The sequence below is a fragment of the Pelophylax lessonae genome, assembly GCF_965119305.1.
Source record: "Pelophylax lessonae genome assembly, chromosome: 2".
Taxonomy (NCBI): Eukaryota; Metazoa; Chordata; class Amphibia; order Anura; family Ranidae; genus Pelophylax; species Pelophylax lessonae.
The window spans coordinates 317,051,091-317,195,269 of NC_138769.1; the positions used below are offsets into that span (position 1 = coordinate 317,051,091).

At 43.8% G+C, this 144,179-nt stretch overlaps 1 protein-coding gene across 1 annotated transcript; it reads left to right on the forward strand.

The window, feature by feature from the left end:
* Positions 1–10,099: 10,099 nt before the first annotated feature.
* CNKSR1 (connector enhancer of kinase suppressor of Ras 1) lies at positions 10,100–118,831 on the forward strand. The gene is made up of 21 exons (XM_082247305.1): positions 10,100–10,227; positions 10,468–10,625; positions 24,225–24,427; positions 25,629–25,713; positions 42,593–42,634; positions 44,617–44,733; positions 50,868–50,927; positions 58,539–58,607; positions 64,854–65,465; positions 68,369–68,421; positions 68,515–68,618; positions 69,029–69,093; positions 76,851–76,881; positions 84,366–84,532; positions 85,922–86,001; positions 86,096–86,167; positions 96,556–96,629; positions 97,576–97,631; positions 101,566–101,647; positions 115,940–116,115; positions 118,252–118,831. Exons 1-21 carry the CDS (start codon positions 10,176–10,178, stop codon positions 118,465–118,467), a joined length of 2,574 nt encoding a protein of 857 aa, XP_082103431.1. The 5' UTR covers positions 10,100–10,175; the 3' UTR covers positions 118,468–118,831.
* The last annotated feature ends 25,348 nt before the right edge of the window (positions 118,832–144,179 follow it).

The following is a 144,179-nucleotide window of genomic DNA, read 5'->3' on the forward strand; positions in this document are numbered from 1 at the left end:
AGGAGTCTGTTCCACCAGTAGTGGACCCTCCAGTTTCCAGATTGAACAAGGCAACCATGATTCCAGTAGAAGAGTCTCCAGCCTTTAAGGACCCGGCTGACAGGAAGGCAGAAGCTGTGGCCCGCAATATGAACACCGTGGCTGGTTCGGCACTGAGGCCGGTATTCACCATTGCCCTGGTGTCGCAAAATATGACAGAGCGGGCTAAGCTTTTATGCCATGACTTGGAGGGGAAGCAGCTCCCCCTTGCCTTTGCTGAGCTGGCAGACCAGTTGGTCCAGGGGCTGCAGTTTATCTGTGATGCCTCTTTGGATGCGGCTCCCCTAGTTGCTAGGCTCTCTGTTTCGGCAGTGGTCCTTTGGCTTAGTTTTTGGCTCAAATGCTGGTCTGCGGAACAGACTTCTAAAAAGGCTTCAACTGATCTTTCTTTTCAAGGAGATTGCCTATTTGGAGCTACCCTGGATGACATCATTAAGGGTCTAACAGGGCGGAAGAGTACCTTTCGTCTGCAGGCTAGTAAGGGCAAGGACCCTCGTTGCAGACGTGGGCCATCTTTCTGGGCTCATAAGTAGTTTTTTTCATCCCTCAGGGGTGACTGACAAGGGATCAAAACCTTTCAGGGCTTCCCCTGGTGGATCTAAGCGAACTTGGTCTGGCAAGTCGAGAGCGGGCTTTTCCAGACCAGCGGACAGGGCTCTTTCAGCATGAAGGTGCGCCCTCACGCGTTTCTGGGGTGGGAGGACATCTTTGCTGGTTTTCTGGACCCGTGGACTTCCCTGGTACAAGACAAGTGGGTCCATGAAGTCAGACTACTGTAAGAGATCGAGTTTCGTTCTTACCCTCCAGAAAGGTTCTTTCCCTCCAACTTGCGCCTGTCCCTGGACCGCTTACAGGGTCTTTTTTGGGGCGGTGCAAGACCTTTTACTTCAAGGGTGGATTGTCCCGGTTCTGTCATCGGAACATTTTCAGGGGTTTTACTCAAACCTGTTTACAGTTCCCAGGAAGGAAGGCAAGGTGAGTCCAATTCTGGACCTTAATGCGCTGAACTGTTTTGTGCGGGTGCAGAAGTTCAGAATGGAGTCCATTCACATGGCGGTGGCATCTCTGTGTCAGGGGGATTTTCTTGCCTCTATCGACATCAAGGACGCTTACCTTCACGTTCCAATATGTGCCGGTCACCAGCACTTCAATGGGAGAGGAGCATTATAAGTTTGTGGCGTTACCCTTTGGTCTTACTCTGCTCCTCGGGTCTTCACAAAAGTGTTGGCCTCGGTGCTAGCATTGTTACGTCAGTGGGGGATCGCAGTACTGGGCCTTTTTCAGCCAGGGTGCCCGGGCACCCTTGAGTGCCTTGAGGTTATTTCAGGGGTGCCTTGGCAAAATGCCTAAAAACTTCCCCAAAATTGTATACAAGCTGGTGGGTGGATGAAACCTGCCTTTTAGTTACACAAAGCCATAGGTTTTCATTCTGCACCATTACAACCTTCTAGCTGCCGATCTCCTAACAACCAATAAAATCATCAGTTGATAGGGAGGATGTCAGTTGCCTTATCATCCTTGTTTGACCCTCCCTTGCCTCTCTCCATCAGCTTTGGGGTCTCATTAGCTAAGTGATGGAGAAAAACTGAGGGAGAAGAGAAACAATGGAATAGTAGTCAGTACCAGTTTGCAAAAGTGAATTTGCTTTGGAAACACGTTGGGTGTCCTACATGTATTGATGCTGCTGCATTATGTAAAACTGTCAGAATAGATTTTACATTTTAGAATGGAGCACCTTAAGACTGTCCACAGTTTTGGAGGGTGCCTTGAGATTGTCCATAATTTTAAAGGGTGCCTTGAGTAAAAAAAGGTTGAGAAACACTGACGTAGACGACCTCCTTCTGCGAGAGCAGTCTCCTAATTCTCTGGTGAAAAACCTGGAGATTACCATACGAACTCTGAGGGAGTTAGGCTGGATTCTGTATTTTCAGAAGTCTTCTCTGGTTTCGTCCACAAAGCTGGACTATCTGGGTCTGATTTTGGACTCGGCCTTAGCCACAATGCTCCTTCCTCTGGACAAACTCCAGAAACTGTAGGCTGCAATTCATCTCTTGCTGTCCAGCAGATAGTCATCCCTCAGAACTTGCATGTGGGTACTGGGCCTGATGGTGTCTACCTTTGAGGGAGCTCCATTTGCACAGTTCCATACGAGGTCCCTGCAAAAGGAAATTCTGGGCAAATTGAACAAGAATCTGCAGTCTCTGGACAATCAGATCCGGCTGAGCCAGGGAACGAAAGGGTCCCTAATATGGTGGCTTTGCTCTCCGGTTTCATTCGGCTGGACAAATCCTTCCTCCCCTTGTATTGGACAGTGGTCACCATGGATGCCAGCCTGTCTGGCTGAGGAGGCGTCAGCGGCAAAAATTCTGCTTAGGGGGTGTGGACACTGGAGGAGTCCAGACTACCGATCAATGTCCAGGAACTCTGGAAGCATCGTCTTCAGGGTTGTCCAGTACGCATTCAATCGGACAATGCCACGGCCATGGCTTATATCAATCACCAGGAGGGCACAAGAAGTATCCTGATGGCTCTGGAGGTAGCCGGCATTCTACGGTGGGCAGAACAGTTCGTTTCAGCCCTCTTTGCCGTGCACATTGCAGGGGTGGAAAACTTGCATGCGGATTACCTCAGTCAGCAGGCGTTGGACCAAGGGGAGTGGTCCCTTCATCTGGAGCTGTTTCATCAGTTGTGCCTCCGGTGGGGCAACAGAAAGGTGCAGAGGTTTGTGGCATGGTCACGGGATCCTCTGGTGGACACCACAGACTTGCTGGTGTACCCTGCGGGGTCAGTATCATCTGATTTACTCTTTCCCTCCTCTCAAGCTTCTGCCAAGATTTCTACGCAGGATTGAGGCAGAAGGGATTCCGGACTGGCCTCGCTGGGCCCGGCTCGGTATGCCAATCTGGTGCGGCTGGTCGCCGATGTTCCTTGGAAGCTTCCTCTCAGGGAGGATCTGCTGTCCCAAGGGCCAATTTTCTACCTTGCTTTACAGTCGCTGGTTTTGACAGCTTGGCTAATGAATGCCATGTGCTGAAGGATAGAGATTTGTCAGAGTCGGTGATACCAACGCTGTTAAAAGCTAGGAAATCTACTTCTAGGAAGATCTACCATTGTACGTGGAATCATATTTTATTTATCACTGTCATATCAATGAAATATGTTTTATGTTATTATTGTTAAAGTTGTTGTTAATATTTATTTTTGTATCTTAATTCTGCAAAAAAACATTTAAGTTCATGAGATAATTTTGAGGGCGGGGCAGGGTAGGGGTTGGGTGGGGCAACTGGTGGCTAGTAACTCTTAAGGCCTGGCTAGTAGCTCAGGACTTGAAATTTTGAGCCCTGCATTAAAGAATATATCTTAGAAAAATTATTTATTTAACAAGTTTTCAATAATACAGGGTACAAACAAAAGGACTATTGTCTGACACAACATAATTTGTTCATGGAACAGAAGTCAGAGGTGAATCAAATATTTGACATTGAAAATATAGTGCCCATTATGGTTGAAAAGAATCATCCAAATTTCCCAATAGCAGACATTGAGGGAATCTCTACTGTGTAGGGCGACTGTTCCTTCTTGGTTTTAATGAGTGTACCAGTGCTGTATCAAGGGATGATACTGGGTTGGTTGTGGAAGGAAAGCAGACGGCAGGGGAAGTGGAGGAGCAACAAGAAAGGTTGGGGCGGTCGGGAGGAATCATGTGTGTGTGTGTGTGTGTGGGGGGGGGGGGGGTATACATACATCCCAACTGTTCCTTATTTGGAGGGATTGTCCCTCTTTTGGAAGCAAAACCCTCTGTCCCTCTTTCCCCCTTACTCATCTCTCTTTTTGGTCTGATGTACAGATCTCTATGTAAATGTATTATTTACTATAAAAAGTGTTACTCTACACAAAAACCTTTATCCTATCCCTCAAATATCTTGTTTGCTATTTTAAATCCGATATAAAGGAAAAGTAATGTTAGAAAATAACTATTCTATATAAATTCTTAATAGATTGCATAGTTGGGGGCATGGCAGAGGTGTGTCCATTCCCTAATTACATTGTGTTAGAAGGTGTCCCTCTTTCTCATCTCAGAAAGTGGGAAGGGAAGGGTAGGCATGGGCATAGAAGACTAGATAATACAGGGTTAGAGGTAGAGGAATGGGCCATGTGACAGAGGTTGGTTGAAGGAGAAGATGCAGTATGGGAATGTGAAATAGGGAAGAGGGAGAAGAACAGGGGTGAAGGGGACATGGATGGAAGGAGATGAATTGTCCCTCCTCGTTACTGTGTCGCCCCCAGAGACTCCCCTCACAGCAAAGTCTCAAGTGTGCTTGTCAGCAGGTGCTTTCAAGATGTTCTCAAGGGTTAACTGTTTTTTTCTTGCAGTGTTCATGCCCTTTAGTTAATTAGGTCAGCCAGATGCAAATTGTTACAATGTCTTAAAGTGTTACTAAACCCCCAACAGTAAAATTAGTGTGCATTTGCAGTAAAGCATGCTTGCCATACTCACTATGAAACCTAAAGGGTTAATCCTCTGCATTGTGTAAAAATGCTGTTTGATCCGTGTCTTCTTTGATCTTCCCCTTCTTCTACAGTCCCCAATCTATCTGTTGATAGAACAGAGCCTTGGGGGCACTCTGAACATGCTCAGTTTGGTGTGTATTGCAAGAGAGTTTTTTATTTTTTTCTTGGGAGAGTGCATGTGATCAGCACATGGCTAATCAGCACTGTCCAGACAGGTGGTCCTGCAGCCTTTTAGGACAATCAGGGGAGAATGAAAACTCCTCCTACAAGCTTTAACCTGTTTCCATCTGTCCTATAGCACTGTACAGTGAATCCAGAAAGTATTCACAGCGCTTCACTTTTTCCACATTTTGTCATGTTACAGCCTTATTCCAAAATGGATTAAATTCATTATTTTCCTCAAAATTCTACAATACAACAATACAATTATGCGGCAGCACTGAAATGATGAAAATAAATGTGAAAAAAGATATAGTGCACTCAATACAATCATAAATATTAAACATATGACATCTGGGATGACCCAAATATTGTGGTGATCTTCATACAGTGTGAAAAACCATATATGAAAATTCTTTATGCAAAAACATATAATTTATAACAATCGTGAAAAAATATATATAAAGTCCTCCAATTGATCTAGATAATCTTAAATAGCCAAAGATCAAGCTTACATTAATAGTGGATCTTCAATCTTGCTAATCTTAGACCGTTATGTGAGGGTGAAATAGAAGAAATAGCCTCTTACCAGATAACACCAAACAGTGAGCCTTATTGGTTAATAGGCACTTTCCATGCATGAACAAATGAAATCAAGTGAGGTGACACCTCGTGGTAGTGCAATATTCTTACCAGAAGTATGTAGAGGGTAGGCATAAACCACTGTTGTTTATACGGATGAACCAGATAGAAGGTATCCAATGGCGGCTTCAATGCCTGGGCTGAATGTTTCTCCACTCCCCCATATCCAACTCACCGATGTGGCTGGGGATACTGTACTCTAATGTAGCTCCCCCATAACAAAAGATATAAAGTGCCAATAGTGCATTATCCTTTTAAAAACACTTTATTAAAAAAGAAACATACTTACATGGCAAATGGAAGGAACTGGGCATAAACAATGGTTCCAAGTGTACCGAACGTGACCGCCTGCAGTGCAGAACACATGGTGTGGCGTGACGGCATGGCTATTCCCCCCAACGCGTTTCTCCTTATCAGGCTTCAGCTGGGACCGGAGCACGTGGAGTGGAGAAACATTCAGCCCACGCATTGAAGCCACCATTGGATACCTTCTATCTGGTGCATCCGTATAAACAACAGTGGTTTATGCCTACCCTCTACATACTTCTGGTAAGAAGATTGCACTACCACCAAGGTGTCACCTCACTTGATGTCATTTGTTCACGTGTGGAAAGTGCCGATTCACCAATAAGGCTCACTGTTTAGTGTTATCTGGTAAGAGGCTATTTCTTCTATTTCACCCTCACATATCGGTCTAAGATTAGCAAAATTGAAGATCCACTATTGATGGAAGCTTGATCTTTCGCTATTTGAGATTATCTGGATCAATTGGAGGACTTTATATATATTTTTTTAACAATTGTTATAAATTATATGTTTTTGCATAAAGAATTTTCACATATGGTTTTTTACACTGTATGAAGATCCCCATAATATTTGGGTCATCCCAGATGTCATATGTTTAATATTTATGATTGTGTTGAGCGCACTTTTTTTCACATTTAATACCCCATAGTGACAACATGAAAGAAGTTTGTTGGAAATGTTTGCAAATTTATTAAAAATAAAGAAACAAAAAAAAAATCACATGAACATAACTATTCACAGCCTTTGTGCAATACTTTGTTGAAGCACCTTTGGCACCAATTATAGCCTCAAGTCTTTTTGAGTATGATGCCACAAGCTTTGCACACCATTTTTTGGGCAGTTTCTCCCATTCTTCCTTGCAGGACCTCTCAAGCTCCATCAGGTTGGATGGAGAGCTTCGGTGCACAGCCATTTTCAGATCTCTCCAGAAATGTTCAGAGTCTGGGCTCTGGTTGGGCTGCTCAAGGACATTCACAGAGTTGTCCCGTAGCCACTACTTTGTTATCTTGGCTATGTACTTAAGGTTCTTTGTCCTGTTGGAAGATAAACCTTTGCACAAGTATGAGATCCAGAGCGCTCTGGAGCAGATTTTCATCAAGGATGTCTCTGTACATTGCTGCATTCATTTTTCCCTCGATCCTGACTAGTCTCCCAGTTCGTGCCGCTGAAAAACACCCCCACAGCATGATGCTGCCACCACCATGCTTCATTGTAGGGATGGTATTGGCCAGGTGATGAATGGTGTCTGGTTTCCTCCAGACATGACGCTTGCCATTCAGGCCAAAGAGTTAAATCTTCCTTTCATCAGACCAGAAAATGTTGTTTCTCATTGTCTGAGAGTCCTTCAGATGCCCTTTGGCAAACTCCAGATGGGCTGTCATGTGCTTTTTTACTGAGGAGTGGCTTCTGTCTGGCCACTCTACCATAGAGGCCTGATTGAAGGAGTGATGCAGAGATGTTTGTTCTTCTGGAAGGTTCTCCTTTCTACAGAGAAACTTTGGAGCTCTGTCAGAGTGATCATCAGGTTCTTGGTCACCTCCCTGACTAAGGCCCTTCTCCAATAATCGCTGAGTTTGGCTGGGCGGTCTGCTCTAGCCTCTTGGAAGAGTCCTGGTGGTTCCAAGCTTCTTCCATTTACAGATGATGGAGGCCACTGTGCTCATTGTGACCTTCAATGCTGCAGAAATGTTTCTGTACCCTTCCCCAGATCTGTGCCTTGATACCTGTCTCGGAGGTCTACAGACAATTCCTTGGACCTCATGGCTTGGTTTGTGCTCTGACATGCACTGTTACCTGTGGAACCTTATATAGACAGATGTGTGCCTTTCCAAATCCTATCCAATCAACTAAATTTACCACAGGTGGACTCCAATCAAGTTGTATAAGCATCTCAAGGATGATCAGTGGAAACAGAATGAGCCTATATTTGAGTGTCATGGCAAAGGCTGTGAATGCTTATGTACATGTGATTTTTTTGTTTATTATTTTTAATAAATTTGCAAAGATTTCAAACAAACTTCTTTTTTGTTGTCACTATAGGGTATTGTTTGTAGAATTTTGAGGAAAACAATGAATTTAATCAATTTTGGAATAAGGCTGTAACATAAACAAATGTGGGAAAAAGCGAAGCACTGTGAATACTTTCTGGATTCACTGTGTATATATAAAGGTTTTACATGAATAAAAGCTGAACATTGTAAGCACCCCTCATAATGGTTTCTCTCATCCCTCTAACTGCTACATCGGCAAGACCCCCTGTAAGGTGAGGTGGGCTTCCTCCAGGCATACCTGCCCTCTATCTAGCCATTATTATACATAAGCTTCTGCTATGGAGGCTCACAAAATGTATTGAGTTAGGACTGTAGATAATATTGGGGTGCAGTGAAGTAGCGTTAGGCTGGGTTCACACTAGTGGGAATTGGATGAGGGTTTCCCCGCATCCAATTCACATGACAGGGGAGTGTACCCAGCTTTCAATGGAGCCGGTTGACACATCCCCAGGGCAGCTGCAGAGCGAATTACACAGGGGTCCTGTGCGCAGGCATAAATTCGAGCCTGATTCATCCCTGAAACGGAGAACAAGGATGCACCAGACCCCCTGCTGTAAGCCACATCCGATTCAAGTGTAAACCTGGCCTAACACAAGATAATTTGGTTGGTTGCTGGCTGGTCGGTAAGTTGAGCTGGGAATTTGCTTTGTTTTTGTATGACATGCATCACCCTTCCATGTGCTCCTTGCTCTTAAGGCCAGGTATAGGTTGGGGCAGTGGCCATTTGTTTGCACATCTTTAGGACAGATTGTTCTGCTGAAAATCACCAGACTTACTGACTGGATCACCAGGTGAAAATAAGAAAAAGAAAGCCTAAAAAGAAAACGAATGCAGCCACCACATCTAAGCATTGGTGAACAGCAATATAATAAATGTTTGCTTTTATATTTAATACTGCTTTAACTTCCTTGTTTTGTTACATTGAAAACTAGGCAAAGCTCTGTCTGTGGCTGCAATTTGGTGAAGTGGTTAATAAACGTATATTAAACACATGCATGGGCACAGCTGAAAGGAAAAGTCCCTGCACACATACAGTATCTCAGAAAAGTGAGTACACCCCTCACATTTTTGTAAATATTTTATTATATCTTTTCATGTGACAACACTGAAGAAATTACACTTTGCTACAATGTAAAGTAGTGAGTGTACAGCTTGTATAACAGTGTAAACTTGCCGTCCCCTCAAAATAACTCAACACACAGCTGGAAGGAGAAGTCCCTGCACCCGTATGTGGCCATAGCTGGAAGGAGAAGTCCCTGCACACGTGTGTGTGGGCACAGCTGGCAGAAGAAGCCCCTGCACACATATGTGTTGGTACAGCTGGCAGGAGAAGTCCCTGCACAGGTGTGTGGGCACAGCTGGTAGGAGAAGTCCCTGCACATGTGTGTGTGGGCACAGCTGGCAGAAACCCCTGCACACGTGTGGGCACAGCTGGCAGGAGAAGTCCCTGCACACGTGTGTGTGGGCACAGCTGGCAGGAAAAGTCTTTGCACACATATGTGTTAGTACAGCTGGCAGAAGTCCCTGCACACGTGTGTGTGGGCACAGGTGGCAGGAAAAGTCCTTGCACACATATGTGTTGGTACAGCTGGCAGAAGTCCCTGCACACATATGTGTTGGTACAGCTGGCAGGAGAAGTCCCTGTACACGTGTGTGTGGGTACAGCTGGCAGGAGAAATGACTTCACACATATGTGTGGGTACAGCTGGCAGGAGAAATGACTTCACACATATGTGTGGGTACAGCTGGCAGGAGAAATGACTTCACACATATGTGTGGGTACAGCTGGCAGGAGAAATTACTTCACACATATGTGTGGGTACAGCTGACAGGAGAAGTCCCTGGACACATGTGAGTGTGGGCACAGTTCACAGGAGAAGTCCCTGCACACATGTGATGTTGGCACAGTTGGCAGAAGTCTCTGCACATGTGTGTGTGGGCACAGCTGGCATGAGAAATTACTTCACAAATATGTGTGGGTACAGCTGGCAGGAGAAATGACTTCACACATATGTGTGGGCACAGCTGGCAGGAGAAGTCCCTGCACACATGTGATGTGGGCACAGTTGGCAGAAGTCTCTGCACATGTGTGTGTGGGCACAGCTGGCATGAGAAATTACTTCACACATATGTGTGGGTACAGCTGGCAGGAGAAATGACTTCACACATATGTGTGGGCACAGCTGGCAGGAGAAATGACTTCACACATGTGTGGGTACAGCTGGCAGGAGAAGTCACTTCACACATGTGTGGGTACAGCTGGCAGGAGAAGTCACTTCACACATGTGTGGGTACAGCTGGCAGGTGAAGTCCCTGCACACAGGACTACTGGACTATAGATCGGTGTGGAGGGGCGGGGCCTGCGAACTCCTCCTCCCGGAGAACGAAAGGCAATCCTAGCACTAGACGGAATGCAGAAACTCACCTGGATGACGTCACTAGGGTTGGCCGCCAGGAAGTGCAGCAATGGAGCTTATCTCTTCTTGGAATCCGGGCACTGTGAGGGCTTATTTACAAGGTAAGACTGGCGGGAGAACGGGCTGGGCTGTGTGTACACCTGAGAGACATTGCTTGAACCTGGAGGAGAACATGAACTCTGAGGAAGGTTGTGTAGCCGGGTGGGGTTACTGCTTGCTCTATAGGGCATAAAGCACTGACTTTGTACCACCTGGGCAGTGGGCACAGGTCTTATGGGGGTGCTCTAAGAATAAGGCACCATCACTGATTGATTAATGCCATGTGTGTCTGTTCTTTCCAGGTCTGGACCCCTCAATTCAGCACTACCCATTTAAAGAATGGGATATAACAGGACAGGACCTGCTGGATCTATCCCCCCAACACCTTGATGCTTTGGGGGTGAAGAGCATTGGCCATCAGGAGATCATACTGGAGGCTGTGGAACAGCTGTGTGCCCTGGTAAGGTCATGCCTACTGTTCTACCAAGGAATTGGTTCACATTAGTGCAGTTCTGTGTGCCATGTTTGCTCAGGCACAGCAGCCTATTCCTTTGAATGGACTGCTGAACCTGCGTTTTCCTGCAGGAAATGGGTTCTTGCACCTTTTTTCTTTTAAAAAAGTGGATGTGCAGAACCACGATTCCACGTGCGGGAAACAGCATTTTCCATTGTTTTTTTAATTTGAAGCACCACGTTTTGTGTGGGTGCAGTACAGCCTTCAAATTACACCCGCAAAACTGTTAACCTAGCCTTAAGCCTGTGTCACATCTCTGCGTTTTCCAGTTATGCAGAAATGTACTACAGTCCACTTAAAGGAGAAATACAGTCAAAGCTCATTTGTTTTTACTCCATTGGATCACAGGAGTCCAGTTTATTCTGCACTCCTGTGACCCGTACTCAGCAGACAGCGAGCAATCCGGCTCGGGCAAGATTGCGACAATGAAGTCAGTTTCTGCCCATGTGCCAGCCTCTCAGCCTGAGCCGGCCAATTCCACCCCCTCCACAGCCCAGCACTCCAGTGAGCAAGCGATGGGGGGGGTCAGAGCTGGTCACTGATAGTCACCAACTCCCTGCTCACGGAGCTCTGAGAACCGAGCAACTGGCAGTGTTTGATTGCTCAGTTCTTAGCCTAAAGCTGGATACACGCTATCCAACTTTTGTGGTTAGATTTCCTTCAGATTTACCTTTTCTATGTAGTGCAAGGGGCCTGCCAGATTGCATACAAATTGAAAATGTTTAGGTTTGACCTCATATTATATGGTTTTGGTAAGTCTAAAGGAAAAAGTTTTCAGAAAATTGTATAGTGTGTATGGCCCATTAGAACTGGCGGGGGACAGATGCGGCATCAGACCGATGCTGCATCCACCTAGGTAAGTATGATTCTGGTAAAAAAAAAAAATCCAATACTTCTTTTTTATCATGATTTCCTATGGGTCACGCAATCTGTGCGTTTTCTGGAGAGGTTAGGTTTTTGGTTCCATAGTCTTCAGCGGAAACGCAGTGATTGCGTTTTTGCTGGTTTCTCCCCCAAGACAGCATACCTTCCCATAATGCATCAAAAAGGCGTGAAAAATTTGCAGAACGCACCCAGCAAATGCATTAACCACAACCTGCATAGGTGTAAACCAGGCGTTAGGCTTCACTCAAACAGCTGTGTTTATGTGTACGTCCATGCCAAAGGCTGTCTTCACCTGCACAGGTGTTTTGTGCATCCACATTTAAGCAGTCCCCTTCATGTCTATTGGAAAGCAGCAGCTGGTCCCAATTCAACAGCCGTGTAGGTCTGAATGCAGTATGTGTTTGAGGACATGCACTAGGACCTACACAGCTGTTAAATCAGGACCAGCGGCTCTCCATGCAGCTGTTGTATTCCAGTAAACATTGAGAAGATTGCCTGCATGCGGATACACAAAACATGTGCTTCCCATGCCATCAAAGTTGGCCTTTCGCACAAATGTATGCAAAAGTATACCTGTGTGAATGAGTCACAAGGCCTCATGCACACTAGTGTTGGGCTTATGTGCATTAGATCTTGACATTTTCGGGTGCCTGGGAGGCACAGATACAGCGTGCACCCCCACTGCCAGCAGCCTGTCAAAATCAATAAAAGGCTGAAATACGTGGTGGCTGGACTTTTGTGTACTCCTGTGTAGCCCAGCACACTCAGTACAGCGTCCCATTACCACATATTTCAGCCGGTCAGATTTTGACAAGCTGCTGGAAGTGGAGGTAGATGCTGCACCTGTTCCTCCTGGGCACCCTAAAACACTGGGATGTGACGCATATGGGCCTAAAGCCTAAGCATTTACTCCAAGTGGAACTAAAGCTGGGTTACATACTATTACGTTTTTTTCTTTACTCAAATCAGCAGGCTGAACAGAAAAAAAACGTACAGATTGCCGTACCAACACATGTACCGCCCCCTTACCAGAACACACTGATCAGCGTTCGCACCCATTGGCTGTGAGCACCGATCAGATGCTGGTTTTCCAGCATACTTGTTTGTTATAAGCCAGTATTCGGATGATTTTTGGCCCATGTGTACGCTGCCTATGCTTTCCTTCTCTTCAGTTCTACAATACCAGCAAACTTCCTTGCTAATGCCCTGTCTTCTTCTGGGCTCGGCATCTTTGGCCATCCTGATTGGTCGACCCAGATTGACATAACTCCCAGGCATGCACATGGGAGAGAATTCTTCCCGGCACACACAGAAAATATTCATAAAGTTGCACATAAAGAAGTTTGCAGTAGGGAAGGTAAGAAACATTTTTATTACAGAAGAGATCTAGTTGGGTTATCCAAGCTATGTGCAGGTGAAATAAGTAAAAAGGAATTTGAGTTTTTCACTTGGTGAATATTAACACAATTTATAATGTGAAGTTTGATCTGCTTTAGTAAATCCAACATATGTCCCTTCTGCAATAAAAAAAAAAATATTAACATAACACTTTATATCCATTCACACCTGGGCATTGGCGTTTGCGATTGCAGGCAGGATGACCATGATTCCAAGACGCTCGGCAAAACTGACAAATCACACCATGCTTGTTCAGGCACCATTCATTTTCAATGGCACATAAACACGGGTGTGGTTCTGCAGAACATTTTGGATTCACAGGCAGAATGAGTTTAATTTTGCCCATGAACGCAAACGCCCAAGTGTGAGCAGGGTCTTTGGCCTCTTTCACACATATGGACTGTTCATTTCATCAGTTCAGTCACGTCAAAATGGATCCGTTTTTTTTGTCTGTTTTTTTTTTTTCATCCACTACCAATGCAAAAATGGATGAAAAACATACAGTTTGTCCGTTTACATCAGTTTTTCATCTGATCCGTTTTTTCGGAATAAAAATAGGGCTTTTATCCGTTCAGAAAAACAGACATTGACGGAAGCGGATGAAAACGGATGATCATCCCTTGTCATCCGTTTTCCCATAGAAATGCATTGATGTCCGTTTGTCATCTGTCAGAGGATGGATGAAAAACGGACAAACGGTCCGTTCATGTGAAAGGGGCCTTAGACTTTTTTGCACCTTGGAGCGGGGTCCTATGGTAGTCAATGTGCCCATGCACATGCTAGCATTCACCTCTATTTTTTTAAAACCGCATTTACGGACATAATAATGGCCAAACCTGAGTTCCAGAAAGATCATATTGGCATAACTTATGCTGTACACATGTAAATGTGCTGATGTAACACGATTGGCCCTCCAACAATGTGTAACCAGCTGGGGTGTACTACAGAAATGTTTACATATGTACAGTATATAGAATACATTTTATGCAGGATCTTGCTGCTAGCTTTTGGCACCCAGGTCCAGAATTGATAGGTGTATTTTATTACATTTTTGTGACTAAGCCCTAATTATCCTGATAATTATTGTTCGATCCAGTGTTCCAGCCATCACGGAACCAGTAATAGAGGGGAACACCTGTTCTGTAGAAAACTGTCTTAGAGGGAATTTCCACCCTGAGACTTCTCTGTTCCTGTTTTGTATGTGAAACACAGTGGACCTCTCCAACAGCATCTAGGAAGCAAAGAGAAAAATAACCGGGGTTTTTCTCTACATGTCATAATTTTAGTTTTACATAAACTTTACCATTTTGTTAAAATATTATGGAAAACGTATTGTGCTCTTCTTATAGGTTTGTTTACTGTGTCACTGTACAGCTGGGCAAAGGCAGTATTGTGAGATTGTGGCATACTACAGTGAGAAAACACTTGTTATTGTAGTCTTCAGAGATAAAATAGTGCCTAATTTCAGTGTAAATAAAGGATGCCACCTTGTTTGTTGGTGTCATTTTAACCCCTCCATAACAGTAGGTAAAACCAACTTTAATGTTTAAATACAGTTTTGCAACTTTGGAATGTGATAGCAAAACTGTGCAAATCATTGCAACTAATCAGTGGTGTTGATTTACTAAAACTGGAGATATTGGTGCAGCTATCATGGTAGCCAATCAGTTTCTAACTTCAGCGTGTTCTATTAAGTTTTGACAAAAAAAAAAAAAAAAAAAAAAATGAAAGCTGATGCAGAGCTGCGCCAGATTTTGTACATCCACTTTTTTACATTTTTTAGTAAATCCACCCTAGTTTTCTAGGGGAATTATACTCTGTTTTGTTCAGGACAAATTGAGCCTTCATCTTCATTTTGTTAGTAAATATTTTAAAGTGTTACTAAACCCACAACAGTAAAATCAGTCTGTATATGCAGTAATGCATGAAACCTAAGGGGTTATACCTCTGCATTGTGGGAAAAGGCTGTTTGATCCTGTCTTCTGATCTGCCCCTTCTTCTACTGTCCCCAATCCATTTCCTGATAAGACAGAACCTTTTGAGTCATGCCCCATACACACGTGCAGATTATCTGCAGACTTTTGTCTGCAGACTTACCAAAACCATATAATATGAGGTCAAACCTAAACACTTTCAATTTGTATGCAATCCGGCAGGCCCTTGCACTACATAGAAAAGGTAAGTCTGCAGACAAAAGTCTGCAGATAATCTGCACGTGTGTACGGGGCATCACTCTGCTTTTGCTCAGTTTGGTGTGTATTGCTAGAGTTTTTTTTCTTGGGAGGGTGCATGTAACTGGCCCAGGACCAATCAGCACTGTCCAGACAGAGGGTCAGGGGTCCTGCAGACTCGGAGGAGGAAGAAAACTTAAAAAAAAAAACTGGCCACTGCTCCTACCTATAACTGGCCTTCACAGCAAGGAGCATATGGCAGGGCATTGCATGCAAAACAAAACCAAAGAAAATTCCTAGCTCAACTCGCCAGCCAATCTGCAACCAACCAAATTATTCTGCCTAACAGTTTGCATTAAAAATTTAGTTAGCACACATTTTGCAAATACGTCGTAACCATACACTGATACTCACAAGACTGCTATATACTGCTGATGAGAAAAGGCATTTAGCGGTTTATATTTACTAAAATAATTGCATGTCCGTGTTCTGTGGGAGAGCAGATATAGTGAATGCGCAGGGTCCTGGGTTTAGTTACACTTTGAAGACATTTTATTTTATTTATTTTTTTAGTTTATTATCGAAGGAAAACTAGTCCAAATTATTATTATTATTATTATTATTTTTTTTTTTTTTTCAAGATATAACTGCATATTTCTTGCAACTTAAATGACTTGCAAGCAAGAAAAAAAAAAAAAAAAGCCCAAAATCAATTTTACTAACCCTGACATTCATGGCGATACTACATGTGTATCCATAGTAGAGCCAGGAAACAATGCTGATTTTGTTGTTTTTGTTTTTATCCTACCTAAACACACTGAGGGCCAACTCTCCCCGTAGTGCACGTGGAGACACGGTCTGTGCATTCACCGCACATGAGGGCGCTGTTCATGTAATCTGCATGCTGGTGCCAATGTATTGTTAATAGTACCCCAGATTACAAACGCAGTGCATTTGTAGGCACCAGATCGCATGGTACTGCAGTAAATTGCCGTCTGGTGCAGTTCGTTTTGAAAAAGTTGAGCAATTATTTTTCCTATCCATATGAATGGGGCTGTCTAAACACACCGAACATGAATGTGTGATCCCTGTGTAAACAGGCCCTACACAAAATCTTTAAGTTTTTTTTTTTTTTTTTTTTTTTTTTTTTTTGTAAATCCTGTCTATAATACACAGTTCCTAACCTTTGATCGTGACATTGACCCTGACACTAATGTATTATTATTGTAATATTTTATTTTTTACACACAGACCATTTTTTGTTTTCATTATGCTCCTCTGGCTGGGAAAAAAATCTACCTTTTGTATAAATTCCTCCATGCAGAGGAGAAATTGAATACAGTGAAGGGTTTTAGGCTAAGGCTACATTCACACAGAGCAACCCTACTAGTACTATATCCGCATACAAATTGGCCAATTACCTGTGTCCAAAACCCTGCAGAAACGCCAACCAGCACAATGTCCAGCATCCATTGGAGGCTGTATTTGCATGTGACTGCTCAGATTTGCAGTAACCTGCAAACAGTGGTATTTGAGAGTTTAGTTTGAGTTTTTTTCGTTTTAATTTTAATAAAAAAGGTAATTTAGCTTTGGGAAGTGACAAATACTCTTTATTTAAGACATCAGGGGTCTATTAGACCCTGATATCTCCGCTGCCCTTCAAAGCATCTGATCAAACACAAATCTGGTTTGATCAGAAAGCTTCCCTGGCTGTGCCGGCCAGGGAATGACAGCACTTATTCTGGAAATGGGAAAATCCTCATTGCCTCTAGCTTCATTTGTTGCAAAATAGATCGGGGAATGGATATGACTCCTTCTCCACTTGACTGTGTACAACAGAATGGGGGGGGCGGCCTTCTGAGTACTGTAAAAGCTGCTCTGATCATTTTTACAGGAAAGCAGATTGCTGTAAAAAACGGTACAAGGATCATGGATGTAGCTATGATCTTGGTGTACAGCTTGCTGCCCAGGATGTTTATGTACACTGGGCTGCAAGTGATTAAAGTAAAGTTGGATACACACTATCCAACTTTTGTGGTTAGATTTCCTTCAGATTTACCTTTTCTATGTAGTGCAAGGGCCTGCCAGATTGCATACAAATTGAAAGTGTTTAGGTTTGACCTCATATTATATGGTTTTGGTAAGTCTAAAGGAAAAAGTCTTCAGAAAATCTTATAGTGTGTATGGCCCATAAGTTGAGAAATAACCGACTTACTGGCTGGATCACCAGGTGAAAAGGATGGAATACAGCCTAAAACAAAAAGGGAATGCAGCCACCACATTTTAGCATTGTTAAACTGCAATTTAATCATCTTTTTGTTTTTGGATTTTGATACTGCTTGGGTTAGGTTTACAGTGGATCGAACCTAATTGAAGAAGAAGTAAGGGTTGGGGAAGGGGGATGTATCACTTAGCATGCAAAAGATCCAAATGTTAGACCCCTGATATCTCCCCTGAATTCCACTAAAGCTACTTGAACACAGATCGTACTCCCATTAGCTCCTTGTCTGGCCAGAGCTCCTGGAGAATGACCGCTCTGAACCAGAAAGTAATGTAATACATTTTGCTTCCTGGTTCATTTATTGGCAGGCGGATCAGTAAGGCTCCGTTTACATATACAGTAAAACCTTGGATTGTGAGCATAATTTGTTCTGGAAACATGCTTGTAATCCAAAGCACTCTTATATCAAAGCGAATTTCCCCATAAGAAATAATGGAAACTCAGATGATTCGTTCCACAAGTCCTTCAGTTTATAGTCTATATACAAAGATTATAGCAATGTGATAGGTTGTATAACCATAAAATGTCCATCCACAATATGCAGCCTTCCCAAGAGGATTAGAAGCAAAATCTAGCAGAGCTACAGAATATAAGAGAGATGAGAGGTGCCTCTAAGTGTAGCAATATGGTTACATTTAATGAAGGTTCAACATTTATCAACTCACATGGTTGATGATTAAAATAGGCACACCTAAGTATGCAGGCATCCGGGGTAAAGCTGTCCACATAGACCATCTTCTGAACCACCGACTCTCACCACTGTCAGTCTGCAAGCCTGACCGGGAAGAATAGCCTGCAGTAGAGTGATCTGAAAGTGAGGCTTTGAATCGCTCGTGGAGTGCAGCGGGGAAGGGATGATGAAGATGGCTGTGCAGAGGATGGTCTATGTGGACAGCTTTACCCCGAATGCCTGCATACTTAGGTGTGCCTATTTTAATCATCAACCATGTGAGTTGCTAAATATTGAACCTTCATTAAATGTAACCATATTGCTACACTTAGGGGCGCCCTCTTCTTTTTTTATACATGACGCTACTTGTATATCAAGGCATCGCTTGTATATCAAGTCAAAATTTATTTAAAAAATTTGCTTGTCTTGCAAAGCGCTCTCAAACCAAGGTTTTACTGTATATAAATTTTTATGCATTTTGAACCGCATCCGATTTGCATGGCATGTGAACTTGCAGCCTTTTCTTTGGAGCAAGTTCACATATGTGCACGGCAGCGGCAGTGCAGATTTGCTGCAAATTGAAAAAGAGTCCTGAAAGTTTTCTGAGCACTGCGGGGTGGTTCTGATGCAAATTCCAGGCCATTGCCTTCTATGGGAACACATCTGAATCCCACATGTCATTGGCATGCAGGAAAGGGGGGATGAGTGAGTGCCTCCTGAAGCATACCAGACCAATTGCCCTCAGCATGGGGGGGGGGGGGTTGTTGATGGCATCAAGGGCCTATTCCCCCACAACCCTGGGAAGTGGTTGTGGGGGTCTGCTGGGAGGGGGCTTATTGAATCTGGAAGCTTCCTTTAACAAGGGTGCCCTGGTCGCCTGACAAGTAGCTTCCAATGCTGTGCATTAGAACCATTCTGATCAGAGCGACTCAAGTCTCTCCGTTTTTAGAAAGAGGTTCCTGCACTATTTTTTTGCAAAGTCGGAGCGACTTGCATTGACTTCCATTATGAGAAGTCGTTGCAAGCTGCGCCAAAGTTGTGGTGCACGGGCGACTTCATTAGTCGCCCAAAGTCTGAGTCGGATCAGTGTGAACCGACAATTAGAACAAGCTCTCCTGAAGATGTATCAGTTACAATGACAGAGTTGCTTACAATTATCAGCTTTTCTTTATTTATGTGAAACCTTTGGAAAAATGTTTTGCTGTAGCTACTTATCAAGTGTTAGCTAGAGTTTGGGTTCATAGTAATCTAAATCTGTACATCCTTCACCCCCTGACTGACAATGTTGCTGTTCAAATGTGCCCCCTGTTCTCATTAGTGGGGGCACTCTAATACAGGAGGTATGTTACTGGCCAAATCATTAGCGGAAAAAAGCCCCCCCCCCCCCCCAAAAAAAAAAAACTGATGCAGCCACCACATCTAATGATTGATAAGCTGCAATGTATTGTATTTTGGTTTTGGGTTTAACCGCTTGCCGACCGCCCGCCGCAGTTGTACGGCGGCAGTCTGGCGCTCCCAGGCAAAGTGCCGTACATGTAGGGCGCTAGCCTGGGAGGAGCTAGGGGGTGACCTGCGGCTCCGATGGCCACCGGCCACTCGCAATCTCCCGCTGCAGTGAGAGAAGGACAGACGGCTGATGTAAACACAGAAGTCTGTCATTCTCACTAAAGTAATCACAGAGGCTATGCGATCCTGCTATGTAGGATCGCATGTCTTTGATTACATCACAAGCTACGCCCCTTGACAGTTAGAATCACGCAGCTAGGGACACACTTAACCCCTTGATCACCAGTAAAGTTAACCCCTTCCCTGCCAGTGTCATTTTTACAGTAACAGTGCATATTTATAGCACTAATTACTGTAGTAATGTCACTGGTACCCCCAAAAGTGTCAAAAATGTCCGATCTGTCCGCTACAATGTCGCAGTCCCGCAAAAAAATCGCAGATCGCCGCCATTACTAGTTAAAAAAAATAAAACAATAAAAATGACATAAATCTTTCCAGTAGTTAGTAAACACAATAACTTTTGCGCAAACCAATCAAAATATGCTTATTGCGATATTTATTTATTTTTTTTTAACAAAAATATGTAGCAGAAAACAAATTGGCCTAAAATGTTAAAGAATTTTGATTTTTTACATTTTTTTTTTTTGAATTTCATATAAAAAAATGTGAAAAATATTGTTATTTTTTTCACATTTGTCACTTTTTTTGTTTTATAGCGCAAAAAAACAAACAAAAAAAAAAAAAAATCACACAGAGGATCAAATTCCACCAAAAGAAAGCTCTGTTTATGGAAAAAAAAGAACGTCAATTTAGTTTGGGTACAGCGTCGCATGACTGTGAAATTGTCCGTTAAAGTAACGCAGTGCCAAATCGCAAAATAGGGCCTGGTCTTTGAGCAGCCAAATCTTCTGGGGCTAAAGTGGTTAACTAGTACCAGACTTTGGACATGCTACACACGCTCAAAAAAAATGTCATAATTGTACACAGGGCATTTATGGCATGTCCAGTCGTTCTGCCCTACACTCCCGTCTCAGTACACAGTAATTCAGCTCTGATTAATAAAAGCTGGATTATTAGGATGTACACAGAGAAGGTCTGAGAAGCTGCTCCAGTAAAAAAAAAAAAAAAAAAGCAGTTGGGCAATGTTTATCAACAGGCTCCTTAGACTATACAAAGTCACAAAATAACATAATGTTACATTTGTAGCTTTTCTACATTCATCTACAGCAATCTTTCTCAACCTTTTCATCACAGAGGAACCCTTGAAATACATTTCAGGTTTCAGGGACCCCCTGCTAAAAATGCTATATCTGCAACTCATGATACATTAGTGTGATGGTCAGTGGCCATTAGTGTAATGGTCTGCAGCACAGAAGGTTTTTTTAGCTTACCAGAATGCATTAAGGTGAACAACCTTGAGGCTTTGTAACCAGTTTAAGGCTCCTTTCACACAGTCCGCTGTCCGGTGCGGACCATTCTCTGCTCAGCGGGTATCGATCCGCCGATCCCCGCTAAGCAGGTGGATGACAGCGCCATCTGTGCTCTGTGTGCGGAGAGGGAGGTGTCAGAGCCCCGCTGCTCTCTATGGGGAAATCGGATGAGAACAGACCGCCTGTCTGTTCTCATCCGATCCTCTGGATCCCTGTGACCTATGATTGGTTGTCCCCGGAGAGAGTGACCTATGCTCCTGCCTGGCCATTCTACTACATTGGAGGATCTCTCTTTCATATGAGCGTTCAGCCACCTATAATCTAGTGGCAAGAGCTGTTTGGTAAGGAGCCATCTCTCACTATATTGTCTGGTGGATTAATTTCTACTCCTGGGCACACCTGATCTCCACCTTTCTTCATTTGTTTGGAGCTTTTCCTTTCCTGGGAATCTGTTTCAGCCAATACCTTCCTTTGTGGACTTTTTTAGTGTTCATTTTTTGGACTGTACATGTTAACATCATACTTTGATTCAGTATAGGTGTTTGTCATTCATAATCTAGCGCTACACCATTCTGTTTTTATTAACCATTAAAATGTAACTTTTCTTTTGTTTGATATTTTTATACATTTCACATTAAAAAAATAAAGAAAGTAGAAAATGTAATAAAAAACTACTTTATTTAAATTGTAAAGAACTCTGTAATGCTTTGTACCAGAACCATAATTTTAATGTCATTTTAAACAGGACAAATTTGCAGAATATTTTATTTTTTAATATCTGCATTAACACTATTTTTAAACGCTGATTTAAAAAAAAAAAATGTTTTGTTACATAAGTCCTCTGCAATTAAACAGGTCTATAGCAAAGTTGTAGAAATTGCTCTAAGCTGTGAACAGGTGGTTAATACTGCTTTAAGATGGCTGTTAGATTACCTTTTTTTCAGGCTGAACGCAAAAAAAATCTTCAGATTCCTCCATCCACACTGTTGTACACTATACGGTGCAAATTGATAAATCTACAGTGCCAGCTGACACCAGTATTGTCGGCTGTCAGAATAACTGAACAGTGGATGCATCTGATTGGATGCAGCTGCTGTTTCAGACAGTAATCCGCTCAACTCCTTTTTTGATTTTATTTTATTTTCTCAGTTTCACAGATTCTCTCTAGACATTGCTAGAGAACTATGACATTAAAGGGGTTCTAAGGTATTGTTGATGTAGCAAAAGGAATGTCATGAGTTGCTTAAAGATCAATCTTATGTTGCTGCAGTGAAAGCTTCACATCGCAAACTAAAGTTCATGAAAATCTAAAATCTCCTTTATGAACAGCTACAAATAACTTAATCTTTTTTTTTTTTTTTACGTTTACAATAAAGTTTTTACAGTGGTGGACAGGGGTGATGTCACCTTCTCTACTGCCACTTATGAAATCTAGAAAATCAAAATGCCCTGAGAATGTACATCTGCAAAACGTTAGTGTATCCAAACCCAAAAAATTTACATTTTGCAATTTGCCAATCTTTAAAATGGAATTCCAGTTTACACCTGACTTGCTTAATAATCTGTGTGTAAAAAAAAAAAAATGTATTTGCTTACCTTTTTCAGGCCACTCAAGTCTGGTCGTGTAATCTCCCTTGTGTCAGCCAGTGCTGGCTGTAGGTGAGTGGAGAGAGCACGGGGCCGCCAGATCAAGTGACCAGAACAGAGTGTGATTCGGCTGTAGCAGCTGCAGGCTGGAGGAGAAAGCGCTGACAATGGATGGGTCATTGAAGTCTATGGGTGACATCACCAATCCAGGCTTTACCAGCTGTTGTCAGAGTGCTCTCTCCTCTCCTCTGCACATGTTGCTGGCTAACACAAGGGAAATCAATGAGTTTAGTTCTTTAAATAGATTGTCTCCACACTCTAACTGCCGCTTTTGCTGGACAGCCTACTCTGTTAAAGGCAGGTAAAAATAACAGACTTACTGGTTAGATTTTATTTTTTTTCAGCCTCTAAATGCACTTTCTACTTTAGCCTGTGTGTGTGAAGAGGAGTATTTAGAGGTTGGAAAAAAAAAAACTATCACTTGTGCATTCAAGGGAGGAACTTTGGGGCAGAAAAAAAATGCTTGATGTGCCCACACATGTGTAAACGTGTCAAATGCTAGACCTGTTTAGCACTTGAGCATTTACTCATTTTAATGATTAGAATAAATGAATATTGTGGCCAATTGAATTAATGAATGCCCAAATGCTTGGTGCACATAAACACTCCTAAAAGCATGTGCAAAACGTTGCTTTAGGTGCATTTTTAGGCCCCTTTCACACAGGCGGGGACCGTTCAGATCCGCTTGTCCATTTTTTTTTTTTGGCAGATATGAACGGATGCCCCATGTATCTCTATGGGGCAATCGTATGTCAGCGGAGACATGTCCGCTGACATCCGATCCGTTAAATCTGGACGGATGGAATCCCTATTTTCCATCCGTCCATCGGATCGGATGGGATCAGATGGGAACGGAAAGACGGTCCGCTCCCATCTGATTCCCCCATAGAGAACAGCGAGACCTGACAGCTTTGTCTCCGCACACAGCGTGGAGACACAGCTGCCATCCGCCTGCTCAGCGGGGGATCGGCAGATCGATTCCCCGCTGAGAAAAACTGAGTCCGCCGACGGACTCCACAGTGTAAAAGGGGCCTTAGGCTACTTTTGTCCTGCCAGGAGAAAAAACATTCAGGATCTGGGCAAATGCTCAGTGTGCATGTGGACCAAAAACAAAGGAAAATGTCAGATAGTATCCGAACAGTAATAGAAGGGAAATTTTCCAATGGTAAAATAGTTTTGGTGACACCCTGGGATTCCATAACTTTGGAAGAATCTCCTCTCCCTTCTGGTTTTGGTTATGGGACAGGTAGTGAAGAGAAATCTTCCCAATGGGACACAGATGGCAAAGAAAACTGATAGGGGTTATAACCCTCCCTTACTCTATCTAAAATGGGGGAAAAAAACGTGCCTTTTAGTTCTACTATAAGGGTTGGTGAGCTGCACTACATGTTCGTTAAAAGGTTTAGATACCGTTTTAAGTAAATATAAAAAAAAAAAAAAAGTGTCTATAAATGTAGATATAATAAAATAAATGGAAAATAATTTACGGTTCGTTCTAAAGTGAGAAGCTGTAAAAATGTTCTACCTATTGAGTGTCTTTTTATTGTCTCCTATTAGCATTATGACCTGCACAGAGAGAGCCTGCGCTCACTCACCGATAAGCTGCACAGAGTCGCTCAACTGTTATGTTCACACATCGTTACCCTGAAGAAAGCCTCATCAGTGTCTCAACCCTCTGCTCTCTCGCCTACTCACAAACAGCTCGCCTCCATCATAGATATTGTGGCTGCAGCACGAGGCCTCTTCTCCTGGCTTAACAGGTAGATCACTATTTAAGTGCAATTGTGTATAATGATACGTTAATTAAAGAATAGGCATTTTCCTTCTTAATTTATTTTAAAGTTTTCATTCTTAACATTCAAGTCTTCCATTAATTGAATTGTGCTACTATTACATTTTTGTGTTTTCCAATAATTGACTCTGGTACATTTTTAAACCTTGAAAGGATAGTCACTAGTACCATTTCTATAGAAGTAAACCAGAGATCAACAAAATCAAGTGGTAAAAAACTTACATTTACATTTACATGGCTTTTTAGCCCAAAACCTAGAGACGGATGGAACTGAACCCAGAGTGAATGACGTGATAGAATATTTAGCTTTAAAGGGACATTTCCTGAAACTGAAATTGACCACCAATTTTCTTCAATTTCTCCAATTTTACTTTTGTAAATTATTGTATCACGGCTGCAGTTCCAGCTCTTTCCGTTCAGTATTTTGAGTCACTGACTTGAAACAGGTATGCAGTTAAAATTTTTTTTTTTTTTTAATGGTTTAGCTGCTAAAATTTTCAGGGGCCAGTGATTTTTTTATTTATTTATTTATTTTTTGCACGAAAGGTTATCTTTCTCTTTCTACATTTCAGGTATCTCCTTTAGTATCCTTTAAAATAAAAAATAGGTTATACCAATATTGCACAGTGGTCGCTTACCTCCTTTTCTGGAGTCCCCCCACACTGGCGCTGCCTGCTCCTCTTTCCTCCGGGTGCCCCCTCAATAGTCCATGTGATAAGGGGGTATGCTTGTTGGCACACTCTGGAGTTTGGCTGTGTGCATCCATAGACACACACAGAACCAGTAAGCCACACCCCTGCTCCCTCCTCACAGGAGTTTGATGGACTGCAGCACGAGTCTATGGCTCCCACTGCTGCCTGTGTCTCTTGTGAGACCAGGAATTGAGAGGAGTGATGATGCAGTAGGGACTAAGATGGAGCAGTGAAAGAAGTCAGGTAAATGTTTAGGGGTAGTGAGGATAGAACATTAATGCATAGAAAGCATAAAAAAGTAAAGATAAAGTGTAGGTAAAAAAGTTTTGATTTTTTTTTTTTTTTTTTTTTTTTTTTACCACTTTACCATGGGCTTGCTATAAAGTATTTGAGAATTGATCACTATTTTAAAAATGTTATACAAAGCAGTAAAGTAGATGCTTGGTATGTTATTTATTTTCACACTTGTATCCACAGGTATCTGTTCACACGTCTGAATGATTATTCTGCTAGTAGGGATGTCATTTCTTTGTGTGTAGAACTGGCGGAGATGTTACATAAGGTATGATTCTGTGAGCAATATGTATGTGGTGTCCCTCCCTTTTTAACAGTAGGCTTTAAATAAGATGTCATGGCTTCTGTGTTTGGAGACTTGAGCTAGAACAGCACAAAGGCCAGTTATAGATCAATAAATGATGTTGTTCTGTTTAGTTACAGACACTATAACAAAGGTAAATATGATTCATCACACTTTGTTGCTGCAGTAATTGATTGGTGTAGTAGTGCATATCTAATATAGATGGGAATAGTAGCAACAATGCCAAGCGAAGTGCACTCCTCAAATACAATTTGATACATTTTAGATCCATTGCTTTAGATTGTGAAAAATCTGAAGCATAATGAATCGTAGGCAGACCTTTACTATTTTTTAAAGTGAACCTCTGCTTTCCCGTAGAGGGAACCCCCCCCCCCCATCAAACACACACACCTTCTTCCTTTTTTTTTTTCCCTCTTCAAGCCTGATTTTTCAGCTGGAGCTTGCTCAGAGCTCAAGGTTTCCCTGCTCCTCTGTGATAGCGGTAAGCTAAGCACCAGAACAGTCACATGGGGTGATTTCTTATCCCTCTCCATATTTTTAAAGAAATTAATATTTCCAGTGCTCAGGGTAGCTTAATGGAGCAGCAGAGTAAAAAAGGAATTGTGAGTTTAATATATTTTGGCTTTCATGGGAATTGCACTAATTCACTTTAAAATGATTGTAAAGGTAAATTTAAGAAAAAAAAAAAACCAAACATGTCTATACTTACCTGCTCTGTTTAATGCAAATGCACAGAGGGGCCCTGAACCCCCTCTTTTCGGGTCCCCCCGCCGGCGCCTTCCATCCAGTGCGTCCATTGGGAGTCGATTCCCATGAGGGTACTCATGCTTGCTCTCCCCCAACTTGGCCCCCCCCACACCCTCTTCACTGACTTTGATTGACAGCCAATGGCTCCCAATGCCCCAGCAAAGCCAGGGAGATCTGGAAGTGAGGGGAGAGAAGAGCTGCAGACATGCAAGGCGCTGGATGGAATGTGGGCTCAGGTAAGTAAAAGGGGGTTGAGGGGAGAAGCTAACAAGGAATGCATTAAGGAAAAAAAAATGTTTAGGCTTTACAACCACTTTAAAGCTGAACTTCAGACAGAATATTAAGATACCATTTATTCCAGCTATGGGTTTAACTACATGTATTTTTACATACTAAAGTAACTGAACCGGTTTGCTATAAACCTATTTTTATCCTCTTTACAACAGCAATTAGAATTGGGAAGGTAATGGTTCTAAGCAAATGAGGCTCTAGTGCATTGCAGTCTAACTAACAATGGAAGCTTACAGAATGAGAAGACAGTGGAAAATTGTCAGTGTGCTGCTGCTGCTCCTCCAATGTCCAGTCACAGGTCTTAGACTAAGCTGTAATATTTAACTGTAGTGTAGTCTGCAGAAAGGTCTAAGATAGTGCATGGTTTGGTAGTACTGTCTGGTAGAGTTGCTTGGCCAATAACTAAGGCTAAACAACTGCGGCAGTTTTATGTGCTTTTAATTGTGTTTGTGTTTCCCTGGAGTTTAATTTAAAGGAGGTGATCTAATTCAAAACTCCCTCCCCACTCCCCTGGTTCCTTCTGCACTTAGCTGCTGTAAATGCCATATCCAGCTCCCCACACAAGCCAGGCACCTAAAAACATCACTAAATAGTCCCAGATACTGCGTAGCATGATAATAAGTGCAATGGATGTCAGTAATTGGACAGTGTGGCCACGTGACTACGATGACCAATGAGATTCTTATCTTTCTTCTGGGACGGCATCTTGGAAGAAAGAAAGCTTGGCAGAGATTCTCATTGGTCAGCAATTATTGTGGGTGGCAAAAGATGGCAATTAGAGAAGTGTAGTGGGGACCAGAAGAGTAGAGAGGGTGTTAGATCACCTTTGCAGCAACTGCAAAGCAAAGGTGCAGCATTTTACATTTTTATGAAAAGGTGAACATAAACCCTAATAAAATTAGTGGAAAGTCTCTTTCCTGCCCTGCTTTAGTTTACTTTTGGAAAAACTCTTGTTCCATAAAATAAATGTTTATGTGAGGGGTGATGGATATAGCAGTCCTGGAAAGAACCTGCTTGGTTAGTATTAGGGATTTCACCCTTAGTTACTTCGCACCTGAAAGCCACATGTACTGTACACAAGTGAGCACATTTGAATGCTGTTTTGTATACATTTAGGAGTGGCTTGTTGGGGAAATTATCTGACTGCTTCACAAGATACACATTGGAGGAAGTCCTGAGACATTCTCTAGTATAAATTTGGTTCCAGTATTGAATCCTTTTTTTCCTCTATCGTTCATCGACAGACGCAGCTCCATATCTTCTTAGACCATTGGGTTATTCTCCTCCAATCAGGAATAGGACACTAGGCAGGAAAAAGCTTTACCACGCCTATGGGGGCTGTCCCTGCAGGCATAACCCCACACACTCTGCAACAGCAGCCAGTTTGTTTCTGCCTAGTTTAGGAATAGGACCTAGTTCCCTGCTGGGACTTTGGTCTTGGCTATAATAGGGAAATGTGTTATTTTGTGATATTTTTTTTTTATTTTTTATTTTCATTAGTTAGAATTCCTGGAGAACTACAAGCAACAGCCAGTTGTTGTTTTGGATTGGATATTCCAGATCCTTATGGTCTCCCAGCCTAGCCAGCGAGCATGAGCAGGTTATAGTTCAGAACTAGTCCTCGACACGTCAGAGCCCCGATGGATGGGGACGAGCCTGCAAGTGGACAAGTCTCGCTGGGACGCAATCCACCTGGAATGCCCTGAGTACCTCCTGGCTGGCAACAACCCCATCCCAGGTGGGAGGTGGTCTGTCTGGAGTGGCGCTCACCTGGTACCATGGTATGGTGAGTAATACTGGCTCGTCTCCCCCCCCCCCCCTCCAATCCTCTGGCGGTCTCTGGGTGGACGTGGGCCCTCTCCCTGGAATAGTCGGGGCTCCCTCAGTTCCCCTAGACTCTGGGATACTAGGCCTACCCTAGTCTTTTCCGCTACCCATAGCAGGTCTTACCTCCGGGGGGGGGGGGGGGGGGGGCGGGAACATTACGGCTGCGGTGGCTTTTTTCTTTGGGGGTGGCCTTTTCGTGGTGCGGTTCCTTCCTAGGGACCCTCTGTTGCTTCTTGTCTGGGACCTCCTCAAAGGGTCAGGGAGACCGCATGGCGCGCCCTGGGGGCCACCATTTTGCTGTAGATTCATGCTTTCTATTCTCCCTTTGAAATGCATGGGCAGTAATTTTATGTTCCCCATAGGAATGCATGGGGCGGCCATATTTTTGTAGTCCACAATGCTGGACAGGTGAACGGCATGTAACATGAAAATCCTATCTATGGTAGGCTGTACTTGTCATTTCCTGTGTGAGGAACGTTTTAATTTCACAAGAACGTGCTGGCAGTCTCCGGAGCAGTCTGGAAACTTTTTCTGGGGTCCCTGTAGGTTTTACTCACCCACTCTATTGGCTTGTATTGGATTGGGACTAGGTATACCGCTAAGTTAGCGGTGGGATCACGATTTAGCGACTTTTAAAGCATTTTTTTCATATCCATGTATTATGGAGTCCCAGGGTACTTTTTTCACCTACAGACCCCCTAGGAGTGGGTGCAGACCCTTCTGGGTCGCAGCCCCTGTCTGCGCTTACGGCAGTCTTGGAAAGCTTTGTGTCTAAGGTAGATTTTGTATGTAAAAGCATTGCTAGCCGCAAACGCCCTGTGCCTTCACCTCTCTCGGTAGTTTCCTCATATTCTGAGGCAGACTTGGCTACCGCAGGTGCACCCCACCCTGAGGGGTCGGTGTCTTTGCATTCTGATGGTGAAGAGGACCTGTCCTCGTCCACCGCTGCGTGGGAACGCGCATTGGTGGAAGCACTTATAGTTTCCGTGCGGGAAACTTTAAAATCGTCAGATGAATCTACAGCATCGGGTTCGCAGATTTCTTTTGGTTCCCAAAAATCGGGCCAAATGTTTCCTTGTCCAAAGCTTTTTGAGGATATTGTCAATGAACAATTGCGGTGCATCAAGCACATGCTAGTGCTGCCTAAGCGCTTTAACCACTTTACGACCACTCACATTGCTGCTACTGCGGCAATGTGGCTCGTTATCGTCCAGCAACGTAGACCTCGCTGGACTCCTCCCCTTGTGGGCGGCGCGCGCGCGCCGCTGGGGGCTCGCTCCCGCTGTATTCAGTTACAGCGGGAGTCGGGCCAGGGGAGGAGCGGTGGAGATCACCGCTGCTCTTCCCCCATCGTCGGGGATCGAGTGTGGAGATGTGTAAACAAAGCAGGCGGATCTCCTAAGTGACAGGCAGGGTTAGCATAGCTGAACCTGCGATCTGTCCCTGTGTCACATAGTCCCCTCCCCCCACACACGTCAGTAAGCACCAGGCATACATTAACCCCTTGATCACCAATAAAAATTAACCCCTTCCCTGCCAGTGTCATTTCTACAGTAACAGTGCATATTTATAGCACTGATTACTGTAGTAATGTCACTGGTACCCCCAAAAATGTCAGTCAGGGGTCCGGTCTGTCCGCCGCAATGTCACAGTCCCACAAAAAAATCGCAGATCGCCGCCATTACTAGTTAAAAAAAAAACAAAAAACAATAAAAATGACATAAATTTCCCGTAGTTAGTAGCTGCGATAACTTTTGCGCAAACCAATCAAAATACGCTTATTGCGATTTTTTTTTTTTTTTTTTTGAAATTTTATTTTTTCAAAATTGTCGCACTTTTTTTGTATATAGCGCAAAAAGTAAAAATCGCACAGGTGATCAAATACCACCAAAAGAAAGCTCTATTTGTGGGGAAAAAAAAGGACATAAATTTAATTTGGGTACAGCATCACACGACCGCGCAATTGTCCGGTAAAATAATGCAGTGCCGAATCGCAAAATATGGCCTGGTCAGGAAGGGGGTAAAATCTTCCGGTCTTAAAGCGGTTAAAAATTCGCTCATTGAGAATTTTTTTTGTCAAAGACATGTAGCTAAATACATTTTGGCCTAAATATATGACAAAAATCGAATATATTGGATATTTTTTAACTGTCAAAGTAGAAAAATATTGTTATTTTTTTTCAAAATTGTCGCATTTTTTTATTAATATTGCAAAAAATGAAAAGCGCAGAGGTGATCAAATACCACCAAAAGAAAGCTCTGTTTGTGGGAAAAAAAGGACGTAAATTTCGTTTGGGTACGGCGTTGCATGACCGCAATTGTCAGTTAAAGTCGCACAGTGCTGAATCGCAAAAAGAGGCCTGGACGTAAGACAGCTTGCGGGTTCCATTTTGAAACCAATATTTGTGGATGTCATCGTGTCACAGATGGTTACTGAATGGGTGAAGTTACTAAGAGGTAACTGGGAAGCTGAGCAGCTCCCCCCAGCGGTGCTGGAACTAATGGAGTCCTTGTGTTCACGTGTGAAGCGTCCCTGGATGCGGCTCCCCTCGTGGCCAGAGTGTCGGAAGTGGGGATTAAACGCATGGTGTGGTTTTAAAAAGCTGGTCTGCGTACCAGGCTTCCAAAAAGGCTTTGACAGATCTTCCCTATTTGGGGGAGAGGCTGTTTGGATTTTATGTGGACGAGTTGATCAAAGGCCTTACAGGGCCTTACGGGGAAGAGTACTCTTCTTCCTCAGTCCTCCTAAGGGCAAAGCGTCACGTCCTAGACGGGGGTGCCTTCCTTCACTGTTCATAAGCGTCTTTTTCTTAACCTCCGGGTTGCAAGAAAAATGGAAGCTGTTCAGGTCTTCTGGGAATTCCAAGAAGCCATGGTCTCAAAGACCGGCCAGTCCAGATTTTCTGACAAATCCTCATCTGCATGAAGGGGTGCCCACTTCTGGGGTGGGGGGACATCTTTGCTTCTTTCCAGAACTCTGGACTTCCTCGATTCAGGACAAATGGATTCACAAACTGATCCGATCAGGGTACAAGATCCAATTCCGGTCTCGTACATCGGACAGATACTTTCCGTCCAACCTGCGCCTCTCTCCAGACCGGTTAAGGGATCTATGGGAGGCGGTACAATAGCTGCTGTCGCAAGGGGTGATTGTACCAGTTCCCTCTCAAACGCTTTCAAGGGTTTTATTCAAACCTGTTTACTGTGCCCAGAAAAGAGGGCAAAGTACGTCCAATTCTCGATCTCAAGGCTCTGAACCGCTTTGTGCGGGTACAGAGGTTTTGCATGGAATCCATTCTAATGGTAGTGGCATCACTACACCAGGGAGATTTTTTGGTTTCCATAGATATCAAGAATGCATCTCTACACATCCCTATCTAGGCTGGACACCAGCAGTTTCTACGCTTTGCCGTAGCAGAAGAACATTATCAATTTGTGGTGTTACCCTTTGGTCTTGCCTCTGCTTCCAGGGTGTTTACCAAAGTACTGACCCCGGTATTGGCATTGTTGCACCAACAGGGAGTTGTAGTGCGGGGCTGTCTGGATGATCTCCTATTGAGAGCCCTGATGGGTGACTTGACCATCACTGTCAGCTCCCTACAAGAATTTGGGTGGACCATCAATTTCAAGAAAACTGCCCTGATACCTTCCTTGAGACTGGATTATCTGGGCCTGACTCTGGATTCAGCCTTGGTGAGGGTCTTTCTTCCCCTGGACAAGCTGCAGAAGTTGCAGGGGGCAATCCGGTTGTTGTTGGCAAACATTCTGTCCTCTCTGCAAACTTGCATGCGGGCCTTGGATCTGATGGTATCAACCTTCGAGGTGGTTCCTTTGGCTCAGTTCTATACCAGACCTTTGCAAAGGGAGATTCTGGTCAAATGGAACAAGGATTCCAAGTCTTTAGACACTTTCATTCGGTTGAGCCACAACACAAGATCTGCTCTGCTCTGTTATGGTGGCTTCCCTCTCCAGCACTATGCCAGGGCAAGTCATTCCTCCCGTTGTTTTGGACGGTGGTAACCCCGGACGCCAGCCTGTTGGGCTGGGGCAGGGTACTGGGGGAAGTTCTGTGCCCACGGAACCTGGACACTAGAGTCCAAACTACCCATTTTAAATGTTTTGGAGCTCAGAGCAATAAAGCTTTGTCTGAGCCACTGGATGACTCATCTGCAAGATTGTCCAGTTCGGAATCAATCGGACAATACCACGGCTGTGGCTTACATCAGTCACCAAGGGGGCACCAAGACTGTTTTGGCGGCAAGAGAGGTGGCCGAAATTTTGGCCTGGGCGGAACAGTTTGTTCCAGCTCTCTCTGCTGTGCACATCCCAGTCGTCATGTGTTGGATCACGGAGAGTGGTCCCTACACCTGGAGGGGTTTCATCTCCTGTGTGTCAGGTGGGGGACACCCGAGGTCAATCTGTTTTGCTTCTGGTCTAAACAAGAAGGTACAGAGGTTCCTAGCCAGATCTTGAGATCCTCTGGCCAATGCCACAGACGCACTGGTGGCTCTTTGGGGTCGGTATCGGCTGATTTATGCCGTTCCTCTGCTGAAACTTCTGCCGAGGCTTCTACGCAGAGTAGAGGTGAAATGGATTTCGGTCATTCTGGTGGCTCCAGACTGGCCTCGTCAGTCTTAGTACGCAGACCTAATAAGGATGGTCGCTGATTCTCCTTGGAGACTTCCTCTCAGCGAAGATCTGCTGTCTCAAGGTCCGAGCTTCCATCCTGCTTTACAGTCGCAGGTTTTAACGGCATGGCTGTTGAAAGCCAGGTGTTGAGGGATAGAGGTCTTTCTGACTCTGTGATTCCTACACTCTTGAAGGCTAGGAAGTCGACTTCCAGAAAGATGTATCATCGTACGTGGAAATCGTTCATTTCATGGTGCGAATCACTGACGGTGCACCCTCACTTGTTTTCTTTTGCTAGGGTTTTGGCCTTTCTGCAGAAAGGGGTTGAACAGTGGTTGACTTTGGGCAATATCAAAGGCCAAGTGTCAGCCCTGGCGATATATTTTCAATGCCCGTTAGCTACACATGCCTTGATTCGTACCTTCATTCAGGGAGTGCGCCATATGGCTCCTCCGAGATGGTCCCCGCTACCTCTGTGGTATCTAAATCTGGTATTTGTTCTTCAAAAGCCTCCTTTTGAGAACATTCTGGAGATTCCTCTACCTTCATTGTCTCAGAAGCTTGTCTTTTTTGTTGCTATCACTTCTGCCTGCAGAATGTCTGAATTGGCAGCGTTGTCTTGCCGTTCACGTTATCTGGTGGTCCACAGAAATAAAGTGGTACTCCGACCAAATCAATCTTTTCTCCCTAAAGTGGTTTCTGATTTTCATGTGAATGAAGACATCGTGCTGCCTTCACTCTTTTTCCTAAGCATCCTAAGGAAATTGCCTTGCATTCTTTGGATGTGGTTTGAGCGATCAGGGTTTACTTGGCGGTTACTGAGCCTTTCAGAAAATCAGATGCTCTTTGTCCTTACTGAGGGATCTCGTAAGGTATTGGCTGTGTCTGCTGCGATTATTTCCAGGTGGATCAGGCAGATTGTTGTTCAGGCTTTTTCGCTGAAGGGTCAGGTTCCTCCTTTCCCAGTGAAGGCGCATTCTACTAGAGCACTGGGTGCCTCTTGGGCTTTTCACCATCAGGTGTCAGTGATGCAAGTTTGCAAAGTGGCAACTTGGTCGTCTGTAGAATTTCGTAACCGTGTGCACAAAGTTGATGTGTTGGCATCTTCGGATGCCTCCTTTGGCCACAAGGGTTTGTGGGCTGCTGTTTAAAGAGAATCTTTTTTGTTCTCTTTGAGGGTGTACGTTTTTGCTAGGTGAGCTCCAGTTGTTCCTTTTTGAGCTCCATATTACCTGGTTGGCTACGTTTTAGCCTTTCGGGAGTTTTTTTTTTTTTTTTTTTTTGCATTGTCTTCCCACCCCTCATGAAAATACTGCTTTGGGACATCCCAATGGTCTAAGAAGATATAGAGCTGCGTCTGTTGATGAGCGATGGAAGAGAACTGGATTTTTGTACCGTAAAATCCTTTTCTCTGATGTTCATCAACAGACGCAGCATCCGCCCCTCTGCTTTTGAGTGTGTGGGGGTTTTTTGTCTTCTAAACACTGCTTACAACGAAATTGGTTGCTGTAGCAGAGTGTGTGGGGTTATTCCTGCGGGGACAGCCCCCATAGGTGTGTTTAAAGCTTTTTACTGCCTAGTGTCCTATTCCTGATTGGAGGAGCATAACCCAATGGTCTAAGAAGATTTGGAGCTGAGTCTGTTGAACTTCAGAGAAAAGGATCTAACAGTAAGTACTTTCTCCTTTTTAAATTCTAAACTTTTAATATATATATTTTAACATTGTGTATTTTTGTGATGATTGCAAGCTGTGATGTGTAAAAAGTGGTCAGGGGTACTTTAGATGCAGAAACACTGCTTCTGCACTAGTAATAGAGAAGAGTTATTTGTTTATCTGTGAAAAGTGAACTTGTCTCAACCTCTACATCTGTTCTTTGAGTTTCTCTAAATTCCCTCCATAGACATAAGGAATATGCACACATTCTCTATACTTCACTGCATAGAACAAAAAAGTTCCAGCTTAGTTGATTGTCCTTTGATTTAAATCCAGATGGTTACCTACTTCAGTTGCTTATATCTCATAGGTAGATTGAGCCCCCATTCACACCGGTGCAGCTTAAAAATTGGGGTACTTCATTGTGATTTCAAAGCTCCACATCAGTGCAATTTGCACTGCTGATTTCATTGAAGCTTGTGACCTTTGTCATCGCTTCGACCTAATCAGTTCCATTCCCGACAATGGGGTACAACTTGTCGTGCGGTTTGGAACTGTCAAATCGCTTGAAAATTTACACTGGTGTGAATGGGGGCTAATTATTATTTGAATCTGCATGTCAGCATTTGATAACAAGTTGTTGTTTTTTTGCTTTTAACGTCATTGTTTCCACAATTAAGTTCAAAAACATCACTTCAGTGCTAAAGTGCAGCAAACCAAAGTCACCATGAAGCAGCCATGTATCATACAAATTTTGATGCCCTTTTTCTTCAGATTGGGGCAAATTCTTGATACCAAATGACAAGAAGGGCGCAGTAGCCTCATGTGCATTACCTTGGGTACTATTTATTTGTAAATGGTAAATATAAAAATTTTAAAATCAAACTCATAAAGTCGCTTGGACATTAGGCCCTAATACAGAGCTTAGAGATCTGAGAAAGGGGGTATATCCCTTAAAATTTCCGGCTCTTGTGTCTGCTGTGGGGGTGTTGTCTAGATCTTCTACTGTATGGCATATCTTTAGTGAGACCTGATGTCCTGTATTTAGGAGTATTTTTATTTTTGCAAATAAAGGTGGTGCACAAGGCTGGTGCTCCCCTCTTTTTTTATGATTTCCATGCAAAACTAAAAAATGTGGGATTTTATGCCTGCGCCCTGGTTCACACTGATGCAATGCTTGCTGTGGAGGCATTCAACAGGAGGGAGGTGCCAGGAGCACAGAAGAGGGACCCGCGATGAGGAGGATCCGGGCCACCCTGTGCAAAACCAGCTGCATAGAGCAGGCAGGTGTAACATGTTTGTTATTAAAAAAAAATACTTTACAATCACTTTAGGCACTTGTGTAAATAACCACAGCTTTAAATCCAGAGACTTACTATAAAAGCCTTTATAAAAACAGTGATTGCTTCTGTAAAACGTTTTTAGCCCCTGGATTCAAGGTGTGTATTGTAACTAAGGGCTTGTTCACACAATATAAGTTGATCTGTGTGGGCATATACAGGTGCATCTCAAAAAATTTAGAATATCATCAAAAAGGTCATTTTTATTTCAGCAATTTATTAAAAAAAAATGAAACTTGTATATAATCTGGATTCAATACACACAGAGTGATACATTTCAAGCATTTTTTTTTTTTTCATTTAATTTTGCTGATCATAGCTTACAGCTAGTGAAAACCCAAAATTCAGTATCTCTTAAAATTAGAATATTACATTAGACAATAAAAAAAAAAAGGATTTTTAATACAGAAACGTTGGCTTACTGAAAAGAATGTCTATGTACAGTATAGTATGCACTCATTACTTGGTCGGGGCTCCTTTTGCATGAATTACTGCACCAGTGTGGCATGGCATGGAGGCAGTTAGCCTGTGGCACTGCTGAGGTGTTATGGAAGCCCAGGTTGCTTGGATAGCAGCATTCAGCTCTTCTGCATTGTTAGGTCTGGTGTCTCTCAACTTCCTCTTGACAAGATTCTCTATGGGGTTTAGGTCATATGAGTTTGCTGGCCAATCAAGCACAGTGATATCATGATCATTAAACCGGGTATTGGTACTTTTGGCAGTGTGGGCAGGTGCCAAGTCTTGCTGGAAAATGAAATCAGGATCTCCAAAAAGCCCTTTTAGCAGAGGGAAGCATGAAGTGCTCTAAAATTTCCTGTTAGAGGACTGCGCTTACTTTGGACTTAAAGCGGAGTTCCACCCTGGGAAAGTTTATTTAAAAAAAAAAAAAAAAAAATACCCCCGGGACAATCAGGGCTAGTGCATTCCATAATGGATAGCCTCTGATCTGTCCCGGGTTGCACTTACCTTTTAGAAGAAATACTTACCTTGAAATGTATTGTCCAGGGCTGCCATCTCAGGTGTGGGCAGCTTGAAGCCAGCACGATCCTCTTCTGCGTCCTCTACCGTCATCTTCGGTCCCACGATGCACTGCACCGGCCCCGCCGTCACTTCCGGTGCTGCAGCGTCATCCCTCCACAGCTTCTGGGCATGCCCAGAAGCTGTTTAGCAGGGTATGACGGCGCCTGCACCGGAACTAACGTCGGGGCCGGTGCAGGCGCATTGATTCCCGGGAGCGATGACGTTCAGCTCCCAGGAATCATTGCAAGCCAGGAAGTGACGAATCGCCATGGCTGCTGAGGGGAGGGAGAGGAAGTAAGGTGAGTATATTTTCTTCTAAACAAGGTAAGTTAAAAAAAAAAAAAAAAATTGCGATTATCCATTTGTTTTTCAGGTGGCCCGGAGCAAGAAGATGGAGCTAAGTATAATTTTAGGGTGGAACTCCGTATTAAAACACAGTGGACCAACACCAGCAGATGACATTGCTCCCTAAATCATCACTGACTGTGGAAACTTCACACTGGACCTCATGCAACTTGGATTCTGTGCCTCTTGACATTTCCTCCCAGACTCTGGACCTTGATTTCCAAATGAAATGTAAAATTTACTTTCAACCCAAAAAGAGGACTTTGGACCACCTGAGCAACAGTCTAGCTTTTCTTTTTCCTTAGCCCAGGTAAGACGCTTCTGCTTCTGGAGTGGCTTGGCACAAGGAATGTGACCATTGTAGCCCATGTCCTGAATACATCTGTGTGCGGTGGCTTTTGAAGCACTGACACCAGCTGTAGTCCACTCCTTGTGAATCTCCCCCAAATGCTTGAATGGCTTTTGCTTCACAATCCTCTCAATGCTGCAATTATCCCTGTTGCTTGTGCACCTTTTTTACCACACTTTTTCTTTCCACTCAACCTTCCATTAATATGCTTGGATACTGCACTCTGTGAACAGCCAGCTTCTTTAGCAATGGCATTTTGTGACTTACCCTCCTTGAGGGTGTCAGTGACTGTCTTCAGGACAACTGTCAAGTCAGCAGGTTTTCCCATAATTGTGTAACCTACTGAACCAGACTGAGAGACCATTTAAAGACTCAGGAACCCTTTTACAGGTGTTTTTTAGTTAATTAGCCGATTAGAGTGTGACACCACGAGTCTACAATATTGAACTTTTTCATAATATTCTAATTTTCTGAGATGCTGAATTTTGGGTTTTCATTAGCTGTAAGCCGTAATCTTCAAAATTAAAAGAAAGAAATGCTTGAAATATCACGGTGTGTGTAATGACTCTATATATTTGAGCTTTACTTTTTTAATGGAATTAGTGAAATAAATTAACTTTGGCAGAGACCCTGTTGCTTCAACTTAAAGCCGCAGGGGCATTCTTAGGCACAGCAAATGTATTTTCTTAATTTTTGTGTTAAGTTAACTGGTTGCCGACTGCTCACAGTATATTTACTGCGCCAGTCAGCCCCGGCCAGGCAGAGTGACGTAGGTCTACGTCGCTCGCCTGTCACTCCTCTTAGAGCCAATAGGGGGCGGGCGCGCGCCCGCCTCGGCTCGTTCACAAAGGAGTGTGGGCGTGTGACCGGCGGACCCGATGTCCGCCGGTCACACTACGATCGCCGGTACAGCGGGAGAAAGACAGAGCGGCTTATGTAAACAAGCCGCCTGTCATTCTCCCCTGTGTAAAAATGAAGATCAGACGGTTCTACTATGTAGAACCGTTGATCTTTGTTTTTACACTAGTAGCCATGTCCCCCTACAGTTAGAATCACGCCCCTAGGACACACTTAACCCCTCCCTCTCCAATACAGTTAACCCCTTCCCGGCCAATGTCATTTTTGCAGTAACAGTGCATATACAGTGGGTACGGAAAGTATTCAGACCCCCTTAAATTTTTCACTCTTTGTTATATTGCAGCCATTTGCTAAAATCATTTAGGTTCATTCTTCTTCCTCATGAATGTACACATAGCACCCCATACTGACAGAAAAACACAGAATTGTTGACATTGTTGCAGATTTATTAAAAAAGAAAAACTGAAATATCACATGGTCCTAAGTATTCAGACCCTTTGCTCAGTATTTAGTAGAAGCCCCCTTTTGATCTAATACAGCCAGGAGTCTTTTTGGGAAAGATGCAACAAGTCTTTCACACCTGGATTTGGGGATCCTCTGCCATTCCTCCTTGCAGATCCTCTCCAGTTCTGTCAGGTTGGATGGTAAACGTTGGTGGACAGCCAATTTTAGGTCTCTCCAGAGATGCTCCATGTGGTTTAAGTCAGGGCTCTGGCTGGGCCATTCAAGAACAGTCACGGAGTTGTTGTGAAGCCACTCCTTCGTTATTTTAGCTGTGTGCTTAGGGTCATTGTCTTGTTGGAAGGCAAACCTTCGGCCCAGTCTGAGGTCCAGAGCACTCTGGAGAAGGTTTTTGTCCAGGATATCCCTGTACTTGGCCGCATTCATCTTTCCCTCGATTGCAACCAGTCGTCCTGTCCCTGCAGCTGAAAAACACCCCCACAGCATGATGCTGCCACCACCATGCTTCTGTTGGGACTGTATTGGACAGGTGATGAGCAGTGCCTGGTTTTCTCCACACATACCCCTTAGAATTAAGGCCAAAAAGTTCTATTTTGGTCTCATCAGACCAGAGAATCTTATTTCTCACCATCTTGGAGTCCTTCAGGAGTTTTTTAGCAAACTCCATGCGGGCTTTCATGTGTCTTACACTGAGGAGAGGCTTCCGTCGGGCCACTCTGCCATAAAGCCCCGACTGGTGGAGGGCTGCAGTGATGGTTGACTTTCTACAACTTTCTCCCATCTCCTGACTGCATCTCTGGAGCTCAGCCACAGTGATCTTTGGGTTCTTGGTAGCTCAGTTTGGCCGGACGGCCAGCTCTAGGAAGGTTTCTGGTCGTCCCAAACATCTTCCATTTGAGGATAATGGAGGCCACTGTGCTCTTAGGAACCTTAAGTGCAGCAGAAATCTTTTTGTAACCTTGGCCAGATCTGTGCCTTGCCACAATTCTGTCTGAGCTCTTCAGGCAGTTCCTTTGACCTCATGATTCTCATTTGCTCTGACATGCATTGTGATCTGGAAGGTCTTGTATAGACAGGTGTGTGGCTTTCCTAATCAAGTCCAATCAGTATAATCAAACACAGCTGGACTCAAATGAAGGTGTAGAACCATCTCAAGGATGATCAGAAGAAATGGAAAGCACCTGAGTTAAATATGAGTGTCATAGCAAAGGGTCTGAATACTTAGGACCATGTGATATTTCAGTTTTTCTTTTTTAATAAATCTGCAACAATGTCAACAATTCTGTGTTTTTCTGTCAGTATGGGGTGCTATGTGTACATTCATGAGGAAGAAGAATGAACCTAAATGATTTTAGCAAATGGCTGCAATATAACAAAGAGTGAAAAATTTAAGGGGGTCTGAATACTTTCCGTTCCCACTGTATATAGCACTGATTACTGCAGTAATGTCACTGGTACCCCCAAAAGTGTCAAAAATGTCAGTCAAGGGTCCGATCTGTCCGCCACAATGTCGCAGTACCGCAAAAAAAATCGCAGATCGCCGCCATTACTCGTTAAAAAAAAAACACCAAAAATGACAAAAATCTTTCCCTTTGTTAGTAAACGCGATAACTTTTGTGCAAACCAATCAAAATACGCTTTTTGCGTTTTTTTTTTTTGTACCAAACATATGTAGCGTAAAACAATTTTGATTTTTACATTTTTTTGGGGGGAATTTCATATAAAAAAAAGTGAAAAATATTGTTATTTTTGCAAAAATTACGCTCTTTTTTTTGTTTATAGCGCATGATCAAAAAATTGCACAGGTGATCAAATACCACCAAAAGAAAGCTCTGTTTGTGGGAAAAAAAGGACGTGACATTCGTTTAGGTACAGCGTCGCACGACCGCGCAATTGTCCGTCAAAGTCACGCAGTAAAAAATCGCAAAAAACCCCCTGGTCAGGAAGGGGGTAAAATCTTCCGGGGCTTAAGTGGTTAAAAGGCTAGGTTGGGCAGATTTTGTGAATGAATTCGGAACAAGCTACATCCTGATGTCTGGTAAATCGGGAGACCCCTTTAGTAACAACGTGATTATATCTTCCATATATTCGCGGTGCTACCAGTGACCAGAAGAGCCCAGGAGAATGAATGTGTATCTATTGTCTTCAATTAATAGGTTGTCTTACCTTTTTTTTTATTTTCATTTTGCACTGCTACATCATGTAATTTCAACAGTACTTGGAGGTCTCTTTTAACCTACCAGTTCCGTACACCTGTGCCTGTTACAAGGAGATTTGATTGTCCCAGTAAGAACCCTTAATGATTTTATGTTACCGAGAATGAACCAGGAAAACCAGAAATGCGGATTGGGCGGTGGAGGTGAGTATAGTAACAGTGACGAGAGGTTCTGGCAGCTCAAGTTCTCAGGAGATATAAGCCTGCAGGTGACTCAGCCTGCTAGACTCTTCCCACAATTGCACATTTATTTTTTCTGGTGGTATTCATATTTTTATTCTGATTCTCAAAAAACTGACCATCACTGATTCTGTTGATAATGATAGTAGTATATTAATAGTTTAATGATAGCATGTTTGTATGCATGTGTTTTCCTTTGTGTCATGAGCAAGAAAGTTATTTTTATACCTCTGGCTCCAGTTTCACATAACCGCTTCAGCAAAAATAATCTTGAAGCTTGAGCACCTTCACTGTTACTAGAAGCAAAAGCCATACTCTCTGCGCTGCTTAGTCAAAAAAGGAAAAACAACTCTTCGAAGTGAATGCTAGAATTGTAATTAGTTCCGGCAGACATAAACATTTCTCTGATCCTAAGTTTTTTGGCCAACGTCCTTCTAGAAAGTGTAAGCGATAAAATTTACTAGCATAATCTCTTTACTCTGCTGTGTCTTCGCATTCACTAATTATATGTTTGGCTTAAGTGATTATGTTTTTTTTTTTTTTTTTTTAACTAGAAATTGCAACAAACACAACCTTTTGCTTTTAAGCAATTGGAAAATGTATAAGGTAGCAAGCAATAAGGAGCAGATGCAGAAACTGTACAGCACCATGAGCAATGTTTTTGTTTTTTAAACATGCTGTAGGAATATTTTAAAGCATAACTGTTTTAGTGTGAAAATTATTTGTGGATTTTATATATGATTATCATTTATTTGTGGAATGGGCAGTTATTGGAAGTATCAGGGTAATTAACTGAATATCCATGGATGACTAGCTCTACTTAGTAATGTTTATATGAAAGAACCAGACTCGCTGTGAGATGCAAAACAAGTTTTTTTTTTTTTTTTTTTTTTTTTTTTCTAACCTAATTTTGCTCTTTTTTTCAGGACTGGACAGATCCAAAGGTTGAAACAAGGATTCTAGCTATTGTGAGTATGGTCTCTTCTTTCGGGCTTTCTAGGATGAGGTTTATATTCTTGTCTGCTGCAGTGGTCTCTAAGTAACTATTGTTCTGACTCTAAAGTGGCACAAACTGACACAAAGGCATAGCATCACACCTGAATTGCCATGATGTCTTATCGGGTTTCATCAATAGGTAGCGCTGAAGGCAGTACTTAAAACTGGGTATCTGTGGAATTGGAGAACCCCCTTCATGATACTACATGGAGAGACAGAAGCAGATCTGTTATTTTTAAAACCCGTTTGAATTACCCCATTTATAGTTAAACATTTTTGATTTATTTGCATGCACCTTTGAGCCAGCAGAATCAGAAAAAAATGTTCAGTTATCTGCGGAGACAGAAAATAGAGATTAAAAATTAAAAGGAGCCTATTTATTAGAGTGGATACAACTTTCTATGAGACTGCAGTACATGGTTTACTCCACACTGTACATGTCAGTGTGGAGCCTGGGATGCCTCACAATGTTCATTCTGCACGGTGCTGCAGAAAGAGTCCTGTAATTGGTGGAAAGATTAGTCACATAACAGACAGGTTACTTGACCCACAGCAGGAGATTCATCTGTCTGTGCTGTTAACATGGATGGAGGAATCGGATTAGCTCAGTCCGCAAAATGAACAAAATAAATATATATGTATGGCCAGCTTAACTCTTCAATTCTGGAAGATGGGTGCATGGGGCAGTTTGTAGGAACATGTTGGGAGGAGACTAGTGCTCCGACAAATTTCTTATTTCCAGTCCCTCCAGACCTCATTCTCTTGGTGAACTAATACTGCAACTTTCAAAACTCGCTCAACTATGCATTTAATGTAATTTGCACCTGGAAGAGTTTGCATCATATGATCAGCCTTCTGACTGACCTCAGTGGATAGAAGGAGATGCAGCTAGCAGACTGTAGACCCACAAGGCTCAACATGAACATTTTAGCAGTAATTGTCAAGCTATGAGTTAAAGAGGGCCCTGATATCACCAAAGGACCACACACCATGTTCAGCCTATGTAATGCTTGAGAGTACTGTCCGAAACAGATCTAATAGGGAAAATGCAGGTCAGAGTGTGAAGGTACTTCATTATTGGGTAAGGCTCAATTTTACTATTATGTATTCCAGCAAATCATGTCACTTGTTTAATAATAATAATATATACACACACCAACTCTGTCCGGAAAGTATCCAGCCTTTGTTAAGATAACAAGAATAATTTGCGTGACATTGATGTAACCTGGCAGACCAGGAGAATGATCTGGAATGCGCATGTGTGAACAATTTTGACTTCACTGTATTAGTCAGTGGGGCACTAGAACGTTGAGTGAGCATGTGTACTGTGTGACTGTCGCATTCAAAATGACTGAGTGAGTAGAGCTAGAATAGGTATCAAATTTTTTATGTTCAGCTTGAAAATTATTCTGCGGAAACTATTCGGAAGGCTTACGGGGACAATGAGAATGTAACGCAAAAAATAACGTGTGGCACAAACCCTTCAGAGATGGTCGACAATTTATTGAAAGTTATCCCCATTCTCAAGGCCTGCAATAAGCAGAACACCTGAGACTGTTGAATGTGTATGGGCAGCAATCAATAAAGAGAGGCGACTGACTGTGCAAGAACTAGAACTTGATCTGGGGATTCCAAAAGCAATTGTCCGAGATTTTGGCATGAAACCTACGTCCTATGTACAATGTTTCTTGTATCTTCAACATACAGTATGGCTCTATTTTTCATATTACATGGCTGAATAGTTTCCGGACAGAATGTATATATGTATGTATGTGTGTGTGTATATGTATATTTCTAGGACTGCCTCTCCCTCATCATTCATCATCTGTTGCTTACTATTTTTTTTATTTCCTTAGGCACACCCTCTCTGTGCTTCGTTTTATATGGACTCTGTGCCATCCCTTCTATTTTTCCTTGTTTGATAATTGATACTGATGAAGTCCTTTCTTTCCAGTGTGAAAATATTTGTGTCATATGTAAGAGTATCCTGAACTGCAGTCCTGAGAGCCTCCTCAATCAGACGGCAACTCTGGAGCTAGTGCAGATCCATCCTAAACCTTCAGACGGTTTGGTGAGACAGATTCTTTTAAGGTTTGGGGAATATTGATTGTCAACTGCAGGTATAGAGGCCAGCACAACTCTGTTAGACCTAGCATTGGTAAACTACCCATTCACCTGGTACCAATTCTGGTCCAGTGTTGTTACTCATGTAGCAGCCACTTGTATATACAGTATATTTCCAGCAATCAAAGACCATGATTGTCGGCACATATTAACCATGTCCCTAATTTAGATATGTATGGTTTATCTGACCTAAAAGGACTCCGCATGACCACTCCTTTTTTATGTGTAATCGTCTGAATTATATAGTTATTGTAGGGGTCAATCTGCTTATAAATCATAAGGCCTGGACATGTATCTGATGGTATGTTGCACCTTATCAAGATAGGGACTTTTGAGTAGTCCTGTTTGAAATGCAAAGAGCTTAGGGCCATTTCGAGGCTTTCAATCATTTTGACACTATTGGCCTATAAATAATATGGACACTGCTGTGTTAAGTTGAAGCAATTAGAACTTTTTTCTTATTTTAGATAGACTTAGGAAGGATTAGAACCCTACCAGATTTTTATTGCTGTCTGTGAAGTTGAGCTTTGTCACCAGGACAGAAAGTTAGGGAAATAAAAAATTGTTACAGTGGTCACCAGAACAGGCAGTAAAAAACAAAAACAAATCTTCTATGGACCTCTGTGTGGGTGATAACTGCCTTAGAGGGGATTTCCCTTACTTTGGAGAGATTTCCTATCACTTTTTGTTGGGTCTTCAGATTAATGCTAGCCGAAAAATCGTTCAAACTCATTTTTGAAAACGAAAAATCAGCCGTGAGAGCAGACGACCGTGCCATCATGTAATGACCGAATTTCGAACAATAAATCATTCAATGGACATAAATGAATCCCTTTTTCATTCAGTTTGTCACATATGCCTAGTGCAAACAATTTGGTCAAGAAACACATTAACCTCTCAATTTATCGTTCGTTTGGCGGAATTTTCCAAACCGGTCCTTCTATTTTTCGGCTCTGAAAAGGAAAAACCGATTTTCTAAATGTGCCCATTAACTGGACCAAATGACAGATTTTCGAACGATTTTTCGGCTAGTGTATGGCCAGCATAAGAAGTGAATGAAAAAAATAAAATGAAGTGGTTTTAACACTTCACTACTCTAAGCTAAATAAAACCTATTTTGCTTTACAATTTAAATTAAGTTTCTTTAGGAGCTTAACAAATGTTTTCTTTCTACTCTGTTACTATACATTAACCATCTTTGTTTTATACTTATTATGTAATCTATGACCAAACATTTCCAAAGCACTATGGCTTAGCGAAAGAGCTGGCACTGCAGAAGTAGCTCTCTTTCAAGCACAGCTGTCTCTCACTGAAACTGGTCTGAACCATACAATGGGGAAAATAATTTGCAGATTTTGTAAGTTTGTTCACTTACCAAAAAATGAAGGGTCTATTCTTCTTATCATATATATTTTAAATGATAGAGACAGGATATAAACCAAAAATCCAGGAAAAAAAACACATGATACAAATGTTATAAGTGGAGTTGCAGTTCAGTGAGTAAAATGATCATTTGATCCCCTACCAACCAACAATTCTGGCTACAGTATGTGATACACAGATTAGTCCTGTCAATTTAAGAAAGTGCTCCTAATGACAATCGTTTTGTATAAAAGACACCTGTCCACAGAATCTTTCTTCTATTCAAACCTCACATCATGGGTAAAACCAAAGAGCTGCTAAAGGATGTTAGGGGCAAGATTGTAGACTTGCACAAGGCTGGAATGGGCTACAAGGCCATCATCAAGAAGCTTGGTGAGAAGGAGAGAACTATTGGAGCGATTACTCGCAAATTGAAGAAATACAAAATCACCATCTATCCCTCGTTCTGTAGCTCCAGGAAAGATTTTGCCCCATGGGGCAAGGTTGATCAAGGGAAAAATGAGGGATCAGCTCAGAATGGGAGGAGCTTGTAAATGATCTCAAGGCTGTTGGGACCAGTCACCAAACAAACCATTGGTTTCACAATACCCTGCCATGGATTGAAATCCTGCAGTGCCAGTAAGGCCCCCCTCCTCAAGAAGGCACATGTACAGGCCCGTCTGAAGTTTGCCAGTGAACTTCTAAATGATTCAGAGAAGGATTGGGAGAAAGTGTTGTGGTCAGATGAGACAAAAATTCACCTCTTTGGCCATAATTTGACTTGAAGTGGGGGGCACCGAAAGTAGGTCTATTGGTGTTTAGATACAAATGCAAGCTGGGGAGGTTTGTCACCTGGTCCAGGGACCCTTTAGGCCTTTGTGCTAAATGTTCTGGAGATTCTGTAATATCAGTTTCACCTAATTAATGCATTTCCTCATCTGCAGAGAGAGCCTTTCCTTTTTTTTTTTTTTTTTACACAAGTACACACAGTTGCCTCTTCTCCTTCAACCTCAACCAGGACATCGTCCTTCTCACCTTTATGTCTTGCTCTGAACAATTAGAAGGAACTTTTTCCCTTCTCTCTCTTCATGGTACGTGCGGTGAGAGTCTACCTCTCTGCTGCAGCCTCTTACCAGACATCCAGTTCTTCCTTTTTGTCCATTCCCCAAGGTTTCCTTGGGGTGGCTTCCTACTTCACCATTGGATGTTGACAAGTCCTCAATTGAGCCTTTGTTCTAAAGGCTAGTTAGTGCTTCAGGGCACTGCATCTGTTTGTCAGATTTGTAAGACTATCGCCCAGTCTTCTGTTCACAAGTTTTACATTTTTTTTACCAGGCGTATGTTTGTTTCTGCCTCATCTGAAGCCATTTCTTTTTCAAGTCAAATGTTTATTGGATTTTTTGAAAATGCAATACAGTAAAAAAACAGTTGTTTTACAATACAAAATAAAAGTGTATCAATGACACATTGTTGGGAAGTTTAGTCATAGAGCATCAGATATCAAATATTTGGGTTTGTGTATAGCATGTCTTATTTTTGCAGGGTACAAACTGGTACAGAGGAAGGAAAAAGGGGAAGTAAGTCAGAGGCAAAGTAAAATACTGTTATCAGAACATATGCCAGACCATGGTTGCCATAGTTTTTTCAACTTTTTTTTTAAATGTCTTTTGTACGTATAATATTATTTTTTCATATTCGTAGGTAGTGTTGGCAGATGCAACTACTTTTGATAGTTTTGGGGCTTCATCTGATTTCCAGTGTCTGGTTATTACCATTTTGGAGGCTATTAGTATGTGGACAGTTACCAAGCAGTAATGGAGGAGGAATTTTTCCGGAGGAGGTATTTTCCCAGCGTCTGTTAAGTAGTGCCAGAGCTGGGTTTGGTGTAGATAGAATGCCAGTGACAGATGATATAAGACGGAATATCTTATTCTAGAAACTTGTGAGGCTTTTGCATGACCATAGGATGTGATAAAGGTTGCCTTCTTGCCCACATCTGTGCCAGCACAGGGATGATTGGGAGGGAAAAACCTGAGCTAGGTTGAATGCCGTGAGATACCATTGTGAAATTATTTTTTGAGAGATCTCCCAATGATTTATGCACCGTGCAACAGTGTAGGTAGATATAAAAGATTGGAGCCAGTCTTCCTCTGAAAATGTTCATAAGTACTTTTCCCATTTCATCATAGGGCTAGTTTTGCAGAATGTGGTTTTACTGTGTAAGGTGTTGTAAAAGAGTGATATACCTTTTTAGGGGTGGATGGTGAAGATGAGTAGTACTTGAGTATCGGTATGGATACTCTAACTGTTGGGATAAGATATTTTCCCACAAACATCTTGATTCGGATATGAGTACAGTTCAGAAGATGGAAGGTTGTTTTGGTCAGACAGTGCAGAGAAAGGTTTAAGAAGGCTGTTTTCTAAAATATCCTCTACTGTATATTACAATTGAACCACTTCTGAACAGACATGTTTGGGATGTGCTGATGCCATTTCTTTATCCATTTGTTACATTGGCCTGTTGGTATCTTTTGTCGTGTTGCCCACCCCTCACTTAGGCTGATTTTGGACATCTCATTGTTAAAATGTGTCTTGTACTGTACAATTTAAAGTATAACTAAAGGCACAATTTTTTTTATATTTTTTTTTGTTTGTTTTGTCAGTTTTGAACAGAATGGAGAAGGATTGGAACACCTGTCAGTTTTTATTTCTGTCTGTGTCCCCAGGGAGATACGTCCTCTCTATTTGTCCTGATTACCAATATCCTTAAAAGTTAAAGTAAAAGAAAATACCAATTTTTTTTGCTTGTCCCCAGAAAAGAAATGGAGAGGAAGTCTTTCAATAGGGACACTAGTTCTGCTGACCTGGGGGCCCCCAAAAGATTGAGAGATGGAAGTAACCATCTCAGAAAGGTTGCACAAACGCTGGGCTCACAAGGTTAATGGTGCATCAAAACTTTGAGGTGGTGGTATACAAAAAGCATATAAATACAAAAATTTCTAAAATGACTATACACTGGTGCGTTAGTCATCCGTGATGATGGAGTGACCCTGGAGACCTGTGTGGGTAAAGGATTGCTGAAAATCAGCACTACCCACGCCAACACTCCACCCTTCCCGCTATCCCTGGTGGCACGGCTTCCACAGGTAGGGAGTGATCTGTCACCAAGAACTTGTGATCACTTCATCTAACCTTGGAAGCCAAGGTGCCATGGCATTCCAGTAACAGGAACCAAATCTCCGTGGCTAGCAAGGTAACTACCAAAGTGCTGTAGCTGTGGGTTCAGTGGCAAATGGCTGTGAGGACAATTACCGCCAGGATTCCTTGTGATGTAAACTTGATGATAAAGCGTCACAGTTCATGAAAATGTAAATGTCAAAATCACAAAGACAGGATAAATGTGAAAACTTAGTAACCTGTGCGTTGGGGTCCATATAACATTAGTAAACTCAATGAATCTGTTTTCACCTTTATCCTGTCTTTGTGATTTTGACATTTACATTTTCATGAACTGTTTACATCACAAGGAATCCTGGCGGTAATTTGTCCTCACAGCCATTTGCCACTGAACCTACAGCTACAGCACTTTGGTAGTTACCTTGCTAGCCACGGAGATTTGGTTCCTGTTACTGGCATGCCATGGCACCTTGGCTTCCAAGGTTAGATGAAGTGATCACAAGTTCTTGGTGACAGATCACTCCCTACCTGTGGAAGCCGTGCCACCAGGGATAGCGGGGAGGGTGGAGTGTTGGCGTGGGTAGTACTGATTTTCAGCAATCCTTTACCCACACAGGTCTCCAGGATCACTCCATCATCCCGGATGACTAACGCACCAGTGTATAGTCATTCTAGAAATGTTTGTATTTATATGCTTTTTGTATACCACCACCTCAATAAAGTTTTGATGCACCATTAACCTTGTGAGCCCAGCGTTTGTGCAACCTTTCTGAGATGGTTACTTCCATCTCTCAATAATTTTGTTAAGTATTTTTTGGTTGCCTGAGGTTCCCGGTTTTAATTAACCATCAAGGTATAGTTGTTATTGCTCACACCTACTGAAACAGTAAGGTCTGATTCTCCTCCTATCCCAGGTTTTAAGCTTTTTTCACTTCGCCCCCAAAAGATTCCCTTAATTTGCCGGGATATCCTCTCACTTCTTGACTTGCTTATGGGAGAGGATGGGAAGGTAAATTTCCCCAATGGAAAACAAATTGCAAAATTAAACCTTACAGTTATGATCTTCCCATACTCTATCCAAAATAGAAAAAAAGTTTTTGCCTATAGTTCTACTTTAAGCAATAAAAATAATAATTTTTGACTTGGCAGTAAAATCCTTTTCTTTTAGTACTATAAAGGACACGGGTCCCTCCCCTCTGTACCTTTTATGATCTTCATATTGCTTTCTACAAGGCTGGGGCTTGCTAGAAGTGGGAAGGGTTGTTTGCGGGTGCCCTTGTGGCTTTTTTGCAGGTTCCAATTACCTGAAGGTAACTACATTTTACCCATAAGATCTGGTGTCCTGTATTGTACTTCAAGAAAAGTAGTTTATTGGCAAGTCAAAAATTCTATTATTGTAGACCAGTATTTAAGCCGTTTTGTTTTATTGGATTGCTGCTTTAGATGTGAATTACTTTAGAGGGATAGTGAGTTTCCTTAGGAAAGATATATTTCACTATTGTGGTATTTTAAACTCACTAATGACTTATTTTTATGTCTTAGGGCCTTGTAATTAAATCCACTTCATCCGGACAGCATTTTGTTGGCCAAACGGTACCAGAGGTCAGTTTAAATCACTTGTTACCAGCTGCAAAAGCATAAATGGAAATGGTTACTGATAATTGTGGGTAGAGCTGATTACTTGGAGTATTAAACTTGGTTGGTGTTCTGTTTAGAACTAAAATGACACTGTTATAAAACCAGTATGGTGACATTGTTATTGCCTCTTGTTTACACAAATCTTGAGTTATATACATCTAAAATGTACCTGTTACCTACTGTCTCCCATGGTGATGCATATTTGCTACTGCACATATACAATTGGAGCAAAGCAAACAGCATGTTCCTAGCAGCACATGGACTATGAATTAAAGTAGCTGTAAACCATCCATAAATTAAAGTGGAGTTCTGCTCCCCTTAAAAAAAATTAAAAGTCAGCAGCTACAAATACTGTAGCTGCTGACTTTTAAATAGTAGAACTTAACCTGTCCAGGGAGCCCGCGATGTTGGCACCCGAAGCTGATTTACATATATGCTCTCGGATGCCGCCGCCATCCAGGGTAAGGGAACTTAGCAGTGAATCCTTTCGACTTCACTGCTGGTTCCCTAGTGCACTTTGTAATTGGCCCAGCGGTGAAGGAAAAAGGAGGGGGGCTAACTTCCGAGGGACAGCGCCGAGGCGCTGTCTCCCAGGAAGTGAGGAAGAGTACCTGTCAAAAACAGGTACCCGTTGGTGCTGCACATGTGATTAGTTATGACACCAGCCATTAGATGGTTTCACAGTTTGGTGGAAGATGCAAGCAAATGGGACAGTTACATTCCTGGAATGCCGGGATTGCTAACTGATTTTTTAAAGCATTAAATCGATGAGTTTAGTTTCACTTTATGATTTACTGCTGTTCAGTGGCTCTAGGCTTCAGCAAAATGCCAGCCCCCAGCAAGAAGAAACGGGAGCAATGCTGTAGGCAATTTATAGCACACACTAATGTTGGTACCATAATTTATCATTGTAGAATGTATGGTCCTTCTAAAAAAACATTTTTATTTATTTTTATTTTTTTATCAAGTTGTTTAAAGTTCTGGTTTACTTTTTCTAAAGCACCGGCTTTCATAAGCAATTGCTTTTTTTTTTTCTTTGCTTGTTTGTAAGAGGAACCCATGTTGTAGGATTACAACACTCACCCTGTTGGGAGACAGGGGCAGAGTGTTGTCGCTCCATAATCACAAGTACATAATCAAGGACATTTATGGCAGAATCACCAGGAATTATTTTTTTATAAGCTTTTAAAAACATTCACTAAGACTTCTAAAATTGTATCAATAAGTTATTGTTATGGGGGCACCCATGCGTGCTCACTCCCGGGCCCTGCACGGTGTCTATGAAATGCATATAGAGTGGCTTGGCCCCATCCCCCTGCTCCCCCCGTCTTTGGCTCTTGCTGCTGTATTTGAGCCAATGAGGAGCAAGAGAGCCGTTAAAGCCTAGGATCTCGTGTACATTGCTGGATCAAGATCCGGCTCGGGTATGTATTTAGAGGGGGCTGTGGGGAAAGCTGCTTGCAGAAGGTATTTTTTACCTTACTGCATAGAATGCAGAAAGGTAAAAAACGTCCTACCTTTACAACCACTTTAAACACCATATGATTTTAAAAATTGAGATTTAGTAATTCAATTACATCTACTTTGACCATCTGCAAAAGAATATCTAGTCTGGCTCTGACTGTTTAAATAGTTTAGTTGGTGGCTGGCTATACAACATGTAGGTCAAATACCATCTTTACTGGCATTGTATTTACATTTAAATTTATTTGACTGGACTTCTGTCAACTGAACAAAAAAAACCCAGAACAAGTACCATACCTACAGACTTCATTTAATAGACACCAGATGACAAAATCTTACTTGCATTGCCAGTAGAGTCCACCTAAATCAGTTATGGTGATGTCAATTTACTCTTTTAATTAAGATTTTATCGAATACAGTGCAGCAGGTAGTGTGGCAGTCTAAGGCAGAGGGAGCAGCGATCTCTGGTGAGGACTTCTTGCTCTTTTTTGATGGATAAAAAGTGTATTTTTCCACTGTCCACCATCTGCCAACAAATACAATTTCTCTTTTGTTCATTATGGATACAGCTCCTGATCATCTTAACCATTGGGTTATACTGCCCACTATAGGAGTAGGGCACTAGGCAGAAAAAAGTCTGGCTAAACCTATGGGCAGTCCCAGGGGGTATACTTCCTCTCTCTGCCCAGTCAGGAGTAAGGACCTAGTTCCTTGCTAGGATCTCTGGTCCTGGCAATTTATTTATTTTTTTTACATCGATTTTCGTTTGACTGAAGCATTGCTTTGCATGCCTTGGATGTGGTACACTGTTTCTGCTCATGGATGGACCTCAGGAAAGGGTTGTCCGCTACCTCTGCGACCATTTCCAGATGAATCAGACAGACGGTGGTTCAGGCCCAGGGCCGGACTGGCTTACCAGGATACCGGGAAATTTCCCTGTAGGCCGGTGGCCCTGGGACCACTTTGAGATGTGGCCACTCCCCTTTGTAATCGCGGCCGCTGGCCGGCCCCGCAGGTTATGCGGAGTCGAGCTAGCCGCCGGATGTGAGCGGCATGACGTCAATATCCGGCGGCGGTCGACGGATCTGTCAGCCAGTCACTGCCTGGCTGCACAGCAATAGTGGTATCCCTTCCCTGAAGTTCTCTCCCAGGCTACCACACAGACACCGGTGACCGGCAGTGCGCTGAGCTGCCCTGCAGTGTACAGGTAAGAGTTGTGGAGGAGGGACCTTGACCTTTTATATTGCATTTGAGGAGGGGGGGGGGCAGGCAGCATTGTATTAGGGAGAGCAGAGGAGGGGGAGCAGAGCAGGGGATCAGCATTTGTATTAGGGGGAGCAGAGCAGGGGGATCAGCATTTGTATTAGGGGGAGCAGAGGAGCGGATCAGCATTGTATTAGGGGGAGCAGAGGAGGGGATCAGCATTTGTATTAGGGGGAGCAGAGGAGGGGATCAGCATTTGTATTAGGGGGATCAGCATTGTATTAGGCGGAGCAGAGGAGGGGGATCAGCATTGTATTAGGGGGAGCAGAGGAGGGTGATCAGCATTGTATTAGGGGGAGCAGAGGAGGTGGATCAGCATTGTATTAGGGGGAGCAGAGGAGGGGGATCAGCATTGTATTAGGGCCCCTAATACAATGCTTATTCCCCTCCCCCTAATACAATGCTGATCCCCTCCTTTGCTCCCCCTAATATTATGCTGCCTGCCACCCCTCCCCCTAATACAATGCTGATCCCCCCTCCCCCTTAACAATGCTGATTCCCCCCTCCCCCTAATATAATGCTGACCCCCCCCCCTTCCCCTAATACAATGCTGTTCCCCCCTTCCCCCAAATAGAATGCTGTTTAGCAGGGGAGGCGGGGGGGGGGGCAGCATTGTATTAGGTGCAGGGGAGGGGATCAGCATTGTATAAGGGGAGGGGGGAGCATTGTATGAGGGGGCTGAGGGGAACAGCATTGTGTTAGGGGGAGGGGGGATCAGCATTGTATTATGGGGAGGAGGCAGGGTGGATCAAGCATTGGTTTAGGGGGCGGGGGGACAGCATTGTATTAGGGGGGGAGGGGGGAACACCATTGTGTTAGAGGGAGAGGGGGATCAGCATTGTATTAGGGGAGGGGAGATCAGCATTGTATTAGGGGGAGAGGGGGGGTCAGCATTGTATTAGGGGGAGAGGGGGGGTCAGCATTGTATTAGGGGGAGAGGGGGGGTCAGCATTGTATTAGGGGGGGGGGAGGAATCGGCATAGTATTAGGGGGAGGGGGGAATCGGCATAGTATTAGGGGGAGGGGGGAATCGGCATACTATTAGGGGGAGGGAGGATTAGCATTGTATGAGGGGGAGGGGTCAGAGGGGAACAGCATTGTATTTGGGGTAGGGAGACGGGGGGATCAGCAGTGTATTAGATAGTGGGAAGGGGGGTCTGCAGAGTATTAGATAGTGGAGAGGGGGGGTCTGCTGAGTATTAGATAGTGGGGAGGGGGGTTTAGCAGTGTATTAGATAGTGGGGGGGGGGGGCAGCAGTGTATTAGTGAGGGGGGGGTCGGGTCAGCAGTGTATTAGATAGTTGGGAGGAAGGTCAGCAGTGTAATGGATAGCGGGGAGGGGGGGTCAGCAGTGTATTAGATAGTGGGGGGTGTAGCAGTGTATTAGATAGTTGGGGTGGAGGTCAGCAGTGTAATAGCGGGGAGGGGGTCAGATGTGTATTAGACAGCGAGAGGGGGGTCAGCAGTGTATTAAATAGCGGGGGGCAGCAGTGTGTTAGATAGCAGGGGGGGTCAGCAGTGTGTTAGATAGTGGGGAGAGGTGGGTCAGCAGTGTATTAGATAGGGGGGCAACTGGGCTGTTCCTAGAGCCTGTGGCCTCCCAGGTGGGCTGTCCCTGAAGCCTGCGCTGCTCCCCCAGCTTCCCCCCCCCTCCCCCAACAAGGAGTAAGAGAAAGAATAAAAAGAGAGAATACATGGAAGAGAGAGGAAAAGCGGGGGAGGAACAAAGAAAAGGAGAGAGAGAATAAGCGAAAGAACAAGAAAGCCGGATAGAGAGCGAGATGGAAAAAAAAAAGAATTAGGATAGAGAGAGATAAAAGGGGAAAAAAAGGAGAACAAAGAGAAGGAGTGGTAAATCCTAAAATGTACCATATGGGGTTTTAATTCTGTATGAGTGGTAGGGACCAAGAGAGCGCTAAATGCCCACTGGTTAGGGGCGCAAATGACTTGCCTTGCCGTGGGTGCTGACAACCCACGCTACGCTACGCCACTGGGGCTGGTATAAAATTATATCCAGGGCTGGTTTTTTTATTCCCAGTCCGGCCCTGTTCAGGCCTATTCCATCAAGGGTAAGTAAGGTTCCTCTTTTCCCTGTCAAGCCACATTCTACTCAGGTGCTCAGTGCCTCCTTGGCCTTCCATCATCAGGCGTCAGTGACGCAGGTTTGCAAGGTGGCCACCTGGTCGTTGGTGCACACTTTCACAAAGTTCTATAAAGTGGATGTGTTGGCATCTGCGGATGCTTCCTTTTGGCTGCAAAGTCTTGCAGGCTGCTGTTTAGAGGACCTGATCCTCTTGGAGGGTGTATCATTCTTTTCAGGTGGGCTCCAGTTGTTTTGGTTGAGCTCCTGTTTTCCTGGTTGGCTAAAGTTTAGCCTTGGGAGCTTATTTTTTGCTGTTTCCACCCCTTATGTTTAACACTGCTTTGGGACGTCCCAATGGTTAAGAAGATCGGGAGCTGTGTCTGTCAATGAACATCAGAGAAAGAGTTTAAGTCAAAAATCCCATCTTCCTTTTACATACAGAGGTCTGAAACTCTGTCAGGCAAAGATGACAAAGAGGAGCGAATTCCAGTGAACCACACTATGTCTAGAAAAAAAAGTGTAATTTTAACCCCCTCCCATCCGCGCTACAGCCTATATACGGCTGCAGCGCGGACTCGAATTTTTGGGAGGCCGTTTTTAAACGGCCTCCAGTGACACGCCCCCCCCCCCCCGCGCTCATCGGGGAGAATCTGTGTCGGCCGTGTCCCTTGGACACAGCCGATTACAGATCATGGTGAATGGCCAATCACAGCGGCCATTCACCACGTGATCAAGCCGTCCAATGAGAGATGATCTCATATGTAAACATATGAGATCATCTCTCATCGCCGGCGCTCCTTCCTCACACAGACACTGCAGTGTGAGGAAGGAGGGGGAGCCGACAGCCGCTGGGGACACAGACAAATGTAATCAGGGCACTGATCACCAGTGCCCTGATTACTGAAGGTAAAAAAACCACACACATTGCCCCCCCATCAGTGCCCGCCATCAGTGCCCCCATCAATGCCCACAATCAGTGCCCATAGTGCTGCCAGTCAGTGCCCATCAGTGCCTGCTCATCTAGGCACTGATGAGCACTGACTGGCAGCACTATGGGCACTAAGTGTGGGCACTGATGGTGCTGCCCATCAGTGCTCATCAGTGCCGCCCATCAGTGCTCATCAGTGCCACCCGTCAGTGTCCATCAGTGCCATCCGCCAGTGCCCATCAGTGCCGCCTCTCAGTGCCCATCAGTGCCGCCCGTCAGTGCCACCTCTCAGTGCCCAGCAGTGCCACCTCTCAGTGCCCAGCAGTGCCGCCTATCAGTGCCGCCTATCAATGCCGCCTATCAGTGCTCATCAGTGCGGCATATTAGTACCTCCTCATCAGTGCCCATCAGTGCCCATAAGTGCAGCCTATCAGTGCCCATCAGTGCCGCCTCATCAGCGCACATCAGTGAGGGAGAAAATTTTATTTTCAAAATTTACTCGCAGAAAATAAGAAACTTTTTTTTTTTTTTTTTTTTTTCAAAATTTTCTGTATTTTTCTTTTTTTTTGTAAAAAAATAAAAAACCCAGAGATGATTAAATACCACCAAAAGAAAGCTCTGTTTGTGTGAAAAAAATGATAAAAATTTCATATGGGTACAGTGTAGCATGACCGCGCAATTGTCATTCAAAGTGTGACAGCGCTGAAAGCTGAAAATTGGCCTGGATGGGAAGGGTGTTTAAGTGCACGGTAGGCAAGTGGTTAAAAGCAAAAAGTTGTTAAAAATTACAAAAATAATGCAATTGTTTGTTTGGTTCATGAATTAGAATGGTGTAGTGCAATGAGTGTTGATAAGCATAATATACAAATAATCATAATAATATTATAAGCATAATATACAAATACCGGTAATTAGTAACTGCTACCTCTGAGTTACGGAGCACCTGCACTGTATTTATAAATCTAATGCTGGAAAGAAGGGGTATGGAGAAGCCTAATACATCTTCAAAATAAATATAGAGAAAGTTTCAGGATATAAATAGGGGAGTTGCCAGTGCCGGAGGAAGAGGGTTGTTCTAGCTAGGAAACTGACTTTCTTGGTGGTCAAATTTGCTAGCTAGTTTATAGCAGGCTTTTTCAACCGGGTGCCTTTGTAAAATGTAATCAGAAATTGTAAACAAGCCAGCAGGTGGATGAAGCCTGCCTTTTTAGTTACACAAAGCCACAGGGTTTCATTCTTGTTTGACCCTCCTTTGCCCCTCTCCCTCCGCACTGGGGTGACATTAGTTAACTGATGGAGCGGAAAAAAAGGGAGAAGAGAAACATTGGAATACTAGTCAGTTCCAGTGTGCAAATGTGTATTTGCTTTGGGGGAAAAAAAATCACCTCTAACGTTGGATGTTCTGCATGTGGATGTTGCTGCATTACGTAAAACTATCGGTACAGTTTTTTTACATTTTAGAATGGGGTGCCTCCAGACTGTCCATAATTTTTAAAGGGTGCCTTGACTGAAAAAAGGTTGAGAAACACTGGTTTAGAGGCACATTGCAAGAGAATAAACAATAGTTTATGCAAAGGGAAAAAACACTTCAAATAATTTTAGATGCGTAATATTTTTTGTGCTTTTCCCTGTAATTTTTTTGTTTGGTGATGTTCTTTTTATTTAAAATCTAAAAACTTCCTTTAGCATTATCATGCTTTACTTTCATGTATGGCTTTTTTCCATGTGGATTGCAGTTTCAGGTTTTTCTGTATGGTGTTTTTCTCTCTTGTCCTTTCATGTTGTCAGACCGGTCTATTCATGTGTAACTTTTCACTTTCATTCTTGTGTTTATTAGTCTGCTGCCAGAGAGTGTGAACAAATCCTTCCAGGAGATGAGATAATTAAAGTGAATGATCAGGTTGTGGTAAGTTCAATAAAGAGTATCTTATAAATTTGTTGCCGATCAGAACTGGTGCATGGAACACCAATGTCCAAAAAAGAGATTTGAAGAGGGGGACCCCAGTGAACATTTCACTATTGTATACATTTCACGATTATAAATTACAGAAATCTAAAACATTCTGCTGCAAAGGTGACAGATGCATAACCAAGCTGCGTTTTCCTTCAATAGATTTATAATTATTTTTTTTGGATATGATAAATATCTAACTGTTAAGGTTAACAGGCATACTTTGCAGAGAAGTGGATGAGAAAGAGAACTATATGACAGGAAGGCAAACATTGAATATCTGCTAAATATCTCTTTTTTTACTATCTCAACCTTAGCATGCTTATAATTAAAAGTGAGATCAATATCATGGTTATTTTGAGAAAGAACAAGGATGCAAAAGCTACTGTTATATTTGGGGAGGAGTGTTTCCTAATTAAAAAAGTAAAGCTGGAAATGTAAAAAGATTATGTAGATACATGTATGCAGATCCATGAAAATGTCAACTGTGCAGAGGAGAAATATACAAATCCTGCTGATATCTTGTAGTCTCCTTTCTACATACATTCACCCTAGCAATGGCTCCGTAGGATTTCTCCAGATTGGTTTCCTGATGGTAGCAACAGTGGAAGTATATGAATAAGGTAATCCCTTGCAGGAACACCAGGAATTGTTTTTAAGAGCTGCAAATTAAAAAATAAAATAAAAAAATGATATCCTATTCAAATGTTAAAGACCAAATGGAATTGTGATTGGACTTGAATACTCTAAGTCAGGGCTCAAAATTTAAAGTCCTGAGCTACTAGCCAGGCCTTAAGGGTTACTCGCCACCAGTTGCCCCACCCAACTCCTACCATGCCCCGCCCCTAATTCCGCCCCTAAACACGCCCTCATAAATTATCTCATAAAATTACACTGTTAAATGTTTTTGCATTAATGCAGAAGTTACAAAAATAACTATTAATAACAACGTTTTCAGTGCCCATCAGTGCAGCCTAATCAGTGCCCATCAAGGGTCTGGAACCCCCAAATCACCATCCTAGTACCCCCCCCCCCCAAATTTCACCTCCTAGAACAAATCCTACCTGTCAAATCCTCCCCCATCAAAATTTTCCCCCTAGCACAAAAAACCCCATTATTCCTACTGGCACAACCCCCCCCCCCCCCAATACCCCTTTTTAACAGCCCCAAGACTTCCTGTTCTGGCACAAATCCATCCCCCACCCCATTCCAATAATCTCTATAAGGACGATCCCCAAATCCCCACTCCTGGCACAAATCCTCACCCCCCCCCCCAGCACGAATCACTCCTCCTATCACCCTCCCCCCCCCCCAATTCCCCTGCTAGAAGAAATCTTATATTGTAGAATCATCTTCTCCCCACCCCTCCTAGTACAAATACTTTTTGGGGGATTGTCCCTGGGGGGGGGGGAGGGGGGTTGGAATAAGAGAATTTGTAGCATGAGGGGTGGGGAGAAGATGATTACTTCTAGGTGGGATCAATATGGGAGGGGGGGGGGGTTGTGCTAAGAGGGGGGGACTGTGCTGAGATGAGGGGGTTGTGCTAGGAGGGGGGGGGGGAATTGTGCTGAGATGGGGGTTTGTGCTAGGAGGGGGGGGGGAACTGTGCTGAGATGGGGGGATTGTGCTGAGATGGGGGGATTGTGCTGAGATGGGGGGGGTTGTGCTAGGAGGGGGGGGGGCTGTGCTGAGATGGGGGATTGTGCTAGGAGGGGGAGGGACTGTGCTGAGATAGGGGGGTTGTGCTAGGAGAGGGGGGATTGTGCTGAGATGGGGGGGGGGGACTGTGCTGAGATAAGGGGGTTTTGCTAGGAGGGGGGATTGTGCTGAGATGGGGGGGTTGTGCTAGGAGGGAGGATTGTGCTGAGATGGGGGGGTTGTGCTAGGAGGGAGGATTGTGCTGAGATGGGGGGTTGTGCTAGGAGGGTGGGGGGGATTGTGCTGGGATGGGGGGATTGTGCTGGGATGGGGGGGGGTTGTGCTGGGATGGGGGGGGGTTGTGCTGGGATGGGGGGGTTGTGCTAGGAGGGAGGGGGGGATTGTGCTAGCAGGGGGGGTTGTGCTAGGAGGGAGGGGGGGATTGTGCGGAGATGGGAATTTGGGAGGTGACAGGATAAGATTTGTACCCCAGTGCAGTTCTCCCTTTCCTCCAGCATGCAGACCTCGGATACAGCTCGGCACATCGCTCTGTGATCCTCCTCTTCATATGTCGGAGCGGAGGAGAAGCCTATTCCTATTCCTAAAGCTTTGCACGGACAGCTGGCGGGAGAGATGCGGCTGCAGAAGCAGAAGGGGAAGAAGATTGCAGCTCAGGAATGACACTGGATGTCAGATCAGGACTATACAGAGTTTGTTACCCGCCCCCTTTCCACATTGCTTGCTTTGACTCTGTATAGTCCGGATCTGACATCCAGTGTCCTTCCTGAGCCGCAATCTTCTTCCCCTTCTGCAGCCGCATCTCTCCCGCCAGCTGTCCATGCAAAGCATTAGGAACTAATTGTCTTCTCACCGCTCCACCTCCACTCTGACTCTTTAAGGGGAGAAGTCCCGATCTGACAGGAGTGTGTGAAGCCCGGCGAAGAGAGAGAGAGAGAGCACATCCCGCTCTCTCCTGTCACAGAAACACTCCTGGCAGTGCCCCCTCCACCTCCCATGACACAGACGCCCAGGGCAGCCATCCATCCCACCCTCCCTTGTACCGGCTCTGGGTGAGATGATCAGCTTGAACCCCTCCATCAGTACTGCTGGATAATGTCGGAGCGGCGGATCATGCCGCTCAGCTTTAATTGTAATTGCCGGGCGCTCGCCGACATACACAGTCCCGCCTCCTAGCCCGGCTTCTTTAATAGACGTCACACATCCTGGTTGGCCAGGTGTTCTGTCTATCAAAGAAGCCGGGCTAGGAGACGGAACTGTGTATGTCGGCGAGCGCCCGGCAATTACAATTAAAGCCGAGGGGATGATCCGCCGCTCCGACATTATCCAATCCTTCGGCGGCTTTCCTCTCCTCTCTTCCCCTGACAGTAGCTCGCCCTACATAATTTTCCACTCGCAAAATGCGAGTAGGCGAGTGGAAAATTTGAAGGCTGCTCCAAGTTACTATTTTTTTTACTTTGTAATATAAAAAAGTAACCACTAAATACTATATAGGAGAAACACTGATCTGAGATAGTTACTATGTATTACAACTTTACTCTTTGCCCTTACACAAAGAAAATCTATCTTTGGACATACTGAATGTGGGATGTCATTGCAATCTTCCTTTCGAAAATGCTATTTACCTGTATGCATATCGTGAGTTCTTGTATTACCTACTGAATGTTTGTTCCTGGTCAGTATCACCTACTGAATGTTTGCTTGTTCCTGGTCAGTGATTAAGGAAGTGTTGAATCCAGAGACAAAAATGGATTCTTTATGATTGTTAATGATTGACCTTCTCTTTACATATGTGTTGGTTGTTACCTGGAACAGGCCAAACACGATCATACTTTTTATAGTAAGTTATATTGAATGAGCCTCTAACCACTGATTCAGCTGTGAATTTTTTTTAAAGAGGAGTTCCGCCTGGGGAAACAAAAATACTGTAGCTGCTGACTTTTAATATATAGACATGCCCGCGATGTCGGCACCCCAGCCAATTTTCAGATCAGCTGTCAGGTGCTGACGCTGCCATTTGTCATAAAGGAAACCTGCTGTGAAGCCCTTCGGCTTTACAGCCGGTTCCCTGCTGCGCATGTACGAAACACTGCGCTTTCAATTGTCCCAGTGGCAGGGGACGCAGGAGGGGGGCAGAACTTCAGGGGGACTGTGCCGTGGCACTGTCTCCCAGAAGTGGGGAAGGGTACCTGTCAAAAACAGGTACCCGTTCCCCCTCCCCCCCCCCCCCTGCCAAATGTGTAATCGGAGGGGGGAGGAAGCAGATCAGTGGAAGTTCCACTTTTGGGTGTAACTCGGCTTTAAAGTGTTTGTCCTAGCATTGCCCAAATTTACCCCCAAATCTCATCCTCTAGATTAGAACATGTTTCAGCATTCATTTGAAAAAAACGCTTTTATTACTCTATGTGATATCACCCGGCTTCTAAAATGTATGGAACGCTTCTTGTAGCTCAGTTCCTAATGAAGTAGGCATGTCCCTAAAACTACATCTTGCAGGAGCCCTTTTCATACCCAGTTTGCAGGCAGTCTCTTGGGAGTCAAAGCAGCAGCAGGGGATGGCAGGGGATAGATGGAGTTTTCTAGTCTGTACAAGCAGTCATTTTTAAAATTCCTTTAAGTGGTGACAGTCACAATATGACAGCTAAGACATGTTTTCTTTTATTGTTACTTTTGTAGAATTAAGCTAGACCTTTTTTTTTTTTTTTTCTCGTTCAATACATTTTTTTATAAAGAAAATGTTTTCAAAACAAAATGGGACATTTGTGTCTGCAATTTTTTTGCGATAATGATTATAAATTGACACATCAAGTGCCACTGGAAGGTCCAACTCCTGGCACAATAACCTTTTAGGGTTAAAAATCTTCACCTTCTGTTGACTAAAAGAGTCTCCCTTCATGCAGACTTCCTTCTATATCTGGCATATCTGCTTGTTTATGGGCCAGGACTAGTATAGCTCCCACTGTACGGAAGTATGTTGTGCTGCAAATCATGTTTTAGCCCCTTTTTTGCAGGATATTCAGAAAATGCATTCCAGTCTTAATTTTATGAATGGATTAGTGACTTCTGGGCCATTGCCTGCAGAGACTGTCTGAGTCCTTATCAGATGAGCTTACCCTTGTGACGTCAGTCTGCAGCTATTATTCCCAAGTTCGAGACCATTCTGGTGCTTTGATGTAGTGCACACCACATTAAAACTAGAGGATCACATTGTTTCTTCTATAAGTGCTGTTTTCAGTTTTGGATCATATAGGAATGCAAAAGCAGCGAAGTATTTCTCTTTCCATCTGCTTTTCTGTTTTTCTGTATGAAGAATGAAGGCATTCTGGTAAGTTGTTGGTCCCCTTTAGTGATTGATGGCCTTGTATCTATTTGGTGCAGATTTTGTTGAAAAGTTGTCCACCTCTCACTGATCTGGCCTCAGCTGCGCTGAAAAGCACACTTGTGGATATTAATACGTGCCAAGCGCCATTAATCCCTTGTACTGAAAAGTTCCTAGCCTAGTATCCTAGCGCACTCGGTGACATAGAGAGAGACAGACACGTGCTATATCACCGTCAATGTCCATAGTAGCAGTCCTGCTTAAGGCAGCACTGTTTATTTTATAGTCAGAGAACAAAAGGAGTTTACAGGGGTGGTGGCGTCAACCTAACTAATCAGACATGTATACTTTCAAAAGTACAATAGGAAAGGGGAGTGTATGTTTATGGAAAAACCCGACCGTGTGCACGAGATTCCAACTGTCAAGTGAAAGCGAAACTGCCAACTATCTTGGATTCTCATGGACTCGGCATGCACTCCTGTCATAACCTGTTAGAGTAAATCCTATATAATATAGCTCATAAAAACCATATCTGATAGTGATCATGCTACTGTTCCAGTGAATGAGACTTTAGCTGCAAAGGACAATAGCAGCAGTATTTCAATCATGCGGATCAAGCATAAGAGAAAGCTACCAGTCCTTAATCCTGGCAAAAGGGCAGATATTATCAAAACCATAAGAATTCCACATCACAAACTTATCTCCCTCAGTGAATACTGGGGCCCCGGCTGGCTGATATACATTTGTGCGGTGGAGTTCGCCTTGCACTGCCGTAGATCCAGACCCGCACCGCCGATAGGGCTACAAGTAGCATGCAGTCTCCATTTGATTGAAGGTTTCCACAACTACATGTCTTTCCTCAAAGCGAGTTAAAGCCATATTCGCTGTGCATAGTGATTACAGGTAAACCGACACTGGGAGACATAATGGCGATTTAAATAAAACCCTTCCTGAAAAATGTCCACACAAATACTAATAAAATTTCCACAACCGTTTGCCAGTGTCCAGTCTTCCTGTAGGCTGCAACATTTAACCCAAAAGTTAAGACTTCAAGTGTCCCCCAATGGCCTCCATAAAGATTTTACTAGGAGTACAAAAATCCAATTTTTTCAACACATGTACAATATGTATTTTATAATCACTGAAAACACTAACATTTTTTAATTTGGGTGTTTTTTTTTTTTTACCTGATTTTGTGATTTAATACTCTTCATATATTTACCTAGGTTGGATGGACTCATAAAAATCTTGTGCGCAAACTCCAGGAGAAATTAAACTTCGTGACTCTTATTTTAAAGAAAGTTTCAGTCTCCCCTGCAAAATCATCTGTTTCATCAAACAAGAACAAAACACATGAAGCAAGTCCATCATCCTTGATGGATAGTTTCCCATTTTCTTCACATGCAAGTCATGTTCCTGCTTCACCTAATGTGCGTGGTCGTGACCTCTTCTTGAAACCAAATAGTGCTCCAGTATCACCACTGAAACACAAAAACCTTTTGGCAACACAAAGTGCACCTGCTTTTGAGACAGAGAACAAACTGACAAGCATAAAATCTGATAGTGGAGCTCCACAACATCTGGAACAAGTCTCTTATGCTGGAAACATTTCAGGAGTGGGTCAGAATAGGCCAAGCAGGCTAACTTCACAGGGGCATCATACTTGGTCCTGCCCAGGTGCTTCATCAAAGCCTCTTACGTCAGACGTTTTTCTTTTTCGTCCTCCAACCTCCTCTGAACTACCTGCCCAACCAGAGATGTCTTTCTCAAAAATATATGCAAAAACACTCACTCCTTTGGAACAGTGTTCTTCAGAAATGGAGCCCAAAAATATAAAGGTTCGTTAATTTACATCTTTGCATATCCCTAATATTATTATTATTATTATTTTTTTTTTTTTCTTCTTTGCTTCCCTGTAATAATTATGTTGGCTCTACTTTACTTAGTGGGATTGGACATATGCTGTCACAATTAATTGTTTATTTATCACTTTAACAAACATATTGTACTTTCCATCTATGTGCAGTGGTTTTGCACAGAGCAGCCCCTGTCCTCCTTTTCTTGGGTCCCCCGCTGGGACTCTGGGCTCCTTCCCTCGGCTGAGTTCCCCCATAACTAGCCCCTTGCTATGGAGGAACATGTGTGTGCTCACTCCCGAGCCCTGCCCGGTGTGTCCATTGACCCGCTGAACTGGACTTAGCCCCATCCTGCCTTGCCAACCCCCCCTCCCTCCTCACTGGCTATTATTGGCTCCTGCTACTGTGTCTTAGCCAGTGAGGAGGGAGAGAACTAGGAGGGTTGCTGCTCCCCTGCACATCACTTGATCGAGATGGGGCTCAGGTATTAGGGGAAGTCGCACAGGGGGTTTTCTACCTTCATGCCTCGAATACATAAATCTTCAGCATTTAGAACCACTGTGGTTCTACATAATGCATTTTTGCAAGAAATATTCCAGAAACATTACAAAGTAAGGCACTTTATTCACATTTTTTCATACAAGCTTTAGCCTGCTTTCACACACATGGGGTGCAGGAAACACTGCGATTCCTGCGCATTTCCCACACCACATTGCAATCGCACTGTTTGTGATCAACTGCAGGTGTCAATAAAAAAATTAACGACACCCAAAAGGTTCTTTTTAATGTGGCTGCCCACACAGGATTGCATGGTACAAAACGACCAGTTGTCTGGCTCCAAAAAAAGGTTCCTGCACTTTTTTGTTGTGATATGGTGCGAGTTGAAATGAAAACAGAAAATAGTGCAGCGCTTAAAATGATGACAATAATGATAATAAAAATGCAAATAAAAAGTCCATAGTAGTCCATATAAAAAGAGGATATCACAGTGAAGATGCCTTTAGTGTGAGAAAGGAGTAAATCAAACACCAATTCGGTGAAACCTTCCACCAGTGAATAATACTGCCTCTCATCTCCAGTCCTCGACCACTAGGGGTCATCAGGCAAATACAAGCAGGGATTGCTGATACAATTCCTCTAACAAAATCCTGAACTTCCACTTTTGACCACTAGGGGTCATCAGCAAGGCAAGTAAAGAAATAACCTATATCCTCCACACAGATCCTGGGTTTAATGTGGACGAGTCATCATGAAGGGAAAAGGAGAAAACGATCTAAGTGCTCTCTGTCTCCCTTGTAAACTTTATTAGATAAGATAAAAGCAAATTACAAGCAAAACACTGACTCAGTGCTTAATGCAGGCATAATTCAGGCAAATGGTGTGATTTGAGTCCATTCAAAGTTAACTGGTTCAAATCGCACCACACTGAATCGCATGTGAATTGCACAGGAATGCAGTGCAGTTCCTGTGCGATTCACATGTGACTTATAGTGTGAAAAGGAGCTAAAAGAGAGGTACTCTCAAAGCAGAGCGAACACACTGGCTTACACAAATTAAAAAACAAGTACTACAGTTAAAGTAGAAGTATAGCCTAACTGTCAAAATATTTGCAGGGAAGCTTTTATTGCAGAAGACGGTCTCTGCCATACAAATTCTCATCCCTGCCATACAAATTCTCATCTGCCTTCCAGCTACTCTTCTAAGGCTAGATTCACATTGCAGTGATACGTTTTTTTTTTATTTGACTTTCAGTGCAATTTACGTAATGCTACATGGATGCAGCTTTGATAATGTTTGTAGTCTATAGCAGTTTTTCTCAACTCCGGTCCTCAGGGCCCACTAACAGGCCAGATTTTAAGTATTACCTTGGGGAGATGCAGACTAGAGTACTGCAATCACTGAGCAGCAAATTATATCACCTGGGATGTATTTCAGTTATCTTGCAAACCTGGCCTGTTAGTGGGCCCTGAGGACCGGAGTTGAGAAACACTTGTCTATGGGGCCAAAATTGCACTGGAATCGCACCAATGTAGTACAGAAACCTTTTTCCGAAATTGCTCCATGCTGAGTCATATTGATGTGACTGGACACCATTGAAAATTATACGATTTCCATTGTCGTGATTCTCTGTGACTCAAGTAACATCTGAAATGTCACTAGTGAGGCCTAATATACACTGAACTGCACATGCAAAGCTTCGTGTTTTACTTACTACATTCTTTAGTGCCGGTATCCATTAACTCATCCCATGCCAGCCATTCAGAATCGCCAAAGATGCCAAACTCAGAGTAAGGTAAGAGGAAGATGTCAGAGGTAGCAAGGGACCTTGTGGATGCTGCATCACTGCAGGGGAGGCAAGTACATTGGACTTTTGTTCTGATTTAACAAAGCAATCAGAACCCTTGTATATCAATACTACTTCTACCTGATGTAGAACATATCTTAAAAGCTTGTAAAGTAAAATAAACCATACCAATAAGAAAACATTTAAAGCAGAAATAAACCCTTGTATCCATTACAGCCATGGAAGCTGCCATCTAAGCCTTTGATCTGCAGGTGCAATGCACATGTGATCAGTTATGATACCCATTATTTGTTGGCTTGGCTGATTGGGTGAGAGTACAAGAAATTGTGACGTATGGTATTCACGGCATGTCAATATAACTGTTTTGAGAAACAAGGGCAGATTTAAAAAAGCGTCTAAATCTACTGCTTCTCTGAATAGTTATTCACGTGCAAGCTATCAGGTCCATAGCTTTGCTAAACGCTCCTAAGACAAATCTGATAGTATATTTATTTTACAAGTACAGCCCTGGTTATTTCAATAGTTAACAGAACTGATATGATACTGTATATACTGTAATTGGTGGTTTTATTTTTTGTAGCATACCTCACGACCAAGAAGTGAGTCCGATTCTACCTCACCACTTGTGAACAGGTGCAGTAAGAAACAACTAGACCTATAGTTTTTATTTTTTTTGTATTAATAGAATTTTTCACACTCAAGACTTTTATTCTTTCTGTGTTGTAGTCAGCTCGAACCACCTTCTGCCACTATGAGGCCCTCCATATCTGAAAGTAGTCTATCAAAGAAAGCAGTTGCTGAAGTTCCTCAGCAAAGCGGGAGACTAGAGGGTGAGAATTAGTCTATTTTTTGAACAAAATAATCTGAATATTGGTATCTTACTGTGTATAGTCATAGTTCTATACTGTTTATAGTCATTGGAAACTTGTGGGCTATTGGTGGTGTTGGTAGTGATTTTAAGTATCTATAAGCTTTGTGTATTTCTTTGATATAGCAGAATGACAATACTCCACCTAAAAGTTTTTCTAATTGAATTAAATGAATTTGATATACTGCTGGGCTTGTACTGCTTTGTGTGACCCCAGCACAATGCATACGTAAAGACCCGGCAGAGTTATCTTGCTTGATTTAGTCTCGTAAGATTTTGCAAAGGTGAGTGATTAGCGTTTCTAGTTTTCCCTGAATGACTGGATCAGAGTTGCATATATTTTTATTCTCTGTATTTCAGCTTCCTCCCAAGGTTCACAGGAGAAAGCAAAAAGCTCCAATACTGAGAAAAAGCTACAACCTTCAGACACGGACAAGCACTCCCATTTTAATAAAGAGGTACTTTTGAATAGTCCTGCATACATTTTATTACACACTTTAAAGAGGAGCTCCAGTCGCTTGTGAAAAAAAGAAATGGCTACAAAAACTGTAGGTGCTAACTTGTAAAAACAGCCACTCGCCTCTCCTATGATCCAGCGATTTGCTCACCCCAGCCGATTTTCACCTGCTGTCTTCTTTCCTCGGTGCCGCCATCTTGACTATGGGCACCCAGCTGTGACAGCTTGCAGCTTCATAGCAGGGTGCCCACTGCGCATGTGTGAGCAGCGCTGCGCATCGTAAATGGTCAAGCAGTCTTCTGGGACCTGTCACGTGTCCTTGAAGACTGCAGGGAGGGAGGAAGGAGAACTTCCACTTCCGATCGTCTAGGGGGTCTGAGTGGAAATGGGAGTGGGCACCTGTCAAAATTGTGTCCCTGCTCCTCAAAAGTACCAATTCTTCAAGAGGAGCCGGGGACGAGTCCCATTATGGGTGTAAACAATTGGCAGGCAGACTAACTTGCCTAAACTCCTTACCTGGGGCAATGGTCCCTACACCCAAAAGTGCTCAAGTACTTGTCACTAGTGGGAGAAGCCCAGCTATGCCCCTGGATCTTGATGAAGGTCATCCTGGAGATCGTCATCGCTCCAAACTGGCCTAGGCGGATGTAGTCCTTCGACCTGATCAGACTCCTGGCAGAGACATTCTGTGGGCTTATCCTGATCTCCTACCCAATGGACCAAGATACTACCCTGCTTCACTGTATATAGCTTTAACGACATGGCTGTTGATGCTCAAGTCTTAAAACAGAGGCCTCTCTGAATCAGTGATTGCCACACTTATAAGGAAATCTACCTTTTGTAAGGTCATTGCACATGAAAAGCTTACTTCTGTGTGCGAGGAAAGAAAATATCACTTGCCCCCGCATCCCCTCCTGGAAATACTTTGTGGGAATTCAAGTCTGGATCATCAATAGGTCTTTCAGACCATAAATGGACAAATCTACCCTTTTAATCTTTTTCCAAAGACTGTTAGGCCCCCATTCATTAGTGTCAGGGAATGCCTGAACTATTAAGTCAGCTAAATCGATTGTTTAATCGACTAACTTGACCTGTTAACCTGCTGCAATCGAATTACCAGGTGAATTTTGTCTAAAGTTATGCCAATACAGCAAAATAAATTGACCACATTTTGGGTTGTTGGGGTATCTAATGTGGTAGCAAATCCGAAAGTTTAAAATAATTGCACACAGAAAAATCCATAATAATAATAAGAAAACTATAGTTACCCTTTAAAATGGCCATTGGCCAGGCTCTTCTAAGATAGCTGTCAACTTATAGGTGAAGTTTGCCTTCCCAAGATGGGGTCTAGGTCGGTTAAAGCTATGTGCCCTGGCTTCAGTGAGGTGTGTGATCTAGATGAGGCAGTCTGATGATGTCCTTCAGATGATGTTACCTCCTAGATTATGGACGTGTGTGTCCCCCCCCCCCCCCCCATCTACCTGACTTGCTATTTTATCTAGTTGCAAACGATAAACTAATACAAGTTTTGATAAGCCTGACCCAGAAGGTGTAACCTTCTCTCTTATTTGTGGGGCAGTAGAATCATCAACCCTGTGTTTACCTACTCATTCTCTCCTTTGACCACTGGGTGGCACTCCAGGACTAGAAATGTCTATTTTAGTTTTCCAGGGGAAGCGGATCTTCTATATAAAACCTCATCCTTTTACAAGTGCATCTAAAAAATTGTAATCTCTTTAAAATGTTTATTTTATTAATTCAATTCAAAAAGTAAAACTCAGATTATATAGATTTATTACACAGAGTGAAATATTTCAAGAATTTCTTTCTTTTAATTTTGATGAATATGGCTTACAGCTAGTTAAAACCCAGAATTCAGTGTCTTAGAAAATGTGAATATTGTGAAAGTATAATATTGTAGACTCATGGTGTCATACTCTAGTTACCTCAAAACGCATGTAAAGGTTTCCTGAGCCTTTAAATGGTCTCTATCTGGTTCAGTAGGTTACACAATCATGGGGAAGACTGCTGACTTGACAGTTATCCAGTTATCCAGAAGACAGTCATTGACAACCTCCACAAGAAGGTTAAGTCACAAAAATGCATTGTTAAAGAAGCTGGCTATTCAGAGTGTTGTATCCAAGCATATTAATGGAAAGTTGAGTGGAAGGAAAAAGTGTGGTAGAAAAAGGTGCAGAAGCAACAGGGATAACTGCAGCCTTGAGAGGATTGTGAAGCAAAGGCCATTCAAGAATTTGGGGGAGATTCACAAAGAGTGGACTACGGCTGGTGTCAGTGCTTCAACAGCCACCACACACAGATGTATGCAGGACTTGGGCTACAACTGTTGCATTTCTTGTGTCAAGCCGCTTCTGAAACAGACACAACCTCAGAAGTGTCTTACCTGGGCTAAGGAGAAAAAGGGCTAGACTGTTGTTCAGTGGTCCAAATTCCTATTTTCGGATTTTTGGATTAAAGTAAATGTTGCATTTCATTTGGAAATCAAGGTCCCAGAGTCTAAAGATAGTGTAGAGGCACAGAATCCAAGTTGCATGAGGTCCAGTGTGAAGTTTCCACAATCTGTGATGATTTGGGGAGCCATGTCATCTGCTTGTGTTGGTCCACTGTGTTTTATCAAGTCCAAAATCAGGGCAGCCCTCCACCAGGAAATTCTAGAGCACTTCATGCTTCCCTCTACTAAACAGCTTTATGGAGATGCTGATTTCATTTCCCAGCAGGACTTGGCACCTGCCCACACTGCCAAAAGTACCAATAACTGGTTTAATAATCCTGGTATCACTGTGCTTGATTGGCCAGCAAACTCGCCTGACCTAAACCCCACAGAGAATCTTTGGGGTATTGTCAATAGGAAGATGAGACACCAGATCCAACAATGCAGATGAGCTGAAGGCCGATATCAAAGCAACCGGGCCTTCCCTAACACCTCAGCAGTGCCACAGGCTATGCCATGCCGCATTGATGCAGTAATTCATGCAAAAGGAGCCCAGACTAAGTGCATACTATATGGTACTTGGAAATACTTTTTCAGTAAGCCAACATTTCTGTATTAAACTTTTTTTTTTTTTTTTTTTTAATTGCCTTATGTAATCTACTTTTCTGAGATACTAAATTTTGTGTTTTCACTAGCTGTAAGCCATAATCTTTAAAATTTAAAATAAAGAAATACTTGAAATACTGTGTGTAATGAATCTATATAGGATATGAGTTTCACCTTTTGAATTTGAAACCTATGATATTATGACTGAACCCCTTTTAGATAATATGATATTTTGTGTCCTAAACACGTCTTATCTTATATTGTGATATTTATGCAAACAGTGATGTTCCTTTTTGGACCTTTTTACCCAAAACTAAATGAGCTTCAACAATGTCAATAGATTCATCATATCCGAGGATGAACTGCAGATCTTCCTTACTGTAGAGGTGGCAATCATATATAAGCATAATATTCATGATTGACTCTTGTGTGTATTGATATACATCAAAAAGTGTCCACATTTTCCAAGTTAACATTTGTTCTACTTTTCTCGATGTTTTGAGTTTTCATATTGACTTTTGGTTAAAGTTCTATAGAAACCTTTCAGCCTTAGGTGCAATTGCCAGCTTTGTACGCATTGTTCATTTGTCCTGCTCGTTTGTACATTAGTAGGAAAGTCTGTATATCTCCTCCTAGGATGTTGGCCTGCGTTTGCTAGGTCCCAGGTTTGTCAAACCGATATCACTTTCAGGATAAGATTTTCTCCCTTGATTCAGGTGCGTGGATAACAGAAACCCCATAGTCCAGAAAATGTGTTCTGTAAGCAAGCTTGTTTGGAGACCAAATTGATTTGGTTCAAAGTGTTTCTGGTGGGCACCAGGACCCGAAGATGACCTTGTATTTTGAGGCTTATTTAAAATCTGGTTTCAAATTAGAGAAATTTATAAAATAAATATATATATATTTTTTTTTTCAGAAAACCTCTGACATTAGTCAAGACGTTTGTACAGGGTGTCTTTTCATGTGATCCCCTTCTACAACCTCCTGTTTTCCTGTGGGATTAGAATTTGGTTCTGTTGGCACTTTAAAGACCACCTTTAGAACAAATCAGGGACATTTCCCTTTTCCCTCTCACTGACGAGGTTGTGTTCCTTGTTACAAATCACCTCTGCTTGGCATTTGTCTGAACTGACAGCCATGTCCTGTAAAGAACCCTTTTTGGTCCTACATAACAATAAGGGGTTACTGAGGCCTAAAGCTCACTTCCTAAGGTGGTTTTGGCCTTTTGCTGTTTGGCTCAAGCACATCAGAAGGATATTTTGCCTCATTGCATGGATGAAGTTTGTTCTGTGCTTCCATTGGAAAGGCTGACCATTTTTGTCTTTCCTTATGGTTCCTGTGAAGGGGAACTAGCTTCTCATTGCACCATTTTTAGGTGGTTCAAATGGTTTACACATAAGCTTATGGTCTTAGGCATAGGGTTCCACCTTTTCCTGTCAAGGCACACTCTGCTACAGGAGTGCCTCCTGGGTTTTTCTGCATCAGGCAACTTTTTCCTAGATTTGAAAGACTATTTTGTTGCTGTTGCCCACCCCTTAGTTGGATTACCTTTTGGATGTCCCAATTGTCCCTGAATAACCGAATCCTATGTAACTTTAAAGTATAACTAAGTCTTCCTCTTTTCTCTGTTCTTCCTCCCTCTCCCTAGTTGATTCATACTGAGATACGAACATTCCTGTATTAATAATCTCAATAGTTATAAACTTGTTATACTGCAATTTTCCGCATTATATCATATGTTGTAACGGCTGCACCTGCATATTATTGTTCACCTTTCTTAAACCAAATAAAAATATTTTCAAAAAATAAAGTATAACGAAGGACAAAACCTTTTTTTTTTTTTTTTTTTTTTTTTGTCTTGTTTTGGATAGAGTAGAGATGGATTTGAACACCTGCCAGTTTTTATTACGGTCTGTTCCCCTGTTAGGGAGATTTACCCTCTCTATTTGTCCTGTTTACAATTATCAGTGAAAATAAAAAAGGAACAAATTTTGGGTTGTCCTTCAGAAATGTCATAGAAGGTAAATCTTCCAATGGGGGCGCTAGTTCTGGTGACCTGGGGGTCCCCAGCAAATTCCCTTCATTTGCAGGGATTTCCTCTATCTTCCTGCTTGGCTATGGGACAGTAAGTGAAGTCAAATCTCCTCAATGGGACACAGATGGCCAAAAAAATTCTGACGAGGTTAAAACCCTAATTTCCTCTATCCAAAATGGAAAAAAAGAAAAAAAACGTTTTACCTGTAGTTCTACTTCAATGAACAAAAAAGGAATATAAGATTTTAACTGCTTCCTGCCCTCCCTATAGCCAAAAGACAGCTGTAGTGTAGCTCTCCAGTTCTCTCAGGCGCGATCTGTGACCACTGTGTCCTTTGGACACAGCTGATCACAGTTCGCAGTAAAGGGCCAGTCACATTAGCCCTGTGCCACGTCATCAGCTGTGTCCAATCACCGCTGGTCATGTGAACAGCTTTGCTGGTTATCAGCATTTCTTTCCTTACACGCTGTATGTGTAAGAAAAAGGAGTTCGATAACGGCCAAGGCTGACAGGGCACAGTGAGTACATTGTCTACACTGATAATCAGGGACTTGATCATCGGCACCCTGATTATCTATGCATATCAGTGAAAGAAAAATTACATTGTTTCTGTTACAAAATTTTACAAATAAGAAAACCTTCTTTTATCGTGTTTTTGGGTTGTTTAGCAAAAAATAAAAACCCAGTTGTGATTACCACCAAAAGAAAGCTCTATTTGGGTAGAATAAATGAAAACCATTTCATTTTGGGTACAGTGTTTCATGACTGCCAGTTGTCATTCAAAGTTTAATCGTGCCAAAATCTGAAAATCAGCCTGGGAAGGAAGGTATTGAAGTGGTGAATACCATTAAAATATAATTTTTTCCTGGAGTTTATTAAGGAACACCCCTCTGTTCTGCTTTATCAAAAATGAAGCATGATGTGAGTGGGAGGGGTTATACCTGGCTGGCCAATGTCGTGTTTTTTTTTTTTTGTTAACCAGTGTCCAGTTTCTTCTGAAGATGGCAGTATCCCCATCCCATTTGCTCTGAATAACTGAATTCTATGTCACTTAGGACTCGGTTACACTTGCTTCAAAACCTGGCATTAGACACGCTTTTTTAAAGCACTCTAAATGATAATCAAAGCCCCTGAGACTAAATAAAATGGTTTGCGTACAATCCTGTTAACACGTTGTGTTTGCTTCAAAATTATACCCCATGTCGCTTTAGAGGGTCTTCAAAGCCTCCATAGAAGTCTATGACAAAGCTTGTTGGAAGCACCTGCAACTTTTGAGAGGCTTTTATTTAGCTTTAGCTTCGCTTTATTTTGGAGGTATTGCAGGTGTAAGGTACACACACACACACCTGCCAAGCTTCATTAAAGCTTTAAAAAGCAGCACCCAATCATCACAAAAGCATTGCAGAAGCATCAAAAACACATAGAAAAAGCATCTTGAAGCTGTAGGGGCTTTATTGGGTGTTGAAGCCAAAGCAAGTATAAATGAGCCAAAAAACTGATTATTGGCAAGTACAAAAATGCATTTTTTTTTTTTTTGTTTAGCCTTGAAGTTGATAAAGAACAAATGTGCAAAAGACCATACCTACCCATTTAGGCTTGTCTCACACTTGTGTGGGTTTAGGAATCGCATCTGCAGCCCAAACACGCGAGGCTGCCATTCATTCTCAATAGCAACCCCACACATCTAAACATGCAGTGCGTTTGTGGGAAATTGCATGGTGCAAAAAGCACCACACGATTCCCCTGTGGCTCTAGTTTTAAAGTGCAGGGATTTTTTCCTGTGCTTTCCACAGGTACAGCAGCCTATTAAGGCCTAAAAAAGGGTACCCAAGCATGCAGGAAACCCCAGGCGCGACCACAGCCTCCACCGGCATCCGTCTACTGGCTGGCTAACGAAGGCGATAGCCCGCGGCCCAAGGGGCGACCGCACGCACGGGCATAAAATTACCACCTAGAATGCAAGCACACCCGAGAGCAAGTTTTATCATGTTTTAGAAAGAAAAGGGAGCACTAAGAGGGAATCAGAAGTGGAGAGGTACAAGAATAAAATAAGAAAGCAACTAGAGAAGAAGTATTTGGGCTTTTTCCAGGTGTTTATTTGGGCTTTTTCCAGGTGTTTATTTGGGCTTTTTTCGGGTGTTTATTTGGGCTTTTTTCTGCCTTTTTCTCCCAGGCATTTTTTCTGTTTTTTTTTTCAGGTGTTTTTTGCAGGTGTTTGGAGGCAGGCATTGACATATAACAAAAACGCTTGTAGTCTGCCAAAAAAGAAGCTCATGTGCTTTTTTTGAGCTTCAGGCGACAAAACGCTCATATGTCAACAGGGGCCATTGAAATGAATGGGATTTTGCTTGTTGGGCATTTTGAGACTTCAGTGATGAGCGTCTTACGAGGTAAAATACGCTCAGGTGTGAACAGGGCCTTATTGTTGAGAGCATAGTGTTCCTCCTTTTTTTTTTTTTTTTTTTCCTCCTTTTTTGTGTCATCCAATAGGCTTTTTTCAGATGCTGTTATATTATGCTTGCAGTGTGTGTGTGTGTGTGTGTGTGTGTGTGTGTACTGAAATGTGATCTGCCCTATCCTATTGGTAAATTATTTTGTACATGGTGTCCAAATCTTAATTTTTTTTCTTATCACTGTATTTCAGACATCTGATCGGTCTCCTCGAAATCAGAAAGGTAAATATATGATTTTAAGTTTTGCTTGTGATGGGTTTCTACAGTCTGAAGCATTTTGTGGAATAATTTTGATATCTTCTGACATGCAGCATCTTGCAATGCAAACAGAAATCCTTGTAAGAGATGTGGCAGACAACCTTTGATTCCTGACATCCCTCTTTGTCACCTGCCAATCAGTTATTTGAGATAGCAAAGGGTACTGGAGGTGCTTGACTATAGTTGGATGTTCTGTCCTTAGAAACGTAGTGCTTTTAAAAGGTAAACTACACTGAAGCCTGAAATAGGTTTGGCCTATTCTAAAGCTCATTCTATTGAGGCTACATGGCATAAGGCCACCAACTTCATTTTTCCATTTTTGCAGAGAATCCATTTTGAAGGTTTAGTATGTGTTGATATAGGAACAATTTTGTTTGAATTCTCTTTCTTTAAAGCTGAAGTTTAGATATGTATATTTATGTACAGTTACATTGGTACAGCTTGGCACATTGGTACAGCATGTGTCATACCAGGCCAATTCCCTGAGGAAGCTGGAAATCACTATAGTAGGCGTTGCTACCACAGTGATTGCCACTAGTTTCCAGGTCCCACACCAGACAGCTGTCCTATTTGGTGAGCACAGGTCACCTGCTTAACACGTGTCCCATTCAAAAAACACTTTGCATTTTCTCAGTGAATGCAAAGAATGCTGATTGGACGGAGTGAAGATCATGATGTTATTTCCCCCACCTCTTCACCTTGTGCAGTTAGAATTCCTGCATTCACTGAGAAAATGCAGTGTTTTCTGAGTGTCACCCATGCTGAGCAGGTGACCTCCTGTGTTCACTTAGGGCAACTGCTTGGTACGAGACACAGTGGTGTAGTGGTGCCTACTACAGTGATATTTTTTTTTTCAGCTTTTGCGGGAATTGTCAGGTATGACACTTGCATAAATGCGGCGATACAGCAATCTACATAAACTTCAAATTTAAAAGAAAAAGGCATTAAAAAAATATATAGGCTGCAATTTGTTAATCTTGTTTGAAACATTGGATGCTAGTTTCCTGGCGGTCTCCAGCTTTGGTGGTTTCTGAGTCAGTGACTTAAAACGTATATCCTTATTTGCATACTTGTTAAGAAACCATGACTCAGGAAGCATGGAACCCAGATAATCCTGATTTATCTTTCAAAGATGTCATCAAATGTAGTTTATATATTTCATAAGGTTTTCCATTCAAATATTCCTCCTACATTGTCTGTAAGTCGTCTTTCTCTATCGTCTATCGACAGACGCAGCCTCCTCTCCATGAGTTGAGTGGGTTTATGTTCCTCCCATCAGAAGAAGTCTAGGCAGTAAAATTTGAATACACACGCCCAGGGGGCTGTCCCTCTAGGCATAAACCCCCACTGCACAATCCAACACATCCGTTTGTTTCTGCCTAGAGAAGGAGTAGGACCTAGGTTTCCTGCTGGGACTCCGGTCTCAGTTTTTTTAAGAATATTTTCTTTTATTTATCTTTACTAACTTGCTAGCTAGTGTTCAGGGAAGAATTTTCCTGGCGATCTACAAGCAACGATGCCGACTGGGTCTCCGCAATGGATAATCTAGATCCTTATGGTCCCCCCAGTCTGGCCTATGAGTGTGAGCAGGTTATAGTTCTGACCTAGGCCTAGCCACAATGGTGCCCCCTGGTCCAGAGGGGGGGCGAGCCTGCGAGCGAATGTCTCGCCAAGATGCATCGACCTGGAACGCCCTGAGTCGCAGCATACCCATCGGCTGGCAGCACCCCCACTTTGGGTGGGAGGCAGTCTGCCCGGAGCGGAGCCCACCCGGTCCATGGTATGTTGAGGAAATGTGCCCCCTTGCCCCTGCTGGCCTTGGGGGGGGGGGGATGTGGGCCCGCCCCTGGGGATTTGTGCCTCCCAAGAGATACCCCCTGGTCTGCCCTGTACCCGGTCTGTGTGTCCTTCCCTCTCCCTGCGGGAGCTGTGTGTGTGTCTGGTGTGCTCTGGCGCTACGGGGGGGGGGGGGTGACATGGTACCTTGGGCTTGCTGGTCCCTGTTGTGGTTCCTGAGACCTTCATGTGTTGGTCCCTAGCCGCATGGAGCGCTGTGGGCCCTGCCATCTTAGATGTGGGCAATGAGATTTTTTTTCCCCATAGACTTGTATGGGGCAGCCATTTTCCCTGCAGATTCCTATTATTTTCTATGGGCGTCTGTAGCGGAGTAGCAGTATGATCCACGATCCACTGGTAGTCAGGCACAGCATACAATAATCCTGGTAGCGTATAATATTCCCAACCCTCCAATAACCAGCAGACACATAGCTTGGAGGTCAAAACTAGACTGCCTTGTTTATTGAAAAACACAGGGATTTACACTCAGCCAAAAACCCCTCCCTCTTCGAGACATTCCACACACAAAACTGAACATCCCATAATACCTTACTCTGCCAAACAATAGGACAATAGGAAGCAGGTATTTAACAATAACAAACCCCCACCCCACACATCTCCTGAGGGACACTGCTCAGACATATGATAGTCCCAAGTAAAAGAGATCTCACTCTCTCCACATAAATGAACACTCCAAACACTTGGTTCTTAAAGGTATACACATGCAATGAACCTAATGCATATACGAAGGACAATATCCAGTGGCTGTGTTTGCCACAGCGTCCATCTTTGTGTAGCCCTGGTGCTATAATCTGCAGTGTTTCCCTATTGGGCGACATCCCTTCCTGTGTGGTAATTTCCTGCTGCAGTGCAGAGGTCACTTCCTGCTTTTCTCTGCATGCTGTGGTAGATTCAGGAGGAAGTGTCTGAGGTGGTAATGTATTGGGGGTCTCTGCAGGCATATCCTTACAATTTCTGCTATCAGTTTGGTTTAAAGGGGTTCCCTGCAGACCGCTGCTATCAGTAGTAGATACCGCGATCGCCGCTTTTAAAGCAACAGTACTCCGTTTTTTGCGTTTTGCACTATGGAGTCCCAAACTGGAAAATCACCCTCAGACTCACACTGTGTGACTCCCGAACAGTCCGGATCGCAGTCGCTGGCCTCGATTTCAGCTGCCCTGGAAAGCCTTGTGACAAAAGTTGATTTAGTCATGAAAAAGGTTGATAGCCGAAAACGGCCGCTGCCTTCTCCTTCTATGGAGGTGTCCTCTAATTCAGAGGCTGATAGGGTGGCGTCCAGGGTGATCCCAACAGAGGGGTAGTTGTCCTCTCGTTCAGATGGTGAAGAGGACCTGTCGTCTTCAGCTGCAACTTGCCTTAGTGGAAGCCCTGATTATTTTAGTGCAGGATACTTTAAAATAGGGTGAAGAGCCCACGCCAGCAGGGATGCGGTTTGCTTTTGGCTCCCAAAAGTCTCAGAAATCTGGCAAGGTTTTCCCTTGTCCCGACACCTTTCACGATATTGTGAATGACCAATGGTGTCGCGTTAAGCACGTGTTAGTGGTGCCTAAACACTTTAAACGTCGGTATCCTTTTGCTGAAAAGGTCTCCAACCGTTGGACGGTGCCACCTAAAGTGGACCATCCTGTTTCCAGATTGAACAAATCTACCCTTGTGCTGGTGAAGGATTCCCCAGTTTTTACGGATCAAGTGGACAGGCGGGTGGAATCCTTTTCCCGCCATCTTCATGTGCTGGGGGGTTCCATTTTGAAACCGTTTTTTGTGTCTGTTTTGGTTTCACAGATGGTGACGGAATGGATTAGGGGGTGGCAGGAGTCTTTGGACCCTGAGACTGTTCCTCCGGAACAGCTGGAACTGTTGGACCAGGTGATCCAGGCTCTGGTGTTCCTGTGTGATGCGTCTATGGATGCGGCTCCCCTGGTGGGCATTGTTTTAAGATGCATGGTTTGGTTGAAGAACTGGTCGGCTGACCAAGCTTCTAAAAAGGCCTTAGCTGATCTCCCTTTTCTGGTAGACAGGTTATTTGGCAACTCATTGGATGAGTTGATCAAGGGACTGACTGGCGGGAAGAGTACTCTTCTTCCTCAATCTTCCAAGGGTAATGCACCCCATCCTAAGCGGGGTCCTTCGTTTTTCTGCTCACAAATGTTTTTTTCGTGCCTCCGGGGCGCAAGAAAAAGGTAATCCGTTCAGAACTTCTAGAGGTGCTAAAAAGGCCTGTGGCAAGACCAAGGCTGGTCGGTCTGGTGCGGCAGACAACTCCTCTTCAGCATGAAGGAGCGCCCTCACCCAGCTTAGGGGTGGGGGGGACATCTGCGCTTCTTTCAGGAACCCTGGACTTCCTTCATTCAGGACAATTGGGTACGCAAACTGGTTTGTTCGGAGTACAAGATTGAATTCCGGTCCCGGCCAGGGAACAGGTTCTTTCAGTCAAATCTTCACCTGTCTCTGGAGCTTTTGAAGGATCTGTGGAAGGCTGTGCGAGATCTCCTGGCTCAAGGGGTGATTTTGCCGCTTCCCCAACAGGAACACAATCGAGGTTTCTATTCAAACCTGTTCACTGTGCCCAGAAAGGAGGGCAAAGTGCGTTCAATCCGGGACCTCAAGGCTCTCAACCACATTGTGCAGGTGCAGAAGTTTCGAAGTTGGAGTCCATTCGGTCGGTGGTAGCATCTTGGAATCGGGGAGATTTTATGGCTTCCATCGATCTCAAAGATGCGTATCTCCATGTCCCCATATTCTAGGGACACCAGTGATTCTTCCGCTTTGCGGTGGAAGAGGAGCACTTTCAATTTCTCAGAAGTTGCAAGGGGCGGTCAGGTTGCTGATGGAGGCCGATCAGTCCTCCTTGCCGGCTGGCATGAGGGCCCTGGGTCTGATGGTCTCCACCTTCGAAGCTGTCCTGTTCAGTCTCACATGAGACAGCTGCAGAAAGAGATTCTGTCAGAATGGAACAGAGAGCCTCAGTCATTGGACCAGAGGATTTGGTTAAACCATCTCACGAAATCGGCTCTCTTGGTGGCTCCAATCGCCTGTCCTATGCCAGGGCAAGTCCTTCCTGCTGGTGTTTTGGACGGTGGTCACCACGGACGTCAGGCTGGGGTGGAGTGCTGGGGAAGCTCTGTGCCCAGGGAACTTGTACGACAGAAGTGTCTTCCTTGCCAATCGGTATCCTGGAGCTGAGAGCAATTAAGCTCTGCCTGCTTCACTGGACGAGTCGGTTATGCGGCTCTCCGGTTCGGGTCCAGTCGGACAATGCCACAGTCATGGCTTACATCCATCATCAAGGGGGCACCAGGAGTGCCCTGGCGGCCAAGGAGGTGGCCGAGATTCTGGTATAGGCGGAACACAATGTTCCAGCTCTTTCCGCGGTCCACATCCCGGGTGTGGAGAATTGGTAAGTGGATTACCTGAGTCGTCAGGTGTTGGATCAAGGGGAGTGGTCCCTGCATCTGGAGGTGTTTCATCTCCTGTGTGCCCGGTGGGGGACTCCGGAGATGGATCTGTTCGCATCTCGCCTCAACAGGAAAGTTCAGAGGTTTGTGGCCAGGTCTTGGGATACTCTAGCCGATGCCATAGATGCTCTGGTGGCTCCTTGGGGTCGGTATCGCCTTTTATATGCCTGCCCTCTGCTCATTCTCCTGCAGAGGTTTCTTCGCCGGGTGGCGATGGAAGGCATTCCGGTCATTCTAGTGGCTCCAGACTCGCCTCGGCGGTCTTGGTACGCAGAACTGGTAAAAATAGTCGTGAATCATCAATGGCGGCAAGATCTTCTATCTCAAGGACCGATCTTCCATCCTGCTTTGCGGTCGCTGGCTTTAACGGCTTTGCTGTTGAAAGCAAGGTGTTGAGGGATAGAGGTCTCTGAATCGGTGATTCCTACCCTTTTGAAGGCCAGGAAGTCGACCCCTAGGAAGATCTATCATTGTATGTGGAAATCGTACATTTCATGGTGTGAATCACTGCAGCTGCACCCTCGCTCTTTTTTCATAGCTAGGGTTCTGGCCTTTTTGCAAAAAGTGGGTTGAGCAGCGCTTGGCATTGGGGCCTGGTGTCGGCCTTGGCTATTTACTTCCAATGTCCGTTGGCTGCTCATAGTTTGATTCGCACCTTCATTCAGGGGGTACGTCATCTGGCCCCTCCGAGGAGACCCCCGTTGCCTCCGTGGGATCTTAATCTGGTTTTGTCTGTTCTTCAAAAGCCTCATTTTGAGAATATTAGGGAGATTTCTCTGATTTCTTTGTCGCAGAAGGTTGCCTTCCTAGTGGCTATCACTTCTGCCCGCAGAGTCCCTGAGTTGGCGGCGTTGTCCTGTCGTTCACCTTATTTGGTGGTCCACAGGGAAAAAGTGGTCCTCCGACCTAATTCATCTTTTCATCCAAAGGTGGTGTCGAATTTTCACCTGAATGAAGACATTGTGTTGCCTTATGTCCTAAGCCTAAACATCACAAATAAGTTGCCTTGCACTCTCTGGGTGTGGTTTGTGTGATAAGAGTTTATCTGACGGTTACTGAGTCCTTCTGAACGTTCCTCGCAAAGGTTTGGCTGTGTCCGCTGAGACCATTTCGAGATGGATCAGGCAGATGGTGGTTCAGGCTTATTCAATTAAGGATCAGGTTCCTCCTTTCCCTGTAAAGGCACATTCTACTAGAGCGCTGAGTGCCTCTTGGGCTTTTCGCCGTAAGGCCTCTGTTGTACAAGTTTGTAAGGCAGCGACTGGTCGTCTGTGCACACCTTTGCCAAATTTTACAAGGTGGATTTGTTGGCAACTTCGGATGCCTCTTTTGGCCGCAAGGTTTTGCAGGCTGCTGTTACATAAGAGAATGTTTGTTTGTACTTCTCTTCTGGGTCTTTTTTCTGGGTGAGCTCCTGTTGCTTAGTTGAGCTCAATGTTGCCCAGTTGCCTAAATTTAGCCTATTGGAGTTGATGTTACTATCTGGTTCTGTTTTTCCCACCCCTCATACCTACACTGCTTTTGGACATCCCACTCAGATCGTGGAGATGAGGCTGCGTCTGTCGACGGACGATGGAGAAAATACGATTTTTGTAAGATCTTACCATAAAAACTTTTTCTCTGGTGTCTGTCGACAGACACAGCACCCACCCCTCTGTTTGGGGTTGGTTCTTTTGTCTTCACTGCTTTTAAACTAAACTGATGTGCTGGATTGTGCAGTGGGGGTTTATGCCTAGAGAGACGGCCCCCTGGGGGTGTGTATTCAAATTATTCCTGCCAAGACTACTCCTGATGGAAGGAGCATAAACCAACTCAGCTCATGGAGATGAGGCTTTTTTTTGTTCCTCCGCAGTTCCTAATAGGAGGTGTAAAGATGCACTTTATTGTATATTATTTCATTATACCATACAAGCCATTTATGTATTTAGCACTTGTGTAGCTAAAACTGTGATTGCAATTCATGAATAATGAATTCATATGTAACATGCAACATACAACCTAAATGAGAAAAGGTTTAATTTGTTCCCACATCTGCAGCTGTTTGACAGGTTTTTTTTTTTTTCATTTCTTCTTTCATTGAGACCAAATGCCTGTGAAGTATTTAACCTCTTCTAATACGTAATTTCCTTGCCTTAGCAACTAAGCTGAGCCGCAGGCGAGTGTCTTGTCGGGAATTGGGAAGCCCAGATTGTGATGGCTGGTTGTGGAAGAAGAAAGAAAATGTCGGTTTCATGTCACAGAAATGGAAACACTGCTATTGTGTCCTAAAAAAAGATAAATTGTACTGGTACAATGGACCTCAGGTATGTTTGTTTAGAGGCTTGTCAACAATCACAAAAATTCTTTAGATATGTTTACTTTCCGTCATATATCAGAATGGGGGTCACACATACGAAGGATGCTTCTCCACACTGCAACAGTCAACATTTGGGGAACCAGCATTTTTAAAGAGAGAGATCTGCTATGGCATCCTTCATACACTCACCGGCCACTTTATTAGGTACACGTTGCTAGTACTGGGTTGGACCCTCTTTTGCCTTCAGAACTGCCTTATTACTTTGTGGCATAGCTTCAACAAGGTTTTAGAAACATTCCTCAGAGATTTTGGTCCATGTTGACATAACATCACGCATTTGCTGCAGATTTGTTGGCTGCACATCCATGATGTGAATCTCCTGTTCCACCACATTCCAGAGATGCTCTATTGGATTGAGATCTGGTGACCATGGAGGCCATTGGCGTACAGTGAATTCATTTTATGTTCAAGAAACCATTTTGAGATGATTTGAGCTTTGTGACATGTTGCATTATCCTGCTGGAAGGAGCCATCAGAAGATGGGTACACTGTAGTCATAAAGGGATGGACATGGTCAGCAACAATATTCAGGTAGGCCTTGGAATTTAAATGCTCAGCTGGTTCTAAGGGGCCCAAAGTGTGCCTGAACCATTTATAAATGATGAATGAATCTATGCTTTCATGTTGTCTACGCCAAATTCTGACCCTACCATCTGAATGTCGCAGCTGCAATTGAGCAATGTTTTTCCAATCTTCTATTGTCCAATTTTGGTGAGCCTGTGCAAATTTCTTTCTGTTCTTAGCTTACAGGAGTGGCACCTGGTGTGGTCTTCTGCTGCTGTTGTCCATCTGATTCAAAGTTCGATGTGTTTGTGCATTCAGAGATGGTATTCTGCATACCTTGGTTGTAAAGAGTGTTTTTTTGATTTACTGTGTCCGTTCTATCGTCTCGAACCAGTCTGCCCATTCTCCTCTGACATCACCAAGGCAACCATTCTCTGTAAACCTGGTTGTGCGTGAAAATCCCAGTAGATCAGCAGTTTTTTAAATACTCAGACCAGCCCGTGGCAATGTTCAAAGTCACCTAAATCCCCTTTCTTCTCCATTCTGATGCTCGGTTTGAACTTCAGCAAGTCGTCTTCACCACGTCCTAGATGCCTACATGCATTTACTGCCATGTGATTGGCTGATTAGCAATTTGTGTTAACAAGCAATTGAACAGGTGTACCTAATAAAGTAGCCGGTGACTGCATTTCTCTCATGACAAGTTTTCTTTAACTTCCCCTTAACACTTCTTTAAATCTCCTGTGTTTTTCTTCAAAATGATGTATGTTTGTATGCATGCTCTTTGTAGCCTGCTGTTTTTCTAACCTTCTCTCACAATCACAATTTTTAGGATGAGAAAGCTCTGGGAATGTTAAAACTCTCTGCATATTTTTTGGAGAGCCCGTTGGAATCGAAGCACAAAAAGAAATAGTAAGTGCATGCAGCAACCAAATTAGATGTGATCAAGTAAGCAGAGTAACTGCCAGTGTATCTATACATATCTTCTCTTCTTGTGTCTTCTCAGTGAATTTCAGCTTACTCATCAGCTGTACAAGCCATTTATATTTGCTGCAGATAATCTGACAGATATGAACAAGTGAGTTGATTGAATTGTTTTTCTAAACGTCAGCTTTAGTCAGTTTGGTTAATGAGAGAGCATTCACATATTTTACTGCCTTTCCTTTTTAGTGGGGTTACACTTGTTATATTTAAACCCCAAATAATGCTTATTAACCTGGCCTACATTCTAAATTAACATAATGTTTTCCCGGGACAGCTGTCTGGTGTTCATCTTTCATTTTGTTCTGCAAAGGTGAACTAACACTTTAAATGAGTTGCACTTTAATACTGATCCTTTTTAGGAATGTTTTATGTAACATTATAAGGGCATACTAGCAACCCTTATCATAGGTTATCCCAGTATTTGCATTATATATTGTATCTCGTATATACAATCACTGTCCCCTAGGGTTAGTTCACATCATAAAAGGTGCATCTGATTTTTACAATTGTGCCCTACCGAGCTGCATAGAACTGTAGTACCATGTGTTTTGGTAGTCACAAACGCACCTGCATTTGTTAGATGTGTGGGGGTGCCAATAATTCCTAATGGCACCCACAGACATCTGCAGAGGACAGTGCGTTTCTGTGCAGTACAGGAAACATTTGTGTAAATGCACCTTAAGTGGTGTGAACCAGAGCTTTATGCTATGTATGCCATATGATTTTTTTCTTATATTATGAATGTATTGGTTGCTGTCTAATACCATAAACAAAGATTCAGCCATAAACCTAAAAACAAAAAATTTGTATATTTCAGTTTGCCAATCCTTAAATGTTATGGTTACATAGGTTTTCTTTTTTAGACATTTTCTTTATTTTTGTCTGATAATTCAGCCAATACCATCCTTATGGTAATTGTACAGGACACAGGCAACATTATCATACACCATCGGTATAGGTGGGTATCTTTTAGATGATTGGACTCTGGCAAGTATTTTGAGGACAACCCCCTCTGGGATGCCTTTTGATATATCTCTATCCCATTATGTGAGTCCTCACTTTTTTGCTAGTGGCTGAAGGTGATGGACCTCTGCTCTCTTGCTGAGTAATCAGCTTCTCTAGTTTATTTTTCTTTATTATTTTATTAGAACTATTCACTCAATACCTCACTGTCTTCTAATGCCTACACAAGCAGCTTATTCAGATAGGTAAAACCTTGGGAGTCGTTCCTGAACCTTGTGCTTTTGAGGTCTATAATATTGCTTTGGGCACTGGACCTGTGTGGGGCACACAACCAGGGGCGTATCTACCGTAAGTGAAACAAGGCATTTGCCTGGGGCGGCCTTTTTCAGGAGGGGGGGGGGGGGCAGACGTCCATACTGTTGGCATTACAGTGGTATTGTTTTTGGAGCTGGTAGTTGGCTCTCTTGTAATAGCGATCTGAGTGGCTTACTTACAAGCAGCGGGAGGGGATGACCCCCCCCCCCTCTGTCTTCTGCAGCTCTCCCGTGCCACCCAGAGACCTGAGCAACCAGCTGGCTTGTCTATCAGGTGTTCATAACAGTAAACCGTAAGCGATGACATGACATCACTCCCGGTTTACTTGGGAACCATTGGAGCCAAGCGAAAGTGTTCAAAAACCCTGATCTTGGTGTTTTTAATGTTTTAAGTGCACAGGAGGTACTTGGGGGGGGGGGGGGGGGTCTTACAGATCTCTCCCTAGAGAGTAGCTATCACTGCCTGTTGCTGTCACAAGGATGTTTCCATACAAAAAAATATTAAAAAAATCACAAAAAAATAAAATCTAGATGGAGAAATCACAAAGTGGAGGAAGCACCATCCACATCTAAGCAACCAGTCTTTTTTGGTTTCTTTCAAAATGCCACAGAAGACCCAGGCAGAGGATCTTCCCAAACAGCAAATCAGAAAATATTAGAAAGAGCTTTTGCACCAAGTTGCCACCGTCACTGAGGACACCGAACTGATTTTTGGCTGTCTGAGTGACCGTTTTTATCACCAGCTAAAACCTTTTGCATTAGTACTGCTGGCTATGTCAACTTCTCAAGCCTTTGCAGAGAGTGTAGTCAGTGTCACAGATGACCTCTCTAGGGGCTAGCGGAAAAGCGCAAGGGTCATGTTGGCACGAAGTGCTTTCGTTAAAATCGAAACGCATAGATATGTTTTTATTCTCCTGGTATTTTTATTTCTAACATAAGAAGCATACTTAATACTTTTAATAGTCAATTCAATTCATAGGAAAAATACACAGGCCACAAATGCCATTTGTATGTGGAACTATAACAACCACTACTTTTTATCAACTCCTCTTTCTCTTAGCCAAACTCTTAGCATTGAAAAATTTGACGAGGTAAATATCACACTAATGGAAAAGGGAAAAACAGATTAGTAACTGTCAAATAGGGCAGCCTTACATCAGGGTCCTGCCCCTAGGGTAGTCTTTTTAGTGTGATTAGTGTGATATTTACCAATGTCATTGCAAATGCAGAGAGAGAGAGGAGTTGATAAAATGTGGTGACTGTTCTAATCCACACACTAATGGCATTATAGTAGACTGTACTGCACTTTTTCTTTGAATGAATCTGAGAATTAGAACTGTTGAAATAATAAACTGATTTTTATTGTAGAAATAAGCATTGCCCTCGAGTGTTAGTTTATTATGCTGTGACAGTACATTTTAATACCATACATAAGAACATATTACATTTTTTTTACTCCAGAAGTAAATAATGAGTTTGGAATTTGTAGAGAAATGCTTAAATAATGCATTACAATTTAAACCCATTAAATTTTCAAAAACTAAAATGTACTGAAGATATTAGTTGACAAAAATGTAGGTCATTCAAAGTGTGACCGTGCTGAAAGCTGAAAATTTGCCTGGGCAGGAAGGGAGTGAAAGTGCCCTATATTGAATTGGTCGAACATTTGATATGTTTTCTAGTTTTTTGTGAAAAAAAAAAAAAAAATATGGGTTTGAGATTTGCAAAACATTGCTTTCTGTTTTTAAGTAGATACACATTGTTCCAACTTTTTTTTTTTTGGCATTTGGGTTGGATGAAAATGTTTCCTGTGCCCTGTACTATACTCCAATATGGAATTTACAAGCAAGTCAAATTTTTTTTTTTTCTTTTTTTTTTTTTCTTTTTTTTTTTTTATTGTCTTAGGCTGGCTCCACTCTGCGGAGGAGCAACAGAGCCACCCTTAATAAATAAGTTCACTTTAAAAAAAAAAAAAAAAAAATACAGGCACATTTTTTTTTTTTTTTTGCAGGTAAATAGTTTGCATTTCATTATTTTTTGTAGTAGGAGCCTGTAAAGCATTGCACCTTCGTTCAGAAGGTCGCTGATGCCATGCAGGTCTCCTATACACTGTCAGTGTTAACTGCTTGCCTTTACATCCCGTACGGGCATAGAGAGTTAAAAAATTACAGACCTACTGGCCAGCTCACCATATAAAAATAAAGATAAAATAAGAAAACAAATGCAGCTACCACATTGAGGACCGGTTCACTCCACAATTTCTGTGTTCTGGATGTGTTTTTGCATATGGGTTTTACAAAAGTTTTTTTTTTTTTTTTATGGGTTTTTCAGTGCGTTACAGTTCTTTTTTTTTTTTTCTTCTTTTTTTTTTTTACTCTTTTTATTTTTTATCTTGACACTTGAAAAATCTTAGGACAATGTGTGCTCAGGTGTGTTTATATGTATTTTGCTGTGTTCCAGATGCATTCCATACAGAACTGCACTGGAACTGACTGCACTGGTGTAACTTTCTGGCCTTACTTAAGATTCCACAATTTTGTTTATGGTCTAAAGTCTGGACTTTTTACCACATCTGACAACGTTGTCTATTTTTATATGGTGTGTTTGGAGGTCTTGTCTTTCATCTGATGTGATTTTTTTTTCATACATTTCATTACAAATTAAAGTTTATCTCTAGTTATATTATCTGGATCAGGCATGCAGGACTGCTGTTAAAAATGATGGGGCCCCGTACAGCCTACCTGATAGGGTGCCTTCAACCACTCCCTTGACCCCACCCATCCCTGTCCCAACCCCTGACCCTGTCTGGAAACAAAATGCAGGTTTGTTGCTGTTTACTAATGCGTACGGGCCAAGGTGTGCGTTCGCGATTGCGCATAAGCACCAAAGAGCAGGGGCAGTTACATTTTTTTAATTTTATTAAAAATGTAAAAATGTCACTCTGTATCTTTTAATTTTTTTTTTTCTTTGTTTTCACAAGGGGTAAAAATTCTCTCTTGTGATAGCATGAGCCATACCAGGTCTTCTTTTTATTGAGAGATTTGGGTCATTTAGACCCCATATCTGTCCTCTGGCCTCCAAAGCATCCGATTAAACCAAGATGGGTTTGGTCAGATGCTTGTTCAAGCCGGTAATGGCTTGTTTACGTCAGACCCAAACCGGAAGCAACATCCTTGTTGCTTCTGGTTTCTGACGTCACACAGTGGGAGGAACAACATCCATCCCTCTCACTGTGTCCCAGGAGCCGAATGCTACTGGTTGCATCGTAAATGCAGGGGTGGGACCCCCTTCCACTACCTGTAAAAGTAATCTAGGGGTTTCTTAGCCCCTAGGATTACATTTACTTTGTGCAGAATTGCTGGGGCTAAAAAATGATCTTTCGATCTTTGCTGCAGTGATGACCCAACTATCACCCTTCCAAACTAGTGGTGTACTGGTATGTCGCTAGACAGTAAATGGTTAAAGGGGATTGGTTTGGGGAGCTCCACTGCACGTTTACTGCTCCCCAAACTTAAGTGTGAAGAAGCGTCTCACTGTCTTATGATCATTAGCATTACAAAAATCATCACAGGCAGCACAGTAAGCTTGTGCTCTATCATGGCTCTGTCGCATGGCTGTTGTTTGCTGACTTTAACTTATGGCTGTACTGAGTGTTAGACTGTAACACAGCACAGCCATAGCAAAGTCAACAGCCATGTGACATAGTGCTATGATAGAGCACAAGCTTACTGTGCTGCCTGTGATGATAATTTTGGTAATGCTAATAACGTGCTGTGCTGGGAGATGCACAATAGGACACAGTGAGGATTCTGTGCTCTATTATTCACTCACTGTGTCCATTGCAGCCACGATCTCCTTCAGATGCTACCTGTCAGAAAGTAAGAGTTGGAGTTTGGTGCCGGATGGAGAATCATAGTATCACTCCGCCAGCCGGAACTAATTGAGTAGCATGGCGGCATGGTATACATGTGCCCCAAAAATGAAGAACCAGTCCCTCCTCTATGCACCTGGGCCCCCCTGTTGACCTGATGGGGCCCAGGAAAATGGTATAACCCTGCTCCATAAACAAGTAGGAGCGGGGTAGAAGTTTAGCAAGCTCAATTTTTTTAGTTCAGCAATTAACTGTAATGCTGCCTGGACCCAGCAGTGTTGCTAATGAGACTGGGCCCGGTACAACAGGGCTGGTTGTACTGCCCTATTAGTGGCCCTGCGTGCATGTACCTTCTTTTACATGGCTCCTTTCCATGTCTTATTCAATTTTTTTTAGGTCCCTTGGAATACATGAAAAACACTGCGCATGCATTTTTGATTGCACACACTCCCTGTGGTTGTATATACATTGCCTTGACAGGCTGCTGCCTGTCAGATAAAAAGCAGACAGCACCAGATTGCTTTCACACCCCCTTATAACGTGCGCCCCCACCATGTATCCTAAGCTCTGCTTGTCTATCTGTGGGCCCAGACAGGCACAGCAGGTGCCACTGGGGAAGGGAGTGGAGCGGACCCATGTCTGCTCTCCTCAACGTCTTGTTGCTGACCCTGAAGAATAGTGTTTAATGTTGCCTCCGGGTCCCCCTGTCAGTTTCCCTGGTCAGTATGGGCGGGAAAGAATGTAATGCAATGCGATCTGCACTGCATTAAATTCAGTGAAGCACAGGGGAGACATCTAGGGTCTTTTAGACCCCAGATGTCTCATTAAAAATAAACTGTCACCAAATATTCATGACCTAGGGGACTTTTTGTCCCCTATGTGATGAAAAAATAAGTTAAAGTGGTTTTTAAAGGCTCAAGGTTCTTTATGCATGAAGGTAAAAATACAGCAGCCCCCCCCCCCCCCTAAAACTTACCGGAGCCCCATCTCAATCCAGCGATGTGCATGAGAATCTCGGCTTCTCCAGTGAGCCAATGAGGGGACCGAAGGGATTTGGCCAAGCGGTGGCTCTGTGTGTGAATAGACACTCGAACGAGCCTGCTTGGGTGCACCCATTGCAAGCTGCTTGCCCTGGGGGCAGGAGGGAGGGGCTAAGAGCACCGGTGAGGGACCCTAGAAGAGGATCAGGCTGCTCTGTGCCAAACCACTGTAGAGAGCAGGTAAGTATGACCTGTTTGCTATTAAAAAATTAAAAGTAAAAAATGACACCAAAGCATATAAAATCCTGCCTCCCCTAATTTTTTTAGGCCACTACCACGTAAACGCATGAAAATGTTGATTACGATACACGTTATTATCGCCATCCACGCCGGAGTGGAAGCAATGTTTCTAGCACCAGACCTTGCTAAACTGATTGCCTATAGGGGGCTATTAAAGAATAACCTATAGAAGATATAGGGTACTGAAGTTTGTTACCATTTCACGAGTGCATGTAAATTTAAGGTTTGATATGTGGGGTATCCGGTGCAACCTCATCTTTTTATATTTTATCTTAGTGGGAATATTGTTAAACATAAAAAAATTATTATATATATATAATAGTGCTTTGCAAAAGTATTCGGCCCCCTTGAACTTTTCGACCTTTTGCCACATTTCAGGCTTCAAACATAAAGATATAAAACTGACATTTTTTTGTGAAGAATCAACAAGTGGGACACAATCATGAAGTGGAACGAAATTTATTGGATATTTCAAACTTTTTTAACAAATTAAAAAACTGAAAAATTGGGCGTGCAAAATTATTCAGCCCCCTTAAATTAATACTTTGTAGCGCCACCTTTTGCTGCGATTACAGCTGTAAGTCGCTTGGGGTATGTCTCTATCAGTTTTTCACATCAAGAGACTGACATTTTTGCCCATTCCTCCTTGCAAAACAGCTCGAGCCCAGTGAGGTTGGATGGAGAGCGTTTGTGAACAGCAATTTTCAGTTCTTTCCACAGATTCTCGATTGGATTCAGGTCTGGACTTTGACTTGGCCATTCTAACACCTGGATATGTTTATTTGTGAACCATTCCATTGTAGATTTTGCTTTGTTTTGGATCATTGTCTTGTTGGAAGACAAATCTCCGTCCCAGTCTCAGGTCTTTTGCAGACTCCATCAGGTTTTCTTCCAAAATGGTCCTGTATTTGGCTCCATCCATCTTCCCATCAATTTTAACCATCTTCCCTGTTCCTACTGAAGAAAAGCAGGCCCAAACCATGATGCTGCCACCACCATGTTTGACAGTGGGGATGGTGTGTTCAGGGTGATGAGCTGTGTTGCTTTTACGCCAAACATAACATTTTGCATTGTTGCCAAAAAGTTTGATTTTGGTTTCATCTGACCAGAGCACCTTCTTCCACATGTTTGGTGTGTCTCCCAGGTGGCTTGTGGCAAACTTTAAACAACACTTTTTATGGATATCTTTAAGAAATGGCTTTCTTCTTGCCACTCTTCCATAAAGGCCAGATTTCTGCAGTATACGACTGATTGTTGTCCTATGGACAGAGTCTTCCACCTCAGCTGTAGATCTCTGCAGTTCATCCAGAGTGATCATGGGCCTCTTGGCTTCATCTATGATCAGTCTTCTCCTTGTATGAGCTGAAAGTTTAGAGGGACGGCCAGGTCTTCGTAGATTTGCAGTGGTCTGATACTCCTCCCATTTCAACATTATTGCTTGCATCCTTGGGATGTTTAAAGCTTGGGAAATCTTTTTGTATCCAAATCCGGCTTTAAACTTCTCCACAACAGTATCTCGGACCTGCCTGGTGTGTTCCTTGTTCTTCATGATGCTCTCTGCACTTTAAACGGACCTCTGAGACTATCACAGTGCAGGTGCATTTATACGGAGACTTGATTACACACAGGTGGATTCTATTTATCATCATTAGTCATTAAGGTCAACATTGGATCATTCAGAGATCCTCACTAAACTTCTGGAGAGAGTTTGCACTGAAAGTAAAGGGGCTGAATAATTTTGCACACCCAATTTTTCAGTTTTTTATTTGTTAAAAAAGTTTGAAATAGCCAATAAATTTCATTCCACTTCATTATTGTGTCCCACTTGTTGATTCTTCACAAAAAATTAGTTTTATATCTTTGTTTGAAGCCTGAAATGTGGCAAAAGGTGGCAAAGTTCAAGGGGGCCGAATACTTTGGCAAGGCACTGTGTATATGTATATATATATATATATATGTGTGTGTGTGTGTGTGTGTGTGTGTGTGTATGTGTATATAATTACATATTGTTTTTGTGATTAATCACTATGCTTTAATTATGTTCAATTTGTAACAATGAAAATAAATCCTGCATATCGGGTATTTACATTACGATTGATAACAGTAGCAAAATTACAATTATGAAGTAGCAACAAAAATAATTTTATGGTTGGGGGTCACCACAACATTAGGAACTGTATTAAAGGGTCGCGGCATTAGGAAAGTTGAGAACCACTGCTCTAGATTGTCTGTCTGCTTTCAGACACCTATATAATGTTTTGGGGGATTTATGCAATCTTCAGGCCTAAAATTATTTTTTAAACGTGTGTGCAAAAAACCCAAAAGCGGCTCTGGCAACGAAAGGCTTAAATACATTGTGCACTTTGAAAAGTTTTTGTTGTTTTAACTAGGCATAAGTGTAGTGGTGTTCACAGTGTTTCTCACCTTGTAATGATGGGCTCACATGTTGTGGCAGCAGTTTGTAGTGCCTTGGCTGCAGTTTGTAGTGTCTTGACTGATTGATTCCCCTATGTCCATGAATGCATTCACCTAGTTTGTTCCGATTTGCTAAAGGGACAAGACAAATTTTGTCCTGGCTCACTGTGTCCAGTCAATGGTCTTGCCTTTTATTCGTGTTGCATTATAATCATGGGAGTGCTAATGTAATAAAAACACATCTCTTCCCTTCATTGCTTTGTATCTTTGTCTGTCAGTTTTTAAACTACATACAGAGGTGATATATTATTCTGTGCTGCGCCATGCCGCATGCTTAACCACTTAAGCCCCGGAGGATTTGGCTGCTAAAAGACCAGGGGGTTTTTTGCGTTTTTTTACTGCGTGACTTTAACGGACAATTGCGCGGTCGTGCAACGCTGTACCTAAACGAATTTGACGTCCTTTTTTTCCCACAAACAGAGCTTTTTTTTGGTGGTATTTGATCACCTGTGTGATTTTTTGATCATGCGCTATAAACAAAAAAAGAGCGTAATTTTTGCAAAAATAATATTTTTCACATTTTTTTATATGAAATTCCCCAAAAAAAAAAATGTAAAAATCAATTTTTTTTTAACATTTTCGGCCAATTTGTTTTATGCTACATATGTTTGGTAAAATAAATCGCAAAAAGCGTATTTTGATTGGTTTGCGCAAAAGTTATTGCGTTTACTAAGGGAAAGATTTTTGTCATTTTTGTTTGTTTTTTTTTTTTTTTACGCGTAATGGCGGCGATCTGCGTTTTTTTTTTTTTTTTTTTGCGACATTGCGGCGGACAGATCGGACCCTTGACTGACATTTTTGACACTTTTGGGGTTACCAGTGACATCACTACAGTAATCAGTGCTATACATATGCACTGTTACTGTAAAATGACACTGGCAGTGAAGGGGTTAAATTTTTTTGAGAGGGAGGGGTTGTGTGTGTCCCTAGGGGCGTGATTCTAACTGTGATTGGCTGTGGCTTGAGGTGTAAGAACAGTGATCAATGGTCCTACATAGTAGAACCGTATGATCACTATTCTTACACAGGGGAGAATGACAGGCGGCTTGCTTACATTAGCCGCCTGCCTTTCTCCTGCTCTAACGGACGATCGCGAGTGACCGGCAGACATCGGGTCCGCCAGGCACACGCGTGGGGGGGGGGGGTCCGTGACCGCGCGGGAGCGCGCCTCCGGCAGCGCGCGCGCGCTCGCTCCCTAGGACCTCACAGGCTAGCGACGTAGCCCTTATTTAGGGCGGTCGGCAAGCGGTTAAACTACATACAGAGGTGATATAATAATCTGTGCTGCGCCATGCCGCATGCTTAAACACAAACAAACTGCTTTACTCTACTATAGACTGTACATACAGGCCAATAAATGGCACTATGTAATTCCATGATTAATGTACATCTTGTGCAGGTGAAAAAAAACGGGACGGATGGGAAAGTTTTTTTATAATGCTTTTAATTCGGTGCATTGGGAGTCGCGTTTGTGCATTTTATTATTTATTTATTTTTTTTTTACCAAATATGAGTATTGTGGTATCGGTGGGGGAGTGCCACTTTGTTTGATTCAGTTACTTCTTTATATCTTTCATAGGTGGGTGACCAGTCTGGTTAAAACACTGCAGAAATATAAAATGCACGTAAACCCCAATAATTCACGAGAAGAAGGTATGCAAGAAAATAATGTTGAAATATTAGGCATGCCTGGGGGAAAAAAGCTTCCTGCATCTGAGCCTGATGTGGAGAAAGGGGATTAATTTCATGCCTTGAGGCCCTCTGCTGTCTGTCGTCCATTTCTACATGTGTGAAAATAAAGCTGTGCTTTTTCCTAATTTATTGTATTTCAATCAAATGAAACCTACATTTTGTTTTTGTCTTTTTTTTTTTTTTATGTGATGTTTTTGATTCACATTTGCAAAGAAAGTTGGAATACAGCCTTATTTAGGGGTTGCTTTGTGCATATTGAACTTTTTTGTGCTTTTATCTGCATTTTTAAATGTGTGTTATTTGTTTTGTTTTTTTTTTTTTATATATATTTTTTTCATGCGGTATTCAAAGTGAAACAAATATTTAGTATAGATATTTATTGTCCGAAGTACAGCTGCATTAATGCATGCATGGTTTGTCAATTTTTGTGCCCTTAACATTAATTTCACTAGGTGTTCTATATCTTTAAAAACTATGCTAAGCTGAGGCAAGTTAATGTGAACCAGTCACAGTGTTTCTGTAGATTTCTACTTTCTTTATGCAGAAAGTGTGAATATCTTCTGTTTTTGTTCTATTTTTGATAAAATGGAACGGTGCTTTAACTTTCCATATGCCAAACGTAAAGGTCTTAAGAGTTCGGAAACATCGGCATGGCGAGTGGCAATGAATGGAGATCACTTTGAAGACAGATTTCATCACCTATCTGTGACAACCCAAGGGGTGCAATGCAATTTGCCTTTTTCTTATTAAGCATGAACTTCTTATAGGAACAGGCCATACCCATTTCCACAAATAAGCAAAAGATGTTTCATAAGAATTGTAAGAGGGAAAATACAGAGCAAAATAATTGAGGATTATGATGTGATGTATATGGTTTGTATATGTAAATGTATGCTTTTTTCCTTAGATTGTTACAGTGAAACAGAGGCAGAGGATGATGAGCAATTCAAAACTCAAGATGTGGTAGGTTGTGATTTGTTTTTCATCATATCCTTTTCTGCAGAATAGCCCTATAAAAAAAATAATTGGGGTGCAATAACTTTCAGTGCCAGATCATTCTTGTCCAGGGTTTTTGACTCAAAACAAATGGAAAAAGTAGGACCCCAACCTTTCCATCCATGACATTTCAGCTGACCCCCCCAAAAAAAAAAAATTATTATATATAGTGCACATGTGATTATCAGTGCCAAGTCCATCCAAAAATCATTTGTGTGCAAATTTATATAGTGCAATGTCCTCCATAGAGTGCAATTACCTACACAAAACACTTCACCCCCTTTTGCAAGTCGACGACTCAGATGTTATTGACCCCCTTCTTTTTTTTAAATATTTTTTATTTGTTTTTAACATCACACACGGGTAACAAACAACATATACATGAGAGAGAAGGTATGGTTCCCTTAGGCCCGATGAATAACTTCTTCCTAAACATACAGACCAAAAATAATTATAATTGGAATGGATTGGCATGAAGGCAACAGTTACCTAAACCGTAATATTAAGAGAGGACACATCAATCAGAGGCCGTTGAAGGTTCAGCTTCTCTTCAGTCTCTGTTGACATAGGTATTTTTGTAGAGAGGCAAACTGTTGTTGACAAGCTGTTTCCAAAAAGTAAGGGGTGGAGGAATGGGCTTTTTTCAGTGCAGGGCAATGGCTTTTCTGGCATAAAACAGGAGCAAGCTGACTAGGGTGCATCCCGCCACAGTGAGAATTAAAGGTTCAATCAGACCCAGAATACAAATAGACATGGAAGGTTGCAGAGATATGGCACCAACCAGATGGATGAAAGCCATCAGCTCCTCCCAGAACTTGACAATGACTGGGCAGGTCCAAAAAATATAGGTAAAATCTCCCGGCCCCCCCCCCCCCCCCCACACCACCACCACTCGGGGGAAAAGCTGGGGTTCATTTTGTTCAATATTTAAGGGGTGAAGAAAGCATGGTGGACCAATTTAAACTGGCGTAGATGGTCTCTTAAGGAAATCAGGGACCGAAAGGGAAAGTCCCATTTATCATCCCAGTCGTCATCTTCAAGGTCTGGAATATCACATTGCCATATGGCCATAAGACCCTCAAGGACAGGCAGAGATACCAGGACAAGGTGGGAGTATAGTCAGGAGGTAGGTTTCTCTACACAGTCCGATCTTAATACATCCTCTAGCGTTGATTGCACAACTTAGGGGGCAGAGTGGGAGAAATTGCTGTGGAAGGCATGGGAGAGTTAAAGGTAACGAAAAACTGACCCCTTAGTTTAATAAGTAGGCCTGACCATACTTTAGGAATGCATCTACATGTGTTAAATCTTCTCTACACTCCTTTCTTTCGTAAATTCATCAACTTCAATGGTGTGTGCAAATAAATCTAGCATAACCAAAAAGGGAGACCATAGTGCTAAACTGAGTTTATTATAGCATAAGGTAAAAACTCACAATAGAGGAGTGCTTGACCAGCAGTAAAGGATAGCCATTTCAGTTATCTCTGTGTGTGGTGATGATGATGTACCTTAGCCCTATCCAGCATGTTTTTACACAGACTGACTTTTTCAACAGCAGGCTTCTCCTTTCCCAAGCCCTGTATTCCCTCACCCACCAAAAAATTACACTTAAAGGAACCCTGTACTATGCTGGTGGGCAGTAGTGGGATGCGGGCGGCCCCTCCTGATTTCCTCTACCTTCTTCACCCCCTTGACTTCACTCTGTGGACATTCTCCTGCTTTATCCCACCTTCCCTCTCTCTATCCCCCTCTTTTGTTATACCACTGGCACCATAAGGCAATCCTTTTTGTGCTTCTTTGTCGTTTTTATGCGCTTCTCAGCAGGAGGCCTGGATATTTACCAATGCCTTACACACTGCACACCATCTTCTAATGCGACGCCAGCTATAGCGTTGTCTCTACCAGTGTTGTCTTTTGTTTTGTCTTTTCTTTTGCTTATGTTACCTCATGTTATACCAAGTTGCTGTTTGTTAAGCTGCGATGCAACCGGGATCCAAGGGACCTGGAGGTTTACATTTCTTATCTGCACTTATTGATATTGATTGTTGTATGCACTTCCTCAAAGTTCACTATCTGTCATGCCTGGGATTTTTCTGTCTGTTTCTTACTCCCATGCTTCTCCCCATATTCTGTAAAACCCTTCTTTTTTAATAAACTAAGATTGAACTAAAGGAACCCTGTACTGAGCGGTATCTGGGTCGGCCATTGCTGACCACTTTCCAACAGTGTTAGATGCTGCTCGGGTGTGTCTGGTGTCAATACTTTAAGAACTCTGAAACGACATACCTGTTCCAGGGCAACATCTTGAAAAACCTTTGAAACATAATAAGAGACAAAAAGCTGGCATTTTCAGAAAGAGAAGTCCTCAATAGCTCAGGCTTAATCTTCTCCCACTGCAGGTTGCCTTTAACCTCTTTCTAACACTTGACATGTAACCCTTAAATTAATCCTGTGCTGTGCATAATAGAGGTTGCCATTGCTGAATTGTCCTTATGAAAATACTAGGTAGGCACTAGCCTGATTGTTATATTATGTCTAATTCTTTCTCAACCATCAACCTGAAACATGCATGTAGAACAGTAATTCTGACTTCACATGCTGCTTTCCTGTAACAGTTCAACGGCCCGGTATCAACTGAAATCAAAAGTTCAGTATTTCTGTCAGATAATTAACATTCTCAGAAGAAGAGTTTGGCAATAGCAACCTCCATATTTTGTACATTATTTCATTCAGCACAGGTTTCCCTAACCTTACCTAAAACTTTAACCCTTACCTCATCCTAAATATCATTTTAACCCCAAGAATTTCCCTTTATAACACTTCAGATACCAGTCAAACAGGCAGGATTGGCATTTCCCAATTTCCCAATACACGACTGGCTCAAACCAAGCTGAGACAATGTCTGTACCGCAGCGGAAGTGGCAGTTGTGTCCTCATTTGAATCCCTATATAATATTTTTTATCAACAACTTACAGGACTTATCAGGTACTGCTATTATGAATACCTTCCTTAGCACTCTCTGATATATTAACTCCACAAGTTATTCCACTGAATGGCCTCTTCCGTTAATAATCTCTTCTGGGGTAATTTGTTACTCTCCTAGTTCCTTGCAGTGTCAAGTGTGGGATTTAGTCTTCCAAAGGCCTAAAATTTCTCCTTCAGTTCCACGAGGTTTAATGAAGGATTTCTGTACAATACAGGCAGAATTTGATTTTTCCACAAAATATTTTCTTTTTTATCCTCACAATAGGCTATTAACAGTCAATAAAAAACCCTCTTAGTGTCACTTTAGCAAACCCCCTTAGCAAATCGCTTACCATCGAAGTCCAAGTTGATCTCTCAAAATTATTTGCAGCTGCTTGGTACTAAATTACTAACTTTTTATAATTGTCTTGAATATAATAAACATACCTTTTAAAGAGAAAAAATAACCTTACCCTAAAATGTAGCTTAACAATTGGTCCCATAAATCTTAGCCTTAGCTTAATCTTAACTTAACAACTAACCCTAACCCCCTAACAGTTAATACCTTCTATGCCATTCTTATTTTCTCCTCGCTGAGCATACTTGAGGTTTCTGTCCCAAGATCGTTGCCTAAAGCAGCCTCTTCCTTCTGTGCTTTAAAAAAAAGGTTACCACTAAGATGCTGGCACCAAAAATCCCTGCCTGATTGGGACACGGTCTAGTAACACAGCAGTCCACAATTATATGTTGTGTTTATATGTTGTGTTTATATGTTGTGTGTGTTTTTTTTTTTGTTTTTTACGACCCAAGGTAGAGGGAGCTTTTTTGACAATGATCAGTGTGTTGAATCTGACCGTTTTTGTTTTTTGCAAATTATGTTTAAAATGTATTCATAGACCTCTAAATATTTTGTTTATCTCTAAATCCCTATTTCAGGTGAAGAAACAAACAGCGCAGTCACCATTGAATAACACACCTGGCACAAGTCCAGTCTCCACTAAGGAAAAGGGGGCAGAAGGTATACAGATAACAAATGTTACCCAATCTCAAGGTCTGATGAGTACAGTAAATGTGAAGTATTTAAGCTTTTGTAGACCTTGAACTTGCTTTACTTTCATAAAAATAAAAATTCAGTTTACGAACTTCAAACTGTAAAACGCCTTTGGAAACCCTGATTGTGATGAGATTTGTTAACCACTTCCATACCGCTTCATTGTAAAATGACGGCGGCAGGAAGCTTTTGTCGATCTGGGCCGACGTCACGGCAGCGCAGCGATCAGGGATGAGGCTCGTCCCTCGGACATAGCCCATCCCCGATCAAGGTAAACAGCCAATGAAAATTGGCTGTTTACCACGTGATCGGCTGTGTCAATCACAACCTATCACATGAGCGGCTCAAGCACGAGCCGCTCGTTCTCTCTGCAATGTGCGCCCCCGGGGGCACGCAGCGATCAGGGACGAGGCTCATCCCTCGGACAGAGCCCATCCCCGATCTAGGTAAAGAGCCAATGAAATTGGCTTTTTACCACGTGACCGGCTGTCAGTCACAGCCGGTCACAGAATGTCAACAGAGAACACGGTAACTAGCTGTCCCCGTGTTGTCCTCCTCACACACTGATCCTGTGTAAGGAGGAGATTGTGGTAACAGCTAGTTACCGAATACAGTGCACCCTAAAACCCACTGATTGCCCCCCCCAATAAAGAGGACCTGTCACCAGCCCATCAGAGTACCCGAGTACCTGTCACCAGCCCATCAGAGTACCCCTAGTACCTGTCACCAGCCCATCAGGTACTCTGATGACAGGTACTCGATTACTCTGATGGGCTGGTGACAGGTACTCGGGTACTCTCATGGGCTGGTGACAGGTATTCGGGTACTCTGATGACAGGTACTCGAGTACTTTGAGTAGCTGTCATCGGAGTAGCTGTCATCGGAGTAGCTGTCATCGGAGTAGCTGTCATCGGAGTGCCCGAGTAGCTGTCATCGGAGTGCCCGAGTAGCTGTCATCGGAATGCCCGAGTAGCTGTCTCCAGCCCAGAGTGCCCGAGTGCCTTTCTGCAGCTCATCAGAGTACCTTTCTGCAGCCCATGCCTCCTAGATTATGTGTTTGGGTGTTTACTTTCCAAAATGGGGTCATTTTGTGCGGGTTTCAATTGTCCTGGGGTTCCAGGGCCTTCAAAAGTGTGATTGGTTGTAATGAAATTATATGTGTAATTTATACTCCTAGAACACCTGACGGTGCTCCTTGCATGTTGGGCCTCTGTATGTGGCTATGCTGTGACAAAGTCCCACATATGTGGTATTGCCATATTCAGGAGGAGTAGAAGAATGTATTTTGGGGTGTCATTTTTGCTATGTACATGCTATGTTTTAGAAATATCTTATAAATTGACAACTTAGTGTAAAAAAAAAAAAAAAAGAGTTTTTTTCCCCACATTTTCCAAAAACTTGTGGAAAAAAATGACATGTTAAAAAGACTCATTATGCCTCATAGAATATATGCCGGGGTGTTTACTTTCCAAAATTGGGTCATTTTGTGGGTAATTCCATTTGTCCTGGTGCTCCAGGGCCTTCAAAAATGTTAGGAAATTCTATGTGTAATTTATGCTCCTAGAACACCTGACGGTGCTCCTTGAATGTTGGGCCTCTGTATGTGGCCAGGCTATGTAAAAGTCTCACACATGTGGTATTGCTATACTCGGGAGGAGTAGCAGAATGTATTTTGAGGTGTAATTGCAAGTATGCATATACTGTGTGTGAGAAATAACTTGTTATTATGACATTATTACAAAAAAAATATATATTTCTCTGTCGCTCATTGACAGACGTAGTCCTCGTTGATTAATAACAACTCGGGTTATGCTGCCCTCTACAGGAGTAGGACTAGACAGGAAAGAAAACGTTCTGGCCACACCCTAGGGGCAGTCCCAGAGGCTGGATGTTGAGATCCAGTGGTCACCCCAGTTCAGCCTACGAGCACGTGCAGGCCATAGCTCCGCGCTGGGTCGGCCGCGACATAGTTCCACTGGACGGGGACTGACCCTGCGAGTTAAACGTCTCGCTGAAACGCCAATGACCATGAGTCACGGCGTCCGTATTGGTCGACAGCCCTCCCACCCCGGTGGAGAGGGGTACTGTCAGGAGTTGGCGCCCGCCTGGTTCCGGTATGGTGAGTAGTATGTTCCCCCTTTTCCCCCTGACGGGTTTTGTGGTGAACGCGGGCCCCTCTCTGAAATGGTAAGGATGGGTCTCCCCTCTATCCTATAACATGTCACAGATCCCCCTATTTGAGTGTGATTTTTGTGAACAAGTAACCAGGAGGCTTGGTTTGGGAGCTGACAATCTAATGTCATTTCAAAACTGTAAAGATGACTGAAGTCAGTGGCAGTACTAGAATATTACTGTGGTAGCATAAGGTATCCTACCTGTCAGAGGTGTTCACAGGGCGATGTCTATGCATGTATAACTGCAGTCCAGATCGCATTCCTCCAGCAAGGGCTGGCACGGACCGCATGCGGCCCACCAGAGTCCGGTACCGCCGGCCAGGCTGATCACCATCCAGGGTGAAGTTTGGGGGGCTGATGCACTCCCACAGGCCGCTAGGCCTTATACAGCATCCCGCAGACCGCTGCTAAGCCGCCGCTATCCTAACAGGCCGCCGCCATTTTCTTGCAGAGCACACGAGGCCGCCATATTGGCTTAGCCTCGTGTCTCCAACATGGGGGCGGCCATGTTTGAGGTGACCAAAACCTCATGGAGCCAGGGGGAGGCGCCGGTAGGCGTGTTAAGGGGCGGAGCCGCCTCCTTTACCCAGGAAATGGGGCCAAAGACTTCCTGTCTGTAACAGGACAGCACTGAGCAAGCTGATGAAAACTTCTGTGCATCAGGGATGAGCCTTGGGGTCTCTCTCTCTCTCTCTCTCTCTCTCTGTGGGGTCCAAAAAGGCAGGTAACACTGAGGGGCGCTGTTGCGACTGGGGGACACAAAAAAAAAAAAAAAAAGTTTTTTACTTTGTCATTTTTTGTCGCTGGCAAGTGTCTTGTATAATCATTGACCCTGCCGCATAGGTATCCCCACCTGATCCCCTCAAGGTGGCCGCAGGACCCTCCAGTACCCCACTTTGTTTTTAATGCATTTTCGGCAGTTTTGGAGTCTTTGGTATCCCGGGTGGAGGTGGCCTGTCAGGGACGGGGGTCAAGAAGCGACCCCGGCCTACCCCTATTGTTTATCTGATACTTCAGATACGGATTCGGAGCTGGTCAATGCAGCTGCAGGTCCCTCTTATGGGGCTGTTGTCTCAGGTAATGTCTCCTCAGCAGTGAGGAGAACGTTTCTGCCTCCGCCATAGCACAAGAGTGGTGGATGCACTAGTTGTGTCCGTCCGGGAAACCTTTGGTCTTGAGGTTATACCGGCAGAGGTAGCTGAGACTGAAATTTCTTTTTGGTACTTGTTAGCCTACCAAAAGGCGAAGGATTTTCCTTTACCCAAATGGGGTCGTTTTGAAACGAACCCCTGTTATTTCCTAACGCATGGCTAGGCGCTATCCGTTTGAGGAATCCCTCTTTAAAGGATAGACGGTACCACCTGCTGTCTTGCCACAGACTGTTAGGTTAAAGAGGACCTCGTAGCCAACGAGGACCTTCCCTTTCTGCTCATAAGGAGTTCATTCCGCGAGGGCGGGCGATAAGGCGAAACCCTCCAAAGCCCCTTTAGAGGGGTTTCAAAGGGCGCTGGTCGGCTAAACAAAAAGTCCGGCTCAGCCAAGCCTGAAAAATACAGCCTGATGCGCCCCTACCCATCTCTGGAGTGGGGGGACGTCTTCACCGGTTTCCGGATCCATGGCTTGCCGGAACCCCAGACTAAGGGGTTCGCGAGGTCATACGGTCAGGATACAGGATCGAGTTTCGATCACTTCCACCGGTGCGATTCTTCCCTGCTAACATTGAACGGTTTCAGGGGTTCTATTCGAACCTGCTCACAATGCCCAGGAAAGAGGGCAAGGTGCGTCCAATTTCTGGACTTGGGGAAAAATAGAGTCCATCCGAACAGTGGTGGCCTCCCTGCATCAGGGGGATTCCTGGCGTCCATAGACATTTAGGATGCCTATCTTTTATATCCCCATCATCGCAGGACATCAGTGTTTTTCTTCGCTTTCCCACATCCCTGGTTCCCACCAGGAGACTGAACTATCTGGGCCTAAGGTTGGATACATCCTGGGCAAGAGGTTTTCTCCTTGCGGAGAAACTCCAGAAGGTTCAGTCAACGATTCGGATGTTGCTGTCCGTCAATTGGCTGGGACGGATGGTGGCCTTCTTAGAGGCAGTACCGTATACCCAGTCTCATACCCGAATTCTCCTGAAAGAGATTCTTTTCTTATGGAATCAGAATTCCGATTTCCTGGACAATCGGATCCGGTTGGGCGAGCGGACCAGGGAGCCTCCGATGCTCAACCAGGGGAAGTCATTCCTTCCGATAGTATCCAGGTTACCAATAGGGTATCGGAACTGAGAGCGATCAGATTTTGTCTGATTTACTGGACCGAGCAGCTCTAGAGCAGCCCGATTCGGATCCAATCGCACAATGCCACGGTCGTGACTTATGTCAAGAAAGGGGCACTTGGAGTGTCCTGGTGGCCATCAAAACGACTAGCATCTTTCGTTGGACGGAACGGTTTGTTCCGGATCTCCCCGCATTGTTCACTCCGGGGGTGGGAAATCGGCAGGCAGATTATTTCAGCCGTCAGATTCTGGATCAAGGGGTATGGCCTCTTCATCCAGAGGTATCTCACTAGCTGTCTCTTCATTGGGGCACCCCGGATGTGGATCTGTTGGCACCTTGGCTCAACAGGAAGGTGCGGAGGCTTGTAGCTCGCACCCGCGATCTTCTAGCGGACGCAGCAGAAACGATGATCGCCCCGTGGGGGCAGTATCAGCTACGGCATGCCTTCCATCCTCTCAAGTTACTGCGGGAACTTCTTCGCAGGATAGAGGTGGAGGGAATTCCAGTTATTCTGGAAATTCCGGACTGACCTCGTCGAGCCTGGTACGCCGACTTGGTGAGGCTAGTCGCGGACGCTCCTTGGAGACTTCCTCTCAGGGAGGATTTGCGGTCTCAGGGACCGATCTTCCATCTTGCTTTACAATCGCTGGCTTAATGGCCTGGCCATTGAGACCCAGGTACTGAAGGACAAGGGAGTGTCAGCTTCAGTTATTCCTACCTCTAGTTAAAGCAAGGAAAGCGACTTCCAGCACATGGAAGTCTTATATTTGCGTGGTGTGAATCTCTGTGAAAGACCAAGATTCGGATCACCGTGGTGTGAATCTCTGTGAAAGACCAAGATTCGGATCACCGAATAGGTATGTGGGGGATTTTCCCCCACATACCTATTCGGTGATCCGAATCTTGGTCTTTCTGCAACAAGGGGTTGAGCAGAAATTGTCCTTGAGCACTATCAAGGGTCAGGTTTCAGCGTTAGCAATCTTCTTTCAGAAACCTTTGGCTAATCATTCCTTGGTGTGGAATTTCATCCAAGGGGTGCGACATCTGGCTCCGCCTGTGCGTGCACCCTTACCGCCTGGGATCTTAATTTAGTGTGGTCGGTTCTTCAGAAACTTCTCTTTGAAGATATTAGGGAGATTCCCTTGCTTACATTATCCCAGAAGGTGGCCTTCTTGGTGGCCATTACTTCTGCACGCAGGGTGTCAGAACTGGCCGCATTATCTTGTCGTTCCCCATTTCTGGTGGTTCATAGGGATAAGGTGGTTCTTCCGAATCCATCCTTCCTTCCTAAAGTGGTTTTCAGAGTTTTCATCTGAATAAAAATATTGTTACCTTCCCCGTGTCCTAAGACTAGCCATCCTTGGGAGTTGCATTACACTCCTTTGATGGGGTTCAGAAGGATACACTTGACTACTACGAACTTGTTTTCATAAGACGGACTCACTTTTTGTGATCACGGATAGCCCTTGAAGGGGGTTGCCTGTGTCTGCCGCGACCATATCTAGATGGATCAGTCAGACGGTGGTACAGGCTTATTCTATTAAGGGTCGGAATCCTTCGTTCCCTGTTAAGACGCACTCTACTCGGGCGCCTAGTGTCTCCTGGGTCTTCCGCCATCAGGCGTCAGCGATCCAGGTTTTCGAGGCGATGACTTGATCATCGGTTCATACCTTTACAACATTTTATAAAGTTGATGTGATGGCATCGTCAGATGCCTCTTTTGGCCGCAATCTGAGGAGACTGTTGGTCTACCTCAAGGGTTTGTTGGATTTTTGAGTCTTCTGGATTTTGATTTCTGTCATCCCACCCCTCATTTGTGGTACTGCTTTGGGACGTCCCGAGTTATTAATCAACGAGGACTACGTCTGTCAATGAGCGACAGAGAAAAATGGATTTTTGTAAAATCTTACCGTAAAATCCTTTTTCTCTTAAGCTCATTGACAGACGTAGTACCCGCCCCTCTGTTTTGATTTGGGTTGGGTTAAATTCTCTAAACACTGCTTTGTGACATAACTGATTTGCTGTAGCAGGAAGTGAGAGGATATACCCTCTGGGACTGCCCCTAGGGTGTGGCCAAAACGTTTTCTTTCCTGTCTAGTCCTACTCCTGTAGAGGGCAGCATAACCCGAGTTGTTATTAATCAACGAGGACTATGTCTGTCAATGAGCTTAAGAGAAGAGGATTTTACGGTAAGATTTTACAAAAATCCATTTTTCTTCATTTTCCCGAGAATTGTGGGAAAAAATTACAACTTCAAAGAATTCACCATGCCCCTTACTAAATACCCTGGAATGTCTACTTTCCAAAAAGGGGTCATTTGGGGGGTATTTGTACTGTCCTGGCATTTCAAGGCCTCAAGAAATTAGATAGGCCGTCGGTACATCAGGTGTGATCAATTTTCAATGATTGGCACCATAGCTTGTAGACTCTATAACTTTCACACAGACTAAATAATAACCACTTATTTGGGTTATTTTTTACCAAAGATATGTAAAAGTATAAATTTTGGCCCAAATGTATGAAAAAAAATTACTTATTTGCAAAATTTTATAATAGAAACTAAAACAAAATTTTCACTCTTTTTTTCATTTATATCGCAAAAAATAAAAAACCTTGTGGTGATTAAATACTACCAAAAGAAAGCTCTATTTGTGTGAAAAAAATGTTAAAAAATGTGATTGGGTACAGCGTTGTATGACTGAGTAATTATCATCCAATGTGTGAGAGCGCCAAAAGCTGAAAATTGGTCTGGGCAGGAAGGGGGTGTAACTGCTCTGTATGGAAGTGATTAAAGAATAATTCCAGGCATGAGCATATTATACATAGCTACATTGGTCCAGCTTGGAACTGTGTAATTATGAGACAGACCTGGTTGATGCTGCTGGTGTGTACTTCAATGATTTCCAGTGGCATTGGTCAAGCATGTCATGCTAAGCAGAAAAAAAAACTGAGTACCTATAGCAGAGAGAGGGAGTATACCCCCCGGGACTGCCCATAGGCGTACACAGACTTTTCTGCCTAGTGTCCTACTCCTGTAGGGGGCAGTATAAGCCAATGGTTAAGAATATAAGGAGCTGTATCCATCAGTGTAACTCTGTAAAATACACTGATGCCTGGAATTATTATTTAAAGAAAATTTCTCTTTCGTTCATTGATGGATACAGCTCCTTATATTCTTAACCATTGGCTTATACTGCCCCCTACAGGAGTCCTTGATTCTGGCAAATTGTTTTCTTTTTTAGATAGATTTTTCTTTTCTCCGGTTTTTTTCTGTGAGATCTACAATCAACTGCTGGACTGGGCGACGGGCTGGATGATCTAGATCCAGTAGTCACCCGAGTCTGGCCAGCGGTCACGTGCAGACCTCAGCTCCGCGCTAGGTCGGCCGCTACATAGCCCCACGGACGGGGGCTGGCCTGCGAGTTTAACTTCTTGCAGGGTCGCATATGCCCAGGTCTCAGGCCGAGTCACAGCTTTCCTCCTTTGCCAATAGCCCCCCATTTAGATGGCGAGGGGTTCTGTCTGGAGCAGTGCCTGTCTGGTTCCTGGTATGGTGAGTAGCTGCCCCCCCTCCCCCTGGAGGGTTTTAGGGTTGACACGGGCCCCTCAATAGTACGCTCAGCCCCCTGGGTTCCCCTCATTCTGGTTAGACACCCCCTCACCTGTCACCCCCCCATCCTACCCCCCTCCACTAATGCTTTTGCTGTGTGGGTGGTCTGATACACCTCCTGGGGTGGGGGCGGCAGGGTGCTTTGCTGTCAATAGGGGCAGGAGGGAGGGTGCCGGCAACCGGACGATCGGTTGTGCGGGGGGGTTGTACCTGGTGGGGGCTCCTGCCAGAGCCCCCCGTCCTGCCTGTCCTGAGGCCTAGGGATCCCACCTGGATCCTTGGGAGCCTCGTGGTGCCACCATTTTCTTGTAGCCTTTGTGCTGCAATGCTAGGCGGTCACGTTTGTGTAGTTTGGTGGCCATTTTGCGGTTGATTTGCTATAGACCACAGCAGCGGCCACGACAGTGGAGCCCTATGGGCAGCGATTTCTGCGGTAGGAGCCCCTTCTCATCCCTTGGTGCTGACTCCTGGATCCTTTCCTGATCACGGTATGTGCAGTGCAGATTCTCCGGATGGCTGTGGTGCCTTGTTTCTGTGGGGTGGTGAGTCTGGCGGGGTACTCTCCCTCTCTGCTGAGGATTGATTGGGGTTCTGTGACTTGCAACCAGGTGTGCTGCCAGAGCTGTGGGGGTGTCCCTTAGTAGTGTTTTACACTTTTTGTGGGGTCCCCCTGTTTACTCCATGGAGTCTTTTAAAGCACATCTCCCCACCTGATCCCCTGTCTGAGGCCGCAGGGCCCTCCGGGTCCAAACCATCCATCGACGCACTGACAACGGTCCTGGAGTCCTTTGTGTACCGAGTCGAGGTGGCTTTTGGGCAACCAGCTTTCCCCTGCCTCATCTGTCCCCTTAGATTCTGAATCTGATTCGCCCCCCTGAACGTGGGTCACCCTGCATGGGTCTGCGACCATGCGCCCTGAATCCTCAGTGAGGAGGATTCCTCCACTTCTGCAACCACGCATTAGAAAAGGCGCTGGGGGAAGCACTGATTGTATCATGTATGAGATCGTGCAGGAGACCTTAAAGATGGATGACGCAGCTACGATGGAGGCGCAGGTCCCCTTTTGGCACTCACAAGCCATCCTGAGCTGCAAAGGTGTAACCTTTCCCCTCCTATTTTGGCAAAATTGTCACTACACAGTGGGGGATGACCAAAACGTCCCCTTGGGGTCCCTAAGCGCTTTGCTAGGTGATACCCCTATAAGGAGTGCCTTCTTAAGAAGTTGACTGTTCAACCTGTGGTGGACCCTCTGGTTTCCAGATTGAACAAGGCAACCATGATTCCGGTTGAAAACTCCCCGGCCTATAAGGACTGCACTGACAGGAAGGCCTTAAAAAGGCCTTAAATCTGCCCTTTTAAGGAGATCGCCTGTTTGGTGCTACCCTGGATGACATCTTTAACAGGTTCCCGACCGCTCTCCGACGATTTACTGCGGCTCTCCTGCGCAAACTGTCATAGGCCTACGTCGGTCACGTGCCTGCAGCTAGTTGACGAGCACGCACCGCCAGTGGCGTGCTCCCATCCCCACTTGGCAGCGAAGACTCCGATGCATAGGGCGGGCAGCTCCGATTGCCGCCTGACACCCGCCATCGTTCCCCGCTGAGAGGCAACAGTCAGCTGTTGTAAACACAGCTGACTGTTCTTCTCTCTGGAATGATCCGAGCCCCTGTGATCCTGCTATATAGGATCACAGGTCTCTGTGATCATTTCAAGTCAACCCGCCACACAGTTAGAATCACTCCCCTAGACTCTTTAATACCAAAATTATGTAGCAGAAAACAAATTGGGCTAAAATTGTAAATTTTTGATCTTTAAATTTTTTTAATTTTTTTAATGTTATGTAGCAGAAAGTGGAAAATATTATTTTTTTTTTTTTTTTTTAGCGCAAAAAATAAAAATCGCAGCGGTGATCAATTGCCACCAAAAGAAAGCTCTATTTGTGGGAAAAAAAGGACATCACATTTTTTTGGGTACAGCGTCGCACGGCCGCGCAATTGTTTGTTAAAATATCGCAGTGCCGAATCGCAAAATATGGCCTGGTCATTAAGGGGGAAAATCTTCCAGTCCAGAAGTGGTTAAAGGTCTCACGGGGGGAAGAGTATCCTTCTTCCACAGGCTACTAAGGGAAAGGACCCTCATGGTTGAGGGCCCTCCTTCTCGACTCATAAGAAGTTTTTTCGTCCCTCAGGTCAACTGACAAGGGATCGAACCTCTTCAGGGCCTCCTCTGGAGAATCCAAGCGGGCTTCTCATGACCTGAGAACAAGGCCCCTTCAGCTTGATGGTGTGCCCTCACCTGTATCTGGGGTGGGGGGACGTCTTTGCTGGTTCTCGGACCCGTGGACTTCCCTGGTATAAGATAAGTGGGTCCACAAAGTCATATATGGTCCAGATACAAGATCGAGTTTTGTGCTTACCCTCCTGGAAAGGTTCTTTCCTTTTAACGTGCGACTGTCCCCGGTCCACTTACAGGCTCTCTTTTGGGGCGAAGACCTTTTGCTTCAAGGGGTGATGTTTCTGACTTCAGATGGTCATTCCTCCGAACTTGCATGCGAGTGCTGGGCCTGGTGGTGTCTACTTTCGAGGCAGTCCCGTTTGCACGATTCCATATGAGGTCCCTGCAAGGGAGTTTCTGATCAAATGGGACAAGACTCTGCAGTCTCTAGACGACAAAATCCAGCTGAGCCGGGGTACAAAAGGGTCCCTGATCTGGTGGCTTCATTCTCCGGCAGGGCAAATCCTTCCTTCACTTGTAATAGATGGGGGTCACCATGGATGCCGGCCTGTTGGGGTGGGGAGGCGTTCTCGACAGAAATTTTGCTTCGAGGGTCTGAACCCTGGAAGACTACCAAATAATGTCCTGGAGCTCTGAGCGATCAGACTGTGCCTGGACCATTGGTCAGCAGATACTCTCCAAGGATGTCCAGGGCGCATTCAATCAGACAATGCCACAGTCGTGGCTTATGTCAATCACCAAGGGGGCTTAAGAAGTGTCCTGGCAGCTCTGGAGGTAGCCGGCATTCTCAGGCGGGCAGAACATTAGTTCTAGCTCTTTATGCCGTACACATTCCCGAAGTGGAAAACTTCGACTTATTACCAAATAATGTCCTGGAGCTCTGAGCGATCAGACTTTGCCTGGACCATTGGTCAGCAGATACTCTCCAAGGATGTCCAGGGCGCATTCAATCAGACAATGCCACAGTCGTGGCTTATGTCAATCACCAAGGGGGCATAAGAAGTGTCCTGGCAGCTCTGGAGGTAGCCGGCATTCTCAGGCGGGCAGAACATTAGTTCTAGCTCTTTATGCCGTACACATTCCCGAAGTGGAAAACTGGCAGGCGGGTTACCTCAGTAGGCAGGTGTTGGACCAGGGGGAATGGCCTCTTCATTCGGAGGTGTTTAATCAGTTGTCTCTGGTGGGACACCCCCGAGGTGAATCTGTTGGTGTCTCGGCTCAACAGAAAGGTGCAGCGGTTTGTGGCATGGTCATGGGATCCTCTGGCGGATGGCACAGACTCGCTGGTGGCCCGTGGGGTCAGTATCGTCTGATTTATGCCTTCCCTCCTTTCATGCTTCTGCCAATACTTCTATGCAGGATCGAGGCAGAAGAGATTCTGGTCATCTTAGTGGCCCCGGACCGGCCTCGCTGGGCTTGGTACGCTGATCTGGTGCGGCTAGTCGCCAACGTTCCTTGGAAGCTTCCTCTCAGGGAGCATCTGCTGTCCCAAGGGCCAATATTCCACCATGCTTTACAGTCGCTGGCTTTGAGAGCTTGGCTGTTGAAAGCCAGGTACTGAAGAATAGAGTTGGTCTGAATCGGTGATTCCAACACTGGCAAAAGCTAGCAAATCTACTTCTAGGAAGATCTACCATCGTACGTGGAAGACTTGCATCGTGTGGTTTGAGTCCCTTGGGGTTCATCCTCGCTCCTTCTCGATAGCTCAGATCTTGACCTTCCTTCACAGGGGATTGGACAGAAATTGGCCTTGAGTACCATCATAGGCCAGGTGTCTGCTTTGACAGTCTTCTTTCAACTTCTTTTCAACCTTGACCACACACTCCCTGGTGCGTACCTTTCTTCAGGGCGTTCACCATTTTGGTTCCTCCAGTGCGGTCTCCATTGCTGCACTAGGACCTCAATGTGGTGCTTTCGGTCCTCCAGAAGTTTTACCTTTGAGAATCTTTGGGAGATTCCCTTGTTTACGCTGTTTCAGAAGGTGGTAATGAAGACATTGTGTTGACTGGCGGCGTTATCCTGTCGTTCACCTTACTTGGTGGTTCACAGAGATAAGGTGGTTCTTTGCCCCTGTCCATCATTCCTTCCAAAGGTTGCCTCTGATTTCTATTCAAATGAAGACATTGTGTTGCCTTCCTGTGTTCCAGGCCAAAACATCCTTAGGAAATTCCCTTGCATGCCTTGGGCAATTAGGGTGTACCTGGCAGCTATGGAGTCTTTTAGGAAGTCCGACTCACGATTTGTGCTTACAGATGGATCTCGGACAGGGTTGTTCGCTTCCTCTGCGACCATTCCCAGATCAGACAGACGGTGATTCAGGCCTATTCCCTCAGGGGTCAGGTTCCTCCTTTCCTATCAAGGCGCACTCTACTTGGGCTGTCAGTGCCTCCTGGGCCTTCCGTCGTCAGGGGTCAGTGACGCAGGTTTGCAAGGCGACCACCTGGTCGTCGGTGCACACTTTTACAAAGTTCTATAAAGTGGATGTGTTGTCATCTGCGGATGCCTCTTTTGGCTGCAAGGTTTTGTAGGCTGCCTGTTTAGAGGACTTGGTCCCCTTTGAGGGTGTATTGTTTTTTTTTTTTTTTTTTATGTGGGCTCCAGTTGTGTTGGTTGAGCCCCTGTTGCCTGGTTGGCTACTGTTTTAAGCCTGGGGAATGTTTTTGCTGTTGCCACCCCTCATGTTTAAAACTGCTTTGGGACGCCCCAATGGTTAAGAATATCAGGAGCTGTGGCCGTCAATGAACGAGAGATAAAATGGGATTTTTGATTTACCGTAAAATCCATTTCTCTGATGTTCATTGACGAGAGCGGGAGTATACCCCCTGTGAATGCCTTGAGTGTCTTACTCCTGTGGGGGGCAGTATTACCCAATGGTTAAGAATATCAGGAGCTGTGTCAGTGAACATCAGAGAAATGAATTTTACGGTAAGTCAAAAATCTAATTTTTGAACCTTCTCCCCCTTGAGTAGAATACTACTAATGTGGTTTAATGTTATCATTATATAGCACAATTTGAGGGAAATAATGAAATACAATTTTTATTGGATTACTTGTGACTGTTTGCATGGTGCACCAGAAAACATTATGGTATGGAAAAGCATGTGACTCGCTCCCCTTCTCATGTGTCATCCTTGGTACTGAACGGTTATATGGGAATGTGAAGAGAGCCCTCAGCTCTTTCTAAACTCTAACTTGAGATTACAGAGAGCACTCTTTCCTCGCTGCTGGTGGCTGAAAGAAATAGTGGTCCTGTAAAGGAAAGCTGAGCCAGTGGTTCTGGGAACAGGGGTATTAAAGCTTATCTGTTACTATGCCCTGTATAGGCAAATCACATTTGCTATAAAGTGGAAGTCAAGGCTATTACTAACTAATCCTAAACCCCTCCATTCTAAATACTATATTAGCTACCCTGTAGAAGAAAGATGCTTATGCTTACCTTTTTCTCAGGGCGCTCTGGTCAAGTCAGGTGATCGACTCCCACTGGCAGCTTCAGGGGTAGAGCAGGAACAGCCAGTGTCGGATGCCCTATAGTAAGCTTATGGGTGACCTCAATACCAGGGCATTGCAGCTGTTGTTGCTGCTCTCTCCTCTCCCCTGAAGTGGCTGCTGGGGAGATCATGTGACCAGAGCGTTCTGAGAATAGGGAAATAAAGGCATCCTCCTTCTACAGGGTAGTTAGGATTTAAAGGGGGGGGGGGGGTTAAGCTTGCTTAGTTATAGCCTGGAGTTCTCCTGTTGTTCTGAGATAAAGTGGAACAGTTAGACAGCTGAAATGGCAAACTGTTATTTCTTTTCACATCTCTACCAAACTGCATAGCCATGAGAGTGGTGCAAAGAGCAGACAGATGTTATATGACAATTGGAATCCCATCTGTTAGCCTTTTAATTAATATTGATTGTGATCATAGTTTTTAGTATGAAGTAAGTAAGTGGATGATTAACCAACTTCACTTTTTCTCCTTAGTAAAAGATGATCTTGAGTTGATGATGACATGTCTAAAACAAGGAGGGGTGTCACTCATTGGTAAAAAGACTGCAATGACCCGAGATGAATACCGTAAATCGTTCATCAAGCGAAATAAAAATCCAGACATAAATCAGAAAGCACACGCCTTGCGTGTTCTTCAAAGTACACTAAAAGTGAGTATGTGCAGGTGCATAAAGAAACTGTGCACAGGTTTTCTGCCACAAGTTGTAATTCTTATTAATAAAACGTTATCTTTTCAAATGGAAAGTTATCATTTGCTTTTGAAGTACATTATGAGGTATGTGTGTGTTGGGCACTCACCGAATTTAACAATGTGAGTCTTTAAAGCCTGGCTCCAGGTTTTGTGCCATTCACAGTAAGCATTGTATTTATGAATAAATACTTTTTATGAAATATAACATCTGATTGCCTGGGGTGGAGATTGTGACTTCATCTGTCCGCCTCTCCACCTTAGCCAATCCAAAGTAGCCTTGTATGTGGTTAAAAAAAAAAAAAAAAAAAAAAAGGGAAGTCCTCGTACTTCTGCTGGAGCACAGATACTGCACAGCTGATGACACATAAAGTTGATAAAGAATTACCTTAGTAAAGCAAATCATTTATAAAGCTGCATCCCTTAGTAAAGGGAATTGTTTGGGCCACCCTGGCCCAAACAGAACATCTAAAATAACACAAAGCCTGGAGTTAGGCTTAAAAACAAGACAGGTTTGATGGGTCACAGTCCATTTTTATCAAGGTTTGTGTGCATGTATGTATATATGTGTGTGTATATGTATGTATAGATAGCTAGATTTATATATATATATATATATATATATATATATATATATATATATATATATATATATATATATATATATATATATATATATATATATATATATATATATATATATATATATAAAATCATATATCACATCATTTCATTTTATCCCCCATTAAAGTGCAAGCACGCTATTTTGCTAAAAAAAAAGGTGATTTGATCTGCAACTAGCTACAACTTGTTAGCTCATCTAAGATCTTCAGCCTAGAAGGCCTCTGTTGAGCTACTTGGGTATTCTGTTGTAAAATAGTATGATCTGTCTGCTTTTAAGAAATTAAACTTAGCTGGATCTTTCTTTTTTTTTTTTTTTTTTTTTTTTTTTTTTTTTTTACACACACAAATGTCTGGAACATGTTAAGGTGCAGCCAACTTAAAGCTAAACTGCAGGATAAATAAATACAAAGATTTAAATACAAGAAGTGTGTGTATTCTTGAAGCTTGGTATGCCGTGTGTGTTCCAGATCTGTACAGTAATCCAGTGTGAAACCGGATTTGCCACTGTGCAGGAACTTCCTGTAATAAAGACCGGGTTACTGCTACTTTCTCTTGTCTCCGCCCCACTCTGCTCTCTACCCAGGCTATGTACAGGACAGTGATGATGTCACTGCTACCTGTACGAGGGAAAAACTGGGTTTGCAAAGGAATTTGGCACACAGATAGCGGATTTATATCTGTTGTAGGTGTTGAGGAATATATTTACAGAAACGTTTTTGTATCTGGAGTTCAGCTTTAAGGATCATTCCTGTTTGTAAAATGCAGGTTAACATGGAAAGAAGTAGCATCCAAGAAACACAGCTCTAAACTTACATCTAAGTTTTTTTTGTTTTTTTTTAAATTAAGTACCTGAATTTGACTTTGGTGTCAGCCTTTTGCAGTCAGCTATACAGCAGAGCTTTGACTAGGAAAGGGAGAAAAAGCAGAAGGTGTCAGTCAGTTTTACTGCAGTACTTGTGTGTTAAAAAGAGGTTAAAGTGATTGTAAAGGCTGAAGGTTTTTTTTTTTAATTTAATGAATTATGCATTAGGATAAAAAGCCTTCTGTGTGTGTCTGCGCTCACTGTACAGAGACAAAACGGACCGCCTGTCCGTTTTCATTCAATTTGATCCTCCAGACGGATGGAAAATGGGGTTTCCATCCCTCTGGATTTCACGGTCCGGATCGGATAGCAGCGGGTGTCAGCGGAGATGTCACCACTGACATCTGCTGCTCCATAGGGCTGTATAGAGCATCTGATCAGGTCCGCCTGAAAAACTGACAGGTAGACCTGATCGGAAAGTCTGTGTTAAAGGGGCCTAAGAGTTTAGCAAGTATTGTAGCATGATTTGTGATTTGATTGAAAGTGGACACCTAATTCAAAATTGTTGCCGATGCCTTCCTGAGTTCAGGGGTAGGAGGAAATGCATTTACAGTTAATGTTGCTTTTATAATGTTTTCTCTGTGTAATTTTTTTTTTTTTTTATTCCCAAAGGCAAAGTTACAGGAGCTTGAAGCACTGAATCAAATCCTGGAGCATCCCAAGTTAGACTCTGCTATATTCCGAAAGTGGAAATCTGAACATGACCAGCTGTATGACAATGTAGGAAAGGGCTCACGGGCCGCTGCAGAGAATGTATACAGCATGGATGTAGAAGGGAGCAATGACCAAAAAAAGCAAGACAGTGATGAAAGTGAATCAAGTGACTAAATGCCACATGTTTTGGCATACCCTTAACCACTTACTGTGATTATAATGACAGCACTGAGTAGTTCAGTGACTGTAAATCTACAGATTAGAGATGGCTGCCATTTAATATGAAACTTGACACAACACTGTTGTTTGTTAGATATTCTAATTATAAATGTAGAATATACATTGATTGCTGTATGTCCAGTTATCTCAGGCAGGAGGCCTCATGGTGGGACCTGTATGGGGTGTTTGTGGCCAAGTACGCTTAGGTTCATACTATATGGATTGCAGAGTATCATGTGCAAATAATAATGTCAGTATTTGATTGGGAATTTGACATACATTTTTATCAGCCATACATTTTTGTAAGAGCCCTTTCACACCGAGGTGCTTTTCTAGCTTTTGGTGCTAAAAAAAATATTCTAAAAACCTATTCCCATTGAAATCAATGAATGCTTTTACAATGGGATGGTGCGTTGGCGAGGGTGGTGAAAAAAATCCTGCAAGCAGCATCTTTGGAACATGTTTGGAGCGCTGAAAAAAGCACCTTAAAAATGCGCCTCTCCATTAAAATAAAAGGAAAGCGCCTCAAAAGTGACCAAAAAGCGCTTCAAAAGCGCCCGAAAATGGTTCTTGAGGCAGTTTTTGAGTTGCGTGTCTGTAAAAAAAAAAAAGCATCCTGCTAACGCCTGAAAGCGCCTGAAAAGCGCTTAGAGTTTTATAGGCAGTTTTCAAGTGCCTCAGTGTGAAAGGGCTCAAAGTGATTTTTATCAGGTCTTTTACCAAGCAAAATGAAAGGCTACTTCTGGCGATGAGGTAATCGTTTTTAAGTGTGGCACACTGGGGTAAAATTTCATTCTCGTATGAGAACTGGAAATGGCATACTGTATACAGTTGATTCAATTTCAAGTTTACATGATTCTTTGTCACTTACATAGAATCATTAAAAAACACAAATTTGTGTCGGTCAATGATGCACATAATTAGATATGACCGATGACCGTTTTAATTTGCTTAAATCAAACTGAATACATAGTTTAGGCTGACTTTTAAGAGGACAGTTTTGAAACACAATTTGATTGATGTAGTTGATCTGCAGCCAAAGAATGGTGCAAATGAATCTATATGTTTTACTCTTCATAAGCTTACAGAAATTTTTATGGACTAGAAATAGGTGTGACTATGTGCCTACCAGTGCTTAGCAAAGGCAATTTTCAATATCCAGTATATAGCTCTTTCCACCAGTACACTTAACAGTGAATTCCCTGCAAAATAAGACTGCTATCCTTTCCATTCTTTAGAAATGACTATCAAGTTTTCCCAAGATCACTTGGTAACTAGAAATAACATATGCTAAGGCCTCCTTGTTTCTGTGAAGGGTCAGCCCTGCTTCTCACCAACTCAGAACACTTGTATTAATTTAAAAGTGCCAACAGCTTACTAGGGACAATAATTTCTTGCCCCAATACTTCAGACTCAGTAGTATAATTTGTATTAACCATGACAAAAGAACAATACCCTGGGTTTCAAACTTGGAAAAATATAAGGGTTTTCTTGTGCTAAGATGCATAAAAAAAAAAAAAAAAAAAATGCACATATCAGCCATAACATTATGACCCCTCACACTGAATATTAAGTAGTTTCCCGTTTGCCGCCAAAACAGCCCTGACCGGTCGAGGCATGGACTCCACTGGACCTCTGAAGATATGCTGTGGTAACTGGCAACAAGCCGTCCGTAGCAGATTCTCTAGGTCCTGTAGGTTGCAGGGTGGGGCCTCCATGGATTGGACTTATTTTTCCCAGCACAGTCCATGGACGCTCGATTGGATTGAATTTGGAGGTCAAATGAACACCTCGTTGTGTTCCTCAAACCATTCTTGAAACATTTCTTGCATTGTGGGGAAAGAGGCCACTGACATCACAGAATACAGTTTCTATGAAAGGGTGTACTATATGAGCAACAATGTCTAGGTAGGTGGCACATGTCAAAGTGACATCCACATAAATGACAGGACCCAAGGTTTCTCAGCAGAATATTACCCAAAGCATCGCACTGCCTCCACCAGCTTGCCTTTTCCCATAGTGCATCTAGGTGCCATCTCTTCCACAGGTAAGAGATGCATACGCGGCTGGCCATCATCATAATGTATGTAAAGAAATATGTGATCTATCAAACCAGGCCACCTTCTTCCATTGCTCTGTTTCATTGCTCTAGTTCTGATGCTCACATGCCCTTTGTAGGCACTTTTGGCTGTAGGCATGCATCAGCATGGGCACCCTGACCAGTCTTCAGCTACTCAGCCCCATACTGAACAAACTGAGGTGCATGGTGTTCTGACACCTTTTCATCAGAACCAGCATGACCTTTTTCAGCAATATGAGCTCTTCTATAGGACTACACAGGCAAGCCTTTGCTCTCCATGAGCAACAATGAGTCTTGGCTGCCTATGACCCTGTTGCCAGTTTTTCTTCCTTGGACCACTTTTAGGTAGATCATACCACTGCAGACCAGGAACATCCCACAAGAGATGGAGTTTTGGCGCTGCTCTGACCCAGTCATCTAGCCATTACAAATTGGCCCTTGCCAAAGTCGTTCAAATCCTTACGCTTGCCTTTTTTTTTTGTTTTTGCTTTCAGTATATCAACGTCTGGAACAACATATTATCTTGCTGCCTAATATATCTCACGCTCTTTCAGGTGCCATTGTAACGAGACAATCAATATTGTTCACTTTACCTGTCAGTGGTCATAAGGTTATGGCTGATCAGTGTGTGTATAGATATATATGTATTCATTCTCTTATAGCTGGGAAAATGTATATTTTTCAAATTGCATATGGATTGTATTTATTGAAAACTATTTCCATAAATTACCCAGAGCTGCTTTATATTTTCTACTCTTCTAGTATGTTTTGTTTTTATTCAAATGATTCCTATGTACCTGTTTGTTCATAATATACTAGTTTTATTCATTTCTTAATATATTTTACATGCCCATATTTTTTCAATGAATGCATGACAAAATAACCATTAATAAACAGTGCCTTTTAACAAACCTTTATAATGTGCTCACACCTTGATCCCTGTTTCTGCAACTGCATAGCAGTGTCCACAGTTCAAACATAAAAGCAATATAAGCACATGTTGAGCTGGTATTGGCTTTGCTCATTTAACACATGAGATGTCTTAAAGGTGTTTAATTTCGTTTTACATAAAGCACATGTGAACGACAAAGACCCTGACATACATACAGTGGAATATGCATATCACAAGTTGGTATATGAAACCCAGTGACATGAGACCTTGGTTGTTACAACATTCCCTTATTCCAAAACAAAGAAGACAAGAACAAGCCTTATACCATCCATACAACATTGACCACATGCACGCCTAATCCCTCTGTCCTCTTATACCCACAACCGAAAACATTGTGTGCAAATGTAAATGATGTAGGCTGCATTAGTAGAGTCGCTGCCGAGCCCACACCCTCTCCATCAGTACAGTGTATCTCTGTTACCTTACTCTCAGTAACAGAATGGAGTCCCACCATGCATACAGCACAAGCCTCATGCATGCACTCATTAACTCCACTCCCGTACCTGTGTGACCAGGTCATAGATCTCTTTAATGTAGGTTTGCTTCCTATTGGAAACTGACTGCTAGGGAGAGAGCCAAAACATCGACCCCCCCCCCCCCCCTTGCTACTAGAGAACCAGTCGCCTTTACCAGGTACCACGCCTAATGACTTGTTGCTTTGTGTTTTGAACTAGTGCTTGGTTAACCATAGCAACTACACTGCATCTTCTTGCTTGACTCTCCGAGTAGACCTCTTGCAGTGGCTTTGAAGATTTAGCAAAACAGTTCAACTGCACAGCACACATGAAACTATCTTGCCCTAACGAATGCAGGCTGCCCAGTCTCATACTGTCCAGAGAAGCAAAGTCCAGTAATGGTAGGTTCCTAGTCTAGGGAGAATCCCAGCAGGGTAACCCAGAAGGGGGCCACAGGCTCCAGTAGGGACTATATGTTGCAGCAGTTCTTTCTCTGTTAATCCCATGTAGAAGAGAAAGCTCCAAGCCCTCCCCTGGTATTTGTGGCTTGCAGCATGGGGCAGGACTCCCACAGTTAAACCTTTCCCCTTCTGGGCAGTCTGGAACTCACTATATGCATAAATAACAATGCAGTGCAGACAGTGCTAGGTCGGACCTAGTTCCTAGCTGGGATCTCTGATCCTAGCATTTTTTTTATTTTTTTTTATATACTTTTTAAACTTGATTTATTTTTTTTTCTTTTATTATTTTTTGTTCCTGTCAACTGCCGAACTGGGCGATGGACTGGATAATCTAGATCCTTAGCACCGTGCTAGGTCGGCTGCGACATAGCCCCACTGGACAGAGGCTGGCCTGCGAGTTAAACGTTGCGCGAGGGCGCATACGACCTGGTTTTGACCTGAGTCGCAGCGTGCCTCGTGGCCGTCAGTGCCCCTATTCCGATGGAGCAGTGATCTGTCTGGAGCGGTACCCACCCCCTCCTATAGTATGGTAAGTAGTGTCCCCCCCTTTCCTATGGTCGTCATTTGGCAATGTAGATTGGCAGCCATGTTTGTGAAGTCCGGCAGCCATTTTCTTGTGGTCTCCCATTAGTAATAGCAGTGACCATGTTCATGGAGCCCTGTGGGCGGTGAATTCGGTGGCGGGAGCCTCTCCTTTGCATCCAGTGCTCCAAACCTGTTTAAAGTTCTGAGGAAGGAAGGCACGGTAAGTCCCAATTCTGGACATCAAGGCTCTGAACTGTTTTGTGCGGGTACAGAAGTTTTGCATGGAGTCCGTTTGTACGTTGGTAGCTTCCCTACATCAAGGGGATCTTTTGACTTCTATAGACATCAAGGACGCTTGCCTTCATATTCCAATATATGCAGGTCACCAGCGTTTCCTCCACTTTGCTGTGGGAGAGGAGCATTAATAATTTGTGGTGCTACCCTTTGGTCTCGCCTTCGCACCTCTGGTCTTCATGAAAGTGTTGACCCTGGTGTTAGCATTGCTACGTCAGCGGAAGATTGCGGTACTGGGGTACCTGGACGACCTTCTTCTGCGAGTGGAATCTCCGACTGCTCTGTCAGACAACTTGGAGATCACTGTGCGGGTTTGGATAGAATTTAAATGGCAGAAATCTGTTCTGGTTCCATCCACCAGGTTGGACTATCTGGGTCTGACTCTGGACTCTGCCTCAACCAAGGCGTTTCTCCCAGGGGACAAGCTCCAAAAGCTGCAGGTGGCTATTCAGAGCTCGCTTTCCAGCAGTTGGTCATCTGTTAGGACTTGTATGTGGGTGCTGGGCCTGATGGTGTCTACCTTCGAGCCGGTTCCGTTAGCACAGTTTCATGTGAGACCTCTGCAAAGAGATTCTTGCTAAATGGGACAAGAATCTGAAGTCTTTAAATCTGATCCTGTTGAGCCGGGGTATGAGAGGATCCCTAAACTGGTGGCTTTGTTCTCCGGCGCTTCAACAGGGAAAGTTTTTTTTCCTTTCCCTGTACTCGACAGTGGTCACCACAGATGCCAGTCTATCCGGAAGGGGGGGGGAGTGGGGGGCTGGATATACTGAAACTCTGAGCGACCAGTCTTTGTCTGGCTTGTTGGACAGATCGCCTTCAGGGGATTCTGGTAAGCATTCAATCGAACAATGCCATGGCTGTGGCTTATGTCAATCACTAAGGGGCACAAGAAGTGTTCTGGCGGCTCGCAAAGTAGTTGGCATTCTAAGGTGGGCAGAACGCTTTGTTCCAACCCTCTCTGCGGTACAAATTCAGGGGTGGAAAATTGGCCAGCGGACAATCTCAGTCGTCCTACACTGTTAAAGGCTAAGAAATCTACCTCTAGGAAGATTTGCCACCATACTTGGAAGACTTACATTGCGTGGTGAGTCTCTTGGGGTTAATCCTCGCTCCTTTTTCGGTGGCTCGGATCTTGGCCTTCCTCCACCGAGGGGTTGAACAGCGTCTGGTCTTGTATAAAAAAAAGTGGTTGCCTTTACTGAACCTCCAAAACACTCACCCAGCACTCTAACCGCTCATAAAAATGGCTGCAACCAAAGTATTAATATTGGATCATGTTAAAATGTCCAGCTGCTGCTGTAATATCCTAAACATGCACTAAAGTGTCATTAATACGAAAGTCTCCAAACAAAACACTGAACCAATAACACTCAGCAGCGCTAATGTGTCACTTAACACATTATACTCACTCCCCGATGGAGTCTAAAATAAGTGCAATTTTATATAAGGTTAATCACATTAAAGTGTGTCCATTGATCATATCAAAGCAAGAATGTGCACATAGTTCATCACATTAATATATGTAGTCTCTCCATATATCCAAATGGTGTTAGTCCCAGTGTGTGAGAACAGCTCGTCAGATCAACAGTGACTTCCTCCACAGCACCACCTGTGCTCCCCTCTAAGGCAATTTTGAGAAATGGACTTTGAACAAATTCACATTAACTCCTCTTTACTCTAAATCCCCTTCACTGGACCTTTACTTGCATCGACCCTCGTGGACCAAAACTTCACACCCGAACTTGGTGTGACTCAGCTATGACTCAATGTCACCATGGATGGAAAAGCAGGTCATCGGTGAAGAAAAGAGACAAAAAAAGGGGGGCTAATAGTGTGATATCGTTTTGAATATTTATTGATAAATATCCACTGCACACCCCTCATAAATCCTGCTTACATTAAATTTGCAAAAACAATGCCATGAGTAAATATCACAAGGACAGCGAGTACCAAGCCCCCTCACCGCGTCCGAGCTGCTGCCAGCCAGTGTCCGTAGCGAAATCCGGAAGTTGTGGCCGAGCATCACCATTACCTTGGAGACCGCGTGCTCATGGCCAGACGCGTTTCGTCATCACGACTTATACCGATGGCGTGGGCGCGCACCACTGGTCTCGGTTTATATGCACACCGCTAATGGATGTCTCTGCTCTTAACCCCTACTCTGCTGGACAAGCAGCTACGGGCACCTGCAGTGATCTTCCATTACCCCTTACAATATGCTCAACCGGAACGCTTTTCTATTACAGTTTCATTCTTAAAGAACCCCCAGATATTCAATACATATTTCAGCGGCATGTACACATACAATTCATGAAATATTCAGATGGGCACTATTATCGTCAAATCTGGGCACACACATCACTGCCACTATTACAGGCTGTTAATGTGTACAACACCCCGATTAGACATTACAATAACAACACACCTTATACTCCATCTTGAATATTAATACATAAGCACTCTTATGCGATAATAAATAGATAAAAATATCAATCAGAAAAACATGCCATGTAATGTGTTTCCTCCCTAATATGGGCCATTATATGGAACATATCAAACATAAATAAAACACCATAAATATTAGACTGTGAGAGTTGACTGAAAAACTTCAAATGACAGTGCTGAATGGTGAGTATATTAGACTATTAAGTATAATATTAGAATCTGATACTATATTATGACTTGCTGCAGATCATCCCACCCTACTGTACTTCCAATGCCCTGCGTCCCAAGATATTCTCAGAGGGCTAACAAGCGAGATATACTGACACATTAGAGTGGCATGGACCTAATAATTACTTAAAAAGCAATTTAAATTCAGGTCAATATTCATTCCATTGGGGGCCAAGGAGTTAGTCAGATCCACTGGGTCTCCCTCTTTGACAATTCTGAGCCTGATGGATCCGCACCAAGCTGGGGGCATATTGTCTATACCCCAAAACATAAGCCTGGAGGGGTCCCTCCCGTGCTTCTCCCTGAAATGCAAGGGAACACTATGATCCTTATATCCAATGATAATTTTGAAAATGTGTTCTGATATAGGGTCCTTGTAGTGCGACCTATATAAATAAGGCCGCACGGACATTCCAGTCCATACACCACGAGTGGATACACAGTATATGAAGTCCTTAATTTTAAATGTTTTCCCATTGGCATTGGATGTGAATGATGAAAGGCCTCTATAGTGTGTATTAACCTGACGGCAGGCCTTATACCTCCTACATGCAAAAAAGCCAGTTTTGTTCCAAAAGATTTTAGGTACCTTTGGTGGATTCAAGACTTTTTTTTTTTTACGATTTTGTCCCCAATAGTTGGAGCTCTTCTGTATATAAAGACCGGACTCTCAGGTAAGGCCTTCCCCAGAACCCTGTCCATACACAGAATGCTCCAATATTTTTTTTAAGATTTCCTCTATTTCTTTATACTGCACAGTATAGTCTGTTACAAAGCCCCACTGATGTTCAGTATTGTGCGTTTTTTCTTTTGTGACTAGACACATTTCTTGGGGAATCCTCTTTACACCCTTCACCGTTTGACCAATCACTTTTGGGTCATAACCTTTCTCTACAAATTTATCCTTAATAATTTCCGATTGCAATACAAAATCATGGTCTGTGGTTCAATTCCATCGGATCCTGAACATTTGCCCTTTGGGGATGTTTCTAAGCCAGCGTGGATGGTGGCCACTCTGTATGAGCAGATAGCCATTCCAATCTGTTGGCTTAAAGTACGCTTTAGTCAACAAAGAACGATTCTGTAATGTTACACACACATCCAGATAGTTGACAGAATCCCTACTCTAAGTGAAGTCCAATTTAATGTTCTTCACATTAGAATTTTATTCTGTAGCGAAATCCTTCAAAGAAGACTCAGAACCTGCCCAAATGAAGAAGAGGTCGTCAATGTACCTTTTGTACATAAGTAACTCCTCCCTCTGCTGCGCATAGATACTCCTATCCTCCCATTCACCCATAAACAGGTTCGCAAAACTGGGCGCAAACTTTGCTCCCATCGCAACACCCCTCTTCTGAGTGAAAAACTGGCCACCTTACCAGAAGTAGTTATGGGAAAGGCAAAAGTCTAATACCATTCCTAAAAACCTCTTCTGGCTATGAGGCATCTCTGACATAGGGCCCAGTTTAGGGACAGGAGAGCATTGTCATGTTGAATTATTGTATAGAGGGATGATACATCTGCTGTTACAAGAAAAATGTCAGGTACCTCGGGCAATACCATCTCTGGCCGGAGGATTAACTTGGTCCTTGTGGACCTTGGGCAAGGTATATATATTGTGGGTATTTTGCTAAAACTCGGAACAAGATACTTTTTTTTTTTTTCTTTTTTAGTCAGAATCCTTTTTGAGAACCCAAACTCAATTAGATTATTCAGATCTTTTCTGTACATTGCAGTAGGTTCCTTATCCAATACTCCATAGGTGTTGGTATCACTCAACATCCCTGATAGTTGGTTATCATAATAGGACTTATTCAAAATTACCACACCTCCCCCTTTATCAGCAGGCCTAATAATCACATCTTTACATTTCTCCAAGGGCTTGATGCCCTCCCGAATATATCTAGGATTGGCATTTCTTCTTGGTTTGATGGTTTCCAGGTCCTTGATCACCAAATGCTTGAAGACCTCAACGTTTTGGTTTGATGATTGTGGGGGATTAAACAGTGAATTATTTTTTAAACCGCTATCTATACCAACTGTTTGTCTCAAATTTGGGTTTGGATTTCTATTCTGGATCAAATTGGTATTCAGAAAATATCTTTTCATATTTATTTTTCTGATATATTTCTGAATATCCTTAAACACATTGAACTTGTTTATTGGGTTTCCTAACTCCACATTTTAGACCAGCGTTTAACACGTTTATTTCTTTTTTTATTCAGATCAATTCCTGCCAGGTTATATATCCCTTTTAGTCCTTTTCCCTCCTTTTTCTGGACCCTTCGTCCTGCACGACATCCCCTGAAGAGTGCTGTGTTTGGGGCTGATGTCCTGTTTTTCTTTCCCAGTGGGAATATTGCGCCCGACCATTTCTCTGGGGGTGGGGGGCACTTGCCACGGTCTGCCTCTCTGTGATCGGCTCCCTCTCCCTCGACCCCTCCCGCCTCTTGCTAAAAAAAGGACGGTAAGGTGTTCGGTGATGATCCTCTAGTCTGCTCAGGGGTTTGTACTTATGTGTGTACCATATCATGAGATGGTTGATAACCATTAGTATTTCTATTTTCCCTCTCCAACTCCTGGTACTGAGGGTATCTCTGGTGCTGCCGAGAGCTTCCTACGTTAGGAGGCCCAGCATACTGGATGTGTTTCCCCTTCTTTCCCTTCGGCTTCTCTTGTTGCCATGGATTGATCTTTGGTGCCTTTTGTTGAGGTGTATGTCCTATTGCCCCATTTTTTAATTTGGTATTATTTGATCCTGGCCTTTCAGGCAGACATTCCAAACCGCCATCAGAATAGGGCAGTTGTGAATGTTCACAAATTCAAGGTAAATGTGGTACGCTAAATCATAAATAAATACATGATAATATGGTTCAACAATAAAAAAATTTGAAAGTCCATAAATTCCAAATAGGTGATAATAGTGCTAGATAAGCTCCTTAGGGTAAATATTATAAAGTTCACGTGTAAAAACAAATAATAGTGCTGTGATCAATTCATTCCAAAAGACACCTCCGTGATTATAAAGATCCACCACCAGATATACAAGCTTCTCACCTCAGTATCTGACCCAGGAGCCACCCAGGGTCAGAAACAGCAGTCCCCTACAGGGGTGATATAAAGCCAGCAAAACTATATCTCAGGCGAGTCCAGGATCATGAAGCCCATAAAACCGGATGAATATGAGGGCAGAAAACAAACACAAGCTAGTGCTCTCTGTCTATAAATCAATCAGCAAATGTTTATTTAAAGAAAGGGGTACTCACAATACACTCAATTGAGTCAGGCAAGGCAAACAAACAAGTCTCCAAGTGAGAGAGGAAAGGGAGTGATGTCCGCAGCACAGCTCTGCCCCCCCTGTACGCGTTACGTCGGCGCTAAGGGCTGTGACTTCTTCAGCAAGGGGTCTGGCTTTATATCACCCCTGCAGGGGACTGCTGTTCAATCTTTTGATCAAGCTTTTCAATCCCCTAAGAATGAACCTGTAATAGAAAAGCGTTCTGGTTGAGCATATTCTAAGGGGTAATGGATGATCATTGCAGGTGCCCATAGTTGCTTGTCCAGCAGAGTAGGGGTTAGGAGCAGAGACATCCATTAGCAGTGTGCATAAACATCGAGACCCGTGCCGCGCGCCCACGCCCTCAGTAGAAGTTGTGATGACGAAACGCGTCTGGGCATGAGCACGCGGTCTCCAAGGTAACGGTGGCGCTCGGGCCCAACTTCTGGATTTCGCCATGGACACTGGCTGGCAGCAGCTCGGACGCCGGGAGGGGGCTTGGTGCTCGCTGTCCTTGTGATATTTACTCATGGCATTGTTTTTGCAATTTTAATGTAAGCAGGATTATTGAGGGGTGAGCAGTGGATTTATATCAATAAATATTCAAAACGATATCACACTTAGTCCCCCTTTTTTTGTCTCTTTTCTTCACCGATGACCTGCTTTTCCATCCATGGTGAGATTGAGTCATAGCTGAGTCACACCAAGTTCGGGTGTGAAGTTTTGGTCCACGAGGGTCGATGCAAGTAAAAGTCCAGTGGAGGGGAATTGGAGTAAAGTGGAGTTAATGTGAAATTGTTCAAAGTCTATTTCTCAATATTTTATGGTGAGTTCCCATTTTCCTTAGAGGGGAGCTCAGGTGGTGCGGTGGAGGAAGTCACTGTTGATCTGACTAGCTGTTCTCACACACTGGGACTAACACCATTTGGATATATATAGAGAGACTACATATATTTATGTGATGACCTATGTGCACATTCGTGCTTTGATATGATCAATGGATACACTTTAATGTGATTAACCTTATATAAATTGCATTTATTTTAGACTCCATCGGGGAGTGAGTATAATGTGTTCAGTGACACATTAGCGCTGCTGAGTGTTATTGGTTCAGTGTTTTGTTTGGACGCTTTCGTATTAATGACACTTTATTGCGTGTCTGGTCCCCTGGGTACCATCAAGGGGCAGGTTTCGGCCTTGGTGGTCTTCCAATGACCATTGGCAACGCATTCCTTGGTTTGCACCTTTATTCAGAGGGTTCGCCACCTGGCTCCCCCAGTGTGGTCTCCGTTGCCTCCGTGGGACCCTAATTTGGTGCTGTCGGTTCCCTAGAAACCTCCTTTTGAAAATATCCAAGAGCTTCCCCTGCTTACGCTGTCCCAGAAGGTAGCCTTTTTGGTGGCTATTACTTCTGTGCGCAGGGTGTTGGAGCTGTCGGCATTGTCCTGTCTTTCACCCTATATGGCAGTTCACAGAGATAAAGTGGTGCTTCGCCCTTGTCAGTCATTCTCCCTAAGGTTGTTTCTGATTTCCATCTGAATGAAGACATTGTACTGCCTTCACTTTGTCCTAAGACCAAGCATTCTAAGGAAATTGCTTTGCATACTCTGGATGTGGTTCGGGCTATCAGTGTACCTGGCCTAGTCTTTTAGGAAATCTGAATCACTATTTGTCCTTAACGGATGGACCTTGAAAAGGGTTGGCCGCATGTGCTGCGACCATTTCTAGATGGATCAGACAGACAGTTGTGCAGGCCTATTCAATTAAGGGTCAGGTTCCTCCTTTCCATTTTACATGGGTGCTTAGTGCCTCCTGGGCCTTCCGCCATCAGGTGTCAGCGATGCAGGTTTGCAAGGTGGCCACTTGGTCGGCTGTGCACACTTTCACAAAATTTTACAAAGTAGATGTGCTGGCATCTGTGGATGCTGCTTTTGGCCACAAGGTTTTGCAGGCTGCTGTTTGAGAGGGCTAGTCCTCTTTGAGGGTGTATGCTTTCAGGTGAGCTCCAGTTGTTCCTGGTTGAGCTCCATGTTAACTGGTTGGCTAGGTTTAGCCTTTGGGAATTGTCTTTTCTGCTGTGTTTTTTTTTTTTCCACCCCTCATGTTTAACACTGCTCTGGGACATCCCAATGGTCAAGAAGATTCTGGAGCTGTGTCCATCAATGAACGAAAGAGAAAATTGGATTTTTGCCTTACCGTAAAATCCTTCTCTCTAAAGTTAATTGCTGAACGAAGCACCCACCCCTCTATTGAGTTGGGTTACTTTTCTTCTGACACTGCAAAACTGAATGCCTATAGCAGAGTGTGGGTGTCTACCCCCTGGGACTACCCCATAGGCATGGTAAAGGTTTTTTTTTTTTCCTGCCTAGTGTCCTACTCCTGTAGGGGGAAGCATAACCCAATGGTCAAGAAGATTCTGGCGCTGTGTCCATCAATGAACATCAGAGAAAAGGATTTTATGGGTTTGTGCTATCTTGGCATTTCATGACCTCCGAAACTGTGATAGGTAGTGAGGAATGAAATTAACAATTTACGCCTTTAGAAAGCCTGAAGGCAGTAATTGGTTTTCGGGGTCCTGTTACGCGGCTAGACTGCCAAAACGTCTCACAAGTGGTATCCCTGTACTCGGGAGAAGCAGCAGAATGTATTTTGGGTTGTCATTTCACATATAGCTATGTCATAATTGAGCAATATATAATTTAAGTGACAACTTTGTGTTAAAAGAAAAAAAATAAAACATTTCAATTTTTCCAAAACTTGTGGCAAAATATAAAATATTTCATGGACTCAACATGCCTCTTAGCAAATAGCTTGGTGTATCTACTTTCCAAAAAGGGGTAATTTGGGTTTTTTTTTTTTAACTGTCCTGGCATTTTATGCCCAATATTAGAAGCATATGACACATATCCCACTCTTCTAACCACTTGAAGACCAAGCCTTTCTGTCACTCTTATTTACATGAAAAAATTTTAATTTTTGTACTCGAAAATTGCTTTGAACCCCCAAACATATATTTTCTTAAAGCAGAGGCAATACAGAACAAAATGGGGGGTGTTGCAATTTTTTTTGTCACAGTATTTGCGCAGAGATTTTCCAAACGCAATTTTTAGGGGGAAAAAGCACCTTTTAAATTTAATGCACAAATACATTATATTTTGCTCAATAAAAGATGATCTTATGCTGAGTACATAGATCCCAAACATGACATGCTTTAACCACTTCTGGACCGGAAGGATTTGCCACCTTAATGAAGAGGCCATTTTTTTGCGATTTGGCACTGGGTTACTTTAACCACTTTACCACTAAGCCTATTTTTGACACTTTTTGTTTACAAGTTTAAATCAGTATTTTTTGCTATAAAACTGCTTAAAACCCCCACTATTATTTATATATATATATATATATTTCTCTGTCGCTCATTGACAGACGTAGTCCTCCTTGATTAATATCAACTCGGGTTATACTGCCCTCTACAGGAGTAGGACTAGACAGGAAAGAAAACGTTCTGGCCACACCTTAGGGGCAGTCCCAGAGGGTATATCCTCTCTTTCTCTGCTACAGCAAATCAGTTTTTTTCTGTCTAGTTAGGAGTAAGGACCTAGATGCCTTGCTAGGATCTTCGGTCCTGGCAGGATTTTTTTCTTAGATTTTTTTTAGACAGCTTTTTTCTCCAGTGTTCCTGTGAGATCTTCAAGCAAGCAAGCTGGAACTGGGCGACGGGCTGGATGTTGAGATCCAGTGGTCACCCCAGTTCAGCCTACGAGCGCGTGCAGGCCCTAGCTCCCCGCTGGGTCGGCCGCGACATAGTCCCACTGGACGGGGACTGACCCTGCGAGTTAAACGTCTCGCCTGGACGCCAATGACCAACAGAGTCACGGCGTCCGTATTGGTCGACAGTCCCCCCCACCCCGGTGGAGAGGGGTTCTGTCAGGAGTTGGCGCCCGCCTGGTTCCGGTATGGTGAGTAGAATGTTCCCCCTCTCCCCCCTGCCGGGTTTGTGGTGGACGCGGGCCCCTCTCTGGGATGGTAGGATGGGTCTCCCCTCTATCCTATAACAGTCACAGATCCCCCAATTTGAGTGTGATTTTTTGTGAATAGAAACCAGGAGGCTTGGTTTGGGAGCTGACTATCTAAAATCATTGTAAGACTGTAAGGGTGACTGAAGTCAGTGGCAGTACTAAAAGGGCATTACTATTGAAGTAAAAGGTATCCTACCTGTCAGAGTGTGTACACAGGCCGATGCCTATGCCTGAGTTACTGCAGTCCAGATCGCCATTCCTCCAGCAACCGGTCACTTCCACGGGCTGCACAGCCTCCCGACGGCCCACGGACCGCATGCGGCCCGCCAGGGTCCTGTACTGCCGGCCAGGCTTATCACCATTCATGGTGAAGTTTGTGGGGCCGAGGCACTCCCGCAGGCCGCCAGGCCGAATACATACATCCCGCAGGCCGCTGCTAGCCGCCGCTATCCTACACAGGCCGCCGCCATTGTCTTGCAGATCGCACGAGGCCGCCATATTGGCGTAGCCTCGTGTCTCCAGCATGGGGGTGGCCATGTTTGAGGTGACCAAACACCTCGAGGAGCTATGGGGAGGCGCCGGAAGGCGTGTAAAGGGGCGGAGCCGCCTCCTTTTACCCGGGAAAGCAAGCTGTAATAGACAGTGCTGGAACAGGTTGTATTGAAACTTCTGAGCATCAAGTGGTGAGCCTTGGGGTCTCTCTCTCTCTCTCTCTCTCTCTCTCTCTGTAGGGGTCCTAAAGCAGGAGCGCTGGGGGTCTAAAAAAAAAAAAAAAAAAAGTTTTATTTTATTTTTTTGCAAATTATTTTTTTCCGGCAAGTGTCTGGAATAATCATGGACCCTGCCACACAGGTACCCCCACCTGATCCCCTTGAGGTGGCCGCAGGACCCTCCAGTTCACAGAATATTGATGCATTTACAGCAGTTTTGGAGTCTTTGGTATCCCGGGTGGAGATGGCCCGTCAGGGACGGGGGTCAAGAAAGCGACCCCCGCCTACCCCTATTTCATCTGATACTTCAGATTCAGATTCTGAGATGGTCATTGCAGCTGCAGGTCCCTCTGCAGGGGCTGTTGTCTCAGGTAAAGTTCCCTCAGACAGTGAGGAGGACGTTCCTGCCTCCGCCATAGCACAAGAAGAAGCATTGGTGGACGCACTAGTTGTGGCGGTCCGGGAAACCTTAAGACTTGAGGTTTTACCGGCAGAGGTAACCAAGATGGAAATTCCCTTTGGTACTAGTAAACCTACCAAGACGGCGAAGGTTTTTCCCTTACCCAAATGTTTTGGTAATAAAATTAAAGAGGAATGGGATCATCCAAAACGTACCCTTACTGTTTCCAATCGCATTGCTAGACGCTATCCGTTTGAGGAATCCCTCATTAAGAAATGGACGGTATCACCAGTGGTGGATCCACCCATTTCCAGACTGAATAAAGCCAATGTTATCCCGTTGGAGGACGCTCCGTCCTTTAAGGATCCGGTGGATCGGAAAATGGAAGCGGAGTCCCGCACTATTTTTTCCCTGATAGGGTCAGCCTTTAGACCAGTGATTGTCATTGGTTTAGTTTCACAAACATTAACGGAATGGGCAAAATTGTTACGCCATGACCTAAAGGGGAAAGGTATCCCCCAGGCAGCATCTGATTTGATGGAACAAATTGTATGCAGTTCGTCTGTGACGCAGCCCTGGATGCCACCCCCTTGTTAGGGCATGCATCGATGTCAGCGGTAGTCCTCAGACGTGTGCTGTGGTTAAAATGCTGATCGGCGGATCTAGGTTCCAAAAAAGCCTTGGCGAATCTCCCCTTTCAGGGGAATCGCCTATTTGGGGCCACCCTAGATGAGATCATTAAGGATGTCACTGGGGCAAGAGCACTTTTTTGCCGCAGGCTGCTAAAGCTAAAGGACCTCGTAACAAACGTGGACATTTCTTTGCCGCTCATAAAGGGTTCGTTCTCTCCGCTGGGACGAGCGGGAAAGGCAAAGCCCCTCTAGGAGGGTTCAAGAGGCGCTGGTCGGGCAAACAAAAGGCCGACTCAGCCAAACCTGAAGTTAAGGCTAATACAGCCCGAAGGTGCGCCCCACCCGGCTTAGGGGTGGGGGGACGTCTTCACCGGTGTTCAGATCTAGGGCTTTCCTGAATCCCGGACTAAGGGGTTCAGGAGATCATACGATCAGGATACAAGATCGAGTATCGATCACTGCTACCGGTGCGATTCTTCCCTTCCAACATTTAGGTGCTACAGGGAGCGGTAATTCCCGTTCCCTGAACAGATCATTTTCTTTACCTTTTCCAAAGATCATTCTCAGTTCCATCCCGGAATCGGATCCGGTTGAGCAAGCGGACCAAGGAGCCTCTAGTCGGGTGACTTCGGTCTCTAATGCTCAACCAGGAGAGATCATCAGTCCTGATAGGAATCAAGTTTCTGATAAATGTGTGGGAACAGAGAGCGATCAGACTTTGTCGGATTGCCTGGACCAAGCAGCTCTAGGGCAGCCTGGTTCGGATCCAGTCAGACAATATCAGGGTGATGACTTAGGTCGATCACCAAGGATTTCACCACCTGTGTCTTCATCAGAGCATCCCGGAGGTGGATCTGTTGGCATATCGGCTCAACAGGAAGGCGCGGAGGTTGGTAACGCGCGCCTGCGATCCTCTAGCGGACGCAGCAGATGCGCTGAACGGCCTGTAAAGGCAGTGTCAGCTACTATATGTATTCCCTCCTCAGATTGCTGCTGAGATTTCTCCGCAGGATAGAGATGGAGGGAACTCCAGTTATCCTGGAAATTCTAGTCTAGCCTCGTCAAGCCGGTCAGGCCGACTTGGACATGCTAGTCGCGAACGCTCCTTGGAGACTTCCTCTCAGGGAGGATCTGCGGTCTCGAGGACCGATCTTCCATCGTGCTTTACAGTCGCTGGTTTTAATGGCCTGGCCATTGAGACCCAGGTACTGAAGGACAGAGGGTTGTCAGCTTCAGTTATTCCTACTCTAATTAAAGCAAGGAAAGCGACTTCCAGCAAAGTCTATTATCGCACATGGAAGACTTATATCGCGTGGTGTGAATCTTTGGGATTTCCCCTACGTACCTATTCGGTGACCCGAATCTTGGCTTTTCTGCAAAAGGGGGTTGAGCAGAAACTATCCTTGAGCACCATCAAGGGTCAGGTTTCAGCATTAGCAATCTTCTTTCAGAAGCCTTTGGCTACTCATTCCTTGGTGCGGAATTTCATCCAGGGGGTGCGGCACTTGGCTCCGCCAGTCCGCGCGCCCTTACCGCCCTGGGATCTTAATTTGGTTTTGTCGGTTCTGCAGAAACCTCCCTTTGAAAATATCAGGGAGATTCCCTTGCTTACATTATCCCAGAAGGTGGCCTTCTTGGTGGCTATCACTTCTGCACGCAGGGTGTCAGAACTGGCTGCATTATCATGCCATTCCCCATATCTAGTGGTTCATAGGGATAAGGTAGTTCTTCATCCGAAGCCATCCTTTCTTCCTAAGGTGGTTTCAGAATTTCATCTGAATGAAGATATTGTGTTACCTTCCTTGTGTCCTCAGCCCAATCATCCTCGGGAATATGCGTTGCATTCCTTGGATGTGGTTCGGGCAATCGGGGTATACCTGAAGGCTACGGAATCGTTCCGTAAGATGGATTCACTTTTTGTGATCACGGATGGCCCTAGAAAGGGGTTGCCTGCATCTGCCGCGACTATCTCCAAATGGATTAGACAGACGGTGGTACAGGCTTATTCGATTAGGAATCGGAATCCTCCGTTCCCTGTTAAGACACACTCCAATCGAGCGCTCAGTACTTCCTGGGCCTACCGCCATCAGGCATCAGTGGTCCAGGTGTGCAAGGCGGCCACCTGGTCGTCGGTGCATACCTTTACAAAATTTTATAAAGTTGATGTGATGGCATCGGCGGATGCCTCATTTGGCCGCAAGGTTCTGCAGGCCGCAATTTGAGGAGACCGGTGGTCTACCTCGATGGTTTTTTCCGTTGGAATTTCAGTTGAGTCTCATCCTTTGATGAGCCTTTAAGACTTCTAGTTGGCACCGGTTGGGCCTTCTAGATTGGATTTTGACTTCCATTTTCCCACCCCTCATTTGTGGTACTGCTTTGGGATGTCCCGAGTTGATATTAATCAAGGAGGACTACGTCTGTCAATGAGCGACAGAGAAAAATGGATTTTTGTAAAATCTTACCGTAAAATCCTTTTCACTTAAGCTTATTGACAGACGTAGTACCCGCCCCTCTGTTTTTGAGTTGGGTTGGGTTAAATTCTCTAACACTGCTTTGTGACATTAATGATTTGCTGTAGCAGAGAGAGAGAGGATATACCCTCTGGGACTGCCAGAACGTTTTCTTTCCTGTCTAGTCCTACTCCTGTAGAGGGCAGTATAACCCGAGTTGATATTAATCAAGGAGGACTACGTCTGTTAATGAGCTTAAGAGAAAAGGATTTTACGGTAAGATTTTACAAAAATCCATTTTTTTTTAGCAAAGACTCTGGAGAATAAAATGGTGGTCATTGCAATATTTTTTGTCACACGGTATTTGCGCAGCGGTCTTTCAAACGCCATTTTTTTTTAAAAATTAAGAATAATCACATTTTACTGCATTTAAAAAAAACTAAACAGTAAAGTTAGCCCATTTTGTTTGTATATTGTGAAAGATGATGTCACGCCGAGTAAATAGATACCCAACATGTTATGGTTTAACCACTTGCCGACCGCCGCAAGTACATATACTGCGGCGGTCAGCCCCCCTGGGCAAAGTGACGTACCGGTACGTTGCGGGCATGTGACGCCCCGCTCATTCACTGCAATCCCCGCGCGAGTGACCGGCAAGGCCGATGTCTGCCGGCTACTCGCGATCTCCCGCTGAAGAGGGAGAAAGGCAGGCGGCTAATGTAAACAAAGCCACCTGTCATTCTCCCTGGTGTAACAGCAGATATCATCAAAAGCCACGCCCCTTTACAGTTAGAAGCACGCCCCTAGGGACACACTTAACCCCCGGATCTCTAATAAAGTTAACCCCTTCCCTGCCAGTGTCATTTTTACAGTAACAGTGCATATTTATAGCACTGATTACTGTAGTAATGCCACTGGTACCCCCAAAAGTGTCAAAAATGTCAGTCAAGGGTCCGATCTGTCCGCCGCAAAGTCACAGTCCCGCAAAAAAAATCGCAGATCGCCGCCATTACTAGTTAAAAAAAAAAAAAATGACATAAATCTTTCCCGTAGTTAGTAAACGCAATAACTTTTGCGCAAACCAATCAAAATACGCTTATTGCGATTTTTTTCACCAAAAATATGTAGCAGAAAACAAATTGCCTAAAAAGTTAAATTTTGATTTTTAAATTTTTTTAGGGGGGAATTTCATATAAAAAAATGTGAAAAATAGTATTTATTCAAAATTGTCGCTCTTTTTTTGTTTATATTGCAAAAAGTTAAAATCGCACAGGTGATCAAATACCACCAAAAGAAAGCTCTGTTTGTGGGAAAAAAAGGACGTCAATTTCATTTGGGTACAGCATCGCACGACCGCGAAATTGTCCATTAAAATCACGCAGTGCCGAATCGCAAAATAGGCCCTGGTCTTTGAGCTGCCAAATCCTCCGGGGCTTAAGTGGTTAAAATTGCGCACACCCGCTAAATGGCGACAAACTACGGTCAATAAAAATCTCCATAGGCGACACTTTAAAATTTTTTAACGGTTACCAGTTTAGAGTTGGAGTGTAGCTCTTTTTTTTAAAGATTATTGCTCACGCTCTGGCGATCGCGGCGATACCTCACATGTGGGGTTTGAACAGCGATTTCATTTGCGGCACAACTTCCATATACATTTTCTTTCGTGCACGAGCTAACGGCGACGGGGGGCGGCTACATTTTTTTTTTTCCTATTTATTTAATTTATTTTTTTTAATTTTAACACCGTTTTTAAAACAAAAAAAAAAAAATCTGATCACTTTTATTGCTGTCACAAGCAATGTAAACATCCCTTGTGACAGCAATATGCAGTGACAGGTACTCTTTATGGAGGGATCGAGGGTCTAAAAGACCCTAGACCCCTCCACTACACTTCCATGTATTCAAAGCGCCGAAAACGGCATTTTTGAATACTGTCACTTTTTGAATCTTCCGCCTTTAGCAGCAGAGTAACCCGGACTTGATGTCATGGACGCCGCCTCCGGGTTACTTCATCGGAAGACCCGATCAAAGCCGCTTTCAGGCTTTGATCGGGACTCCATCCAGCCGGCGGACGTGCCGGCTGGGTGCTCGGGTCTCCCGGTGGGACAGGAGACTCGGGCAAAGCCGCGGGAGGGGGGTGACGTCCCCTCCCGCTGGCCAGGGTAACAATCGAGCGGCTCCCAAGCCGCATCGGTTGTTACCGCCAGAAAGCCGACTGCCGGCTCTAAAAAACGGTACTGGGATGATGCCTCTAGCTAGAGGCATCACCCCAGTACAACCACGCAAAGTCAGCCGACGTAGGTCTACGTGGCTAGATGTTAAGTGGTTAAAGGACAATTGCGTGGTCATGCGACGCTGTACCCAAATAAAATTGATGTCCTTTTTTTCCCTCAAATAGTTTACTTTTGGTGTTATTTGATCACCTATGCTATTTTTCTCTTACGTCCTCTGACAGTCGCCGCCCATTCATACAGTCTTCACGATTGGGTATTGGTGTTCTCCGCAGGAGCAAGCTATGCAGTAATTTTGGTAATACAACAAACATTAACATATAGACACACCCACAGGGGGCCGTCCCTCTGGCCTATATCCTCCAGCCAGTACCACTCTAATTCAGTTCTTTGCTGCCTAGCGTCAGGAGTAGACTAGGTTTTCCCTGCTTAGACCTAGTGTCTCAGTTTTTTCTTGTTTTATTTCTGAAAAGTATTTTTTCTTTTAAGAATAGCTTTTTATTTTTTCTCACCTATGCTAGTCAGAATTTGGAGGACTACAAGCGTCAGCAGAACTGGGCCTCGTACTGGTTAATATAGAACCTTATGGAGTCCCAGTCTGCCAACGAGTGTCGCAGGCTTTTGGTACGCCCAGGCCTTGCAACGACAGTGCCCCTAGAAGCGGGGACAAGCCTGCAAAGTTTTTCTATCTTCGCTGGGATGTCTCAACGTCGGAACGCCCGGGGTTGCTAGCATCCTTCCTGGCTGACGACACCACCACCCAGGTGGGAGGTCTCCCGTGTCTGAGCGGTGCCCATGTTCCTGGTATGGTGAGTACTACTACCCCTCTCTCCCTGGGAACAGATTTTTGAGGGGGTATTGAGTGGGCCCATTCTGGGGATGGTGGTGCATGTAAAGTTTGCTGTAATATCCCCCTCATGGCCGTGGGATGGCCCCCTGTCCTCTTACCTTCCCTGTCCCTGCGGGGGCGCTCCTGCGGTGCAGACCGCCATACGGGGGTGTGTGGGGGCTTCCTTCTCCCCGGGGGTGCACTGTGCAGATCCCGGTGGGGGCAAGTGCGGGCGTTTTCTGCGGTGTTTGGCGCGGTTTCGCCCGGTCGCCATGTTTGGTAAGGGCTGGCTGTTTGGCCTCAGAGTGAGGGCAGCGGCCATTTTACATCATCATTGCCAGCGCCGCTCAATCGCCATCTTTAGTGTGGGCGGATGTCCTGTCTGGTCAGCGGCCATTTTCTATGTGCTTTTCCTCCATTTGACTCTTATCAGGCACCATTTTTTTGTGGCTCAGGGCTGGCTTTTGCCTCTAGGGGCATGAGGTCACTTCCTCTTTATAATCAGCCTTCTCAAAAGCAGCGTGGCGAGTATAGGGACACTGTGGGGGGATTTTACTGATTTTCTCTGGCTATATTTCTGCTAGCACTCTTTTGTCAGTTTAGCTTTAGTTAAGGGAAGGGTCTCCACCTGTAATGCAGTTTGCGATAGGGGTCCGCGGGAACCGCCGTTTTAAAGGGCCAGTGTCATTTTTTTTGCACTTTGCTAATATGAAGTCCCAGGATAGCAAATTCCCCACAGACCTAGTTGGTGGTTCAGGTACCCCTGATCCCACTTCCTTAGCCTCTTTATCTGCTGCACTTGCGACACTAGCGTCAAAAGTTGATCTGCTGATGTCTGACCGAGTTACAAAGAAACGGCCTATGCCCTCTCAGTCTTCTGACTCAGAGCCTGAATTGGTTGCCACGGGCGACACCCCCCTTAAGGGGTCCCCGTCTTCTCAGTCGGATGTGGAGGAGGAGGATTCTTCCTCTGGGATAGCACGTGACCGCGTTACGGTAGATGCACTTATTAGCTCCGTTAAGGAGGCTTTACATTTTGATGATGAGCCCTCCATGGCAGGTAAGCGGGTTTCCTTCGGGACCCGCAAGGCCTTGAAGTCGGGTCAGGTTTTTCCTTGTCTCGAGGAGTTTCAGGAAATGGTAAATGACCAATGGCGTCGCATTAAGCAGACGTTGGTAGTACCTCAGAGATTTAAGTACCGTTATCCCTTTGCGGATTCGGTTGATACTCGCTGGACTGTGGTTCCTAAAGTGGACCACACTGTTTCCAGACTGAATAAATCCACCTTGATGCCCGTGGAAGACTCCCCGGTTTAAGGACCCGGCGGATAGATGAGTGGAAACACTTTCCCGCCACATGTATATGGTGGCGAGTTCCCTGCTGAAACTGGTGTTCGCCTCAGTGATGGTCTATCAGACTATCACAGAATGGGCCAAGGTGCTTAGGCGCACTCTGGTAGCAGAGTCGGTTTCTGCTGCTGCGCTGGACATGTTGTATCAAATGGCACAGGCTTTGATGTACCTCTGACTCCCGATCATTTCTGGGATCTTCAATGGGCAGTTCAAGATCTTCTCGCCCAAGGGGTCATCGCGCCGGTCCCTCCCCGGGACAGGTTTCGGGGGTTTTACTCCAATCTCTTCAGTGCCCAGAAAAGAGGGCAAGTTGCGTCCGATTTTGGACCTAAAGTTACTGAACTGCTTCGTGCGGGTACAGAAGTTCCAGATGGAATCCATCCGGTCGGTGGTGGCATCTCTGAGTCCAGGTGAATTCATGGCCTCCATCGACCTAAAAGATGCATATCTGCACATCCCTATTTACGAGGGTCATCAGCTGTATCTCCGCTTCCCAATTGCAGAGGAGCATTACCAGTTTGTGGCGTTGCCCTTCGGTCTTGCTTTGGCTCTAAGGGTGTTCACCTAGGTTTTGGCTCCTGTTTTGGCTCTGTTACGGGGCCGAGATCCTTACCAGGTGGGACAGGTATCCTCAGTCTTGGACAGAAGGATTTCTCTAAGCCACCAGATGAGATCGGATCTTTTGTGGTGACTCCAGTCACCGATTCTGACACAAGGCAAGTCCTTCTGGCCATTATTGTGGACAGGGCTCTCCACGGATGCCAGCCTGTTGGGCTGGGGTGGAGTTCTGGGCACGATTTGTGCCCAGGGGATGTGGTCGGGGGAGGAGTTCTCCCTACCGATAAATGTCCTGGAGCTCCGGGCAATAAAGCTCTGTTTGTTCCGTTGGTCGGCTCGGATTCAGGGCTGCCCTGTACGAGTGCAGATGGACAACGCCACAGCGATGGCATACAACAATCATCAGGGGGGCACCAGGAGTGCCCGGGCGGCCAGGGAAGTGGCCGAGATTCTGTCTTGGGCCGAATCGCATGTTCCAGCGATTTCGGCCATCCATATTCCAGGTGTGGAAAACTGGCAGGCGGACTATCTAAATCGCCAGACCCTGGACCAGGGGGAATGGCCCTTACACCCAGAGGTGTTTCACCTTCTGTGTATCCAGTGGGGGTCTACATATTTTTGTTAAAAAAAAAATTGCAATAAGCGTATTTTGATTGGTTTGCGCAAAAGTTATTGTGTCTACTAACCATGGGAAAGATTTATGTAATTTTTTTTTAACTAGTAATGGTTAAAAACTAGTAATGGTGGCGATTTGCGATTTTTTTTAACCCCACTTAGTCTATGTTTCCACTAGTGCGACTTGTCATGTGACTTTGATTTCAATGGTACCTGTTCCCATCTATGCCACTTTGAGAATGAGTGACTTTGAAAAGGCACTACTTTGATATAACTTTCAATATGGCTTTGATCCAAAGAGTGTAAAGCTGGATCAAAGTCGCATTCTAAATCGCAATAGTGGAAACGTAGACTAAAGCTCCATTTTCATTAGTGTGACTTGTCATGCGACTTTGACAAGCCACAGCCCGTTGATTTCAATGGCACCCATTCCCATCTATGTGACTTTGAAAATCAGTGACTTTGAAAAGGTACCTGCACTACTTTAATACAATTTTTGATAGGACTTTGATCCAGAGAGTGTAAAGTTGAAAAAAAAGCTGCACTCAGTCACACTCCAAAGTTGCACTCTAGCCTAGTGCCTAAGCTTCCACTAGTGCGACTCAAGTTCTGTGGCTTTGAATGCAGCTTTGATTTAACTTTACACTCTCTGGATCAAAATCTCATCAAAGTAGTGCAGGCACCTTTTTCAAAGTGGCTGATTTTCAAAATGGCATAGATAGTAACGTGTGCCATTGAAATCAATGGGCTGTGACTTGTCATGTGACTTAGTGTGACTTGTTATGCGACTTTGGACACAAGCGGAAACTGAGCCTAAAACTCATTACTCACAGGTAATGAGCAATAGAAATCGATCTGTATCCATCTAAACTTTCAAAAATGTTCCTTTATACATTTTTTCTTTCATATATTGTGCCGGTCATGTGACCTCCTCTCCCTCTCTCTCTCATGAAAAGCTGCTATCCTAAATGAGGCTATGAAGACAGGAGGAGATCATGTTCTGTGAAGGATGGGGGCGGGCTGGGCAGGTCTAGGTATGCCTGTCTAAGAAAGACCAACAACCTTTTCAGGAAGTGAAATGCAGATTAGCAAATTCAGATAAAGGGAGATAGCGTTGTTGGTAAAGCACAGGAAGAAGCTGATTGTCTAG

Coding starts and splice junctions, on each gene's coding strand:
- CNKSR1 (XM_082247305.1), top strand. CDS start 10,176: ATGGAGCTTATCTCTTCTTGGAATCCGGGCACTGTGAGGGCTTATTTA. Junction 44,734..50,867: donor CTAAACCTTCAGACGGTTTG/GTGAGACAGATT, acceptor TTTATGTCTTAG/GGCCTTGTAATTAAATCCAC. Junction 68,619..69,028: donor GCAAAGCGGGAGACTAGAGG/GTGAGAATTAGT, acceptor CTTCCTCCCAAG/GTTCACAGGAGAAAGCAAAA.